Raw genomic sequence first — 144,179 nt, 5'->3', positions numbered from 1 at the left:
TTGACATTCTTTCCTTCCCTTCCAACTGCCACAAGCAGTTGTCTTTTTCCTCTAGTTTTCCCTGAAAAAGACTGTTGCTTTCACCAAAATTGAAGAATGCAACTGCCAGACCAAGCTATTTCTTCAGATCTGGAAATCTCTTTTAATAATCTTTGGAAAATAAGGCAAGGCAGTGAATGATGGAAATCAGGTGTTGGTTATTTCCATTCTGCTGCTAAGACCAGAGTTTGGGCTAGTACCCCATTTCTCCCCATTTAGAAGTGGGTCAGAGCATGGACCAACAGAAATCATCGTGGACATTTGTAGTTCCAACTAAATGACAGGCATAATTTTTCAATGGTGATCTTCTTCCATACTTAACACTTCTCTTCCCTCCACAGAGACTACTGCAAAATTAATTATTCAGCCTCCTTATCCACCAACTTCAGATTACAGCTTCCACCACTTCTTATGGTTTGATGTGTTGTGGGGTTTTTTCCCGAACTTTCAAGTTAAAAATTTCTCTTAAATACTTACTGCCTGCAAAGGCAAAAATCATATGTTATCTTACAAAAAGGTTATTGACTGCACTGTGAATATTATAAGCTTACCTTAAAATAAGTGTGAGAACAGACAGCACTGTAAAAATGGCACTAGAGGACACATTGCATAATTTAGACATAACTCCAAATATAGCACCATGGTCAAGTTTGTAAAATGTTCTATTCAGAAGAGCCATGTGAACTTTAATAGTGTAAGAAGCTGTTCTTAGCACATAATTATTATAAAATACATAATCTTTGAAAATAAAGTTTTGATCAAAATGAATGCCTTGCTGGCTCTCAAGTCAGCTAGCTGACTGAAAAATGGTATCTTTTAAGGGCTACATTAGTTGTATGAAATCTTAGTTAAGAGACCGCAACTAATTTCTATCCTGCTTTAATAAAGGTTTAACAAAAGAAGTGTTTAGTTCCCACACTGTTTCTACAGTGAATATAGTCCAAACATTTCCCTCCCTGGACCCTGTCTTTTTTAGCAAACACACAGTAGTGGCTACAAAGCATAAAACAAAGTGTAATCTCTCTTCTGAGTTCGCCTGTTTGATTTGTTCATTGCTAGACCAACCACTTTATCCTTCTTTCTCTCATTTAGGGTTTTGCCTACCTACCTTGACAAGATATTAACACAGAAGTTCTTTTACCCCCTCTTTTAAAACAGTAGTCCTTGTTGGTCTAATGGAGCTTGCAAACAACTTTCATCTCTGCCTAGGCTCCTAAGAACACTTAGTATTCCTCAAATAATAATCTCTTTGTATTATTAAGCCAGTTTGATTGATTGCCCAGTGTTGATACTCTGTATTTTATGGTATATTGTGTGGCCTGTCACAAAATCTGTTACTTGTCAACAAGTAGGCCACCAGCAGCAGCATGCCAAATGTTGTGGAATGACAAACATAATTACGCATGGTGTTCTGAAATGCATCTCACAGTTCCAATGTGGAGCAGGATTACCCATTTATTCAGTACTCTGAGAAAAGCGCAGCGACAGAAATGCAGGGAAGGAATCTGGGAAGATCTTCAACACAGAATGTCAAAGGGAAAAAGGGAAGCCCACTAGAGTTTATAATAGAATCACACTAAGATAAGCCAAGAATCAGCTGGCACCCATATGGTAAGGCATTTAATATTAAAGCACTGCACAGCTACCCATTACCACACCAACATGCTGAGATTCTGCAGAGGGAACAGCTGAGAGCAAGGGGAAAGGAGAAGGGTGTATGAACAGTGGATGGAAAGCACATTGCTTTCAGCTAGTAGTAAGATGAAGCACATTAAAGAAACAAATTGTGTGGGCAGAAAAAGACATGATGAAGGAGAAGGAATATCAAAAGCACAAAAGGAGGAGCAATAAGAGGTCATAAAACCAAGTGAGTCAGATGCAGAGGTTCAAGCTATTGGGGAAACCCAGAGGAGCGACTGGAATGTGCTTAATATATTCCATGTGAATATATGTCTGCCAGCTCCCTTTCACCATCCTCTGTTTCCCACAGCCCACCACACTTCTCCTGTGGAAGAACCTGTTTTGAAAGGCCTCAGATGGAGGACTTCCCACACACCCTATGTGGCTCTTCCAACATACCCTATGCATAACTCACTTCACATATCTAGGGCCTCTTTACAGAATCTGGGATGAAGCAACAAAAATATTTAAAAAGAGGGAAAGTTGAACATATGTTTCAGTGAAGTCCAATAACTCCTGTAAACAAGTACTGTGTGTACTATTTCAAAACTATTGTCCTATGAAAACCCTTAAATTAGAAATATCTGGAACACGACAGTAATGGGATCTGTTCCCTCTGGCCTGTATAATCCTTCCTAGCTTACACCACCCACTCAATTTCATGTTGCTCTGTCATAAAATTGGCAAAAGTATATGCAGAGGTCAAGATAATATATTGCTAGAAGATTGTTTGAATCACATTTCTTATTCAAGAGTCTAATTTCCTAATAAATATCCTAGTGATCTGTGGTTTTGACTCTTGCATGTGGTTGTATGAATACTAAAAAGAAATTGTCAAGTGCACAGTGAAAACTGGGTGGGCAATAATGAGTGATAATAGATCTAATGGCAATCAGGAACTAGCTGGAACACTCTCTTCGTTCCTGGCTTTTCCTCATATTTGAGGTTTTAGAAGTGTAGATATTTTCAGTATGTACATTTCTCTGGGTTGTTGGTAGGGGTCCATTCAAAGGCTTTTGGGTTTTTTGAGATAACCACCAACCATTGTTGCTCTCAGTGTTTTGCTGGCTGAGAGATGTGGTCCCAAAAGGGGAAGCATACAGTGCCCAAACCTAGTACCTTAATTCCAAACCTAGTACCTTAATTTCAGTCCCCCTAGATATCTTTAACCTCTTTTTTACTCTCTTTGAGTTATTTCATTGGATCTAACCTAGTTTTCACAACTCCTGTTGTGAATGCTTGGTGGCAGTCACTACTACTTTATTTGAATGAAAGGAACCTGTTTGGACAATCACAACGCCACCACAATGAAGAAATAACCTGGCTTTTGGAGATACACCACGGCTTTTCAACTACATGACCTGGGACAGCATCCAGACAGTACAGAGACAGAGTCAACATTTAATACTCGTATAATTAGAGAGGAAAAGGAAGAGAACACCATAGTGTTGCTTGGAAGCCAAAAAACCCAATCAATCTCTTGATAATGGATAATTTAACCTCTTGTTTCCAACTAAACTTATGAAAAATTACTGTGGTCAATCTTATGGGTTTTTTCCTCCCACAGAAACAGTACAATACATGACACATTATTTCTGGTAAACAGTCCCTTATTGACATGTTATTTCACTTCCATTGCTCTTTCAACCACAGCTAGCATGCCTTCCTTCTTAAATGCTGCTTTTGACCAGATCCCCCTTCAAAATTATGTGGAAAAAAAATCAGAGTTCTTGCCCAAAGCAGTCAGTATTGCAGATTGAGTGCTAAAGATTGTATTCAGTGATGGCATGAAATAATTGTTTTAGATTGCTGAGACATAGATCCAGACATCTCCCTTTTTTCCCAGTAGTTTGATACAGAGCTGAAGACTGCAAAATACTTTAATCAAAACTCAATAAACACATAAATTAAATTACACAAGTAGACTTAAAGCAGAAGATTGGAGGAAATCAGCATGTTCTTAAGAAAAAGCACGGAAGAATGTAATGTGAATATTTTTCGTGTCATGTCACAGGTCTTGCCTCACAACCCTACTGAAATTAGTTGCAATGAACTGCATAAACATCTAAAGAAAAGCAGGGCCTGGCCTCTTTAATCACATCCACTTCTGAAAACTGATGGGTTTCACAAATGTGACCATAAACTTAAAATAGATTACTGTGTCTGTCAGGCTCCCTGCAATTGCTGCAACCAAGGACAGCAGTCTGTGCAAGGACAGATGCAGTACTTTGAAGAGAGCATCCTGGCAGGCTTCCAGCTACAGCTGCTTTTCCCTCTCCACTGAAAATCTCACCACTGCATGATATCTCTTGGTTATGTCCCTTTTTGGCAACCTAGACCCACATATTTGTTGTAAAATGCTGTCACCTTACTGATTTTACATTGCTGTGTCAGCTTTGTGAGATTATTTGCAGCTCCACAGCAAATAATCTCCCAAAGTACAAGTGAGATGTGAGATACATTGTTCCAGAACCTGAAGAATTGTAAGCACAAGGCAAGTAAAAATAGACTTCCTCATGACAGCATTTTTCTTTGCAAAATTACATTACACTGCAGTTCTGCAGAGACAACAGTGACAGTGGCTCCATTTCAGTTATATCCCTAAAATTGGGATATGAGGGCAAGCCATGTGTACAAGCTGTGTGCTTTAAACAGTTGTATTGAAACAGGCTGTTTCACAGTACAGATACCTCAAAACCAGACTACATCTAAACTATCCAAATTCCAAATCTAAGTACAACAGCACTGCCTTAGAAGCATGTTCTCCTAAGGCAACATAGGTTTGACTTTAGTGGCACCAGTGGAGTTTCTCACACCCCTAAGTTGGTGCCTCACTAAATGACCTTGGCCAGTGCTGAAGAGAGAACCTCAGGTATTTCTATAGGAAATATTAAATCAGGAGTTAGTAACAGTTTTAATTCTCAACTTGGATCCCTTTGGTTGAAATACACTGCTGAAATCCATGTAGTCCAGTGCCTGATGTATGAAATTCTAGAAATAAAAGTATTATGGTATTTGTGAGTCGTGTTTCTTTCCTGTTTCATTTACCAATACATGCATCTCTCTTTTATATTTTATTAGAAATATCTCAGGTAAAAAACATGTCTAGCAGTTTGAAAAAAAACTAGCATCCTACACATAGCAGAAGCCCATGCTACTGCTCTTTAAAATAATAATTTGCAATTTTATTACTTTTCTAAGTGTTCAGTGATACAAAACTCACAGTTCTTAATGTGAATTTTGCTAAACTCAGGAACTTCTGTAAAGTCTAAATCCTACAAAAAAAGGAAAAACTTCCATTCAATTCAGTAGTGGTGTAAAAGTCAAGTGATTGGGCTTTACTAACACCTTAAAATTGGTATTTTGAAGTATACTTTCCTAGAAAAATACTATAAGGTAGTTCAGCAATCAAAAAACTTCTGATTTCTGAGAGTATTTTTGCTTTATCTCTCAATTGGCTTGGATATAGAATTTATCAATATCATTGATATTGATAAATTCTATATCCAATATTTATCAATGCTACACCTCTGTTCCATAAATGTTTTAGAGCCTTTTTTATAAACAATTGTTTTACATATATGTATTATACAGAATTTATTATAAAATTAAATAAATAAATAATTAAACAATACATTAATATATCAATAATTATATATATAATTTATTTATTATATGTATTATACAGAATATTACCTTAGAGCTGACAATTAGTAAAGGCCATTAGAGTTTCTCACACCATGCCTGTCATAGCCTGCTGTCCTTTTTTTCCCCCAAAACAATTACTTTTCATATGCTCAATGTACATTTAAATGCTTTTTGGAGCATGGCCCAGAAATTAATAAACCTGAACTCCATCCAGGCAAACTCCAGAACCAGAACTCTTCAAGCTGCTCCCTGTTTCTCCTTCATGAGAGGCCAGGTGCTGCTCTTTTTTCTGCTCAGATTTGTTTAAAAAAGAAAAAAATGGGCATGGAAACACCTCTGTCTCACATGCTCCTGTTATTTGGAGAAATCCAGCAAAGAGTAAGAGATGCTGGAACAGCAGATGAGGCCTTTGTAAATTAAGCCCAGAATATTACTTTCTTATTTGAAACCCAGTAGTGGATCATTTGCTTTTTTTCTTTAATTCAATAGATGTATGAGGATTCCAGTGAAAGTATTCCCCAGTATAAAATAAATTTGCATAATCCAGAGACATGACATAATCTACATGATGGCTATAGAATGGCATTCTGCTTTTCTCTTTCATACTTTAAACTCAGTAGTAGAACCACAGGCAAAAGGGACAGGTACTGTATTCAGTAGCCATGATTTTGGCAGGACTGTATAATTTTGTTCTGTATCTCTCTTCTGAGATGGAAAACCAGGAATAAAATGAGAAACAAACTGAAGATTAGGATGATGCCCATTAATTCCTACAGGATGAAAAGGCAGTGCAAAGGCTAGGAAAGGTACCTGGCCACATGGGCAAAGACAGCAGATCGAAGAATATAAAGATAGAAATTTGAAAAAAAAAAAAAAGAGAGAACCCTTATTTTCCTATCAAAAGAGAAACAAATGTTGTTTGGACAAATATTCATTCTCCAATTAAGTCAAGTGGTGAAAAAATAAATTTTAACCCTGATTCTGCCAAATTGTTAACTTTGAATGCCTGTACAAATTATTCATCACCATTTACTAAATATGTGATTAACTGAATATATGACTAGAATTAAACCTCACACATGTTAATGGGGGACACTACAAGTCTCAGCAAAGAGTAACTGATTAAATTGGCAACATACCAATATGCAGAAATAAAAACAAAAATCCCATTACTGATTATGTCACAGATGGAAAATCTCGCCCAGCAATGACACCTTAATTAGTACCACTGTCAGCTGCAAAAGGTCATCTATTTTCATCTGCAATAGCAGCATTGTACAAATTATGGTTGGCAGACTGGTATCTCCTTAATCAAAATAAAACATAAAGTGATCCTTAGTGGACCAACTGCAGCTGTCCAATCATAATAAACAAAATTCCTTAGTTGATTTCTTTTTCTCGATCTATGTTTTCTTCACCTTTTCAAGAAATTAAATGGATATAACAGAGATGAAGGAAAAGACATTTTAGGCTGCTTTGTGTATGTGTTGGATTATCTCAGATACACAGCTAAATCTGGGTGTTAGCCTGAAAACTGTGCAGTGTCAATTTCAAAATAAATAATGGTAATGGTATTTTCAGAATCAGCTATTTTTTTTCTTACATGTTCATTGCCAAAGCAATGTTGTACTTGTAAGGTGGTGAAAAGATCTACACATCTTTTATTTCTAGAGAAGCTATTGCATGTTGCTTGAGAGCACTGAATGCAGAAATTAACGTAATTAACCTCGATGCTGCTAGGATGTGAAAAAGAACATTAGGCAAGGCGCTTAAAATAATGGCATTACTAACTAAATACTGAGTTTGATATGTTTACAGTAATTTGCCCTAGGAAATGCTGTAGAAAGAGCAAATAAAGCATGTGTTTTTTCCAATCCAAATTTGCTTGCACTAAAACCCAAAAGCCTTAGTAACACAGTTGCAGTTTACTGAGATATCAGATTCAGACAGTATTTACTAAATACCACATATACATTTAGTACCAAGCATAAAACAAAACACAAAAAATCCTGCCTCTAAGGTGTGAGGTCTGGTCTACTGTAATCCAATAAGTGATAATAACAAGACTTTGACAGACATTACAAATGTTTTATTGCATTATGAACAGCATTTTTCTCACCAAACTCTAGTAACTGCATCTGGTCTAAATGTACAAGCAAAGCTCCATTTCTATCAGATTCAGAGAGACAGGCACTTACACACTATGATTTATCCTACCCCAGTTTGAGATCCTAGGTAAGACTGTGATTAAACTTAAAACACAGGCAAAATTTTGATTCAACCCAACCCCAACTTAAGCAGAATTAAATCAGTGTAACTGAGAATAGAAAGAATGCCTATGGAATATTTGGTGGGTTTGAGTTTTGCAGTTATTCTGTACCTTCTTTCAAGACACAGTCTCCAGCCACACTTTGTCACTTTAGAGTTGTTCCATAAACTTTTGGTTATTATTCACAGCTAAGAAGTAATGACTAAATTAATGTCATAGCAGATTTCCTTTTAAAACTCTCAGGCAGAGAAAAGTTTTATTGCAGGTCTCAGTTTAATCCTCCCTCTCAGATGCTGCTGGCTTTTAAGTGCTTTGATCTTTTCCTAAGCATCAGCCTCCCAGTAGTCCTGTGTCTAGCTAGCATCCTTAATAGGTGAGTCTCAAATGTTCTTCAAGTCCTTTCCTGCAGCCTCCAATACAGATCAGTGAAATGTCCCTTTGAGTAGCAACTCTGAGCAGCCATTCCTCAAACAAATAGTGAGTCAGACATTCATTCCACAGTGACTCCTAGCAACCAGCAGGGCCTTTACAGAATTTTTGGAAGATAAATACCAACAACAAACTTCATTTTCCACAACATACATAAAAATATGACTAACTCATCATTCTACCTAACAGTTTTCTCACCTTGTTTTCTGATGTACTTTGGTTCAGTTCCAGATACCCTGCAATGTATTGGCCCAGGAGCTGCATGTCAATAACACAGTTTCATAAAGATCAGCCAGAACTCAGGAAAAAAGGATGATACAGTAAAAAGAACCTAAAGTAATGATGCAGCAGACCTAAATTCCAAACCTGATTTGCTAGATGGTCCTTGTTTCTTGGTTCCCTCTTCCACAACTTCTTTAGAGTTCTGTACCATGCCTTAAACAAAGAACATCAGTTTAATTGGCTTTGCAGCTTTTCTACTGTGCCCAAGACTGCATCCCAAGTCACAGAGTGTAAACAGGCCACAGAAATAAGTGGTACAAGCTACAAAGCAAGGCAGCAGTCACTGGAAGAGATTGGTACTGTCATAGCTGATCTACTGCCTGAAGGAAAGGAAATTTCTCAAAGGGAAGCTGCAAGAGGAAGAACCATCAAGGTGAGGTAATTCCATAGGACTGATTAAGCCAGTGGAAAGAGTGCTGCACTCAATGTATTTCTCCATATATTCATCAAATTCCACAAACACAGACTTTGCCGGGTTAGGTAATGTCTGTTCAAGCCAATCATTCTCAGTCATTTCACATGTGCAACATACTTCAAATAAGCTTAAAATGCTAAGGCATCGTTATGGTAATATAATGGTCTTCTATCAGAAAGAATCTTATGTAAAAGCAAATTAGTCTTCTCTAGTTTTCACAGACTGTAGAAAAAGCTAAAAATTCACACATGAAGTTAATGGAAGTTAATGTCTGATGATCTTCTCCATCTAAAAGACTCTTTTCATAGTAGTGACTCAAAAAATGTACCCAAAAAAATCCACAAATTCTTCTGCATGAAGATCTCCCAGAAGCTTATGCTATTTGTTTCACAGCATTTTATCAACTTCTTTTCTTGATTATTTTTTTCCAATTAAAATTTGTATTGACACTAGAAGTGTGAAGATAAACATTTTTCCTGTTTTCATAGAAAACACTCTTTATTATTACTTAATTTTTCTCTTAAATACACTCCTTAAAAAAAGATTTAATTAAACAAAGTCTGAAGATTGAAGATACTTTCTGTTGATGAAAGTATATGAAGAAAGACAAAGAATTTTATATTTCAATTGCTGTTGTCCTTATGAAGGAGAAAGTATTGGTGGTACAATCCCTTAGGTGGATTCAGAAAGGCTGAATGTTAGGAGGCCTTTTACAGTATTGTTTAATTCCATAGTGATAAAATAAGCAATTTTAAAAATATGAGAGAAGTTTTAGGAGGGAAAAGGAGATAAATTCAACAATTACCTCTACATTCTGCTTTTGTAAAAAAAAGTTTACAATTTTGATATATTTTGATCTACAAACATTCTCTTTATACCAACCACAATAAGAGTATTTGTGAAAGAACTTCATTGGCCTCAAAGAAGCTGATGTCAGGGTGAGGTGATGCTAGATGTTTGGGAGGGAAAAACAAGATTCCATTGCACTTGAGCATGACCTAGTGGCTGGTTCATTGAGTGGCATTTATGGTAGAAACAGAAAAGACTACTTGTCTGCTCAGGGCAATTAACGTGTGTGCAGCACTCATTGAGGATTGGATAAAGGGGAAAAAGAGTGGCCAGGAATGAGGTATGTAGATGAAAGACCCACAGGCCCACACAAATTGGCCAGTTGGGACTCATGTGCCTGGTACTTGGACCAACCAAATGCACTCTATTTTGTGACTAAACAAAATGTTCAAGCGGATTTGCACGGTGGATCAAAATCTGTAAACTTTCTCATTCTTTCCAAAGTATTTAGTATAAAGCCTATTTAAACTATATAAAGCCTTAATGGGCTAAAAAAATAGACTTAGTAGCTCACAGTTAGTATCACCATTAAACAAGAGGTTGGTATTTTTATTATTCTGTATTTAAATGGGGATTCCAGTTAGACAGCAAGTGAAAAATCTACTAGTAAAATAAATGGTAGAAGAGTATATAATCTATATTGTTTACATGTTCAAATCATATCTATAGTTTGTCCAGGAAGACTGTACACTTGCTCTTTAAACTTATTAAATAATTTCCTCAAGGTCAGCCAAATTGTTATTTAACTTGAATATCCTGGCTAAACTATGTGGTAAATGAAGCAACTGACATCTGTGCCTATTCAAGAGTTACTGATGCTACTTACATTATAAAAATTTGTTGTGACTGCCTTCAATTTGAAAAACATTACTTTACCTTAACCATGAAATATCCCACTGTAATATACTCTACATATTCAAGGCAATAAAATGCAAAGCTGTTTGACCTGTACTAGTCAAACTAAAATGGTAAATTGAAATATGTATTATGTTTTCAATATTGATTTTTAGCTAAATCCCTTGAAATGTAAAACAAACTCATGTTACTGAAGCTGAAACAACTTTAATACTGCTGTGTCAACAGAATCTGAATGCTTGTTGATGATGACTACTGACAGATAAAGACAAATATATATAAAATGTTGTAACATCTCATCCTCTTTATCCATGTCCTATGTCATCAAACAGGCTTCTGCATCTCTCCATGTTAGTGGTCAAAATACTGAAGGCTTCCAATCATTAAAAAATTACTTACATGTGCATTGCATTGAGCTACTTAATTGCTCTTGCTACTCCTTGATGGTCATTCAACCACAAAACATTCATCTTGCTATCCAGATCTGATCCATACTAAAGATGAAAGTCTTGGCTCTGATCTACACTTTCATTCATTCTGCTGTCTTCTCCCCTAATAAATCAAGAGGATTCAAAAAAAAGGTATAAATTTAACAGTTCAGTCACACTTGTCCATGTTTCAGCAAGATACAGCTTACCCTCATGATGACCCTTAGTTTAAAAACTTAGGAGCAAAGGGAGTAGGTATGTAATTATGCTTGTAAATCATTAAAGCCAGGACCTATTACTTAGACTGTGAGATCAGATTTTAGTCTCAAAATTTTCTCTCAGTCTGCCAAAAACCACTTCATATAAAAGCAGAAAATATACCATTTTAGTGATTGGTATATTCCTTTCTGAGTAAACACGTGTCACTTTAAGAAGAACAGAACACATTGGGAGTGAGTAAATATATTCCAAAAAGAACTAAAATAACATTGTCTTTGGTCCTGATTCCTGAATGGGACATATTGAAAAGTCCAAAGGAAAAAAGTCAGAGACTATGTCATCTCCTGTTTAACTAATGAAAAATTATTCTTAGTTGAGATAATTCTTCATAACGCCACCCTACAGAGTTCATAAGTCAAATTTATATGCAGCCTTCTTGGATGAGCAAACTGCACAAGGCTACTTACTGTACACAGGCTGCAAATAACGTCAACCAAAGGAAAGGCAAGCCTACTGCACAAAGCCACATAGAAAAGAGGAGAAACCTCCACAACAGGAAGTTGTGGAGCTGCCTGTGGGGTGGAAAGCACATGGAACTAAGCTCCCTGCCACCCACACACTCAAATTTTACTGGAACCAGGTACAGTATCTTGTATGATTTCCTTCTGTGTCAGTGCTTCAGTAACTTTCCTGCACAGGCCTGCATGCATAAAGAACCTACTCTGTTAATTTGCTTAGGGGAAGAAGAGAAAGAGAGGAATGTTTTGTGGTAAGGAATAATGCCTTCCTTTCCCCTACCTCCCTCCCTCCTTCCCCTGCTATCATTTTGTTTTAGTTGGATTTGTTATAATGAAATGGCCAATATTCTCCTGCACAAAACATCCACAACTATGTAATTGTCAGGCTTCTTCAGGTTTCATATGAACAGAATTAGGTAGAACCAGTAAATCCAGATCAGAAAAGTAACCCCTGGATAGCTGTAGTGACAGACCAATATTTTTATAATTCAAATGACATCAAGTCATTACATAACAGTTTCTAAGGGGGAGACACCTACACCTGTGTTACCTTCGTATTTTTGCCCAGCACCTCCAGATTTTTAAAGCACACATTCACTTGGTCTTTGATCCCATGTGTAATTTGCAGCTGGTGGCAGGAATTAAAGCCCACACTGTGCTTTTGCTTGTGCTGGACCGCCCACATCTGCAGCAAGGCCCAGCCTTTCAACACCTTTTCCACACTTCTTACCAGAAGACAGACAAGTTCTTCTGCAGTAGAACTAAATAACTGCAAAAGAACCCCAGCATATCCTCACAAAATCAGAGTTGTGTGGACTACACAAATAAGAAGAGTACATTAGGCCTTGATGACTTGTTCTGTAGAACCCTCACCACTGATACTTGAGCGAGTGCTTAACTAGGCAAATGTGGATGGCTTTTTGCTTTAAAAGGACAGTAGGCAAGGAAAGAGGATGAGAAGAAAGCAACCACAAATGAGCAAAGAACTCTGATTCATGAATGAGAAAACACTGATCTTGGCAGTTTTACAAAAGTAATATTTTCACTAGAATGAACTGTTCTCAAACAGTTTCTCCAACATGTTAGATACAAACAAGTTCTACTTCAGTATTAGGCATGCATGTCTTCTCTTTCCACCTCTTTTTTTTCAGTTCCAAACCCAAATTTATTGTGGCCAAAAGTTCTCAAAAATCCCTTTCTCTGTTAGCATTTTACTGTGTTTCTCTCTCATGGTATACCACACCAAGTGATGCAGTATGAGATCTCATTCCAGAACAATATTTCCCTTTCTCAGCCCTTCTCTTTTAGTAGTCCCCTGCCATAGGGAGGGGACTACCAGCATTTATGGACTTTCTATGGCAGTAGCACTCGGTTTTGGAAATGGATGAGATTTTCTTTGTCTCTCAAACACATTAGTAAGTCAAATACTAATGCTTTGACAAACTCATAGTAACCAATAACATCTTATGGATTACTTAAACCACAAGTGAAACATTAACTGCCTGTTGGAGGAAATGTGGCAATTGTTAAACAGTGGCTGGCTTCAAAGACGCTTAAAAATTTAGACAAGCAGCAAAGTAAAGAGCCAAACTTAAGAGAAACTTGAAAGGAGATGCACAAAGGCAAATCAAACCTGGAGCTTGGTCACTATCAACTCCCCTGCTTTTATAGGTATGAGTTAATAAATGCATATGATGAACAGTTTGCAGGTCTGATGGAATCCAAATCAGCAGTTTTCTAGAGAGAAATTCCACACCTTTTCATGGGAAAACGGAATATGGCCTTCTAATTTCAAAAGCACTGCATTAGGGAACTTACTTTGGTATTGATTCAGGTGACCTGAAATTAGAACTTTTGTGTGTGAGGGCAGCCTGGAGAGATAGATTTTGTATTTGAAAATTATGTACTATTTCTTTATTGCCTTGGTAAGACAGTAGCATTAGCAGCAAAGAGCTTCCTGTTGGATATAATGAGTGTGGATTCTCATTATATCTTGATGTAGGGACAGGACTTCTCCATCTGCTTTGAGTATGTTTTGAAACTGAACTGGAGTTCCCTGAGTCTGGAACTGTAAATAGGGATCAAATCCTTACTATGGGAAGCTTTCTACAACATTTAAAAAACAGTTTAAATCCTGAAAATATTCTAAATATCAGCATTATGACATTGAAAACTTGCACTCTTCTGAGATCACAGAATCATCTGAATTAGCTTCCAGATTTAGAGATTTCTGACCTTCTCAGACATTCCATAAAGAATTCTTTCAGAAATGAATTTGATAATGTCCTAAAATGTATGACAATAAATTGACTAACCCCCATAATATTAAACCAAGTGCCAGAAGCTTCTTTTCAAGTGGATGTAATTCCTATTTATTACTTGAAAAATGTAGAAACTAGAGAAAAGTCTTAAAAAAACCACTGAGAGAAGACAATATTTCTAGAAGTATTTTAGCATGGTGTTGTGAACTCTTGGTTTTCGTTATAACTTCAGTTCAGTTCTCTCTCTACCTTTCTCCATATTGATATTAAATTTAACATGACAAAAATCTTGGTATTTGATGGTGATGTTTTAGCAAGAAAAGGACATATTTCAGATGTGGACAGTTCATAGATATAAGCTCCAATCAGGTAAATTATTTGGATCAAGAAAATTTACTTCAAAATACTCTGTGAACTATCACTGTGACTTTGAACAATAACCTGTCACATCATTGGTGTAATTTTTTGATGTTTTAAGAGATTTGAAGAAAAAAAATCAGGAATAAATGGCTATTAGAAAATCAGATTAAAATGGGACTAAGGAGGCTACCACCAATATAAAATTTAAGTGAGTTTGTTTGGGGTTTTTTTTTTATATTTATCTGAATACTGTCAGGAAGTAAAACCTGGCAGAGGGAAGTTTTCCTCGCAGTCACTTCAGGACTGTGAGATTAACTGCAGGGAGTAAAATGCCAGAGAAAGAAAGGAATGCACAGTATGAAAATAGTAATTTAGATAAAAAATACCTGCTTGTCAGACAATTTCCATTGTTCCTATCACCACATGATTCCCAGTTGTGGTAATCTCAGAGGTAAAAACTGGCCAAGTAAATCTTGCCTCTGAAACAGTGCTACACCAATCCCCCCAGAACTAACTACCAGTTGAGATGATGAGCTCTTTACATGGAATAAAGAGGAAATGACTGAGTGCCCTAAGGAAAACCACTATTGTCCGATCCACAAAGTATGGGTTCTGAGAATTTTGGCTGTAGTCTCCCAGTGTTGTACAACAGCAATCTACTACATAGTTTCCTGGCTAGGTAATAGCAAAACAAGTGGTAATACTTCACATGGCAGCAATGTAGCATTTTGCATTGCTGTACAATAAACATGGGATGGAAAGTATGTCCTAAGCTCAGAAAGGAGTTTTGTCTAGCTTCCATAGTAGGTTTAAAACAGTAAACTCAATGGACATTTCTGAAGAGTTGCAGTCAGCATCACTATGTACAAGAACAGCACATGAAGAGTGTGAGTAAATGTAATCAGGAGGAAAAATTCACACAAAAACCTGCAGATTCAAGAAGATACCTTATTTGTCATGCAAAGCTAATTAATCACTTTCTGACGTTTCATATGCCAATTCTCTGATATTGTAAGTCCACTCAAACAGCATCTCAAAATACAATCATATTTGTCTGTGTATGAAGTAAAATACACTGAACAGTGTATTTGTAGCAACAAGAATGAGCAGATAACACTGTAAGAACATAAGGAAATAAATGCCTCATGGGGTGAGGGAAAGGTCCATCCAGCCCACTGTTCTGTTTTCAACAGTGACAGTAACTGATGGGATCTGGGGAGAGTAGTCAAGCCTGGCCCTTGTTTACAGGTACCGATTTTTAAGGCCTTGTTTTATGACACTGGCAATATTGCATGCTGCTGCTACCCATCTAATTTATTAACCATCACAAGGTTTTTAGGAAACCCAACACCATTATAAAAAACAGACTCATTTGCAATACAAAGCAATAGGAATTCTTTAGGTATTTCCATTAAAAATTAGTGTGAGCAAAAATCAGCCTTATAAAAAATACTCCCAAAATTGATCTGATAACACATATTTGAAAAGCACATATGTTAAAATGCCACAAAGAGTTTGATAAATTCTGAGTCACTAAGATATATTTAATTTATGAATGAATAAATAAAAATGTTGCTTTAGATCCATATTTGAACACCATTCATCAGCATCTTAGATGTTGCTTCCATTTTACAAGTGCTGCTAAAATACAATGGAATTTCAGATGCTCTCCGCATTGACTTAACTCATCTGTTATGGAAATCAATTGGGAATTCTTCTGAATGTCCCATTTATGAGAGAACAATTTCACCAGCCCATCCTTGCCTCCAAAAGCCAGAGTTCCAGTGCAGTAGCTTGCTGTTGTGATTTAAATATTTCCATAAAACCAAATGTCATATTTTTCTGACATTAGAATATGTAGTGCAAATTGAAAACATGTTATAAACAGACTGAATTACTGTATAATTAGGATTTCTAAGAAGGCAGATTGCAGGCTAGTCAGCATTTTAAAGATGCAGAAATAATAAATAATGGGATTGTTCATGTAATTGCTTCCTAATAAATACAAGTCTGCTAACGTAGATCCAACTGCCATGGATCCAACATTTAATGACTTTTTAAAATCAGTATTTCTTTGTCTGTAATTTCATCCACTTTATCAAAAAACCCAAAAAACAGTGGAATATGAAAACAGTCTATCGAGGGGAAGTTCTAAAATAGAATGAAATGAACAGGAGCTGTGAAGTTTCCAGTGCTCAGAGTCACAAGTGCAGGTGGCTAAGCATGGAGGTATAGAACATTTTTAACCTAATTCTCTTCTAGTCTCTTCTATTCTACCTCAGTAAAATATAGTTGTATTCTTCCTGGTTTGATCATGCAAGTCCAGACTCTGGGAGCCCAGCTGAATTAGAAGCCTGCAGCTGAAGCAGACTATATGCTACATGGTGCAAGGCACAGAAGTGCTTTTGGCTTTCTCACCATTTCTTGAGTTGCACTCTTCCCCTGAGAAACTTTGTCTGCCTCAATGGCAGTGTTTTACTCATCTGAACTGTGGCAAGATGGTATTTTAATATTTGATTGATCTGACTAATCTCACTGCCTTGCTTTTGGCAATGAAGTAGGCTCATCCTTAAGAAGCTGGTAACAAAAGGATGCATAGAATCATGGACTCATTTAGACTGGAAAACTCTGAGATCCTTGAGTCCAAAGGGTAAATCCATTGAATTAAGTCTCATTTCTAAGTCTACATTTTAATACATGAAAGTTCTAGTGGGACTCTAGGAATGGCAAGTAAACTGATTTCCAGTTTTAAGTTGGCTAAGGAGCAGAGCTCATCCTCATATCTTTGCTGGGTTTATCTGGACAACAGCTACCAGTCAGTGCAGTGCAAATAGACAGGAACTTAACTTACTGCTGCCATAAACTACCAAATAATGTTTCATCACCAGAATAAAAAAGTGACATATGCAGGGGACTCCAGGGATGAACTGACTGCAAATTCGAAAAACTAATGACTTTCCTGAGAATGCCGTTGTAATTTCAGTGAACATAAACACTGTAACAATTTTAAATCACTCCAGTGTAACTATAACTCTTTTTTTCCCCAAACATAAGTTTATACATAAGAACAAATAATTACTAGTTCTCATGCTCTCACACATTACAAACAGATAGGAGTTATAGCTGTTACTTCATTTTAACTGATGGGGTTGATGTTGTACCTATAAGTAATTTGAACATATCACTATGTCTATTACTTTGCTTTTAAAGTACAGAAAGATAGCCAAAACATAGTTAAGAGCTTAATCCTGCCACTTTATTAAGACCATGAAGTATCACAAAAATTATGACCGCAAGCTGTTATAACAGTAGGCTGTAAAATGCCTGTTATCTCAGCATACTCTTTACCACACATCTCAGGAGATGCATTGTTCTCACAATCACCTCTCCCTAGCAGTACAACCTCCTTACATTACACCTCCCTCCAGAGCAACGTCTGATGGAGTGCAACTGTGATTTCTTTCTGTGAGGCAATTTGGAATTAGATAGTCCCATACCTGAATGGGAAGCCACTAGAGTAAACAGGAGGGTTTGCTTCAAATGGTTCCTATACTGAAAGTATTAATCAGAGAATTCAAAGTCATTTTATAATTCAAACTCCTAAACCGGGCCATACCTGTCTCTTAGGAATGTTGTAAAGCTGGCCACCACTGTCTATCTGTCTGACAAGCAGGCAGCCACTTGTCACTTTGTAGGCCTAGAACCTTAACAGTTCTTCACACCCAGGACCATTACCACACTGACCAAGACTGTATCTGTTCCAGCAGCCTGCTCCTAGGACCATTCTTGCCATGTCTGGCACTTCAAGAGGCATTTAATCAAGAAATATTTATAATGGAGTTATTCCAGATGTGTATGTGGAAACACATAAATACAATTGTCTTTGTTTCTTTCAACTGTATTTCTTCTTACTTCTTGAACTACTAAATCCTTTTAATAGTTAATTGAAGTAATCATGCACAGAATCTGTTTTTTCCTTGGTGACCATGTGGGAGACAGATCAAAAATGTAAGCAAAACTTGCACTTGCAAGCAAGCAAATGTGCAGGTGCACATTGCCATTAAAAATAGCGTCATGAAAAAAATGACAAAGCAGAAAAAGACAGCATCCGGCCACAGCCAAAAACCACTGAATACCTACCTTGAGTACTTCTACATGGAACATCCATTTAAATATTTCTCACATGTTCTTGGAAAGGCTTTGGTGGACTATCAGAGGAAAATTATTCTAACTGTGAATTGTCAAACAACAGCTAAGAATGCTGTCGTCAACTGTGATACACTTTTGAAAGATGAGCAAGGGAAGGAAGAAGAAACTACAGTAAGTCCACATTGCAAGCTGAAAGCAGCCTCGGAACAGTATGTTCTCTTGCTACTGACCAACAAAGAACAAGAATTTCTGCATCTTCTGGACATTTCTGAGGATCAAAACAAGATCCAAACACCTGAACTGAGTGCTTTTCCTCATTTTCATGCGCTCTTTCAAGTTTCCTGCTACACTGATGCTTTGTGAGCAGTAAAGACAAGGGAAAACCTTGTTTCATCTCCTTTGCATGACAAAAAACTAATACAAAATGCATACATGATCAGTAAAAGATAATTAGATCTACCAAGTTGTGCTGACACAAGGAAACAAAATGTAGAGTTTCATTTAAAAAACACTTTCCTATTAACATTTAATGCTTTCACAATTTGCTTATTTTTTATGGAACAACAGTATGTAGCAGCAACCAAAAAACCCCTTTTTCACACTGGTAAACTGATACAAAAGTTGGAACAACTTATTACCAACATCTCCATGACGTTTAGTCAGAGTCATGTCATACTTTAAATATTTTTCCAAACTCCAATTATTGGTTATAAATGTATACACATCACACTCTGTATCAAGTGATAATCTAAAGACTGCCTGACAGTGATTGGCTCAGATTTCAAAATTCTTCTGAATAGAGACCAGTAAACATACTGAGATTTTCTTTTCCCTACAAGATAATTTTTTCATAGAGGCTCTCCTTTATCAACACAAGGAAACAGATGAAGAGAGTAATGTTTGTTGGTAAATATTAATGAGTTTAAGTTACTAACAGTATTTGTCTCTCGAGAAGTGTTTTATTATGAAAAAAACTACTAAAGTTTGGTGTGGAGAAACCCTGCACCTTCTAGTACCACGTTCCCTGGCAATTTTTTAGAACTATTTTTAAGTCACTTTCAGTCTCCTCAAAGAATCAGTTGTCAATGATTAATTAATTAATTCAATACTCCAAATTAAATATTTTTTTTAAATATAAAATTTATTTCATCTCTAATTTGCATAATTTGTTATGTCTTTTTAGCTGCCAAATTTACAACAAAGTGACAAATAGAGCCTCCTATGGGATCTATTTCAATTAAGCTTGGCTTCAGGGTGGTCCTTATTTCAGTCAAAACTAGAAAAGTGATGCATGATTTCCAAAGCAAAAGTCACACCAAGTTGCAAAAAAATAATTCATTCTAACATTTTACAGAGTTTCACTGATGTGCATTCATGGTATGTTCCATATTTTATTAATTGTTTATGTATTTTAGTTCTGTATTTCCAACAGCCTATAAAAAAATCTTTAAACGTGTAAGAAATGGTACAGCTGACATATCGTTTAATATATTTTCTGAAATAGATTCTTCCACTGATACCTCTTATAAGCAAATATTGTGTTTTCTAAAACCCCAATTCTTACAGAATACTATAAAACATTGAAACCATTAATGCACTACACACAATGTTAATAAACCACCAGCACCTTTTCCAGTTAAGTATCACCAGACAAAGAATAAGGAATCAAACTAGAAAAGTTAAGAATACAGAAAATATGGTTTAGTGTTTAAATGCAAATGAAAATCACAAGGCTTTTCGTTTTTGTCTTACAATTAAGTCCATTTCATTAAAATGTTTTTGGGCAAACATGATGGATTTCACATGAGTTGTCATGTTTCTAAACACCTTATTTTCTTCAAATTTGTCACAGAGGCAAATATCAAAAGTTACCCTCTCCCCATTTCCTTCCATTACAATATTTACACATTTGTTGAATCTTTCCCTCTCACCAGAAAAGATCAATACGATAAAAATTACATTTTATTGGCCTCTCCTTTCACAACTGCATTACAAATATATTGGTAACAGTCAAGACATACTAATACTTCTCTAGTAATACTTTTTACGTCAAGTAAACATATTCAACAATCTCAGCCACTACATTTAAAAATGAGTGTCACTAGTCACCTGAAAACATTTTGGTGCAGTAAATCCATCTTAAAATATAAATTTGCCCTGTCTTAGGGACTAGACAAGTAACTTTTCCAAAATGAAGAACAGGAACTGGCCACTGGATTTCTTCCATGTTTTGGTACATATAGCATGTGTTGCTGAAGTGTAACCTTCATCTACTCGGGTAGGTCTCCATGTGTATTTTATTTCAATATTTGAAGTGTGTAAACTTCTATTTGAGCTCAGAAGTTGTACATGTTTTTGGGCCAACTTGTCTAATGTGAATTACAATTTTTGAGCACTTCAGAGCACCACTCCTTCCTCCCTCCCACACAGCTCCAAAATACCATTAGTTATAAAGACAATGCCATACAATGTTATAATTCACACAAAAAACCACTCCTGTGGCTATATATCACTGGTTAATAGAATGTCATATTAAAGACTCATCAGAGTTGCAAAATTGTGTTCAAAGATGTACACAGGCATATATTGTGTATGTACATACTTATTTTGGACATAAATTATATCTGCTTTTTGGCAGTAGTGTCTCTGGCTATTAATTTATATTTAAAACTTTGTCTTTAATATTCTGCTTTGTTTGGACAATTGTATTGTATTTGGACAACTGCATTGTAGAAGGCTTGACAACACAATCAAAGGTGATGAAAGTCTTCTCTCTCTTTTTATTTTTTTCCTTTTTTCAGTGCTTTTAGATTAAACCTGTTGAAGTTAGCACCATGTTGCACACTGGAAACACTTGGGTAGAAACGCTCCTCTTTGGACTAAAGACTAAAACTGTATGATCACAGGATAATTGTGTGCTGAAGGTCCTCATTCACAACAAATTTTAATTCCAAACTGTCATCCACAAAAGTATATGAATTTCAAAGAAACCATTTGTTTTGTATTTAAATGCCAATGTTTCAGAAACCCAAGTTTTCAGGGACATGACTAAAACAGAATTACAGCATTTACTGATGTCAAAACCATGGTACTGTCAGTTTATGTCTTGCCACAGTTTGTAGAGCATTAAGCCCATTTGTTCATAATGGAGCCAAATAAACACTTATCTTATTTTTTTCCGTAGAAATGGTGTCTCAAACTATATTAAATAGTTTGGTTTGTCACGTAATACTCTTTCTGAAAGAAGATATTAAAAGTTTTAGCACTCATACTAAAATAGCATTCCTAGTGAAATGAAGGAAACAGAAACTTTAAGGAGCTTTCTCTTACAGCAATTTACTTAAAAAACAGAAAATGAAGAGTAAATTTCAAAAATCCTGGATGTTGCAGTACTATTGCCTTAGCAAGTGTCTTACTGAAAATAATCAAGCCTAGCCATGAAAAGAGAAACAGGCTTCAAGATGTATTAGTTACTTAAACTGTATTATTACTGTTTGACATGACTATACCTGAAGCTCCTGAAAATTGGAGGCACACTGTTCTATCATCTACATCAGTAATTAGTAATTGCATGCCTTTATAAGCAACAATTTCCATCAGTTCAATTTCAGTCAAAAGAAGCAAGAATTACTTTTCCAGACAAAAATTAAAACAGTAGCATTGTATCCTATGATATAAACAGAGAAGCTCCTGGCAAATGCCAAAGAATGGAAGACATTAAATTCATGTCTCAAAACTAATTCTGAAAAAAGTAAGCCCTTTACACTTCTTAGCTTCCATCCTGGAGCATAGCTTAAAGGGACTGAAATAAATTTTCCAAGTTGAACTGGGAGAACTATCATGCTCAAAATACAGCTTAAAATATTCTTCACACCTTACATCTAAATAAATCAAATGGGAAGATCATCAGGCAGTAAAAAACGCAAATGTACTACCAATTGCTGCAATGGAACAGAGCAACATTCTTTTGGTGTTTTCAGTGAGCATGCCACAAACATTGGTCAAGCACACTACCTTCACTCTACAGGTGCTTCTGTTCCAACTTTTAACAGGAATGAGGCAGCCATGAGCAGTTGAAGTGAGCCTTCTTCTTACTTCAGTTCCTACCAATATTGCTGTACAGTGTGCACTGAGATTGCAGCTGGCACTTATAAGGTCACCTCACCCAGCCCTTGTCCATTCAGAAGTGCTTTGTACCTTTCACTTATCCTCTATCATAAATACATTGAAGCAATAGGATTTCTCCTAATTAGTAAGGAAATTTATTCTATAGGCTCCTTGAATGCATTTTATTTTTCCCTTGACACGTTCATCTTTCATGTATTCTACTTGTGAGCAAAGCTGTGAACACTCTCTCTTCTACCTAGCCTTTTATTACATCTGTACAATGTACAGTTCCTGTGTACATCCCTGTACACCATCCTTTGGTTCCTGCTGTTCATTCCCTGTAGTAACTTTGTATGAACTGCGTGGATTAGATAGTGAGCTCTGAGAGGAAACAACCAGATCTCTGGAGTACATGGCATCATTCTCTTAGGAGGTTTCTTGAAATAGACTTCTAATAAACTCCTATGAACATCCTCCACACAAAGCACAGATAAGATGACCAGATTTAAGGTCTATAAAGGAGTCTTCGAATAGCAATGACAGCAAACTGAGGTTAGCCACTTCAGAGCCAAAAAAGCAACTTCTCTGATTATTCCAGGTCACAAATACCATGTAGGACAGCCAAATATTTAGGGCCAGATGGTCCAGTTAATTCCACACTTCATGGCAATCATTAGAAAGGCTAAGGACTTCAAAGGGTGTCACAGGAACTTACGCTACTTGGCCAGATGCCACAGGACACAATACTCTGGAAAGGAATAAATAGCAGAGCCTGATTGGAATGAAGTAACGGCCTTTGAACCAGAACTTTGCAGCTCTGTGTAAAGCCCACTGTGATGACCAGACTTCAGAAATTAGACTTCTCATCCCACAGTACTGAAGCCCACCTACAAAAACTATTGAGGACATAGATCTGAGTGTTTCCCAGGCTTTATATGCCTTCTCTCAGCTAAAACCAGAAATATCTGTAAAACAACATACACGTAGGTAGCCACAAAGTTTGGCCTGTGTGATGTAATCCAAAGACATGCAAGTTAACAAATCATGACAGCTTCCTCAGCCTGACCATTGCCTCTTCCCATTCTTCTGCAGAAAATAGGTGTTTAGCCATTTATCGTTAGTCATGGGATGACAGAATGGTTTGGGTTGGAAGGGACTTAATCACAGAATCAATCACATTGGAAAAGATTTCTGAGAGCATCAAGCCCATCAAGTGCTGTGAACAATAGTGCTTGGTGGATGATATTTTCAGGCTCTGATGAGGATAAGCCACAGAAGTTGTTGTCTAGTAAAATGTGCCTAAGAAATAATCCTGCTATGCATAACATACTTTTGCTACCTGAGAGCAGATTAATAGAGTAGCAGAATAGTCAGAAATGGCTGCTGCATGGAGAGCACTAAAAAATATGTCAGCTATTAGAGAACTGTGCTTGTCTCAAGCATATCTTGAAGCTGGGCTGGAACAGATTCTACAAATACCAGAAACTGGACCCAGGTATGCAAAACAGAGCTTGGTATTACAGATGGTAATTATATTCATACCTGTAGTGGTGTGTTTTTTGCTTTATTAGTATGATTACTGTTTGATTTGTAATTTTGTAATTTTCTTGTGCTGTCCTTTTTGTCCCTGCCCTTTCCCCAGAACTTTCCTCACTCCTCCTTTTATTAAATGTCAATCTTTCCCCGAACCTGTCTTCCCTCAAGAAACTTCCCTGTCAATTTTGTATTTCTCCAAACTCTATTAGTTCACTGAAGCTGTTTTTCTTCCTTGAAATTCTTTATTGGATTATACACTGTATTCCCTGCCTTCTTTTTCACTCCCAATTCTCCTGATTAGTTAAAGATTGCATCCTCCCTTGAGACCTGCCCCCGTATATAAGCTGTTGTTTGCCCCCAGTCTGGGGTCTTGGGATGCTAAGGGGGAAAGTTTTACCATCAAATAAAGGTACCCCAGCTCGACCCCAGGACCCATGGTGCTGCCCTTTTGTTTCCACGCCAAACTTCCACTGGTAGCTGGGATTTTGCAGAACTCAGAAGGGGGTCTGTTGCACTCCTGTCTGTCACCATCTAGCAGGGACAAACAACACATACCATATGTCCACTGTCATCTGATGAAGGCACAGCCACGATTAATGGAGTTTTCTAATATTTATTCAAGTCCTGCTGCTTGTCTATACCATCCTCAAAAAGTTGCCTTTCCTCAAAATTCTTGTGTGGTCAGTTTTCAGTTTTTCAAATCCCCAAGGCACTTGATTTGTTCCTCTTATTATTTGCTAGCCTTTTAAATTCTCCAAGTATCCTACAGGCCATGGATTGGTCAATGGACTATTAGGCTGTGCAGTTAAAGAATCCAGTGGACCAAGGACAACACTCATCAAAGACTTGATGGAGGCGGCCAAAGGCATCACAGAACTGAGGGTGGGCCTGTTCCACAACTAAGCCCTGCATAGCCTCAGTCTGCTCAGTAATTCTTTTCAATTCATGCCTCCCCCATGGGGTAAGAAAGCTGGAGTAGGTGGCCTGCTGGTCCTCTGCCAAGCTTGTTTCCCCAGCTCCCGCAAATGCCCAGACTTAACTAAGGGAAAACATACAGGCCAACTTACCAAGACCTCTCTCCCCTACACAGTTCACCCACTGACCCTTCCTGTCCCACACCTCTAATATCCCTGCTCTTTGCACAGTCTCACAGTCTCACTACCCCACTCGCCCCCTGCATCGTCCCCTGTGTGTCCCTGATAAATCTGGTGCTGTTCCCAGTGTATCCCATCTCTTCTAACACATGCCTTCAGTGCCTCTGCTCCAACTGTCTGCTGACCCAAAGGCCTGGATGAGCATGAGGGAATAATGGCTTTTATGCTATAAAGTGGGCAAGCCTTGTTCCAGTTTCAGAGCCATGGTTCTGATCTTCCTGGGTGGGCTAGTCATGACCCTGTCTTGACAAGAATTAAGGACTTTCCACATGGGTTGGGCAATATTTAGGCACACGGCATGAGGGAAATGAATCAAAACAGGGATGGGTGGAGGACAGAAGGCTAAATTGGCAGGGGAGAGTCGACTGAATGTGAGAAAAGCAACTTAGAAGGCGAGAGGACTTTGTAAATCTAATTCTGCAAGGCTATCTGAATTAGATGAATACTGCATCCTTGGGAAGTGGGATTAAGGTCAAGAGGAAAAAAGGCAAATGACTTGGACAGCAGGACTTAACTACTAACCTTCACCTAACTAGCTAAAGAGAGAATCCTCATATAAATTTCAATAATCTTTTCCAGGGAAACAAATTACTCACTCAGCTATACGGAAAATATGGTGAAATCTATACTGAAAATACAATATTGAAAAAAAATGTATACCTTACCTTTTAAAACACTGTGGTAACCTTGACTCTTTAGTGCCCTCTCCAATGTTCCTGGAAAGTGATAGTTAGAAGCAGGCTGCAATTTTCTGGGATAAATAAATACTATAATCTCCTTACATCCATGAAGCTATATTCAATGAAGAAATTAACTATCTGTGATACCATCTATAATGCATTTGTCTCCACAAGTACTTCTACTATGCCCAGGAAACTAATTTTAAAACAAGGATCAATGAAAAACAAAACCAAGCATTTGCATCAGAAATCAGAATTTAAGAGAATTATAGCATGTATTAGACCAGGATACAGTAGTAATCCTGTATAATTTTTAAGATAGCTAGTAACCAAATAAAAAAAGCAAACTTTAAATTTTTTTTTTCAAACACCAAGCCACACTACATTCCAAATTCATGAAATATTTTGTTAATACATTAAGTTTCAAATAACTATATTTAATCATTTTACTGGTTTATGGATATTCAGTGAAGATTTTTTCTCTTGGTGAATTTGTCACTACTATTTTCTTTCAGCCATTCAATTTGACTCATGTTCAAACATAAAATGACCCATCTTATATTAAAAACACGATAGTTTTTCTATGGACTCATAAGAGAACAGGAGTAGGCCCACAAAGAAATACTCCCTCCTCACTCCATGATACAGTGCACTAACTTTAAAACAGAGTTTTCAGTTTCCTACAACACTTACACTGATTATGCTGTACCCATTTACAACTTGTTAGTTCATTTTTTATTTCTCCATCCTCTGTAGACCATGCTGTTGATCACAATTCAGGCACAGTTTCACAGCTAGTTTCTTTCACAATCCATGGCCATGTTGCCACCAAAAGGGAAAGTTCTCCCTATTTCATTAAGCCCTTGGCCCCTCATTTGTGCCAGCACTGGATCAGATGGATTGACTCTATTCAGCTGAAAACTATAAAAATTAATTAATTAGTTTTCAGGCAGATCAGCTTTTTGATCTAACCAATTACCCAGCTGCCTGAATGTTGGTGCCAGCAGAAGGAAGGCATTCTAACCCATTGCCTGGAGTGGAAAAGTGGTGGGACAGTAGCAGAATAGATTTAAACTGGTTTACACGAACTGTGAAATTGCAGCCTAAAATCACATGGAACTTTGCTGAACATACTGATCACCATCTTCAACAGCACAGCACTTTGAATACTAAATAGTCAAGTAAATAGTTGCTGATGTGACATGGTTAATATGTACGAGCAAAAAATTAACATATCACATTATCAAGCACTGAATCACCTGTTTATTAAAATGCATACAATTTACATTTGCCTTACTGAAAAAGGGATCTTACTGAAAAAGGATAAATTTTAGATAAATTTTTGCCCCTCATCTATTCTTTTCTGCTTCATAAACATTAACATTTATAACTTGCTATTAAACCTAACCTAACAAAAATACCTGTATTGCCATTTTATCACACAATGAAAATGTTAATTAAGTTTTAACCTCATTTTATGTCAGGTCCCTCAAAAATGATTGTTACTGTTACTATACACATACTAGTCATACATTTTTTAATAAATTTGAGATATATTATTTTGATCTGTCCAGCAATAAGTAATATATTCATGTACAAGTTTCATCTACTTCTTCACTGTTCATATGCTTTATTTGTTCCTGTAATTTTTAGCCACATTGAAGGTCATACAGGTAAACCTAAATGGATGTTGCATATGTAAAACAATAAAGACATATCACATAATGTAATCAGGTAATGTCCTAGGCAGTTGCCTAGGACACATAGCAGTAATTTTCTAGAAATATATTATTCCTATCTGTTGAAACTATTTTATTTCTAGAAGAAATAAAGTAAGTACAAACGCTCTTCTTTACTTTCTTCTTCTTAATTTTTTGATGCTCAACATGGATTTGAGACTATTTGAGCCAGTCCATAATTTTATGTCAGCTTTGCAAACTGCTGTTGCAGAGCTCTGCTGAAAAACCAGTGTAAGCTTTTTCAAGGAATCGTAAAGACTATTGTCAGATACTATATATTTCTAAGGAGAAGTTTGTCCTTACACACTGATGAGATTTAGAAATCACCAGCTTCCTTCCCTCAATATCACATTCCTAGCCATGCCAGCAAGAACTTCAGCTTGCTGATTTCTCCTATGGACTCTCTAGATTACACTACCTAAAAATAATTAAAATCACAGAACTACTTTACTATAACTGATATCCTCGTACTCTACCTAACTTATGAACAGACCCCTAGAACCTGCACTGTTATCAACATATTGCAATAAGGAATTTTAAAATATTCCAAGCAAAAAAAAACCCCAAAAAAGTACCATAAAAGAGTCAGAAATGTCAGATTTCTGGCTGTAGTTTTTCCATTTCACCTTTAAATGCCAGAAGTCATTTGTCACTTCTATTGGATTACCTCATAGATGTTCAAAGTCCGCCAAGTGCTTTTTACTATTATTTCCATCAACCTTTCAGTGTGATGACTAATCTGCTGCAGAACTACGTGATGTAACACAATGGTTAAAATTAGTAAGGAATAGCTTTGCTTTCTTTTATTGCCAGTCATTTCCGGAGTTCTTCATGCCCTCATATAACTTTATGTCCTTACAAAATGAAAATTAAAGCAGCTTTCTGTCCTGCAGTAATGCACATCAGTCTGTTGCTCACACTATAATATATATTTTATATATAGATATATGCATATCTGTAATTATACACAACAAAAATTGATATATTGAGACTATGACTTGAAGCATTGACCATTTAGAAAACACTGGAATTAGTTTTGTTGGTACAACCCCACTTAAAAAGCAAAGAGTGACAAAGGCCTTACAAAAATCTCAGGAAAAAAAGATGAATAATTCTGTGTTTGAACAAGTATTTGAAATGTCTGTAATAAGAAGGGCTTGGAGCCATGTATGATAAGGGCAAAGCAATATATTTAATAGCTGCTCATTAAGTGCATCCTGCATGAGGTAGGAATTCTGTGGAAAAATAGTGTAATCTCATAATTAAATGTAAACACATGAGGGACCAAGTTTACTCTATCAAAACCTCCCAGGCTTTTTCTCATTCCTCATCCCTTATTGAAGCTCTGTTATACCCACTGTCCATGCCTCTCTTGTTCTCGTCCTAATTCCTTCACTTTATTTATATATGTTTGTCTTTTCCCAGCCTGCATTCCACCAAGGCAACTCCTCCTCTGTGTTTCCATGGGGGTTCAAAACAGCAAAAAAAACAAAAAAGAGAAAACAAACTTGTTTGTCCCAATGACTGGACCTAGATCCAATCCAGTTTCAAACAGTGCAGGACATCTGTACAAAGCAGAAGTTCAGTTTAAGGTTATTATACCTAAAGAATAACACAGCTAAAACTTGATTTTGTCACAGGTGGAACTCTGGAACTCCAGTAATATTCAATCCCGTGAGCCTGCCCACGTCAGCAAAGTCAAATTTTAGGATGTGTTTGTCTGCTCCAAGCATTGTTGAAGAAAAAGTTGGAGGTCATGTAATTAAACATGGTGCATACATAAAAGCTCAAATCAAGCTGCACAGGTCATGGTAATACATTAAGTCCTATGATTTGACTTTGGGATTTGAGAACTCTAACACTGTTCTTTTAATAGAGGTTGTGTGAGTATATGCCTGTGTTTGTACACAATATATTTCACAATAAAACCAAATTTGATCAATACTCTTGATCTAGAGGAGGTGTGATTCACTTCTCACACTGCTTTACACTATTTTGATTTCATTGTAGATATTTCTGTTGCATATTAATCCATCAGTAAATGATTGGTTCTTTTCGTACACATGAGCACCACCACACATAAATCAAGTTTTATACATGCAGTCATATAGGTACAAGTATCTGCAGACTCAAACATTAAAACAAAGACAGTGTACAAAGCATTTTATGTCTATTACATTTTGCATATGGCCATGTCTGACTGCATTTGTTCTACTGTGCTTTCAGGAAGATTATCTTACTAAGATCCTAGTCAAGTTTGCTGCCAGAAAAATTTAGTTTAGCACTAAACTGAAAGCTAAACTAAGGCAATAAACTAAACTTACCCCTTACTCCCGGAGGGGGTCCAACAAAAAAAGAACATAAAAGCTGCTTGTTCAGCTGTGGCACTCCTCTTTTAAAGCTATTGTATGACTGCCTCTATTTCAATGACACATGCTGCCTGTCAGAAGGTGATAGTCTCTGTCATATTTATGAAAAGGCATTTTGGAACTAAGCAATCTTAAGTAACTAACTAAAGACTGTGACATAAATCATGTATGGCATTATAAGACACGAAAAAATGGTTCTCAAAGTAGTTAGAAATGACTGACCTCACTATAAAATATTTTTAACAACAAAAATTATCAGAAAAATATTGTCTTACAGGGCAGAAGCTTCAAAACTTTTGAATGTCAAAAGCCATCACTCTCAGCAATTGAATTTGATTTTACCTCTCTCTGGTAACTGCAAAGGTATAGAATCCTGGAAGCTAGAAGCTTTCTGATAGCTATGCCTTTTCAGGGGCTCAGGGAATAGTTTCATCCAAGAGTTTCTTCATCTCATTAACTTTGTTTTTTAAAGTGTTCCTGACTGCTGATCAAAATAAACAATAAATTACACTTTGTATTACCAGTACTTATTTACTATACCTTTTCTGAATGTAATCTTCTAATGCATAATTTTTTACACAACAATAGCATAACATTTAAGGGTGGTATGCCACTGCTAATTTACATTACAGAAAGGACTGTACAAAAGACTGAAGTGCAGAGATGTCCAAGCTCACTCTAAGCCACCTACAAGAAGACATCCTGCTGCATGGCCAGAGCCAAACATATCAGCTTATTTAGTCTGGAAAACATGCATGTTTCCCCAGCAAGATTTCTGCCAGTGGTTAAACTTGCTTATTTATACAGGTATTTGGGTACTTTTACATTGTGCTAGATGTGCAGGTCTAATTTACACGTCTCTGGTCCTGCCTGCATTTAACAAAGACTTCTTGACTTGGCAGCACTTGCCATTTTGCTGCTACTATAAACTTGAAAAGTGTATTTATTTTGGAGACAGCTAGTATGAAATCCTGATATCACCCAAGCATGTAATCCTGATCACATACACAATTAAGGTTTATAAACACACTAAGCATTACTTTTTCCTTGCTATACCTAACACCAGTGAATTGTTGGGTTATTTCATTAAAATTGGTGCAGGTATCACAATACTTTGTCTTTGGACACTAAAACACAAGAAAATACAAAATTCAAGGAATAAAATACAAAACAAATATTTTAGGAGGCTAAATATATAAATGTGATTGTGTCTATAAGAAAGGTGAACAATTACTTTGTAAAGAAAGGAAAAGTTGGGTTTGGCTGCATAAGGAAATGGCAGGAGAATAAGAGACCCTGTAGAAGTTACTGCAGGCCTTGACATGAATATGAACCACCAGAATCAAATGGCTGTGAGAGCAGTGCGGCTTATTTCTCTCTGCAAAGAGACAGACATACATGCTCAACACATATTCAGGTACAGAGATACCAGATCTTCAAATTATACAGAAAGAAAATAGATAGGTCTAAGGAAAAAAAGAGATGAAAGCCTAAGTACTGGCTGCACTACCTAACAGTTTTCATGTTAAATTCCATTTCTTACTCTTAAGGACTCCATTACCATTAAACTAAATAGCTCAATTTCTTTAAAGGAATGAGAAGGACCATCCTATCAATAACCTATTTTGTGGGTAAGAACTTGAAGTTTCAAACCTGAACAAGAAATTACTTTGAATCATTGCTGCTGACAATTGTTTCGCTTCACATTATTTCTTGATATTGTATCTGGGTGGTAAACAGAGCCTTTCCTCTTAAATTTTGAAATCTCAAAAATATTTCTTCCCCACATTAGAGTTAACCCCAGAACTTTCAAAGTTTCCCCACATAAAAGCAAGGAAGACAGAGTCCAGAACAGCCAAAAGGCACAGTTGTCAGTGTCCTTATTTTAATGTCAGAGCAGGAACTTAAAACTCAGCTTTCTGCAACCCAATCCCAGTGCTCCCTTTATTTTTCATATTTTTCATTCATTTTTTTTCTTTCTTCTTCATTCATAGTAAAAGTGATCATGAAGTAGCATTTTCACAGGAAAAATATATTAACCCTCCTTAACAGCTTTTGTAGAAACAGAGAAGAAAAATAGCCAGGCATTTTGCTAGTTCTCAGTGCAACAAGCAAAACCAGGTATGTGAAGAAATGTAATACTTTGCTTGATGAAAATATATTTGTTTACATCAAGCTGAGAATATTAATCAGTTCTAAGGTGTCAGGTTGCAAACCATTATGTTGAATAAGATATTAAAATAAATCAACATACTACTATTCCAAATATTCCAGATTAAATTGGAAGTGAAGAGATCAGGCTAACACTATTAGCCAAAGAATTTTCACCACTCATATGAATTTGAATTATTTAAGCCAGTTTCAACATTTGAAGAACTTTCCTGCTCTCAAGGGAGACATTAAATGTATACGTCAGTTACTCACAGATTGCTGCTGCTGCTAGTCACCAGAATCTGGCTTTAATTCCTTACAGAGAGTTAAAATCTCTCTTCAAATTAATAGTATTTAATTCACTAAAAACATATCAAAATCAGACAGAAACTAAATGAACTTACTAATGATAGACAATTTAAAATTATACCTTTCCTTTAGGACCTGAGGAAGGGAGGTAATTCATGCCTGATTATATGAATTACCTGGAGAGTGAGCTGTGATATAATTTACATGGTAGTAATGAGCACATAGCTTTCTAATTACTTCCTGAAACATTTGCACACTGAGCTGACGGAACCTGGAGTCCACAGAGCAAAGAATATGACACTGTAGGGAAAAAGAACAGTCTGAGACAAAGGAGGTTACAGTAAACATTTGGATACAATTTGCATGGGGGTGAGGAGAAAACCTGGGTCATGATGTGGCGAAAAGTTCAGTAGTTTTTGTTTCCCACCCTTCATACATTTTAGGGCTACTGTAGTGCAGCACTGTTCTCAGAAGAAACAGAGGATGAGGTAGTGGTCTTGACAATCCAGCCTGCCTTAGGCAGGGCTCTTGTTTGTTGTCTCTTCATGAATGACAGTGTGGTTTCAGAACGGCCAGCAGAAGATGTTAGGTTGTTAATTTGTCCTTTTATTCTCCCCAGTCATTAATCAGATAGGCAGTGGCTTGCTTTTCTGTTCCCTCTGAAATTCTCCAGTACCATTACTCAACAAACCTGGCTATTAAAGGTAGCTTTCAGAGCAGTCCCTAGCTGTGGAAGGGATTAACAAATCATTTAAGTGCTACCTGACTATTTGAGGAAAGAGGGGCTCAAGATATACTCAAGATCTAACATATTCTTTTCAGATACTGAAGCTGGCCACACTATGACATGCCGAAGAGGTTTCAAGACATGCAAAGTGGTCCCATTGCTATGCAAAAATTCATTCACAGTTGCACTTATTGAACAGCGGGGTAAGTCATTCTTTTTGATTTCTTTCCTAAAATGAGACCAAGTGTCAGCTTGGCTTTAGCTTGTCTGACAAACTTTATTTCACGCAGACTATCAGATATACGTGTTTAGAACTTTCAGTGACAACTCTGGCTCCCCCAAAAAGGCTGGGGTTTTTTCTAGGAAATCCTGTTCTACAGGTGAATCTGGAACTTTCTGTCATGTCAGGCAAATAATGCTGCCTCTAGGAGTCTTCTAAATGTGCGGTTACACACTTCAATTTAATGAATTTAACCCCATTTCTTTAAAAGAACCAATAAAGTAGCTCCATTATATACTTCTGCCTGTGTTAAAAAATTCTTACAGCTGTTTCACTGAGAGGGTCTTCAATCTTCCTTCTTTGAAGAAAGGACTTAAAATTTGGCAGGATCCTTTTCACTGTCACTATGCAGTCTCACCCTGTGCAGACATGCTCTGAACTTCTGAGAAAAATCAGGAGTTTGCACGTGCTCGATGAAAGCTTGCTAGAGGGTATCGAGCAACATTCTTTACAGAGCCTGTTTTCACATTTTGTCTTCCAGACTGAACAGAGCTTTTTCCTTGCAACAGCTCCTCATGGCTGCCAGAAACAATTATGGCACTGGGCACTGGAACAGAAAAAAGGCAAACAGTCTTCCTGTGTTCTCAATGTTCTTCTTGTTATACACACAGCTCAGAAAAAGAATCACTTGGGTTGGAAGACGCAGTGCTCATAAAAAAAAGTGACTGAAAAGTGTATGGGAAGACCTGACAGGAGAAAAGCAGAAGGGGCAAACTGCTGGGAAAAGTATGAAAAATATTAATTAGTACTACTGATTCCAACTTAGTACTACTAAGCACAACTACTTCCCACAAGAACCTGGACAGGACACATAGTTCTCAGTTTTTAAGATTCCTCTGCTGTAGGTATCCTGTTGGGAAAGTCACTGCTGAACTGCATGAGTCTTCTCCACACTGTGGTCAACCCACAAAGGAGATGACAGCTTATGGCTGTTGCCAAATATTTCATTTGAAGATACACAAAAGCCTCTGCCACAGGTCAGTAAAATCTCTATTTAATACCAAGACAGCAGCCTGTGTAGCTCCACCTAAGAACAATTCTATTTTTCAGGAAGGTCTTACTTCCTTTACTACATTCTACCTTGTCAGATAGGATGGTACATTAAAATACAGATAAAATATGGCACATGCTGCGAAGTCTTACTCAAAGTTTGAAACAGGTCAGCATTAACTTCACTCATATTTAATGGCTTCCTATGTGCATAAAAAACTACTTTTTTTTAACATGAATGTATTTGGGATTCCTGCTTCACTCAATAGTCAGGAAGTGTAGTGTTTAGGAAACAATTAAGGCCTAGGCTTTGAATAAGAATATTGTTATTGGACTTCTGCCTCATTTCCTCCAAAAGGCAGATAGTACCCTGAAATGAAGCAAAATCAAAGATTAGTCTTCTCTTCTGAATGTGAATTTAAAAGTCCCTGTTGAGCTGAATAAGAGGAGATCCTGAGGGAAGGAATAGCACTCTAGTCCTTGAGGGAGTAGCCTATGTCAGGAGAAAGGTGAGGGAAGAGAAAGCAAAGTCTCACTCATGCAATGGAAGACTGCTCTGTTGGAACTGTTTTGCCTCTGAAGTCTGCCAGAAGACCTGAATTCTTACAACAGTGACATAAGTCAAGAAGATCTCTGCTTTTCACACTTCAAGCTCTATAAGCACCTCAAAACCGTATGAGCAATCAGGCCTAAAGTCTCCTGCATTCTGAGGCATTCATGACAAAACAGGATTTGCTCTCAGTCTTTCAAGTACACAGCTATTTCTGGGAGGGGGGGGCATAGAAAAGAGCTTATTTCACAAAATATATTAATTCTTGCTTGCAGAAAACTCATCTGATATAGTAGCAATTGCATAGAAAATCCCATATGGAAATTGGTTACTCAAAGCAGGGTTTGGCTAGAGGTCACAAACAAAGCAAAAGAGGAAAACATTGATTATGCAACCACAAAGCTATGCTGTGTTGTCAGCTCAACTGAGGTATATTTAACTGGAGCAACACAGCTCCATATACGGAGACAGGCTTCCCTGAATGACAGACACTGTGCCCTCTGGGACAAAACACACTACTGCCCAACAGGGCTAGTAAGAAAAAGGATTCCTGAATTAATTAAAATAAAGTTAATGCCTAGAATTTGCTTGATATTCCTGTAAACAGGTGCATGCTAGGAACTAGGATGTAGGGCTACAGGAATCCAAAAGGACTGAAATACCCCCAGCTTTCATCTCAGTTCAGAGGTAGCCAGGAGAAGAGTCTCTGCTTTTCTAAAGCATGTTTATCTGGGAAGCAGATGAATCCTTAAGTCTTTGCCCTCCACTAAAATCTGTTGCACCAGAACATAAAACTAAAACATGTTTTACTTACACCTTGAATAACTTTAGAGATACAGAATGGATTTCAACTCTTTCTCTTTTGGACAGCTGCAATTACATGTCATTTCCTCACAGAACATAAGTTGAAAAGCACAACCAGCAACTGATTTAGTAACCCATGGAACTCAGACAGGAGAAAATATTGCAAAGAGTTCTGAATTCCCAGAATATTAAACTCATGAAGGACTGTCTTCATGTCTGAGGATCAGATTCTTAAGGCCCAGTCTGTATAAATGTTGGTTACATGGTTCTTGGCTCAACAGAGGGACCACAACCATTGTATACTATGGAGCCACTCAACATAATCTGAAGAGAACATTTCCTTCAGTGTAGCTGCAAAATACCATAAATAGGCATTCCCTCTGCTTCCTTACAAAGAACAAAATCTCAGACTTGGCTCAGTAAGACATTTGCTTCACTTGGGGGAGAGAATCCCCTTCATTTCTTCCCTACAACTACAACTATGTAATAGAATCAGTACTTCAAACAAAAAGGACGACTCTGCATTGTGCTCATTTTCTCTGACTTCATTATCTGCAAAAAAAGATTACAACACTATGCTGGAGTAAATTTCACTCCCTATATGCCCTCAAGGAAATGTTAATTCATAGCAAGTAAGGGGACAGAATAGCATGGAAATCAAAAGGCTGTTATAAATACTCTCAGTTCTACTTACCCCAGACACTTCACAGCTTAGAAGCTAAGCAATTTTTTTTCTTTTTTATTAAGTGGCTATTGACTTGAACAGATTAAACTGTCATGCAAATTGTTTAGGTATATGCATTGTAGTAAAAAGGGATATACATACACGGTTCCCTCTGACACTGAGACAATTGGTGCCTACTGCAATTGGTAAGACTGGAGATTGAGTGCCCACATCTATTCAAAGTACAGTGTTGCCTGTCCTTTCTCCCTCATTGTCCCTAAATTGATATAAAATTAGTAATTCATATGTCAAAATAACACTCCTGTAGTGAACCTGTAACATGCAATCTAGTCCCAGATGGTCCCAGATGAAATGCTCCTTTGGTTTTGAATAAAGAAAACATTTTCATCTATTTTGTTTTTTCTGTTCCTTCAGACAACAGTTGAAAGCAATTAGTGGATAAAACATTTCTTGCTCTTCGTTCTTTATATGCAAATACCATGGACACAGTGAAGATACTAAACAGTATTGGTGCCAGTAGAGACCCTTGAGGGACACCACTCATTGCTGGTTTCCATTTGGACACTGAGCCATTGACTGACTCTTATCTGCCTAATAGTTCTTCCATCAAATTAATGTCTCACAATTTTGAGGCAAGAATGTTACAGAAGTCCAGAGAGATTACATCAATAGCTCTTCCCTTGTTCACTGATGTTAATCCACCCTTGAAGGCTGAAGGCTCAGTCATACAAAATTGGCCCTTGGTGAAGCCATGCCAGCTGTCCCTAACCTAAGTTCTGTAAAATGCTGCACACCTCGTAGGTGTTTTAATTAAGGATATGCCTCTGTCATTTTAATTTAACAAAACCTGTCAGATGTGTGATACCATTTTTTAACATAAGACTTCCAGGAAATGTGGTTTTCAAGCAAAAAAAAAAGTTCCAGTAACAAAGGTTATGCTATCTGATTGTTCACTGAGAATAATGTGAAATACTACAGAGGACTCATTGGTTTTCAGCAAGCAGCAGACTATTATAATACACACCACCCAATCATAATCTTTGGGACCCTGTAAGGGGTGACCAGAATTTTGAGAATTTATTTTCTGATAAAGCTACTAAAATGATCTTCTATTTTGGAAATTGAGTACTTGCACATATAGCAATTGAGAAGCTTGTGATTCTTTTACAGGACTGTTACTCCAGCAATGCCCGTGACTGACTATATTCTGCCTGTGGTTGTGATTTCATTAAATCAGGGTAACAACTCTGAGAATAAATTTTTGTTAGAAAACATGAATACAAATAGAAAAATCTAGGCCCAACCTTTGTATCACAGTAAGATGCAAAAATTTTGACAAACCACTGTTCAATGGGTAACTATGACCTAAATTCCTCTAGTTGAATACTTTCTGCAAGCCAAACAAGGAAGAATTTACCAGTATGAAATATACCCCTTTTCAAACCCATTGGCTTCTTAGGACTTCATTGTCTTATCCATAAAGCTTTGCACCCTCTTGAAATCGCTTTAATTAATAGTGTGTGTCTGGTACCCAGTAAACTGGTTCTGCTGCCATTTCCACTGCTCCTGTTTTTTCCATTGTGGTAACAGCATTATCACTGCTTGTACTCAGTTCTGTACTACTTTTTCTGGTTTTCAACCAGCTCCAAAGACTCGTTGCAAGTCTTTATTGCCTCTGATTCACCATCTTTTCATACATCATGTGTAGTTTCCTCATCTGATTTATATCTTTATTTCTTTCACCAGCTTCTTTTATCCTCCAGTGCCTTATCCTCCATTCTGCTCCCCATGAACACTTCTAAAGACATGAACCCTGCAACTATTTACCAGATACACTTAATAACTATAACTATTATGTTTATAACTTTAGCTCTTTTTAAGTATGCCATCATGTAGTTCTTCTACAATACGGCTGACTGGAATCATCAAGTAAAATTCAGTTTCACTTACGAATAGTTACCTGTAAGAAATCAGTGGGTTTGTGGCTGTTCCTGTTAGATGCTTCAATTCAGTTATTTACTCCTAACAAAACTTTTCTCTGGAAGTTGACATATGTCTAAATTACTTCAGCTGTTGTCTTCCCTTCCACTTTTCTGTCATCAACAGTCATGTCCCAAATACAAGACAACATTAAGGAAGGCAAAGGAAGACCAAGAGGACGTAGGACAGTGCAGTAAAGTGAAGAGAGCAGAAACAGAAGATAATTATGAGACTGAAGAATATGGGAAGAAAATTGAGGAAGGGGTGAACACCAAAGGAAGACAGGGGCAAATCACTGTGAAAAAGAGAGCTGAGCATGAAAGGAGAAAAGAAGACAAAGGAAAGAAAGACTTGGAGAAAACACCATAGCCATAGATAGCATAAAGATTAGACAATAAGAAAGAACAGGCAAAGAGGAGACAGAAAACAAAGGAGATTAATCAAGACAAAAAGAAAAAAAAACACCCTGGGGAGATGATCTGTATCAGAAATAAGGGGTGTTTTTAACCAAAATTGGAGATGCCTGGTATAATGGGGAACACTACAGCCCAGAGTAGGACAATAAACAGAATAAATATTTTAAAATAAATGAGCACAGAGTGACTAGAGCAGTTGTGCTGCTGTACACTCTAAACTGGAAAGAGGCAAGTTATGAACATTAATCTGGTGTTTCTCTACAACTGAAAAGGAAAGCAGAATGCTAAAAAGAATAAGTATAAAATTAAGCCTATATATTAGGGAGGGTTTTTTTTGTTATATGCTCTTGATACCTCTATGTGCTACAGTATATTGAATAAGAATAATAAAACCACAGAGCTCTGTTATCATCACACAATGTTACATGGTAACTGTAAATGTACATGTTACATTGGGGTATATTGCTTCTGATTGCTTATTTCAGCCTTTTGCCAAGCTATAGTCTGCCCCATTCTTGCTCAATATTATAAATATTTTTAATGGAAATTGAATACACATCAAAAGATGTGATATAATTGTTTTATGAGGCATTGGTTAGATCTCATGCTTATTTGGGCTCATTTTGCTACAAAAAGGCAATTATTCTACAACATAATGGAGTACATGGGATCAGTTCAGCTTTTGAGATAATTTCTTATGAGAAATTGCATGTTGGCAGATGCACTGATTTCAAGTGAGGCACCCATCTGCATCTAAAAGCACAGGATTCTCCAATGAAAAGAAACCTGCAAAGTAACCAAATGAAACCCTTTGAAATTATACTGTCAATTTGACAAAATATACTTGGTTCTTAAGGTGCTTTTAATGCACAGTGCTTGGTTATTACCATCATGCTCATCTTGCCTAAGGAAAAAAGACAGAGTGACTTGACAGAGGACACTTGGCAGCTGCAAAGCCCGAAATAATCCCATGGATTGGTAACATCAGCTTTGTTGAAGTTTATATTAAAATTCTAACTATCTCCTACTGTCCTGGGGCTTAAGCACAGTTTTTCTGTCAGTTTGTCTATTAATTTATCAATCTAACCAGGAAAAATGACAACAGCCTAGTTCTTTTAGGGACAGGTGGCAGCTCCCACTTGTAGCATCCTCTTTGAAGATTGTTGAAAGGACAACTAGCTCCCTAGACAAGTAGCTATGCCAGGGAAAAGGAATGTCTACTGCCAATCTCCTTTTCTGGGTGGACATGGCACAACAGTTGGGCTTCAAGCACAGTTACATATCTGAGCAAGAGATAACATGTGCTTGTGAGGGCAGTGCATGCCCTTACAGGCATTTCCTAGCTCCTCCTTGGCAAATGCAGCAGGCCAGATGGAACTGTTCCTTGGGCTGCCAGTTGGACCACCCTGGTTTGTACCAAACAGGATTTAAAAAAACCCAAGGGGATGGAAAAAGTCTGAAAATTAGCAACTAAAAATAAACAGGAAATGAAGGCAGAACTGTTTCACATGAAGTGCCATAAGTAAATGAAACAGAATTGTCCAGTTGGAATTATCAAAATTATGAATTTAAGTAAAAACACTGTCAATAGTGAAAATAATGCCAGGGCAGAAGGGAAAGGAAGAGCTAAATTTAAACAAAAAAGCTATACAAACACAGCTACAACAATGCTATCACTAGAACCACACCTGGATATCTTCAATGGGAGATAAAGGAATGTGTGCAGAAGTATGGCATTTTGAAGGTCTGAAACATGTTAACTTTAGCAAGTTTCCTGTATATCCTTTGGAATTACTTATTTGTCACAGTGTAGTCTGTTGCTTGAAATTTTTCCTTTAAGCTCTGAAAAATTAAGGCTCTGGCCAAGTACATAATGGAAGCTTGTATTCTATAATTTGTAAGGATGAGCAATTAGGTAGAAGAAATTCACTGCATAATAACAACAAGAATACCTCACAACTTACCCAGCACCAGTTAAGATTTAATGCAGATTTTCTTTCCAGATGAATGTTAAGACAGTTTGTGAGGACACATAATTTTCAAAAGCCACTAATGGAAATATAATGCCAAAGAGAAATAGCACCATCTACAATTTGATAATATACTTTAGAGCTCAACTAATCAGAAGAATCTCTCAAAATTGCAAGGCACAATCTCTGTTGGTGAAATAAAAACTAGGTGATCTACACATGACCTTTTCCTTCTGTAGGTTCTGGCATTGCAAGGAAAAAAATTGCTTTCTGACTACTCTATTTAACAGTCACAACAACAAAGTGTAACACAGAAAGCAAAGTATATGCAGATATTATTTACACAATGTATCATCTATGCCAATATTGAGATACTGTGTAGCATATTTCAATATGCAAATCCTTTTGGTATTTCAACCATCTAAGACCTTGAGACACTAAAGGCTGTGTTTTATAATTTTGGAGTTTTACACAAATGCAGGAACTGGAGCACTTTCATCATCTAAACAGTTCCCCAAGAAATTTAAACACAGTGAAGCACAATCAAGCCTTATCAGATAGCTTATTAAGTAGGACTTGCTGAGATACTTGAACTGTTGGCCAAAACAACACAAGCAGCCTGTGTTTGTGCAGCAGGCCAGGAGCCTTGAAAAGTCTTGCTCTTCAGCAAGGTGAATCCCCCTGAGTAACACTTGGTTCTGTGGGGTAGGTGGGGAGCTGGGGAGGGAAACAACAACAACAGAACAACAAAAAAGAGACACTCCTTTCCTGCAGGACATGGGGAATGAGAAGCATCCAGGACAACAAAATGAAGAAGAATCACTTCAAGTTCTTTGGATTTGGTGCACTCTCCCTGCAGTTAAGGCAGAGACAGAGTCAGAATCTCAGGTGTTTCCACACCATCTCTGTCACCACTTTTCAGGGCAGCTGTTTCTGAAGTGTCACCAAAGAAAGGTGGTGGTCACATGACCACTCTCAGTGGTCATGCCAGTCTACCAAATGTCTTAAGTTAACAGGTGAAACAGCACAAGGTTTCATTTTTATTATTATTATGTTTTTTTAAGTCCCATGGCTACAAGTGTAATCTTTTTCTGGTTCACTCTGCCTTATGAGAACCAACAGTATTTCTATATTTGGAATTTGAAGTAATGTGGAGAAGACTAATTCAATGCATCAGAGGCAGGCTAACAAAAAGGACATCATAAGACTATTTAAGAGGGTGGAAGGAAATTGCATCCATCCTGCTTTAGTTGGCAGGCCACCTTCCTTTCTTTTGCTACCAAAGTGCCACTACACTTTAATATCCTAAAGTGATAATGCACAAGATGGAGCACAAAGCATTTTGTTGCTGTTTTCTGGGTATGGGGTTTTTTTTGCCTCTCAAAGAAAATAACACAGAAAGGTCTTTACAGAAAGACCCTGGGGCAGATTTGTAGTTAGAAATTATTCAAACTGAAATCAACAGAGACGTGACAGTTTCAAACAGATGATAGGCCTCCTCTTCTCCTTTACAACTGGGACTTGAATCTGGCCAAAAAAGGATCATAGGAAGTCCCAGCACAGAATTTCTGTGCCTCAAATGGACAAGGACAAAAATTTGAGTCTGCTACAGGTTTTAATGAAGCTTTTTTTTTAATTCTTATAGCATGCACACTTCAAAAGCAAAGAATTCTGCAAATTTTCAATAATTTAGGAATTTTCAATCTTATAGAGAGCAATGGTTTATGTTTTCCTTTCACAAAGTTATAATTTACATTAAGACCCAAACAACTAATAAGTAAATGGATCCCTATTAATTTAACATTTTTTTTAAAAAAATAAGATTAAATCTTTACTAATTTACTTAGAACTATTCATAAGACAAAACCAGGAAATCACCATTTAGAATATTATCTATAGCTCAGAGTTCACACCAGAGTTCAACAAGTCTCAATTACTTCCCAGAGATGTTTAATTTAATAATAGAAGGAAGCATGCATTTTCTCCATATACAACAGTACCTTAATGAATGTTCCTTCTACAATCTCTGTATTTCCTTTGTTTACTTAAAATTTACTCTAATGTTATTCCATAGACTACTGTAATATTAATTAAATGACAAAATCAAATGCAGATTGTCACTATGTGAGGCAACATACAAATACATTTAAAATACAAACAGAAAATTAACTTCCAATAGGCTTAAAACAAAAAACTAGAGTTATATTGAACTGACTTACATAATGAACAATTTTAATAGTTGTATTCAGCTTTCTCTTTCATGTCTTATTCCAGCACCATGATTGTAGTAAGTAAATTTCCAGAAGCAGATCATTCAGACACTGTTTTATCCTTGACACCACGTGAACATAAAATGGATTTTGATGCACATTGAACCAAAATGTCAATATAGATCCCGCAAATAGTGTTCTGTAGCAATACTCATATTTTTCAGTGTCAGCTAAAGTGTTTAATGAAAACTAATTACCCATTCTCAGTATGAAGCATTGATGGAGTTGGCGATGGAATCACACTTGGGTTGCAGCATTCCTCACCATCTCAGCCAAAATCCACACAGCCAAGGGTGTTGGCTACCTGTAAAGCAGTGATTTCATCATTTCCAATTGTCTCCTTTCTACAGACATGTAAACAAATCAGAGCATCAACAAATACAGCTCTTTGAAAAACTGCATTTCCACAAACAAAACAAATTCAAGAAATTGCATCTCCACAGTATTTTACACTTTATTTTGAAAATGTAAAACTGTAACTATGAAAAAGAATGAATCTTTATTATTCATTTAAACAGGAATATTTGTGTATTCATGTGCTTCTGACATATATCAATACAACAGATCCTCATTTCTTTTCTATCGGGACAGTAATAAATATTCCACAATGTTTATAAATTGTGACTCACAAAGCATCAAACCTGTATGACAAAGCAAAGTCTCAATTTTTGTTGCTTTATGTCAAAACAGCTTCTCAGAGCCCTCGATACCAATGAAAAAATGCATGCTTATTACATGCAGTAATTTAGTAACACAAACTGCAGTTTTCTTTTCTATTTTGTGGGTTGCCATACACAAAGACTGTATCTTACATGCCAAATGAAGCAATTAAACATTATTCTCATTTAAACACTACAGAAAATTACAGCACAGCCTGGCTAAATAATTTTCTGGGAAGAGTTTAGGTTTGGGAGTGGAAGAAAAATTTCCTATTATAAACAGTACTTAGCACTTAAGAAGTGCTTTGCATTTCCACAAGGCTCCTCGAACAAGTACATAAGGATTGTGAGCATTGTACAAGTAAGGTCACTGAAATGAACATCTTTCTCTAAGAAAGATTTAAAAAGAACTGTTTTCTCAGGTAAGAATCAGAAACACTGCAATGGTTTTTGCTTCAGAGCTAAACCCATGGCAAAAAAGTACAGTGGTATGTGAAACAATTTTATTGTCCTATCAATGCATGACTGAAAATATTCCATATTAATGTAACACTAATGAGTATAAAAAGAAATGCAAGTGTGTAAGTAAACAAATACTGTATAGATAGCTAGCTGACATCTTTGCACTCACAAGAAATAAAGTGAAGTTCAGGTCCAGAAGAGAAGGATCTCCACAGTAAGGGGAGGATCAAGACAGAACAAGGGGCAATGACTTTAAACTGACAGAGGACAGGTTTAGGTTGGATTTTAGGAAGAAATTCTTTCCTGTGAGGGTGTTGAGGCACTGGAAATGGTTGCCCAGAGAAGCTGTGCTGCCCATCCCTGCAAATGCTCAAAGCCAGGCTGGATGGGGCTCTGAGCAATCTGGTCTGGTGAAAGGTATCCCTGCCCATGGCAGGGGGTTAGAACTGCATGATCTTCAAGGATTCTCCCAACTCAAACTATTCCATGATTCTATGATATGAAATTCAGGAGAACCTGTTGAATGGGCTCTGGATCAAGCCACAATGGAGAGGATAATCCATATGTGAAGGAACCTTGATTTCATTACTCACTTTTCCTTCTCTATTTTATCACTAATTGTTGTTCTTACCTTTTTTTCTTCAGTATTTCTTCAGTTATGGTCTCATTTTATTATTATTCATAAATCTTAACATTCTTCAAATAAATTATATTTACCTAGTTCTACCCATCAGTGAGGGAATTTATGTCTGCATTGAGAAAGGATGTTAAAACAATTCATAATTAACCCATTTAAATGTTACACCTTTTCAGAATTCTCTCATGCTACTGGGTGGATCACAAGACACAGTGTGGAATCCTATTCCAGAAATCTCTAAAATAAGGATCAGTAAGAAGGAAGCACAGGACTGTATCCCCATTAAGTTGTTTTTCTATAGGTGTCCTGCTTATGTCCTACATAACTCCCTCCCTGTAGGAAAGCAGAAAGCAACTCACAATTCCTATGTTATCTTCTTGAAATTACATTTTTAACATTTTGTTCAAATCAGTATTAGAACTTTAAAACTCTATCCTGTATCCAAAAATACTGGAAAATTTAGAATTATTACCTGCCCACTCGGCTCTGTCAAAACAACTTGATTATGCAGACTTCCAGACTAGTTCACTGATTTCTTGGTACAGCAGCACTCTCAGGGAACATGCAGCTGTCACTTAGAAGTGTTTCCAAAAGTTTTGTCTATACAGATTACCTCCTCCTGAGACATGCAAGTGCCCCTGGTGTTAAAGTTCAAACCCTCTGGAAAGCCACGCTTGGTGGAGCGATACACAAACCTCCCAGAAGAACTGAACATTTGGTGTGAGGTTCTACTAAAAAAACCAGAGGTCCAGAGAGAACAACCCACACAGTCCCTCTGCTCCTTCAAGCTGCCAGAGGCACAGGATTCAGATGTCCTCAGAACCTTCCTTCCTTACATATATTCAGATACGTTTATCACAAACAGTTCCACAGAAGTACATCTCAGACTCTGTATTAGGAAAAAAAAAAATGATTGCTGGAACAAAGAACTCCCCCATGAACATCTAGCTGACCCCTGAGTTTCCAAAAAATGTTGAGTGGCAATAGAAACTCTGACTCGAACTGATACTTGACTGATTTGCTAGCAAGATTCAACAACTCGTCCATGACATAGACATTGTCCTGCAAACAATGTATTTCCAGATTAAAAATAACTAAGTATCATTATTCCACTGGATGGGTCTTAAAAAATTGATCCCTCATGATCCCTCATGAAAGTCAATACTATATCTGAGTGGTGACCTATACCTACTAATCTTCTCCTAAACACAGAAAATAGTCTGCAATTTTGTATAGTCCCTGGAATGCTACGGTTCTGATTTACAATTCAGGCCCTATTCTAAAAAAATTATATGAGGAGTAGGAAAAGTTAAAAGCTGGAATAGTGATGATTTTAAATAATGTTTTTGCCCAAATTAAAACCAAATCTCTGTCATAAGGGTTAAGTGCAGCCTGTTTACCTCATTCAGACAACATCCAGTCTGCAGTGACCATTCCTTGGGAAATTAGGGATTCCCTCACATCTGTAACAAATTACATGGAGCAGTACAGCTCATCCTTAAAGTTCATTTGATAGTGATTGTAATACATGCCTTAAGGTTAGGATGGAGTGCTTAACTCAATCACTTGATTCTATGCAGAATTTCAAATGCTGCAGAAGCCAGGCTGCATATGGAAGTTCTGGGATTGAGGACAACTCACCTGGAAATCAAGGCTATTATTGTTCATATCCTACCACAGGCAGACTACATTCATAGGGAGAAGTCTGCTATTTAATGGAGAAAGAAACATGCAATAGACTAGAAGGAGTTTTCTATTAGAGCTGTCCAGGAACAGATGGTTCCAGCATCTGCTATTGTCTCTCCTTATCCTGGGTAATTTATTTATTTTTTAAAATGTGGTTCGGCCTTAAGTTCAGTCAAAGTTCATCTGGCATCCACATCAGTTTACATCTTTATCCAAAGATCTTCTTTGTTCATGCATCTTACAGTCAAATGAAAGAAATTACTCACACATTGCCACCTGTGTGTGAACCCACCACCTACATAGATTTATTTCTCACCAAAGTTAATGGACTCTTTACCTCAAGGTTTGAAGAATTTACAGTCCAATCTGTCTTTGAAGACCACATTCCTGGCAGAATAGTATCAGGCTGCAGAAGCAGGGAGTCCCAAAACCTGACAGTTTGACAGTACTCCATGCAACTGAAGCAGCTTTATGACCACATCCTAAGCTACTGCCCAAATGAGTGCTGGCATTCCCTTTTAATTACTGTGAACCTGAGCATGGTTTTCTTGATTAAAGGTTCACTATTGTATATAATCTGAGATCCATAGTCTTGCATCCATAGGCTGTGCATCACAGGAGTGTGAGGGGGGCAAAGCAGGGCAAACTGAGTGATAGATTCCCAAAGAATACCCTCCGTAAGAATTAGCTTTTTACAAAATCACCTGCTTCCACCAGCTTTTTCTTTACATGACTGGGACTCAGGCTACAGCTTTAATCCTCTCCAGGCTGATCTCATCTGGTCAGGATTCAGGCTGGTAACACAATGTTCCCAATCCCTCTGCAGAGAAACAAGACAGAAAAAGTAAAGAAAAGAGAGGATAAAATTTGCAACCACAGGTTAGTGGAGGCTGGACAGGCACCTGGAAACGCTGGCCTGATGTATGTGTGACACCACACAGAAGTGCTGCACACCAGCCTGCAGAGCTCATGTGTGATGCCAGAAACACAAGGCAGCGTTTGCCACCGCTTGGAATGGCTTAACATGGCAGAACGACTGATTTGGGGGAGGCTGTTAGCACGGGGCTGAGGATAAGTGTTAGGTACAGTGCTTCCCCCATGGGCCAGGGCCCTGGGTAGCTGTGAGAACAATGCACCAAAAAGCAATTGTAAGAGAGCCGAACTCCTTACTTTCCAAAAGATAAATTATGGTACTGAACTAGAGACATCTTTCTGAAAGCTGCATCACACGTATGAATTGGACACATGCTGTTCCAGAAAAATATGTGGCAATGGTTGCTGACTCCACTGTTATTTTCCATCTGCATGAGAAAAGTTTTTTTTATTGTTTGTAAAGTAGCCTCAAGTTAATGTAGCATATATGCCTGATATGCAGCAATGCTGTACACAGTGCCTTACCATGTATTATACAAAAGCTACAACAAAGAACTTCCCCAAGCTTCCACATCAAATAGGAATTGACTCACACTGATCTGTGGAACAAAGGGAAATGCACATGCACTGCATCAGCACTGGGAAAACCTGTGGAATCCTGTCTGACATCCCAGTCATTGGGCAGCTCACAGCAGAGCCTCCTGACAGTTTACTTTTAATACTGCCAGGGGAAAATTTCCATCCCCGCACTCAGCAGGCTACAAAGAATACTAGGCACAAATATTTAAGTCCATTATTTAGTTCTGGCATGCACAATATCACTTATTCAGAAAGACCTTTATTACTTTGGTAAGTATTACAGTTCCCCTGTTGACATTTTATGCAAATTGTTCCTACAGCAAGTTATGGATACTTCAAACACTGGAGCAATGCACAACATACACGTGGCTTGTAAACTGCAGTACAGAGTGGGATTACCACAGTCCCTGGCAGGAAAGAAAGATTTTTCCCACAGCAGCTTCCTTTGTCTCTTTGTAACACACATAAATAGAGACCCGCTGTTGAGGTGAATTACAGCAGGTAGTGAAAGTATGCTGGCCTCTTGAGTCTTCATTCCCTCACAAAATGCTTTGCTTTATCTGCCTCCTAGTTAGACCAGCCCTCATTGCAAAACTGAACACACGTAATTGAAGGTTTGTGTTGGCAGCTGCCGTGATGTGCTAAAACAATCTGCAGGTCTTAATCCCTGATGAGCCAATCAAGTGGAGTTAACATCAGTCCAATACTGCTTTTGTACACAGATGGGAATCAGGGTTTTTTGAAGTCTTGTGTAGAGAGGAGACCCATTAGTTTACAGACTCAAATGGTCCAGGTGGCTTCAGCTGGGTTAGAAGATTTCTAAGAGCCATGGGGAAATCTGTGGTAAAGGCATACCCTAAAGACCTTTCTGTGACTGTCTGAGCACCTATTTTCCCATAAAAAAATATCCAACAAGGCCTGTTCATTCATGCAATACCAGCTTTCACACCTTGTATTTGTGGTATGCAAAGACAAGCAACATGTTATTCTCAACCCCATGAAATTATGTGCACTATAGCATAGGGTGGGGAGAACCAACCAGAAATGTTTTGAGCAACTGAAAAAATTCTGTTACATCACAAACAGAAATATAAGCAAAAATATAATGGTTTTATAAACTTCTGACTAACCACAAGACACTTTAATGAAACCATTCCAGCAGTTTTCCTTCTTCATTACCAGAGGAGCTGCTACAGTGACTGGACTTGTGGAGTTCACAGCTGTGGGGAACTCCTGCCATTAAGACTGTCCCAGAGTCAGAGTTTCCTGATATTTCAGTTCTCTGCCCTGAAGCCACAGGAACCCCAGCCCCAGTGATTCAGCCCAGAGCCAGAAAAAACTCTCAACTTTACTTCTAATAGGACTCTCAGGACAGTTGGGCTTTCACCCAAAAAAAGCCAGAAGCACAGGAGCCCAGACTGCCAAACCTTGAAACTCCTGCCCAAGTCCTCATTCCAAATTTCCAGATTCCTCTGTCTCTGTCCATCTAGCTGACAGAAAACAGGGAGATGGGAACTTGAAGTTTCAGGAGCCGCAGCTGAGGCAGAAGCCTCAGAGCTTCAGCTCTTAAGCTTGGTGCTGTTTCAAAGTAATTTAAACAAACTATGTGACCTTTAGAAAGATTTTTCTGCTTTTCCTCTCTAAATGAAACATACAAAATTTCAAATTAAAGGTGCTTTAAAAAAAAATAATTGAAATTTCCAGAAATGGAACTCTAGTTTTGAGCATCTACAGCACAGAATCAATCCATGGCTGAGTATTTCTTACTGGTCTATGAGTAATCCCAATAAGACCACAGAATTTTAGAATATTTCAAGTTGGAAGAGATGCATAAGGATCACCAAGCCAAACTCCCTGCTCTTCAGAGAACTACCTGGACTGAAAAGGAATCACTGGCTTCACAAGAAATCCTACAGTATATACAAGGACTCAGTGAAAAGTGTAATGGTAATGAGATATGGAGAGATCTCACCCTCAAGTAAGTGGTTCTGAAAAAAAAAAAGCTTTTTTTTTTTCTCTTTACAAAACAAATGTGTTTCAGAAGTTCAACTCAAATTCCAGTTAAAACAAGAGCAGAGTTACTCTCCCTAGAACTGAAGTCCACCTGCTTTATCTAGCTGTGCTCTTGATACACAGGGGGGATGCTCCCCCACTAGGATCTGGAATGCCATAATTTCTCAGAATATCATCATTTCATAATATCATAATTTCCAAGCCTGCTCCAACACTGCAATATTCATCCTCATGGCATGCCAGGTATTTGTCACCTATGTGGAAGGTTGGAATTTAGCTCTGATGAAGACACATCTCGCACTACATGGGCTTAGCTTTTCACAAGTGAGGTGAAAGTGAGTTTTACATGGAAAGCTTCCATGTGAATCCCAAGAATATGTAAATCTGTGCCATCAAACAACATCTATTGGCAGTTTATTAAAAGTTTGATGCTACTATTTGCTTCTATCAAACCCAGTGCCATGAAATCACTTTGCCCAGGTTCTGCACCTATCTGTAAACTCCTGTGATAACTGTGTTTCCCAAAATTGACTCTAGCTGCTACATGCAATTACACATTTCCTCTTTTGTTCGAACTGCTGGGGAGTCCAAGGACCTAGAATCATAGAATCATTAAGACTGGAAAAGGCCTCCAAGATCACCAAATTCAACCTTTGACTGAGCACCATCACGCCAACTTAACTACAGCACTAAATGCCACGTCCAGTTGTTTCTTGAACACTCCACAGACAGTGATTTCACCCCTCCCTGCACAGTCTGTCCCAGTGCTTTAACCATCCTTCCACTGAAAAAGTTCTTCCTGATGTCCAGCTGGTCTTCAAACCTGAAAGCAGGTTTCTTGGCGCAGCTGAATTCCCTTGCAAAATATGTATAACATAAAATAATTTGAGAGACAGTAATTTCAAGTGCATGCCACAATCAGCCTCACACTCTTGACACATTCAATCCACACGACAACAGGTACTCAAGGACATATCATTAGATATATAATAATACCTATTAATTAAAGTAATGGTGTAACTAAGCACAGTCTGTTTATCTTCCAGGCAAATCCAGAAGAAAATCCAGCTACATTCAAACAGTGTGGCAGAAATAGCTTCCCTTTTAAAAATTTTCTAACCTTTCACATGTAATTGCACTGTAATCCAAAGACTCTTACTTGTATCCTATGAAGATTCTTACTTATGTCCTACAAAGATTCTCATCATATCTGAAGAAATAACAGAATTTATTCAGCTCACTTATGCCATCATCATGTTTAATTATTTCTAGTAATGAGCCTCACATGACAGAATCCAGGTGGCCTTAAAAAACTGACATGTTTATTTTCCATATTTCCTATGTGTATGTTTTTACTACATAAGTATTCCCTTATCTCTGTTTATCAGGGGCTGGAAGTCACCTGAAGTTAACACTCTGAACTGGCATATACTACTAATACTGATCTTAACTCTGCATTATTAAAATTAAAATAAAATTCTGTATCAACCAAGAAAAATACTTCACTAGAAAAGAAGCCAACTTGTACTTTTAAAGAGTGGAAAGGAACATTAGATTAAATCAGGTCTTCTTGCACAAAACCACGAGAATCAGCAATTTCTATTCAGAGCTTTTAAACAACATTCAACCTTCTTCAAGGTTGCTTATACATCTTTACATCACCCCATCACTATAGAGCTTGAAGTTTTGAACACTTCAAATTATACAAGGTCAACAGTACATTCCACAGAATCTCTGGGAAATGTCTCCATCATAGATCCAAGTAAAATTTCTATGTAGAAACAGCTCTTCACAAACTGTCACTTCTTTCTTAGTTTGGCAGCTTGATCTAAAGCCCATTTTGGGTAATCTTTCTCTAATTAATATACCCTAAACTCACCTTCTTGGAGAACTAGAACAGATATTTATGCTTACGTAGGGGAAGAGACACACAGAACTCCTGCTCTGTCCTTAGGCCACTACAGTTCTGCCAGTGTAACCCCCTGTGAGGGATCTGTTTGGGAATAAAAGTGCCTTTATGATGATACTGTTACTCTGCTGTATATACATGAAAGTGTATATCACTTTCATTTCAGATAATCTGTGCAGTACCCCTGAGTAATGCAAAAGGCACAGCTGATGTCACAGAACTGCACTGCCACAGTTCTGCCATGTCAGGTTGCTTATGGGACAAATTTGTGTATTGCAAAGCAGAACTCTTCTCTAAAACAACAAAGCAAGGATACTGTATCTCAGGAGTACACCCTTATTTCACTCACCAACATCAGTGACAAAGCCCAAGCTGCACCACAAGGCCTTCCCTGTTCATGTGGATGTGGCTCAAGCCTGGGCTGGGAAAACCTTCAGCCAAATGAGAGTCAGTGGCAAGACAAGGAGTAGTCATGAGTTGCCTTCAAAAATGCACTTGAAGGAAGAGGAAAGACTCTTTCTGTCCACTCAGTAATTTATCCGATGTGCTACTTATCCATGCCAAACTCCTATTTAGTTCAGTGCGGCTGTTTAAGAGCTCAAGTGTAAATACCAAGAGACTCGCTTTGTTTGGTGAAAAACAGGGCCTAGTCGGTTTAGAGACACCAGTGCTCGTGAGGAACTAATGCAATACTTCTTTCCCTTTCTCCCTCCTAAGGGAACTCTTTGGGTGCATGCCAATGTTTCCTCAATTTCTGGGATGAGCAGCCAGTCCCTGGTAAACATACCTCTGACTTTGGTTCTGCAGCTGCCCTTCGCCTCCAAGTCAGTGGCTGTAGCTGCACCTCAGCAACCTCTGAGGGCTTACCCTGGGCTTCCATCTTTTTTCTCCATTTCACCCCTGCTGGCCTTCCCTTTCTGGATCGCAAAGCAATTGAAATTGACATTGAAATTGACTCCGAGATTGAGTCCTGGCCTCTCACAGGCGCTTTCTTGCCAGCAGGCGCCAGGTACTTGGATTTTCCTGCTCTTCCCACACACATCTCTCCCGCTCTCGGCACACCGGGCCCACGCTCAGCCCTCCACGTGCCACTCCCTCACGGCCTTAGAGATGGCCGCCGTGCCGCCATCCCCAACATCCTCGGTCATCGCGCCCACACAGCGCGGGTCCGCCAGCTCGCGGCACCTTCGAGGCAGCCCCGGCACCGAAGCCCCGCTGCAAAACGCCACCGGGAGCTGAGGGCAGCTCCCGCCGTCGACGCCGGCCCCGCGCCTCTGGAACCTTCCGTGGCGCTGGGGACGAGCTGCGGGGGCTACGGGCGGGCGCGGGCGAGCCGACCCCGAGGGAGCCCTGCCTCGGGCGCCTTGGCCCTCGGGGGCGCAGGACGCACCTACGGCGCTCGCCTTCCGCCGGGCACCGCCGCTACCCCATCGGCTCCCGCCGAGAGAGGGGAGCGGGAAGCCGCCCGCCCCCTCTCCCTCCCTCCTTCTCTCCGCCGGCCCTCCGGGAGGCCCGGCTCCCGCTGCCCCGGGGGGAAGGGGGCAGCCGGACCCCCCGGCGGGGGGATCTCCTCGGGGCGGGGCCCGCCGCCGCTCCCGCTCCCGGCGGGCCCCCACGGGCGGCACGCGCGGCCGGTGGATGCCGCCGGGTGACGTGCAGGGCGCGCGGTGGCAGCACCTCCCCGCGCGCCGCTTAAAAAGAAGAAGAAAAGAGGGAGCGAAACATGAGAGCCCGGACGAGCCGCAGCCGCCGCCGCCGCCGGCAGCAGCAGCAGCAGCAGCAGCGGAGGGGGCATCGCCCGGCCCGGCCGCCGCCGCAGTCCCGCCGCGGGGACACCCTTCCTATGGGACGACAAGTGAAGGGCTGCTGCTGCCGCCGCCCGCTGCCCGGCCCGCCCCGAGCCTCGGCGCTTCGGCGCGGCAGCGGCAGCTGCTAAAACCTGTGCCGCTCGCACAACTTCGCCGGCTTCGAGCATCCTCCCGCCGGGGCTCGGGGGCTCGGTCCCCCCCGTTCCTGCCTCTTCGGTCCACCTTTTTGGAAGAAGCGGGGGTGGCCGAGGTGCTGTTCCTCGTTCGGCTCTTTAACCGCTGCTGTTATTATTCTCCTCCAGACTTTCCCCTTCTGGGGGAGGGAGGTGGTTTCCTGATCTGAAGTGCAAAGAAAAGTCAGTGGGATTCCCCTCCTTCCTTCTCCCCCCACCCACCCCCCCACCCCCGGTTTGGGTGCATTCACACGCTCCCTCAGGCATGATGCTCAAGATGCTGCCGTTTAAGCTGCTGCTGGTGGCCGTGGTTCTGTGCTTCTTCGAGGGGGATGCCAAGTTTGGGGAGAGCGGCGCCCGGAGGAGAAGGTGCCTCAACGGGACCCCGCCGCGGCGGCTGAAGAAGCGGGACCGGCGGGTGCTGTCCCCGGAGGCCCCGGGCGGCGGGGAGGCGATGTGCCGCGGCCTCTACCCCCGCCTGTCCTGCTGCTCCCGCTCCGAGGCGCAGGCTCTGCCGCACGCCGAAGCCAAGGTAGGCACCACCTGGGGCCGCACCGGGCTTTTGGGGAGGTTCGCGGTGCTCTGGGCTGCTTTTATTATTTTGCGCCGAGCCGCGAACCTGCCGCGCTCCCACGCGGGTGGCGGGGCGATGCCGCGGCGGGGGGCGGCCGCTCCCGGCGCCGGTCCCGTCCCCGTGCAGCGGGGCCGGGCCGCCCGCAGGTACCGCCGCTGCCCGGGCGCGGTGCGGGGAAGGGCGGAGGAGCCGGGCGGGCGCCCGGCGGCGGCAGCGGAGGGGCTGGGCTGTGCTTTCGCCCGGCGGTGCCATCCGGGTTGGGGCTTTCCTGGCGTGAGAAATCGTGTCCAGTTCGCTCCACATGCCTACTTCGGGAGGGGGTTTGGATGGCGGCTTGGTGCCGGTGTGCCAACATGCCGTGGTCTCCGGCCGCCTCGGGGCCCGTGTGCTACTCACGGTTCCGTGTGTCAGCTCCGAAAGCCCCCCGAAGGGTCCCGGTGGAGCCCGGACTCCCGGCTCTCGCCCAGGGCCGGTGTCTCACCAGGTGCCGTGGGATATTCTGCCTTTGCACATTACCTGGCAGCCTCTCTGCCCAATTTCAAGCTGCGGTCATGTGAAGGGAAGCACCTCCTCTGCTCACCGATTTTTTAAAATTGTCAAGTTCTCTGCATCCTTTAGCAAGTTAAATTCTGCTTATCAGCCTGTTGCTTAGATTTTCAAACGCGTGGGTACCTAACCAGGCAGGATAAGCTGTGCTGTGCTGGCCAGTGCTGCATCCGGGGGTATGTACGGGGAGGGAAGTTGTGGAATAATGTCATTAAGAATCACTGCACATGAAATAAACAATCAGGTGCCTTTAAAAAAAAGTTATTATTACTTTTCCTTTTATTTCCTTTTTTTTTAAACATTTCATCCTCCTTTAGGTTTAATTAAGAATTCCTCAGTTACAACTCTCTAGTTGTCAAGGTCTGAGAGACTCTTGGAAAACTTGTTTCAGTCTTGCTGGCCCAAGCATAATAAAAAAAAATACCCAGCCTGAATCGAATTTTTATGCTCAGTTCACGGTAGATTTCACTCCATTCTCATGTAAACAGCTTCTACGAATCAACATATGTGTCTGGGTGGTATCTCTCACTTTGTTTTGTAACAAAAAGCCATATTGCATCATTTAATTTGCTCAAGTCATGCAAATAGGAAAAAATCAATAGGACAAAAAGGGGTCGACTTATCCTCCTCCCCACTAAACTGCTGCCCACACACAGAGTCCTGTTGCTTATGGCAAAAGAATAACAACAACACCATTGTGTTTGTTAGTTGGTTCACTAATGGGTGAAACTGGAGAACATCATTCTCCTTCAGTCCCCAGCTCTGTCCAAATGTTCATGCCTTTTGAGGGAGCATTTGTCCTACCCCCTCTATTCCCAGATGATTGAGAACTGTCTTACTGCAGGTTTTCAGCTGCAGATCTCTCTTTATTCATACCATATGCAGCAGCAGTTTGAGATTCAAAGCAGATATATTTCTTCATGTTGTCTAGAGACAGTGTCATTAGGCTCCTGTGTGATGATTGAATTAAACTGTAACCACACACAGATAACCTGAACTATCTAGCTGGGGAAAAAAAAAAAGGAAAAAAAGAAAAAATAATAAGGACTGGAAAATATGTCCTTAATTCACCCTGTTTGCAATGTCTCGGTGGCATATATACTACTGAGATTATTCAGTGCTTGGAGACCCTTGTGGTAATTGGTTGAATGCAATAAACTGGAAGTTCAATTTTGGTTAGTTTTCCATCCCCAGGCAGTTGAAGTGTTTATTCTCTTCTTACTATTACTTTAAAAGATCTTTTAATTCCTTTTCAATGTGTTTTTTTGCTTACTGACGGTACTAAAAACTTGATGTAAGTGTGAGGAAGTGACCACAGTACCTATTCCTGAGCTGCTGAACCAGTTTCATTTTTATTTTAATATAAATTACATTTTTAAAGGAGTGTTATTGTACAAAGTTGTAAAATCAGACTTTTTTCACTGAAGATTAATTTTAATGAAACTCACAAATCTGCTTTATCATATGCGATAAAGATATATGATTAAAAAGTATGTCAACATATATGTAATGTATAGTTGACAGAATGGGGTGGTCATTCTGTAGAAGACTTGGCAAAGTATTATGGTATACATTTGAATGTAACTTTCCTAAAAGCACATTATTTTAAACTGTCTTCTACTACAGTTCCCAAAACAGCTTTTTTAAACTCCATCATCTGCCTACATGATGGAGAGGCCATGCCATTAAAAGAAATCTGAGCATTGCCATTCTTTAAAAAAAAAAATTAATTGGCCATGCTTAGTAGACATTCTAATAAGAGCCTCTTGGTTAAGATGATGGGTCTATGAGAATATTTGACCAAATTATTGATCGGTGCTTATAAATGAAAATACCACCTGCAGTTTTGGGAACAATAATGGAGCTACCGTAAAGAGCAGATACAACACTACACTGGCTCAAGTAAAATATTTGCGTCCTGTTGTTGACATTTAACTCTTTTATTTTTCTGGCAATATCCCCTTGTTTATGAAGGGCTGCTACATCCCAGCCAAACATTGTAATATCAATTTTTCTAAAAGTTTGCTTACAGCCTGACAGGCAAAGAAGTCCTCTCTACCTTGGATGGTTTCACAGCCAAGGCTGTCAAGGAATGGGTGAAAAGTAATTGTTTTCAAGTGTGCCCTTTTACAATCATTTGTTTGCTCTGGCTCTTTCATGAACAAAGGCTATTGTTGAACACATCCAACTAAACAAATAACTCATCTTGGGGTCCCTTTAACAGCTGCCTTAGTACAATGATCTATTTAAATATTACCCTAAAATTGAAACTGAACTCTTTAATGACATAATCCAGCACTATAATACAGAAGAGGCATATGTTCAACTCAACAGCTGAACAATCTCGTCAGCACATGATTTTTAGACATAAATGCTTGTATATCAAATATGGCTTAATGCAATGACTTATTTCACTGGTTTCTTTCTTCTGTTAGCATCAAAATTCTACTGCCTTTCTCTAACTAGATATGACGGATTACAGAAAACAGATGACAATATTACTCGTAAAGAATTTCTGTCTCTTGTGTCATCTTCTGTTCCTTCTTCTTTGCACTCTTCCTTCTGTTGATAAACCAATTTAGTATGCTGTGCTTTCCTGTGCATTCCTGGATTTATCTTACCTTTAGTCTACCCGTTCCACTTTCATGTGGCTAGAGATTAAAGGATGATCTTACAGATGTTGTAAATTAGTCAGCAGCAGGCATAATCATTATTAGGCATGTTGCAATAAATGTTTGGAAGTTTTACATATTTTCCAGAGTGCAGTTAGTTTAAACCACTGCAGTTTGATGGTTTCACATACGACTTTAAAAATTGAAGCAGGAAATTAGTTTACATTTCTTCAAAAGTCCAAAGCCATTGTCAACTTTAAGGTCATTTTCAAAGTAGACATCCAACAGAAAAAGCTTCATTTAAATAAGTATTTCAGAATCTGCTTAGAACTGGTTTAGTGTACTCCAGGATAAATACATTATTGATTTACTGAAATTCAGAATAGAGACTTGTCCTATCTCCAAGCCAGTACAGAGTTACACATCAGACCTCACACAGAGCAAATGTTACCACCCTATTTTGCTTGAGCATTCTAAAAGTTAAGTAACATCGTACTTGATTTTCAGATAATTGATTGACTCTCATTCCTTAATCTTCCGATTAGCTATTATATGACCAAGATTCATTCCAGAAATGACATGAGGGGGTGAATTCCTGTGGTTAATTCCTGGATAGCAGCTGCTCAGGGGGATTAGGATCCTTTTGTCTTAACTTTGAGGACTGAAATGTTGGCAAGCCTGTATCACCAGGCAACGTCAATTACGTTTTCCACAAGAAACAGTAAATTAGCTTTGCCATCCTGTAATTTATTTTCCCCCCCCCCGTTCACAATGTGTTCTGGAGTCTTCCAGTAGAAGTACAGTTTTCTATCTGCATCTCTGTGGAGTTAATTCAATAAACACACTGAATATTTACCTAGTAATACCTTGTGTTTACTTGTACTTCTAAACACACCATCACACTGTTACCACAAGAAAGTCTGAGATGAACTCCCTGATGAAAACTTCTGAGACTTCTGCAAACCAGGTGGTACTACTGCATGTAGGCAAGTACTTTGAAGGGTCTGTACTCACAGCCCTTTGATGGAAGCACCAAAATGGGTCATTTCATCCTTACTTCAAGAAACAAGTGACATGATGATGATCTTAAAAAGTAGTATTTATGGATAGTGGTTTTGCTCAACCCCTGTTGGCCTCAGACTTTGTCCTGTTTGGCAGCCAATGACCTGATTGAATTATACAGGCACTTCCCTATATCAGAATCATAGCATCCCTTAGGAAAGTTCAGCTAGTGCAGAATCAGAATCACATCAGAATCCTCAGCATGGATTGCTGCAAGCATGTCAGTTGTCTTCTCTACTACCTGGGCTGCAATCCTCAGCAGTATTCAAGTGGAAAGTTTTAGTTGTTATATATTTTGGTTATAGTTTATAGCAGTTATCATTATATTTTTACTTCTTGTTGTCAAGATTTACCATATCTAGAACAACATCTGAAACTCAAGAAGCAAGACTAAGGTTAAGAATTCTACTGCTATGGCCCAAATGGGCAAAAAGAATCTAAACTTTTTCAGGAGAGAAGAGCCTGTGGCCATGGAAGAAATTCCCAAAAGAATTCAGGATTAAGGCAAACCTTTTGCTATACATGCAACATGCATGGGTCATTTCTGTCTGATTGATTGCTGTCTTAAAACTTAAAAAAAAAAAAATGAACCCTTTACAAAAATCTGGGATAATTATATTCTCAAGAAAGGTTTGAAGTGAGATAATAAACCATATGAGGCAGATGTTAATCACATTACTCGCCTGCAGGTGCTATGAAGCTGAGGATAGTTTGACAGGAGATAGTCTGAAGAACAGAACATTTAATGCATTTAGTGATCCTGGCAAACCTGGAGGAATTCTTTTAGAAGCAAATGGCAGCACATCCAGAATAAGGGTAAAAGCCAAATGGTGTTCTTCTAATCAGTGGTCCAACTTTCAACACTAAACTTTAGTGCACATTTCAGATGGTCTTTTGACAATATATGTATGGTAAGACTAAATTTTCCTGGATAGAGATTGCCATCTAAATTAAGGTTGTTATAAATAGGATGTTGTTTAAATGTATGGGCCGTATATTGTGCAATATTTTGAATGCATACCTGTTTTAAGCAATTGAAAGTGCATTTCTCTCAAGCATTTGAGGTCTATGTAATTATGCCCTGTAAATAAAAAGCTGAGTTCAGACCTGTGTTATCAAAATACAGTGTCCTAGAAGAGAGCTGACCTATGAGACAGCAAACTGAAGCATATTCAGAGTGTTCCTGCACTAAATAACTGATTTATCAAAAGCAACTTAGATAATTCCCTATGTTACATGGCAAGGGAATGACATTGGAAAGTCCTTCCGTAAACGAGTCCAGAGATACAAACTATAGAAAAACTAGCAATATTTTCAAACGTGTGATTTGCAAATATTTACAAATTTCATACATGTATTTATGACATCAATATTTCTTAACATAAGTGTCTTAGAATCTCTGCTTATAACTGTGTTATATAAATAGTAGAAAGAACCTGAGCTTTGTTTTTGCACTGGTCAGATTCAGACCCTCTCAACAGAGAGAACACATTTCCCAGTGCCCACCATTGGGATGAATGACCAAAAAACAATCCATGTAGTTAACAATAGATTAATAAAGTACAAGCATTCAAAAGCTAATAAAGACAACTACGCTGTTTGCCATTATTTTTCATTATTTGATGACATTGCACTACTTAGGCTTCTGTGTTTACTTAAACACATCATCATTTGTGGTTTCGTGCCTCTTTAAGTGCTATGCATCTGTAATATATGCTTTTTTTCAGGACAAAGTTACAGTTTCCACATTGACACATACAAGACATTGCAAATTCTACTTTTGCACTTAAAATAGAAAAATATGTCTGAAAACATACAGGGTTTCCCATCTCCAAATAGTGTGCCTTAGAGCAAAAAGCAGAGCAGCATTTAAAGCATGAAAAATCCATGGCACCTGCTGAATTCCACAGCAGTCATTTTAGCAGCCAGGCTTTGTGTTGTTCAGATACACCTATTTTACAAATACATGGTTTTCCTGATGTGTTGTGATGCAAGAATTTTAATTTTTAGTCCCTAAGCATTTGAGTAGGCCACCTTAAAAGTTAGGATTTTAGGTGTTTCAGAGAAGTGGGTGGGCCTGCTGGTGTAAGTCCCTCTTATGTAAATGATTCCTCTAGTTCAGAGTTTGTCTATGTGATGGTGGGCACGGGTGCTTAAAATAACTTAAATGGTTATTCTTATCTGAGAAGCAAGCTCAGACAGGAAATCTTTTAAAAGATTTTGTAAGAACCCTCTATAAGAAATCAGAGCAATCAAAATCTCACTGTACCAATGGCATATTGCACATTTCATAGTAAAAGCTTTTGCATGAAACTCGATGCATTCATAGTAACTGTACCGGTTCCATTAGCATTATTTGAGGCATTATGCCATGCAATCTTTCTTTGTGGAGGATGGGGACACAGGTCACAGGTTTACTTGTCTCTGGTTTGTGGCTTGCAGGTCCTTTCTGTTACCAACAACACAGAATGTGCGAAGCTACTGGAGGAAATCAAGTGTGCACACTGCTCACCTCACGCTCAGAACCTATTCCACTCACCTGAGAAAGGGGAAACTCCTGAAAAAGAACTAATGCTTCCCTACCTGTGCAAAGACTATTGTAAAGAATTCTATTACACCTGCAGAGGTCACATACCAGGTAAAACTCATAACAAAATATGGGGCTAAGGGATGTCCTGATATGTTGATATTGCCTGAGCAGTTATAGATCCAGCTTTTAAACAGGAAAAATCCCCACTGACATCCAGGGGAATTTGCTCAAGCAGGGACAGAATGTCTTCACAGCACATCCTGTGTAAGGAGGTAAATACTTTGAGGGCTTTCTTGCCACCCTCCTGTTGAACTCACCATGAAACACACATGGTTTGATTGTTGTCAAAGGCACCAGAAACTCTTACCTTTGCTGAGATATTATTGTGTTCATTCTAATAATGCAAACAAGCAGCTGGCCATCCAGAAGGCTACGCTAAATGATAGCTTGCTTTAAAATGCAAGAAATAAAAGGTCCTGGCTGTTTGCTGTAGCCTCTAAAAGCTGATGAGTAAAGTGTTTTTTCTGGTTTTGTTACCCTAGAAACTGATGTTTTTTCCACAGTGTTTAAAGCCCATTGAAATCAAAGGGCCCTATTTGATAGACTTCTGTGATCTTTGAATCACTTCCAGCGTGCTGTTAACAAGCAAATTCTTAACTTACCTAACACTTCCTCACTGTAGTCAGTGGAGTTAGCTGGACATAGCCAAAAGCAGAGTTTGCCCTGTGTTTTCTGAGGCAGTCACCAAATGTGTGCTATCACTTGTAACTATATCAACAAAATAACCGCAGAGGATGTCTCTTTTAGAAACACTGTCTTAAGACACTATTATGTTAAATAACATCTTTGGTATTCCCAATAGTAAATTATTTATATGTTTAAGACTGTCATTTTTAAACTATGCTTTTTTCCCTGTCCAAACACTACTTATAAACAATGCCACACAGGAGAAAATAATTAAATAGGTTAAGATTTCTTCTTTTTTTTTTTTTTCTTTAAACTAGCAACACAGACTGGAAAAAAGGACTTGATAATGAGATGAAAAATGATTTTGTGAATAGTCACTTTTAACATATGAACACAGCTTTGTAATATAATATAAACATATTTGAGTAAAGGGGATAGTTTAAGTGGATGGGATTTGGAGGACGGTTTTTTAATTGCATGTTTACAGTGTGTACTTGTTTTCTCTGAAACCCCAAGAGTGCAGGGATTTTTTTGCAGTGTTCTTTTATTGGCTTGAGAAAACATTTTGAATTGACTTACTTTTTCCCTTTACTGTGGTTTAACATGTATCTCAACCCATTCAAATATGAAAATATTATTATTGTCTTTATAAACTAAGAGATGTTTCTAAGGCTTTCTTAAACCAGCTGTTTCTTGCTCTTTATCACATTCCCCAAAGCAAAGCAGAATAGATCATAGTTGCCAAGACTGCCTGCTGAACAGCGATAACAGATTAGATATTCTAAATGTTTGGCCCATATAAGAAGTCAGCACAAAGACATTTTTGACATGAGTTTGTGGCTAATTTTTTTGCAGTGTTCTTTTATTGGCTTGAGAAAACATTTTGAATTGACTTACTTTTTCCCTTTACTGTGGTTTAACATGTATCTCAACCCATTCAAATATGAAAATATTATTATTGTCTTTATAAACTAAGAGATGTTTCTAAGGCTTTCTTAAACCAGCTGTTTCTTGCTCTTTATCACATTCCCCAAAGCAAAGCAGAATAGATCATAGTTGCCAAGACTGCCTGCTGAACAGCGATAACAGATTAGATATTCTAAATGTTTGGCCCATATAAGAAGTCAGCACAAAGACATTTTTGACATGAGTTTGTAGCTAGCACAAATGATTTTCATATTCTGCAAAACTAGACCCTCAGAGTTGTTTTGTGACATTCTGTGTTTATGAGGAAACAATTTATTTAATTGAAAAAAGTGAGAGGGAAAAGAAGGAAAGAAGGAGGAGGTGGAGGGAGGGAGAATGAGAAAGGGCTGAGCAGCACAGGAGCTACAGCCACAGGAACCTCGCTCCTCAGATCAACATATGTGGTGACGAATGACAAATTTATTTTTCTACAAAGTTTGTGTATATGTAAAACTGCTGAAGTGCATCAAGATGTCAAGTGCTTTTTGTGACCACCCAGGTTGCCTTGAAAGATAACCAGATGAAAGCATAACTTTAGCACTGGGCAGAGCACTGTGCTTTGCAGGAAAAGAACTTACATACTTTAGCATCAGTTAAAATAGGATTTTTCCTACATCAATCAGATGCTAATAATTGTTCTAAATACTTTTCCTGAAAGTAGGTTGTACTAACAAAAACTTGTTGCTTGCTTACATCCACCAACAGGATTAATTTGGTGAGTTGGCTGGTACTCATGGTCATGGATATCTATTCTAGCATTTCCCAAATGTATTCATTAAGATTCCCTCTTTTTAAGGAGATGGCCTATAGGATTTTAATACAGTTCCATAATCTTGTACATTCTCAAACATAAGTAATTAAAATAACTTATTTGGGGGTTCTGTTTTCCTTGTGAGACTTGTACATCCGTAATAATATTTATTGCGAAAGAAAGAAAAAAATAGAAAATGTGGAAGCTATGTTTTCAGCTTAGCCTGGAGGATTTTACAAAAGAGTTGAAAATTAACAGGCCCCCAAACCCAAGGTCTCTGGCAATGATTCACTGTGCATTTGTTAAAGTGTCGAATAATTACTCTTCCTCCATTAGGGAGTGCTAATTGTTTCTGAACACCAATACAACAGAGTTTAAGGAAATTGCTGACTACAAAAATAATTTTATCCCTGTGCAAATGAGAAATATTATTAACATTTTAAGACAGCAAGCATCTTTTCTGGGATTGAAATGTTAGCAGCACATATTAACCAAGAAGGCTGAGAAATTATGCATCAGTTTTTTTCATTACTTAGTTTCAAAAATTCATTTATGTTTTGTCTCCTGCAAAGATGAAAACTCTAGTAGATCCTTGGTTAACTCTTTTGAAGACAGCAGTTTGCCCACCAGTTATGACTTTATCAGAACTTCCACTGACTTCTTAAGGAATATTGAGAGAAAAGGTGGACCTTATTCTTTATTCAAGCAGAATTATATCAGAAGCTGTTAGGATTGTGTGGATGAGCAGGAGGGTGTAATGTTTCACAAAGACTTTGAGATTAGAGCTTCTCTGCTTCATTCCAGATAACTGTTCTGATTATTTCTCATCTAATCTTTACTACAAGCCTTGGTTTAAGGGATTATTGATGGAGACACTGGAGTTAAGTGATTTAATGAAGTGTCTTCAGTCAATATGAATTTTAAGTTTTCTCTTTCCATAAGGGAAGACTGGCTAACATTTATTACTAATATAGCTAGTAAAGAAAATCACAGCTGATTCTGCCTTTAGACATAATCAGAAACTTGATCCATGTCATTGGAAGTGGCATATTCTAAGGAACAAACCTGTGCCACAGCCATGGTGCCATCCAAGGACATGGGAGAGATTTTGAGCTATCTGGCCTCCACTGTTTTCATTTGAAGAAATGGGTTCTAGATGATTGTGGGTGAATTCAGATCCAGGCCCAGATCTGAATCCAGACATTACCAGAACAGATGTCTGATAGTATTTTTCAAGCACCAAACAGGGTGTTCCAAAATATTGGAATTCTAAGACATTCTACAACTCACTGAGCACTTCCAGAAGTTCTAACAGGACTGATTAATAGTCAACCTGCAGAAAAGTAGTAGTGGGTGGTAAATTTGCTGCTGGTAACAAGGGCATGAAGGGGATCAACCCTGGCCCTGCCTGTGTGCAGGAACCTGCAGTGTCTGAGCAGGAGAAGAGGGTCATCAGTCACTTGAAAACCAGCTGGAAATGATGTGAGCTACCAGTGGACTTAGTACATTTTGAAACAATCTGTCTGAAATCATGTCTTTGGTTTGGTTTTTACTGGCAGTTGAGAAGAGAGGAGAATGTGGGGTTTTTGTTAACAAATTCACATCTAGCAGTCAAAGGTGCAAATCAGAAAAAAATCCCCAAAAGGTAAAGGCTGCTTTGACACAATGCTGCACTCTGTGCTCAAGGTCACAGCAGAAATAAAGCAGGTGAGCCTGATTTCCAGATGCCCTCAAAGGCACTGCAGGTTTGCTCAGAGGAGTGGATGGTACTCAGTCCTGTGTGCAATGCCAAGTCTTTGACTTGCTGCAAAGACTGAGACGTGTGCTACCGTGGCACTGGAGTTGTGTGTCAAAGAGAAGAGGAAAGACAATGGGAAATCAGGGAATCCAGCAAAGTGGAATTTGGTGAAGATAGGACAGGAAGGGAGATACAGTGTGAGGAACAACTGGCTGCAAATACAAGTGGAGAGAGGAGGTGGGGATCAGCTGGGAGCAGTTTTCCTTTGAAAAGGCTTTTAATCTTGCAATTTATTCCCACAGTGTTTTATAAAGGCGAACACAGAAAGCCTTCACTGTAGCTGCCTTAACTGAAAAGCCTGTCGTTGGATTCTTGTTTGCAAGACAGAAAGTTTAGCATAGAAATGCAAGCCTGTGCAAAATCTGACACTTAAACATGATGTTTAATCATCCTTTGTGATTTCAATTTTCTTTGTTAACACAGGCACCGCTCTGTCAACGCATACACAGCTGGTAGGAAATTTGTAATAATAAGTATGAGTCTTTTAAAATAAATTAGTTAGCACAGAAATTCACACAGGACCAAGGGTTGCAGTCCCTATTACTTTTTTTTTCTTTTTCTCCAAACAATTCTAGTGCTTAGGGGCACTTGTCAGGGACCATTCTTCTGGACACTGTACAAACTCTGAACAAAATGGCAAACTGTACACTAAAGACCTTACAATCTAAGCATGAGAAAGAAGATAATAAATGGCTACAAGCAGATAGGAGTGTAGAAGAAAATGTTTCTCTAAATGTCCTCAGAGAAGCTGTTAGTATGTTAAATGGAGCATATATAAGACATGGAGGGTTTTTTTTCCTAAATTACTATGTTTTTTATAGAACAAAATAGCAAAATTCCACCCTTAACACACAGGTGAAACTGTATTTACAGAGGTCACATTCCTTCCAGTAATGCAACATTTTTCATAGTTGAATTCTAGCTCCACTTTTTTACAAGCATTTCTAATGAAAATGGTCCATAAGCCTTATCCTTTCTAGAATCTGCTGAAGGGTTTGCTAAACAGCAAAAGGCAGCTGCAGTGCAGCATGCACTTTAGTGCATGATAAAATATTTCATGAGGCAAAGGGATTAGTCTTACATACAAGAAAAGGCGTTGTGCTGCTCAAGTGAGTTTGCATCTGATTGTTATTTGAAATGGACATGTTCTGAGTGAACAACATGATCACAACCTGCTCTGGGTTTCCCTGACTAAAGATAACACTCAAGCCAAGAGAAGTTTATCTTTAGTGATTAGTAAATTGTATACTTGGAAAATTCTAGAAATTCTTGGTAATCATATACCTCTAATCTGCTATTGCATTTTTTCAAATGACCCACTGTGCCTAGAGAAATAAATTATTAAAGACAAACCCCTGTATTCTTAAGTCAAATAATTCAACAGTAAGATTTTAGATTACCTTTGATTTTGGCATTATATTTACAAGCCTTGGAATACTACTCTATGATTATATCAGAATTCCTCTTCAGTTGTTCCATTTGAAATTACATCTCCCATTTTCTCCAAGTAACTACTATAAATTAAAAGCAGCTCTTCAGAGATGAAATTTACTGAAGCTCCAAATCATGGTAATTAAACTTTTACACCACAACACACTACCATGTGTTTCCAGATATTATTTTATAGAAATCAAAGACAGGCTTTGTCCTGTCATTTTTTCCAATATTTTTAAAGGAAGATATATATGAAAAGAAGTATAGTTGGGTGGGAAAGGCTTTTCACTCCACAAGAATTCTGGGATCCAAAAAATTTTCCTATTCCACATAAGGAAGAAATTGAACTCTTTCGAAATTTTCCATGAAGAAAGCCACAGAGAGACCACCCCAGGATAGCTAATAAAGTCGTTGTTAGGACATTTACTTGGGAAATGGGAGACTTAGGGTCAAACTCTTGCCTGACAGATGAGGGGCATTGACCTGAATATTCCTCTTCCTAATGAAACACCCTAATTACAAGACATTGGAGTATAGTGATACAAGGTTTGCTGTCTGGTTCTGTCTTTTTCATTTAGACCAGAAGTTTGAGCTTGGACCAGAAACATCATGTTAAGTAACATTTTGTCAAAACTGATAATGTTTCTGAAAAAGCTTTGCTTGTAAGAAATTGGCATTTTCCAACGAAACACAGCTGTCCCTGATCAGCTCTTATTGTACATTGCAAGCCAGAGGTTTTATGGCCAAGATCTATGGATTACTGCATTATTCACAAGTGGTAAAGCCATGCATAAATTAGGCCTCTAATTCCAATTAAGTGCTAATTCTGTGTATCCTATGAGTTATGTCCTGGACTATAGTACATCCTAAGACAGTTGCCAGTAATGCAAACAGGAACGAAGGTAACTTAAGACATATCATCTCGACAGTGTTCTGGTAAAATAGTACGTGTATAACTAGCCAGACTCTGTCCTCTTAGATTTAATACTCCTGATTAAAACCTGGATTGAAATTACTAGAAATAGGTTTGTAAACAGAAATAGTTTTTAATGTCCTTAAACATAATTCAAGAAAGTAATAACCATAGTGGCAGGGTTTTTCTTCAAAGGCTCCCATTTTATCAACTTTGTGTTTCTCTGGGTCTTCAAAGTCCTTCCCATTTTCACCTAAAACCTAAGGACCACCTTTCATCCATTGCAGAATGAGACATATCCCCTTTCCAGGGGATGGGGCTGAGGAAGTACACTTCACCAAGGGACACTGCTCAGCTACTTTAATGCTAGGAGTCAACCAGAGGCCAGCTGGATGTCAACGTGGTGCAGTTTTCAGCACTACTTCCCACTTCTCACCTCTCCAACCAATGTCCTTTGCTGGCACCATTCCACAAAACTTTTACTGCATGTCTTTTATCAGAGTCTTCACTGAGATTTTGACTAGAACTAATCAGTTATTTTTAAAAAGTTAAACAGAAGCTGCTCAAGCTATTTTACAGCAGATACTACACTTGATTGATAGGGTTAAAATTAGGGAGAAGTGCGTCACAGCCTCAACTCTGAACTTTGTCTCTTAATTTTTTAGTGAGTGAACGATTGTGTCATTTTGAATGAAACTTAAGCACACTGAAAATGAGGTTTAATACAAATACAGATGAATAAACTGTAAAAGGCAATGCTCAGTTTGTGTTTATACATTTGTGTTTACTCAGAGCAGACTCTCTTTTTGCAGATAGCCCTTTGTTTAAAATGTCTTTTCCACTATAATCTATTTAAAGATGAGTTTGATGACACAAAACTGCAGACATGACAACACACTAAATATTTGTATGCTCTTTTGCATTTTTAAGGTTTTCTACAAACTACAGCTGATGAGTTTTGCTATTACTATGCAAGAAAAGATGGTGGTGTGTGCTTTCCAGATTTTCCAAGAAAACAAGTGCGAGGGCCAGCTTCTAACTCCCTGGACCACATGGAAGAATACGACAAAGAGGAAGAGATCAGCAGGTTCATAAAGATAAATGCTGTTTAATCTGAAAAAAAAACCCTAGCAAAGCCTGTGGTTTCACAGTGAAACAACTCCGTGTGTGCTCATGCTGAGCAGCTGTGTTTTCCAGATGTGACTTTCTTTTGCTGCTGCTAGTGTACGTCAAAAGAGAAAGTTACACCAGCTTCAGCAGTTCAGTACCATTTGATATTTGCCTTGCTGAAAAGGTGTTAGAATCCTGCTCTGATCCACCCTGTGGATCTTGGTTATTGTCCAGCCCATGGATCATTCATAGTTCTGGGAAATAATCTGTACCTAAATTTAACATTATTAAAAACCTACGAGAAGTTTATTAGTAAAATGTTTATGTTGTGATCTTCAATTTATTTCATTTGTGGGGGTTTTTTTGGTGAAAATAATTAAATTACATTATTCCACCTTAAGTCGTTATTTTAAAATGGATATTAGAATCCAAATTTTATCCAAGCGATGAAATTTACTGTGTTTATTTTATAGTCCAAATTCTGTATTTCTAAATTATTCTCTTCTTTCGCCAACTTTTTCCCCTCCCATTGCTCTACATTTTGGATCTAAGTTTATTTAATGTTCTCTTTTTTGTATGCAGACCACACTTTCCTCAAGGGAAGTTAAAGCTGATTTTCTGTATTATGTGCTTGCATACATTCAAGGAATAATTAATACATTAATGCAAGGGAATAATTAAACATTAATATATTTTAAAATGTTTTATTATAAACCTGTTTTTAATATCATTGCACAACAATAATTTTATCTTTTAGGGACACTGTTGTGTCATGGTTACGAGAAAGAATAAATGTCTCACTATTTCTTTAAATTTCTTTAGAAAACACAAGCACAACTGCTTCTGTATTCAGGAAGTTGTGAGTGGACTAAGGCAGCCTGTTGGAGCAGTACATTGTGGGGATGGATCCCATCGCCTCTTTATCCTTGAGAAAGAAGGATACGTGAAGATTTTCACTCCCGAAGGAGACATACTCAAGGAACCTTTTTTGGATATACACAAGCTTGTTCAAAGTGGAATAAAGGTTGGATTTTATACTTACCTCTACCTTTTTATATTTTAGCATGTATATGGGAGAAATGGGAAGAATATTTTTTAGGTATTAATTAAATTTAAGTAACAAAAAAGAGTAGTGACGAAAGACACCACAGTTCTTTCTGGCAAAGAAGTGAAAACTCATAGTGGGAAGGGAAAACAGCATCTTGTAACTCTTATCAAACTATTTTCTTTCCCTTCACTTCTTCCTCACTTTAAATTCAAAATTAAACCATTCAGCACCAGCATTCCACAGTAATATCTTTGTATTTTCAACCTTTGGGCTCATTTCCATCCCACTGAATTCAGATGAGTTTTGCTATGGCGCCAGGGGGAGCAAGTTTGGCTTAAGGCCTCCCCTGCCCTCCAGATGCTTCTTGATGCCCAGGGAGCTGGACACAGGAGAGGGCCTGGGAATGCTCAGGGATGCCCTGGAGAGGAGCAGGAATGCTCATTCCCTCTTGGCTCAATCCCAATGTAGCACAAGCTTCCCTGGGTGGGAGGCTGCTTTAAAACTGCGTGGGTTGGAGGGGCACGTAAAAGTGACTGACCCTCTAAATTCAGACATGAGGGTTGGTGGGATGAACAGCTTCCTTCCTGTCCACTGGGAACACTTTTGTGGCTGGGGTAGTGAGTGGGGAATGGGCACTGGTGGGAATATGTTGGAAGGTGGAGGTGAGAAATTACATCTAGTTATGGGGTAAGTACCAATGGAAAACTCTTAAGTCTGATGGAAGATATTTTACTTCTGGAATTCTGTCAAGTGTTGTTCCATGTTGATTTCTTGTCACAATTCAGAGTGGTAATGCAAGTAAAATTCAGATATATAAAGACATTTTAAGTTGTAATCAGGTTATGCCTCAAACAGTCAGGACTATGTATCAAAAAGCCTTCAAGGATGAACGTTATATTGACACACTCCTGACAGAGGGATCTTAAATGATAATTGTGACAAACTAGATCTATTTGAAATGCATAGCACATGCTAACTGATAATTTTGTTTCAGCTGTAAGGCAAGAGGCCAATTAGGATAGACTTTTCTGAGCGAAAATCTCAGAGGTTTTTAGTGTGTATTGAAAAATAGAGAGATGAAACATATTGCACATTTTTCAGGAAAAAAACTACTTTATATAATTATGTATTTTACTGAACGCTTCCCTTTCTGCCCCTGAAGATAACCATTATGTTCAAGATATCCAAACAGAATGGACTTATCAGGGGTGTTTTTGAACAGCCATCTAAGGCTGTTTCATATTTCTTAACCAAAAGTTCTGATCACTTGTACTTGTGGAAAACTGAAAGTGACATTTCCACAGAACTGTTATTGATTCCAAAGAAACCTTTATTGAGGAAACTTTTACAGCTGCAACTTAGAGACAAGGCTAAATGGAAAACTGATTTTCCATGCTTCTGAACAAGCACTAACCTGATTGATAAGACTCCCAACAGGTACCCTCAGGATCAGATACAACTTTCAGTTCTGTTTTAAATCTGATCTTTTTTAAAAATCATCATGTAATGCTCTACACTGGATCTGTTTCAACTATAACATTTTGTGTAAATTATTTGATGTTTCTAAGCTAGAAAGTCTAATTCAATTCCCTGAGATAACAGTCCAGTGACTGAGGATAATTGTGTTGCAGTGTTTAATGGAGGCTGGCAAGAATGGAGGCTTTATGTACTTTGCAGAGAAGGAGAAAGGGAATGTGCCTAGGAGCAGGACTCCAGCTCTTAAACAGAAAGAGTAAAGAATTTGTGGAATGAGTACATTACATAAAATAATAAATAAATCAAAAACCCCAAACCCCATATAACCTAAATGATAGTTTTAAAACAAGGGTTCTCAAACATTTTTACATTTATCCTCTGCAGTCTAGTTCCTGTAATCATTGTCCATGGTCCCTTACCCACAAGGATGGGAGATCACTGTGGCAATGGCAGCACTGTCACTACTTGGTAGAGTACTTGGTTTTACTTACCTGTTACACACTTCAGTAGTAGAAATCAGTAGTACTCTGTGGACAGATGATTTTCCAGCAGGCAGAACAGTCAGCAGTTACAAAAAACCTCAACAAACCTCTGTGTAAAACACTGCATCCACTGGCACAGTGCAAACATCATGGAATGTGTCCTCTGTGCTCACTTAGGAACCATGTATAGTGCCAGAATTTGGATGTACACACTTTGAAGAAAACAAGAACCACTCATCTGTTTTCCAGCCTCAGAGCAATAATAGCAAGAAAAGGCAAACAATTTTTTTCCCCTAAAAAGAAGTGTAAAAATTTTCTCTCTTACACTCAAGTGTCTGAAAACAGCCTCTTCTGCTATTTTCTTTTTGTACCTGAAATACAGACAAATACTTAACTCCAGTGACAGTCAAAACAGCAAACATACTTCTTCAGATTTTAGAGACATATTGTACTCAGTAAATAATTAGAATAATGATAATGACAATGCCAATAAGGCAGCTGTGGTTGAATCAAAGGTAATATAAATGAATGCCTCTGAAAAGAATTTTGGACAGCTATCCCATTAAGATATTTATAATACCAATAGATGGAATAATACAGTGGTGGTTGATTTTGTCTTCTTTTTTTAATGACAAGAGGAAATTTAGGAGTGATAAAATCATTACATTGTCATAAAGTAGCAAATCTGTTCCAAAGAATCAACTTAAAACTATCACGAGGCTGATACAACCAGGAAACTGAGGTGATATATTTCCTTCATAAACATAATCCTGGGGATTAGTTTTGCTCTCACTAACATATTTCACTCATTACAGCACTGGCAGTCAGCTAAGGAGAAAGACAATATACAAAAACAGAGGAAGAGAGGTGATTGCATTGTATAATAACAAGTCATGTTTCCCTCCTAAAAAGATGCCTTTTTGTTTCTCTAATGGTCCCTGGTCCCTGTGTTGATGCAATTCATTTGAAGCCCCTAAAATTGCTGTGAGCAACTTTGTAGGGCTTCTTCATGGGCTCTGCTGCCCTGAGCACATCCATAGGATTGTCTGGGCTTGCTTCTTGTCTGTCACTCCTGGGAAGGTCTGTGGATATAAACAGAAAGTAAGTGAGAAGAGTGGTACAACTCTTTGCCTAGGTTTTATTGGTCCATTGGCTTTTAATGTTCATTGAAGTCACTGAGGTTCTCTGCTTGAAAATTGTTGCTGCAGTACAATTACTGACAATTACATGATTTAATTTGAAGGAGTTCAAATTAAAAAGGAGCAGCAATAATTTTATCTGCTGCCAGTATCTCAGAAGGAATTAGCACAAGTGTGGAGAAGCATTTCATAACAGAGATAGATTCCATGAATGGATGATAGTGACTTATGCTTCTTAGTGGCTCTATTCAAGAGAACGTTAGATGCAGGATTCCTGAAGATTTAAAAAAAAAATTTTAAAAAAGCTTAAGAACCAATTTTTCTTTGCACGTCTCCTAATTTCTAAAACTCTTTGACAGCACAGTTAGCAGGAATGCTTTTTTGATCTTCTATTTTTTAACTTAGTTGTTGGAAGTCATGAATGGATACTAATCACTAATTTGCTAATTCAACATCTGTGGCCTTCTCCAAGGCATTTTATGTCACCCTGGCTACATAAGTATTGTAGTGTGTGGACACTTGGCCAACCCCCTCCTGTCACCTCCTCCCCTTGTCAGGAATGTGGTGACAAGAAAAATCCGTGTACCTTGGTCTTGCCTCAAAGCTGAGCGAGGACATGAGTGAGACATGGACCTGTAACTCAAATCTAGACCATGCACCTGGCTCAACTATTTAGGAATATCTAGCCCAGTGTAGTGGAGAAAATACTGATTCCATCTCGTAATATATTAACATACCCATTAATATTGTGAACTACCCTGAGTGTATACAGAAGAAAATGAACCTTTTACCAAAAAAACCTTATATTACACCCAAACTAAAAGTCTGCTTTCTCTGTTTTGGTGATTTACTGCTCCATTGTGTTGTGGTGAAGAGAGCTGTTAGTTGCAGAGCAACATTTTACAGTTCTTCCTTCAAGGTTATGTAGCAAAGACAAATTTTTAATGAAAATATTAGAACCCATTTTTTCTTTGTCTGATTTTCACTGCTGTTATTTTCTTTCTGTTTTAAACTATTGCCAAGTAGAAAAGAGGCAGAAAGTTGAAATGAGAAGCTATTGAACTAATAATGCCATTTTAAGTGGCATTTAAGGAGACCTTAATCAATTTTCTGGAAAGTTTAGACCTGATGTGTCTGAATCTCTTGTCAAAATTTAGGCAAAAAAATTAAAGGCTCCAAAAGTATCATGCAAATATAATTTTATCTAATAATGCTCTCAGCAGGGAAAAAAAAAGTGTTAAAACATTCCAAACACTTGGATTTAATGATTTCCTGAGATGTAACAACGCTGAATATGCTGTTATTACAAGATCAGTCCAGTCACCTGGTACTCAAGATTGTATCTAATTACAGAAAAATAGTCAATGCTGTAACAGTTCTCCAACTTTTCATACTCCTGTGATTGTATTTTATCTTATAAACTGTATTATTTCCTAAGATTTGGGAACCTTTAGGTTAGCATCAATCACCATAAAATGTAGCACAACCTATTACATCAATTTTCACTTACTTTCTTCTCTCCTGAGCCCAAAAACCTGTATTGGTCTAAAATATATTAGTCTAAAATATATTGTTCAGAAGGGAAGGCATCAAGGTACGGTTTGGCAACTACAAAAAAATTAGGAACTTACCACTTCTCTTGGGAATTAAATGCTATAATCACCTTTCAGGATACTTTTGAAAAGTTAAGTAGTTCTAGGGCTGCAACTGTTCGTCCTTAAATCATTTTTGTGGTCCTTCCCTATAATCATTCAACTTCCCCAAATCGTTTTAAAACTAAGGACCTCAGAACTGTACAAAGTAGCCAAGTTTACATCTTACTGCTGCCAATGGTAAAATCAAGTCCCTGTAGTTAGAAGGTCATTTTCTACTTATAAATCCAGCGACCAAACGAGCTTTTTAGGTACAGAATTGCAGCAGGGCTTCATGTTCAGTTGCTTGTCATCTCTAATCCTTAGGTTATTTTCAGTTTATTGCTTCTTCTTTTTTGTTGTTTTCTTTTATTTTCTTTTTGATTGTGACTAAGCTCTGGTGCAGCTCTGGTGTGTATCTGCTGGCTACAGGGTCATAAATTGTGCAGCCAGCAAGAACGGCTGCACTCTGCTGCACTTTGCCTCACACAGTGCTGAGAGCAGAAATCCCTGCAAAATGGGTGTCCTTAAATTTGCCACTGTGCAATTACCACTTGCACTTGTGTAGAGATTCAGTTATTTATAATTTTTTTTAGCTAGTAATAAAATATTTCTCATGTATCTCATGGGAATACCATGATAAAAGGCAAAGTCTCTGAGGAAGGAAAGGGCATGGCAGGGGAGGGAAGGGAAAAGGCACAGAAAATCTCAGTTAAGTGGTATCAGAGATCACCATTGAGTTAAACTTGACCTCTGCCACCTTCTTATCTGATCTAAGGCTACAGTTTTCCTTGTCAGAAACACTTAAGCAGAAACTTCCCCTAAATATTAAGCCATAGTCACTTTCTTAGTTCATCTTACTTTCAAACTAATAATAAGTAAGACTACTTTATGTGAGGTTTTAATTCCCAAAGTTTTTAAAATGCTATATTCCTACTTAATTCCTTACAAATATTTTAACAGTCAGTTCTCTTTGCAGGGGAAAAAAACTCCGTAGAAATGTCTGTCCATAGAAATTATTTTAAGTGTATACTCAGCAAATTTCCCAGTAACAGCCTTTAGATGAGTTAAAAGTTAAATATATCTCTTACTGTGTTTTGGTAGTTTTTAATCAAAGCACAAGTGCTTTCAGTCCTGCAGAATCTTGTTAATGAGTGATCCAGTGATTCAGGCAGGAATTTTCTGTGATGCCATGAAGACTGCTGTGGAACACAGCAACTCATATGTCCAGTATAAGAGTATGAGGGTGGACTGTCAGGCATTAAACATGTTAACTGTGCTGCTCTGAGCCAGCTGTTCCAGAGTTTCTCAGTATCAAATGAGCATCTGGTCACCACAGGCATCTTTTTTGCTGGAATGCATGATTAGTAGTGGATCATCTACTGTGCCTTCATGTTTGTGTCAAGATATTGGAGCAGACTGCCCAGGGAAGTGGTGGAATCATCACCCCTGGAGGTGTTCAGCTGGCAGGTGGATGTGGCCCTGGGGACGTGGCTTAGTGGTGAACATGGTGGTGCTGGGTTCATGGCTGCACTTAATGACCATAGAGGTCTTTGCCAAAGTTAATCATTCCATGATTCTGTAACATTTAATCACGTTAATATGTTTTATTCAACATATAATCAAATAATTTTTTTTTAATTGCCACTACCTCCAGCACTGGAAAAGCCTGCTCCAAGAAGATTATAAGAGGTTGTGCTGTCTTTGCAGTGAGGAGTGGCTACAGAAAACTAGAGTAAGCCTGGGATAAAATCTATTTAAAACTTAGTGTGGAAATTAGATTGTGTTATTTGCTGAATTGCTCAGTTCTGTCACGGATAAAACTTCTCACATATTCCTCTTGACTCAACGTGTACAATTGTTCTTGCACCTTGCTGATGCACCGACAGATCTAAGTTAACACATAGACTGCACATTGACATCCATAGGATTTATGTTACTGACAGAATACCCACAATTCACATAAGTCATGCTAATCCTTCCATCCAAGTCCAGCAATTTCAATTTATTTTCCTCTGAACACTTACATGGAAGAGGCTGAAATCAATGAACCTTTCTTGAACTTGAACAAGAAGTTGTGCTCTCCTTCACTAAGCACTATTTTGTTCTCTCCACAAAGGTTATTTCCTCTCTGCTCCCTTGAAAGCCAAACTTACAGTGGCTACTAAATTCCTGACCAGTTAGTCCCGAAAGGGATTATTTTGATGTATGGAGAGAAAGGGGAGCAGTGGAAGGTTGTATTTCTCTCCAGGTTGTGCTGGAAGGACAGTTGAGAGGTCCTATCTGAATTTCTTTCTTCTTCAACCCAATGGGCCTGCAATTCTTCAGAGTTATTCAGAAACAGACTGTGAAAACTCTGGAAAGTAAATCCTCATTGTCCTACCAGACCAAGCTCTCATCTCTATATGAAGAATGGGGATTGTCCGCTACAATAACAATGCTGAGGCACAAAACATAAGTGTGATATATATTCTAAGATGAACAAACCAAGTTTTAATTTTCTTTCCATTCTGCAATTAATTGCACCAGTGCTGATGAAATCTCTATTTGCTGTCCTGTTCCTGTACTTCTAAGGGTAATGAAATTGTAAATCCATGTAAGACATGTGCATAGGCCCATGCACATGCCCCCTTGCCATGAAATTATTGACATACAATAGTGATACATTTGGGGTATTTTTGGGTGTCCTAGAACTCCTCTTTCAGTGAAGGAAAAGGGGGACTCCAGCATGTCTTTGGTGAGAAACTGAAACACTACATTGCCTGTGTTGTTGCAAAAATGACACCTCGGATTTCTCCTGGAGACTGCAGAGGGAAGTGATGAAGACTATTTTTCAGCACAGGACTTGCAGGTGAAGTGATGTCAAGTCACAGGACATGGAGGTTTCTCACTCATCTGAGAGGTCAGAAGAGCAGCAGACATAATTTTTGAGGCCACACCTCACCTGTGACCTGCCCACTAGGCACCACAATTAATTGGTTTTAAATGTCTTGACATAATTGGAGCAGAAAACTCAGAAAGAAATAATTTTTAAAGTGTTCAAATAGCCAAATGTGAAGAAATCAGGACATTGTAAAGATAAACCATGTAGAATATCATTGGTTAGAGTGATCTTAAACAGTAACAAAACAGACACAACAGTCTACATGAGAATTCAGCCTTCTTCATAAAAAGGAAGATTTTTTTTCTTAATCAGTGATAAATTCTTTGTAATTTTTGAGAGGGCAACGTTGCTATTGTGAGGACTTCATATATTTTAACTGTGTTCAGAAACTGTAAAATACTGCATTTTAACCAAAGATTGTATAATGACAGTGAAATGTGCCTGGATTTCTCATTAACCATTTACAGTTTTTGGTTCTAATCCTAATAGGGACACAACAGGCCTTTGAAAGAGGTTGTATATTAGCACCATATAGCTTTGTTGAAAATAAAGTTTCTTACCATCTAAAAAGCATTCTAAAAATCACGTGCCAAAAGCTCTTAGAGACCTCTATTTTTGTGTGAGAGACTGCACTAGATATCCATACTCGAGCTAGCAATTGTGGAACAGTGCAGTGGCTCTCAGGTTGTAAGCTGACCAGATGAAGAATTGCCAGTTTATTCTGAGGAAATTTGAATCAACAAAACATAATCGTTTCTGTTGATTTTGGGTAGCTTGTCTCAGATTTGAGGAGCTGAGAGGGGAAAGAAGATAATACTTTATCATTTTACATGCACATGTGTAGATTTTAATGTTCTGTGTTTCCTTGAGAGGAATCCCATGGTGCCAATTAACCTAACTTATTCCAAAACAATTCTCTGTTTGGAAAGAATAATTTTCATTGTGGGTGTTCCATGAAATTGTATGCCTCATACCCTGTTATTACTGAGATGTGTGCAGTGCAATTGAGAATGCCAGTTTCTTTTCCATGCTCTGTATAGATTATAGCTGTATCCCACACACAGTGCTAGATAATCCCTACTTTAATTTTGTTATGTGTACAAATCCTTTTTGAACATTTAGCGGTTTAAAAAATGTAAAAATCCATCATCTTCTGAAACTACATTTGTTAAAACCAAAGGCTGAATTTAGAAGTAATCAAAACCAATGAATAACACGACAATTATCTAATTAAAAGGAAATTATTGCTTTTGCTGAAATATAACAGGCAGATCATGATAGCCAACACAAAATGGCAAAGAAGGAATAAAGTTACGCAGAAAATTCCATGGTTTTTAGCCAACACAGTTTCAACCACATGTTTTTCTTTAATGGGAGGAGGTTTAACAGTCCACTTAGGCTCCAGGATTCATCATCCCTTTAAGCTCTTGGACACCCCAAAAACTGTAATGAGGTCCTAAGAATCCTTCAGGGAATCCATGACATACTGGAGCTCTCAAAACCAGTCTGGTGTCCCTGGGGCTTCTTTGTGCTTTCCTGTTCATCAGAGCTAGTATTTCCTTTTGTTACATTGCTTATACTGTGCCACACGGAAAAAGAGTCCTGTGTTTGTCTTGAAAGAGGTGAAAAATTGAGTAACACATTTACTTTCATAGTTAATACAGCTCAACTCTTATTCCTATATATATTTCCCCCAGATGCCACAGAACAATTTTCTTTTATATCCTCTTACACACATTTTCTCACAAGCTCTTAAGTCTTATTCCTTAGACAGGATCAGCAAGTTGGGTTGAGGGAGGAACACTTCCTCCAAGGAGCACTGGTATATTATCATGTTTTCCACCCATTTTATCCCCTCTGCAGTAAAAGTTGGACAAATGATCTGCCCCTAATTAATGGTTTATATATAATTTTAGCTTTAAAAAGCAGTCAGACTAATTTTTCCCATTACCAAAAACATAAAAAGCTCCAAAAGATGAAACCACTTAGTAGCTGACACTTATTTTTCTTCATTGTCAGTGTCTGCCTACATTCTCATATTGCTGGAATTTTTAAAGAAATTATTCCATAAATCTCAATAAAGCAATATTCTCTCTTAGATTTAATTTGGAAAATGGAATATACAATCTGTGGGAGAGAGGTCTGCAAAATACTTTCAACCATTTGTTTTTAATTTACAGCAGATACTTTTTAAAACCTTGATCTATCTTCACTGGCTTTGGACTGCAATCCCTACAGCTGAATTGCAACAACTTTAATTTATGTAATAATCATTATTTTTATGCTAACTGAACGCCTTGAAAAGAAATAAAAGAGGGAGTAAATCACCCAAAAACTTTTATATTTTTGACATTCTTAAAAATTTGGTGAATCTCCCTCAGCTGGATTCTCAATCACTGTAACAGCCCAGAGACAACACACAAGTGGTAGAAGATACTTGGATCTGAGTGAGCTGTAGTGTAAATGAGAAAATGTTTATTTAATATCAAACCACACAAGAAAAGTGCTTACTTGAGCTCTTCCTTAAAGAAAATACATACCATAACAAGCTGGATGCTTAATTGTTAGCAAAGAATGTAAAATGGTATTGTTGAAGACGTGCCCAAGCGCTATTGACTCTCTTTATCAAGTAGCAGACCATGTTTAGGGCTGTAAAAACCCTGAGCACTTCAAAGATCTCATCAAATCAAAAGAATCTCAGATCAGAAGAGAGGTGATGTGAAACTTCCATTGCTGCTGTTTTCCTTTCCTTTCCCATAATGGCCTTACAAGATATGACAGGACAATATTATCAGGACAGGATTGCTCCAGTGACTTTTTGCGGGAAGGAGCAAGAAGTCACAGTGCTCTGATGTAACAAGCAGGTGTGTGCCTGTGTAAATAAGCCAGAAGATCAAATAAACCTTAACAAGATCACTCCAGTTTGCCCCTGCAGTGGCTTACAGATCACAGCCCTGCCAAACCCAGGGTAGTTCCAAACATCATGTCCAGAGTCCAAAGCAGCAGACAAATCCAAAAGTAGGGAATATTAGGGAACTGCCTCACAGAAATCATCCCCTGTAGGGTTTTACCCCTCTCCTCGTTCTCCCTCAGTGGGAACAACCAAAACTATTTCACAGACAGGATCCATGTTTTTCCAAAGGGCTGAGGGGCTCGGAGGACCACAGGTACAATTGGACCAAACCCTTTATTTACAAATATTTGGTAAAGAAATGTGTAATGGATTACTTAATTTGAAAGTAATGTCATCCTTGAAGCAGAAGCATTGAAAACTGTGGTTTTTCTGTAGTTTAGTGAGTCAGCATTTTGTAACTTGCAACATTTAACACTTCTTGTAGAGATACATTCTCCTTACAAACTATATTGCCCATTAAAAATTTTTGCTTTTAAAATAGTTTATTAAACTTTTACAGTACAAATAAAAAACCAAAAGGAACATACATCTATACAATCTATATAATTCTCTGTGTTGTATAAAATGCATGTATAATATACATTTCATCAATGTGTATATATTTTATTTTACTGTCTGCATAAATATTTCAACTTCCAGGAGTAAGTATTCTAAGGAAAAAAAAGGTAGCAAATGACTAAGGGAAGTGAACCAAATTTGCTCCTTACTAACCTAGTAACTTCTGAAATCACTTTATATGAATGGTCAAAAAAAAAACCCAAACAAAATGCGGGAAAGAAAATTACTTTCAATCTGAGCAGAACTAAAATTATTTCTAATAAAGCCTGATAATTCTTTTATTCTATAAAACAAAAATGTACCTTCAACAACCCGTGAATAATTTAGGTGAATTGAAGCATCATGAACTACAATCCTTGGTACTGAGTTTTATTTATTTTATTTCCTTAAGTGTAGTCGTTCATCAAGGTAGAAATTACAGATGATTTCATAAAAGTGAAGAGAATGTCTTATGCATGTGTTAGATGTTCTAAATATGCAGCAAAGGGGAGGTTTTTGGAAAAAAAAAAAAAGGTGGGGGGCTTCAGAACTGAAGCACTTGGGTTTTAAAACAGTGTCTGCAATGTGCTGACTTGGTTAGCAAATGTGTATGGCCACTGAGCAGTAAGCAGTGATAAAGCAGAAAGTGCAAAGGCTATTGCTGTGTTATAGTATCACTCTGTCTGGGGCATTCAGAGGAGCTCCCAGGGCTGGACTGCACAAAACTTGCACTTCTTCCATTCTGTTTCCTTGTTTTCTGTGTGAATTCTGCCCATTTACAAGAAGGTAGAATAGTGTTTTCTTAATGCTGTCCTCAAGCACACAATTCTTCATTTGATCAAAAACTAGTGGAACTAGGATTTGTGTTCAGCTGATTAAAGGTCTGGGTCCATGATACTTTGTTTCAGTTCTAGCTGTTTGAAACTTTATCGTCTTAATTTTGAGACTGAACATACACTGTGTTGTTCTAATTGCACTGGCTTTTTGCAAAGAACTTTGTACTGTATTCAGCCAAGTTACAGGGTTTCCAAGATCATGGTCTTGGCTCAGGATAAATGGAGCCAATGAGCTAAACAAATTCCTGCTTTCTTGGTTCTTATAGTACGAGAAAAATGGAAAGAGCAGGATACTTTTACCGCTTTGTACAAGTGAAACAATCCTGGAAACTGAAAAAATGTAAGTTAGCTGTGTTTATGTCAGAAAGACACACTGTTTTAGAAATTATTTTTAGCTTTCTTTAGAAATGTGAACCATAAATTATAACATTAATGAAGCAAACCTTTCTTGGAAAATTTCAGAAAAGTTCGATTTAAGAGAATCAGTTTGGGATTTAAAATAATAAAGAAATTGAGTCTAGTACAGACCAAATATTGTGTTCTTATAACATGTAATAGTAATAGCTCTGTGTTGAATGAGGATACACATGCCTATATTTGTTTCAACTTCTGTTATTAAGAATGCTTTTCTAATGAGATAGATTTTAAAACTGGGGTTGAAATAAATGAGTAATGGAAAAAAAAAGAGAAGGGACTTCTAATCAGGAAAACAGTGTACATTCTTTCAAAGTCATGTTTATAAGTTCAGAGAAGCAGTGGATCTAGTTCAAAGACAAACCATATTTCAATCTGCTTTTCAGAACTACTATATAGTTCACTACTAAAGATTGTTTTCAGCTGAATCCCAGCACAACAACAACTGATTGCTTGAGATACATTACTGGGCATCATCCTGGGCTTTCAATTGTAAGGTATCAAAATTTCTATGGAATACTGAGAGGGCAAATCTAGTCTTGATGCAGATCTTGAGCAAAATATATGAGTTGATTCAGGAAGTTAACGTGGTTTAGCCACTAAATAAAAGCGACCATAATATAATTAAGCTCAACATCCTCCCGTGGGAACCTACCATAAGGTAATAATATTAAAGTACTTTTCAAAAAAGGAAGATTTTTATATTGAGGAAGTTAGAAATAGCCTGAAGGGGAAAGTTAGGAAATTAAAATCCATAGAAGCAGCATGGAGGTTCTTTAAAAGTACCTTATTAGACTCAGGGAAAATATGTATATACTGGAACAATCAGGAATCAAGAAGGTGAGAAATATCACGAGGTACAAGGGAATGTTCAGGCCCCCAAAAAATAATAATCCTATAATAAAATGGAAATCCAACTCAAGTGGCACTAATAGAGCAGAATATAAATTCAGAACACCAGAGTAAGGGTTATATCCTGCCATTGTTTCACTGACAGAGTAAGTAGGAGTTTCCCATAAATATTCATGGTAGAACAACATTCTGAGGTTTGAGAGGAAATTTAAAGGACAAATAGGGAAAAATCCAGAGAATTTTTAAAGACATCATAATAGAAGAACTTCCTCAAGCTAGGTGATGATCTTTGGCAGAGGCTGGTTAGGGGGACCAATGGAGTATAAAAGGAAAAGATACAACTTGATTTCTTTCCATAAGAGAAACTGAGAAAAGCACATCCTATAGGTGGTGTTTAACATCTGCTGCTTCTCCACCTGTAGGATGAGAAGGGAAAAAAAAATAAAAGAGGGATAAGAGAAATCATGGAAAGCACCAGGATAAATTACCCTGAAAATAAGTGCTCAAAAGCAACTGAAAATTAGAGTAGTTAAGGTAATGAAGCTGAGCTATTTGTTCTTACAAAATTTCATCTTTAAGTCTGGCTTTAAAAGGGCTCTGAAGGTCATCCTGCAAATAACAGAGAAGGAAGAACAAAAAAATCCTAGATGAAAAATTAGGAGAATTGTGAAATTAGGCCCAAAAAATATCTTGTTTAAATGTTGATTTCTTGCCACAAACAGAATGCTGTCAAAGAATCTGTAAGATAATGAAGAAAACGTAATTTATATTTCTAGAAGTTTTTATTTGGTGTTTCTGAAGAAAGTGGTATGAGGGATTGCTGCTCTTGCAATAAAAACATGAGCTGTTGTGGTCCTGGCTGCACTCAGGCAAGAACTGCACTGTACCAATGCCTCTGGACATATCTCCAGTACACTTCTAAATTAGGAGTGAAAAACAAATAGCAGAAATAAATAATACATATCTTTAAAATAATTTTAAAATGTGTAATCTTGTATTCCTTCCAGAAAATCAGCTGTTACTTTGAAAAGTTCATAACTAAGTGTCTGAATTTGCTGGTGTTACAAGATTGAGTGTGTTGGAAGGAAGTCTAGAGAAATTTTTTTAAATATAAGTAATGAAATGGCACAGTAATTCAATATAACATGAAGAATCTTTCAACACACAGAAAGCTCTCTGACCTTATTCTGTTCTATCGTGGAACAAAATATAAGTGTCAGTGACAACTCCAAAAATCTAACCAACTATAAAAAGCAGGTATTGAGCAGTATCTAAAAGAGATATTTGGGTAATGAACACTGTCACTATTTAACTCAGCAGTACAGCAAGATGCAGCTGAACAAAATAGTATTGAAAAGGGTTTTGATGGCATCTAAAATTATATTTAATAAGGAAAAAACAACACCTAGCAGAAATAGGTGAAGTAATACATTTCAGAGAAGACAATATTCATTCTGTTTTTTCTTTGATTAAAAAGTTTAGCAAATTGAATTGTCACACTTGAAAGGAATGACGTTTGAGCAACATAATCACTTGTCTATTACATGCTGCTGTTCTGATGGTTTCGATTCAGCACCAATTAATGAAGTCTTTGCCTGTAGCTTTTCTTCTACCATAATTTATTATCCAATTGTTTACAAAAAAACACAGCAGCCATGTAGCTTTCCTGATGGGGAACTGGGCCATCTGTCCCTAAAACTGGGTGCAGGTAGGTCCTGTGTCTGCTGGTGTGGTAGCCTATAGAACAATCACCTTTAATCTTTGCTTCAGATTCTTGTCCAGAAATAACGTTGTGTTAGCTGTTGTTTCCTGTGTGGGACAGAACCAAGCATCTCAAAATTAGCTTCTGTGTGAAACTTGAGGAATGCTGCAAAGCTTGGTGACTTGATAACTCATTTAGGCTACCAGGCTCACATGTACAGGCTGGTTTGTATCAGGCCTGGATGCAATAAAAAGCATTTCCAACAGTAATTAGGAATTGTCAAGATATGCTTCTGGGGAAGTTTACAAAATTACAAAATATTTGACACAATATACAATAATACAATTAAACTCAGAGAGGCAGCTTCAAAGGCACATAAAAAGTATATGGTCCTAACTCATTTAGGCTACCAGGCTCACATGTACAGGCTGGTTTGTATGAGGCCTGGATGCAATAAAAAGCATTTACAACAGTAACTAGGAATTGTCAAGATACGCTTCTGGGGAAGTTTACAAAATTATAAAATATTGGACACAATATACAATATAAATTCAGAGAGGCAGCTTCAAAAGTATATGGTCTTTGCTCACAGAGACCTGCTGTGCTACTGCATGAAATTAAATATTGTTTGGTAAAAGGGACTCATTGCTCTATATAGATCAAGGACATTATCCAGGATATGGAAATAAAAGATTGTAGTCCCTGTCATGAATCAAGTGCAGAATTCCTCTCCTGATCCTTATGAAGGTTGTTTGGAAACCTTCTCGGGTCAATAGTAGAAATTCTAGTAAAAACAGAAAAAGGAGAAAAAATCCCTAACAACATAACAAGTAGCTTGATAGGTTAAATCTTTAGATCAGATGCCTAAACTGGTTTTTTTTTTATTGATTAGGGTTTTCCAGCAATACCTGCCACAGAAATGTTTTGCCAAAAAGCATAAGAGAGTCACAGACTCTTGGAGAGGACGATTACATTGGGGCTGTCATTTTCTAATTTCATTGTCACACTTAACTATAAATTCTAGTAAAAACAGAAAAAGGAGAAAAAATCCCTAACAACATAACTAGTAGCTTGTGAGGTTAAATCTTTAGATTAGATGCCTAAACTGTTTTTTTGTTTGTTGTTTTTTTTTTTTATTGATTAGGGTTTTTCAACAATACCTGCCACAGAAATGTTTTGCTAAAAAGCATAAGAGAGTCACAGACTCTTGTAGAGGACGATTACATTGGGGCTGTCATTCTCTAATTTCATTGCCACACTTAACTACCCCACTTGCACAGGGTCCCCAAGCCTTCTATTCCCTGGGCTGAACAAGTTTAGAGGAGACTAAAGTCTAGGAGGCCACTCTGGTGTCCTCTCCACAGAGGGCAAATGCTCCAGCTCCCCTCACGCGGTGGTGGTGACACCACTCTGGTGCTGAGGGGCTGTGGAACTCAGAACTGCAGGTGCAGTGTTCTCTCTGCAGCCTCCTGAGTGCAGGGAGAAGGGAGGATGAGGGGTTTCTCTGCTGCCTGTGTTCTTGTTAAGTGGCCCAGCCCAGTTTTCTCTGCTGCCAGGGCTCTGCTGGCTCATGTTCAATTCTCTGTCTGCCGAGACCCCACACTCCCTTTCAGCAGGGCTGTCCCCAGCCAGTCAGTTCCCTGCCTGCATTGTTGCAAATGTAATGGGATTTGGAAAAGAAAAAGTCTGCAAGAATCTCTAGCTGTAGTTCTGATTCATTCCTTCTGGCTGGGCTATCCAGTCAGAGGTAGTTCTTCCCCAGCACAATGAAGATCTAGGTTTCTGTTTAAAAACTAGAATCCAGAGATAGCCTCCCCAAGATATCTTGCTTTTCCTCCAGTCCCTCTTCCACCATAAAACCCATCAAGCTGCTTTAAACACTGTAAAGTTTAGAACTTCATATCAGGCTGGCTCCTCTCTGTCTTAAGAACTACTTTAATTCCTCAAACAGCAGTGTTCAAATGAAATTTGCCAAGTGCATGGATGTGCATCAGAGTTCAGAAATAACAGATGCAATGATGTTGCTGACTTAATGGCTGTGAACTGCAGATGTGCACAGAAGGGTGTGAAAGAAGCCTCACCACTCACACTACTTCCACTGAAGACTGTCCTTTAAGGGGTTGATTTTCAGAACTCTTAATCACTGCTGTAACCAGATACTTAGACTTGAATATTTATTATATACGTAAGGCATTAAATACTTATTGTGATTTATAGCTTGGGTTAGGATGTTATTTTTAAATAAGCCATGTAAAGTACCTTCAGTCCTGTCCATTCACACACGCATGAGGCAGACTCCAAAATCATGAAATTGGCTTAAAAGCCACGTGTTTAAAAAGTTCATTTGAAAACAGGGGGAGTGGAAATTCACCGCCCCCTTTACTTTTTAGTTTGATTTGTGTTCTCAGACTTCTTCCTGCAATCAAGAAGTCTGAAGGTTTCAAATTAAAAAGCTGAAAACCTACTTGCAGTGCTTTATTCTACTAATTTCAGCTTTCAATACACCTCTTATACTTCCCAAGGCTTGTAATTTAATTGCAAGCGCTGGCTACACGACATACTAAGATGTGTGCACACAGCTATGTCGCTGAAAATTCCACAACATAATGAAATATTAGTTGTAATTAACAAGAGACTGGATTGCTGGGGCTCTGTGGCATGCCTGCAAATGTTTGAGCCCACATTCCTTCCATACAGTCAGCTCTGACAAGGCTCATAAGTCCCTCATGCAGGGAGACTGTGGGAAGAGCCCATATGGGCAGGGAGCAGGGGAACCTGCTGGTGTTCTGGAGAGTATCTGCTTTGTTTCAATCTTCAGAGCAGAAAGGCCAATTTTCATATTACACTTATTACATTTGGTGTGTCCCTGGGAGATTTTCCTCTATCAGTTCCAAGAACAATTGCAAGGAAATATTTCTGAGTTTATGAATTTGTAGAGGAAGTGAATTTACCACTTTTAAATATGTTTAAGCAGTTACATTTTTATTCCTCAGATATAGCAAACTGTGTATAGCCTGTCATTTTTTTCAGAAGTTACTGTTCTTTTTCTCCTAAGGGAATATGGTTTCTATAGCTTTAGTGAGGCTCTACTAATTATTACATACTTCATATTTCTAAAGAAGAAATTATGTTTATGTTAGCTATTTTTCTTTCAGGAATTCTTCCATTCAGTACTTAAGTATAGATTGCAAATGTGTGAATTTCCTATTCCTTTTGCAGGGGGAAGGGAGGGCAATATAAAATGTTGACATTAATGAAGGAATAATATATCAGCCTATTACAATATTCTGACAACTCTAGTAATGTTTTCTACTTTGAATTTGAATAACTGTCACATTTAGCCAATGTCCATTCAAAGGCAAAAGTGTAAATAATGACATAATTTAAAACAGATGCCCAAGTCTTACAACAACAACAACAAAATCAGGAATAATGAATAATATTTACTTAAATTTCAAGTTTATATTAAGTAATGCAATGGACTATTTGAAAAAGCTGTCAGGGGTCTTTGGATTAAATGGGTCCACATCATTTGTGTACTGTATATCTTTGAAAGATGAGTTGAAAGATATAATCCCAGTTGATAATTCCATTACAAATTAACTCAACTGGCAGATATTTGTCTAAGGACAAAGATGCTGATGAGCCAGTCATGATGAAGCAACAAAAAATGAGTCCATAACTCCTCTAAAATTTTTTTAAGTTTGATTCCAAGAAGCCTTTGCAGACCAACTGTGATAAATGCGCATTTGTCACATGGAAGGGAAATTTGTTTCCTACATAGAACAATTATGATGATGGTTCTTTCTTTTAGGAGAGAGCAACACAAAGTGCATGGTTCCTTTCTTCATGTGAGCCCTAAGACTTGGGACTGAAACTTTGGTTCTTACAGACAATCACATTTTTGACAAATTGCTACTGCTGTACTCCTATCATTCCTGGACTGTTTGGGGTTTGGTTTTGTTTTGTTTCAAACAAGTTACAAAGATGGCTTAACTTCAGAGAGATTTTCTTAATGAAATCCATTCCACCCAGAAGGTGTTCTCTCTAACAAATGGGAAACATCACTAAATTTAACCTAAAGTCTGAGCATATGGAAAGCTACATAGATGATGTCAGACATTACAAATATTATTTGTACTTGCTAGTTTACTTCAAGGGAAATTATGAGAATGACATCATAATGATGACTGACTAATTTTTATTAGTGTTTTCTCTCTGAAACTCTACACTTAGAGTTATAAAGAAAAACAGCTTTTAAAATGCCATATCTGTTATTCTTTTCTAGCACTTTGTGATTTTCTTATTTATAAAAGATATTCATATTTTAAAATACCATAGATACTATCAGCTCTTATTCTACTCCTTTGACATGTCAAATATTTTTTGTCAAAAAGAAAAAAAAATATATTATTTAATGCTCATAAAAGATAGGAAATGATCACATCTTCTTTTAAATTAATTGCCGCTTGGGTTGGCCTACGAACCTATAAACTCTGCTGGAAGACTTGTAGCTAATTTCTTTACAACAGCTTCTTACTCTGGGCATGAATTATGCTGATGAAGGGGTGATGACCAGCTTAGGAATAGCGATATGTTCCTGCAGTCAGCAAAGACAAATCACAGGGTGCCACAACTTTGGAAACTTCCAAAATCCACAGAACCTGTACAGCTCTATTTTACAGCAAGAAACCTGGTAATGCAGGGTTGCATTAGTACTTTTTGCAAAGGTCATTTTGCTGAGGACCTCTTACAGGATGGGCTCCAGCTCTGCAGGGCTGCTCAGGCACCTGTTATCTTCAGAGCTGGAGACAGCAGCAGCCAAGGACACCAATAAAACAGTGTCTCCCACATTCCTCAAGCCGAGACAAAGGGCATCCCTACATGAATACTGTGAGAGTCACCAAGGGATGAGAAATGATGAATCAAGTCAGTCGGGACTCCACAGCTAAAACCTGGTGGGTGGCACAGCAAGCAGGAGAATTGTGGAGAATTCCCCTCCCTATTTTTAGAAACTTAGTACCACCAGACTGCATGCCTGGGCTCTTTACTGAGGCCACAACACCACAAATCTCCATGACCATATTAGTATCTTTCTCCAAATGCTCTTGTCCCATTCAGCACTGTGTTTATGGTTGACCTCAAAGGCAGTGGTCTTACAAATGTGTTTATGGTTCAGCATGTTCATAGATGTTATACATATCAGGACCTTTATTTATCTGTGAAGGCTTGTTTTCATGAGAAATTAATATTTATGGTATCACAGTGCTTACACACTTCAGGGAACTTTAAATGCTGTGCCCCAATGGAGCCATCATATTCATGAATTAATTTAATATGTAAAATTCAAGGATGAATTTAGCATCAATAATCCCTGCCAGATCTGCATATTTGGCTCTGACTTCTGGCATAAAGCGATGCATTGTCAGTCTCAACTCCCACACGGATATATTTACATTAGGTGTGCGAAGGCAAGGTTCACAATGTGACTCCCATGGCTGAGTTAAGTCCCACTGGTAAAGCTTTTGAGAAATTGCCCCCTCTCAGTCTTTGTCACCCTCTTGCCTTAGCAATGCTGAGTGTCTAACTGCTCTTATTTCACTCCAGTGCAAAGCAAATAAAGTTCAGCAAATAACTAAAGCTTAGTACCGTCATACAGCATTACAAATTTTTACTTCCAGAAAATCCAGCAACATAATAAATGTTGTTCCATAAATGATGTGTATGTGAGTTCAGAGATATCCCTAAACAAGAGGTGTAGGTTGTATCAATGGCATCATTCAACTCAGCACAAAAGGAAAGTTCTTTCTGAGACTGATTTGCAGAGCAATTCTAAAGAGAGCTACACCACCATGTAATGGGCCTATGCTCCAAGGAATGCTCCCCTAACCAGCCCCATTTGCAAATGATTTTCAAGATAAAAATGAGCAAATGATCTGTAATAGATAATAAACAGCTAATCATTACATCACACATACCACATCAGTTAATACAGATACATTTATTAAACCCCTTTTATATATGACTTAACGTTAAAGCATTCTATTTTATCAAGGATTCAAAGGGATTAGAGTTTAATTTGTTATTTTAGTATACTATACCTTTAAATTGTTGACATATAAGTTGTATAAATAGAAACACCATAAATCTCTTAAAAAATGTACCATAAATTTTTTATGTATGACCTTTAAGTAACAGCAGTCTGTTGCATAACTCTGCAGGGGAAGTCACATGGTGGAAACCTCATATTTCCTTAAATTTATGGTTGTTTCTTGGTGGTCTAAAAGACTTCTTTCTTTTTTTTTTTTTCTAAAGTTGTAATCTTAGTAAATTGTTTAATGTTTGGTCTAATGCAGGTCAGTGTAAGTTCTTATTTAGATTTATAATAGGAAATATATAATGTCAGATACCAATGAAGCCTGGCTAATAAAGTCAAGGATACCAGTGTTATGTTTCATTATAATGATGTGAAGATAATGCCTTTAGCTGCATAACCACCACGTTAGCTGCAGACCATAAAATAATCTTTATGAAATCTCAGGGTAAGATTAATTAAGAGAAAATTCTTCACTTTTTTTCCTCCTCAATCAGAAGCATTTTTGATTGATAAATTGCCTCATCAACATTGTATCAGATGTCATTTACTGACACCAAAAATCAAGTAAACGCTGAAGTGGAGAGAATTGGCTGCCTCATGTTATCCTACTTTGCACTAGAAAAAAAAAATCAGTGGAGTTTGGGCATGTGCCGAAATGCTTGCTGAATTAGGGGCTTATGAAACAAAATTTTATATGAAGGTAATGATCATTGCCATTATTTAGAGGAAATTTTACTCTTTCCTATTCCAGAAGAGTTTGGTTTACACTCAAAGCAGTGTTATCAGCATCAATAGAAAAGATCTGCCTCAAGTTAAAACATGCAAGTGAATATAAGTTGCGTGAACAAGAAGAAATTATTAGTGGTTTTCCACCTCCACTGAAATCCTCAGAATCCAAAACAGGAATTTACACCACTTGGCAGAATAAAAATTAAACCCCACTCAGAAATGTCAATATTTAAAATACGTAGTACAACCATAATTTAATGAGTTCTTTAAAAATACACAGGGCACATACGTGAAGTGCAGTTTTCAAAATCTTTTTTTCCCCAACAGTGGAATTGAATGTTGCAGGCATAACAACATTAGTTTATTCTTTACTATAAAATAAATCCTTCTAGATAGTTCGAAGGCCATTTATTTAAGCCTTAAGATATGCAAATCAAGCATGTGGGCACTGTTTATATCCACTCATGTTCCACTTTTTGGGCTACAAAACCAATGATGTTTGATGAGAATTTAACCAACAAGGCCAAGGAAAGCTATGTTTGTCTGAATGCTGGATGCAAGTGTATGTAGTGAATATGTGCATAACACATCAGCATAAACAGCTTGGAAAATCCAAGCCGTGCATGGTCATAAATCCTCCCCAGAGAAGCAGATGTGCAAGGCAGATGTGCATGTTCCACAGGAGATGCAAGTGAAAGCAGTGCTTTGTGTGTCCAGCCTGGCAAAGGATGAGGGCAGGTTTAGATTGGATATGGGGAAGGAATTCTTGACTGTGAGGGTGAAGAGACACTGGCACAGGCTGCCCATCAATCAAAGGTACCCAGTGGTGTGCCTGCAGTGTCTTAGTAACGTTTGGTTCAATTGACTCTGGTCATTATGTCTAAAGGTCTCAGGTGCTATGCAAGTTCAATGCCTACTAAAAAAGAATTGAAAATAAAATAATAAAAATTCTTTTTTCCCTTTGTTGCATTCAGACTTCTGGATAAGCACTAAAACAATTAATACATGTTAAATAGATATCTCCAGGAGTGTTTAACAGTGAGAAACTAGATATGTTAAAAATCTGCTGAAAATCAAATTAGGACCAAGATACAATAACAGCCATTTTACTGCCATTGTATGACCACTGCTCTGTAAAGGAACAGGTAATTTGTAAAATTAGTGTCTTTGAGCCTGGAACAGGGTTAATCCAGGCTCTTGACAGACATGAAAGCCTAACAAACCTTTTATTTTCTCAATAATTTTCTTCAAAAAGAGCATTTAGAACCTGAACTTAGAAGGAAGGATGATAGTACTCAAGGCTAGTCTGGAGCAGAAGGCAAATGTGCACCAAAAAGAGAGTCTGGAACTTTTTCCTATCCATGCAAGGCATTCATTATCCTCACAAATAACAGAAAAATCAGCACTGCTGGGGCTTTCACAAGTAGATGAGGGTGTCAAGGGAGAGGCAAAAATCCATCCCGCAGGCAGCGAGTCTTAGGAACCTCAGAATGCTGGCAATGGCTTCGTTAGAAACCAGAGAGCCTTCCTATGCCAAGAACAGACACTAAAATCTCAGACAGTTAGTGCCAGAACAGGATAGAGAGGAGTGAGAATATTCTGAGATTTTGAAAACATACTCTCACCAAGTGTGGACTGAAAGGTTCTCAGAAAGGGCCAAATGAAATATTTCATTTCAGTGTTGACATTCTTTTAACTAAAACTAATTTCTAAACTGAAAACAACTCACTGAAATAATCAAAATCCCCACTTTTACACGTATTAGAACTGGATGTTCCAAGAATTTCAGAACTATTTCACATTTTGCCCCCCAAATACAACATGTGTGACGAGCAAACCTCTCTTTCCACGAGGGAAAGCGGGGGCTTGGACAAATCAGCATTTTCCAACGCTGTCTTTACTGAGAGAGCTTCCAGCCTTTTGTACTGAAGACATTTTTCTTAGTAATTTACTGGTTGTCTTAGGACAAATGAGTTCTGAAGTTCTATGTCTACATCAGCTATTGACACACACAAACATATTCCTCCAATTATTCCATATGCATGCAGTGCCTCACCCTATTTCATTTTTACAACTGAGCATGCTTAACACATTCCTTCTTTGCAATGTCCAAAACTATCTTTGCATTCTCAACAAGAAACATATTTCTCATTCACACATCTTGGGCCAAACCCAGATGGTATTAGTTTCCTACAAGGGTATTTCCTGTATGTCTGAATTGTCAACACGGCTGTGGATTGCCATCATTCTCCTCTTATATACAGATTCTAGTCATGGAGAGCAAACCGTATATCCTCCACCGCCCTGGTTTTTCCACTTGGCACATTTCATAAAAATATTCACGTCTCTCTTCAAAATATTAATATTTTTTCTCACTATTTTAGTTGAGAGGTAAAGACAAGACCTATATGAGGGATCCACAAAAAAAAAAATGCTTGATTATTTTAGCTTCCTCTGGTGTTCGCAAAACGTCTGTGGAAAAAAATCTGGGTATCTCTGGATTTATTTACTCCTTGTTTTCAGGTAGCTGGAAAATATATATATTTCTTAAGACTTACTGAAATAACTAAAATAATTTGATTGCTTAAGGCAGTATTTAAAGCCAAGCTTAACTGCAGCTTTAATAGTGTAGGTAAGTTGCTCACTGACCTTTCTGCCCTTGGGCTGCTCAGCTCCTGGGGCTCTAGGAGGTTGATGGGATTGACAGAGAACTGGGAAGAAAAATCCTTGGGCAGTATCAGAGAATGCAAACACATTTTTCCTCCCAGCTGCCACTCAGCACCTTTTCAGAAATGTGAGGGTTCAATGCTTAAATGTGTTTCTGACCCAGGTACAAACATGATGCACATGCATGATTTTTGTTGAAAAAATGCAATCATAGCCTTTTTTGGATTATTTTTGGATGCATTTGTACCAAGACTCCAAAAAGTGCAGTCCTTATACTTCAAGGAGTTTGATTTTAGATAACAAATACAGTTCCAATGCTCACATTCACATGTGGAAGCTTAAAAAACTCAGTAGCAGATACTGAACATCTAAATGGGTTTTCTGTTTGCATTGTGCCAATAAGACAAGACTGTTTACTTTTTGGAACAGCTGAATGGCCAAAGAATGTAGGCATAAACAATTTCAATACTGAAGTAAGAAGGCATAGCAGAGTGGCCTAGCCTTCATCCAGCAGTGCTGTTGTATGTCTGCTGGTAAAATCTTGAAGAGCATTTACAGAGCTTCTAAATACAAAGTCTCACTTTGCCTATTACGTTTAGCTTAATAATTGCTGAGAAAACCAGCAACACATGCAACCAGCATTTGCTTTGAAGACATGACACATTATTATCAAAACTATGCTGAATGCTGATGCCAAATAGAGGCTGAAATATGCCTCTCCATGCATCCAGATTTCAGAGTCCAAAAGTTCTTTGGATATTAGAGAGCAAAATAGCATTTGCTTTATCGCTAGGATTTGCACACGTATTTTTTGGCAACTGAAAAATAGTGACATGTTCCCATCTTTCAGGCCCGCAGGCAAAGCCTCACATTCTACGTGGGGTCTGTGCCCTCAGGAGAGAACCTCAGACAAGATCATAGGTGCTGTATAAGCACCAATTGCAGTAAACCTTTTTTTATCCCTCCTGTCTCTCTCCTGTGTTCTTTATGCTACTTGGATCCCTCAGATTTTCTCCCACACCCCTACTAAAATCCATTCAGACAGTGCTATTTTCCAGTTTCTTACAATAAGAAGAAAAGGAGATTTGAAATATCTTGCAGAAATTACTTTAAAGCCTTTCCTAAGTACCTTCAGAGCCTTAGTGACTAAAGCCAGAAATGTGCTTAAGAAATAACCTTCAATGGAGGAGATCATCTTTATATTTACAGCAAAGATGAGCATCATTCTGATAAGCCGTGGAACTGACTCTTCTCTCAAAACAATGACAGAGCTCATAAAGGCCACAGTTTAATCCAGGTTGTGTTGATTATCATGGTAATACTTAGCAAAGAAATACAAATGGTGTGGACTGAATGAAGTGTCTCTAGCCCTTTATTAATCTCTGGCAAAAGGTATCCTTTTGAAGGGGTGGTTTTTAAAATTCTTTTAACCATTTATTTTGCAAGATGCAGACTGCTAGCAACTTTTGGTACTTGTTGAGCAAGTTTTAATATCCAATAGCATGCAGACAACAGTAAGGACATGGAGACAAATCTAAGTGGAAATCTAAAGCTTTTTTCCTTCAAGCTGGCTGTGGTTTTCTGTGTTCTCTCCCAGCCCCAAAATATTTAAATACATAGCTCATGTGAATGTACCGTTCCTTTTGCAACCAGAAAAAGCAAATACCTGCTCTAATAGGTGACAGTTCAGCACTGGGAGCTAAAGGAGAAAGGCAAAATTGTTTGTAAGAGCAATGTCACCATGGCATATTCCCATTTGCATCCCTCTTTTTTGAAACTAATTATTTTTAATGCCTACAATTAGACAGATCAACATTTCTGGTTTTAATTTAATGCAGAGAGTATGATAATTACTGTTATTCTGTTCTGAATTATGTCCCTAAATTTCCATATAAAGTGGTCACGGTAAAACAGCATGAATTTGTTTTCGATTACCAGCGTATAGAATTTGTTGTAGGTTCGTTCACTTTACATAAGCACTGTCAAATTTGCTCTGTGTCACTATACATCCTGTTTTTTTTCCCTCTCTCAGCAGAAAAGTCTTATAGCTTATTTAAAGTGCTGTAGACTTTTGTGTACTTTTATTAAAATTAGCAGCTGAAGAAGATCTTTGCATGGTAGTAGGATTTTTTTTTTCCATAGCATATTTTTATCCATAGGAAAGACAAAAATGACAGCAGTGCTTTGATGAAATGTCATGCCATAAAAAAAGCAACTTATGTATTGAATTGTAATTCTTAAAGTCTTTTGACAACTCTCTGCCATTAATCTGTATTTTAAACAAAATGCAAAATTGTAATGAACATGCTACTGAAAAGTAAAGATAAGTTTTTTATACATAGTGAGAGAAGGAGAGCATGAGAAAACCAGAACAGCTGGCTGAAAGGATCATAGTCAAATTAGAGCATCGGTAGAAGAGCAAGTCACTAAGAAGATTAATTTGTGTTGTTTTTGTGTTTACAGAAAAATTAAGTTAGATAGCATCAAAACAGGGTGTAAGTTTTAAGAAGTCATGCTTGATTGTAAGAGGTAAAGCTTTGGTGACTGGGAAAAAGGATTATTGGTGTCTCATCATCATGTCACGTATTTGTGAATGCTAATGGAACATAGTCTGTTCTCTGTGGGGCATCATCTGAGCCAATTTTGTTGGACTGCCTACTGAAAGAGAGTCTTAAATTTGCCTTTATCACAGAAGTGGCATGGAAAGGTGGGTAAACCTTCAGAGCAACAGAAGGGAGGAGGAAAAAATACAAAGGTCATCAAGTCTATTCTCCCCTATTAATGAAGGATTTTCATGGTCAGTAAATTTCTGAACACTTACTGCATTCTCATTCACTGGAAGGAAGCTTTCTCTGCTTTCCTGGAAGGCCAGTTCTGCAGCACAATAGACCTCAAACCAATGCAGCAAAGACCTGTCAGGGAAAGACAGTCTGCTGTGGAAGAATGCTGAAGAGGAAAAGTGTAGGAGAGCAGATATGCCAAATAAATAAATAAAAGACCAGAAAGTGGATCCATGCCAGGGAACTGAGAAGGAGCATACTTATTTTTTACCTTCCCATAGTGGCCTCCGCTGGTGAACCACTCACTGAGTTGCTGGTGGAATGTAAAGCTTCCTTGAAAATAAATCCAGCTGGGGACAGAGGTGGAATCACCACCTGTGTTCCCAGAGGATAAATGCTGCTTACAGCTCAAGAGGCCTCTGTGGTGCAGGAAAGTGTGTAATTCACACCTTCCTGAGCCAGCTTTACTGAATGCAATAATCATCTGGTCTTTATTTGAATCTCCCTCTTCCGGGACTGATTTCCACTGTCTTCTGTTATTCCAATTCTCCTAAAGCAGTGCAGTACATAAAGTTTCTCAGTCCAGATGCAGACCTCACATGGGCTCATGGCCACCTCCTTGCAAGCACACTCACAGCCCTGTGTCACTCTGCCCAAAACCTCTCAATTATTGGCTGGCTCTGGGCAGTCTCAAAGCTTTCAGCTGCTCCCAACCAATAACTGGGAGAGTTGGGAAAGCAGGATTCCTGTTGTACCAGAAGAGTGTGAAGGAGGCAAGCTGTGGGTTTGTGTTGGGTTGGCATCTGCATTTATAAGTTTCATGTACTTTCTTTAGGAGGACGGGAAGAAAGAATTGTATTATCAGGGGACGAGGATTGTCATTTGGATTAAACTAAAGACTTGCCCAGCAGAACAGCAAAATCTGGAGTTGAGGAATTAAAAAAATAAGTACAGAGGACTAGGACTAGAAGTGAAAGGTCCTGCATTTAGTGACTGGTATCTTCCAAGGACTGTGAAGGTAAGGAAAAGAAAAAATGATCCCCCATGCCAAAATTTTGTCTTTGCTGCAACAGAAATAATAATTAAAAAAAAAGGATTAGGCTTTAAGTTCTAGTGCTATCAAACGTCAGAACAGAAGACTTTGTGATGGATGCACTTTGGCCATTTTCAGTTAAACCCTGCCCTGCACCTAACTGAATAAAAAGCATCTCTAACTTCAGTAGGTTTTGTGCTTAAATTCCAAGCCAGAGTACAGTCCTTTAAGTATTTGTCATGTATAAATTTAATTGTAAGGTGTTCCTTTACCTAAAGTTATTTTAAAGTCAAGTATTAAAATAGAGTGTTTGTTGAAATCAGTAAAAAATAATGAAAATGTTTTTTAAAAAATCCACAGATAGTTTCAAAGCCCTTTATAAACAAGGAAAAAAGTGAAGCTCTGCAACACAAGAGGAAAAAGGAAATGCTTTGGAGATAGGGTCTAGTATGTAGCCCATACTGAGCCATGACATCAGTGTAATTATTTTCCCCTAAGGTGAATGTCTTATGTTACAAATCCTTCCCTTGCCAGAGGCCTCAGGCCCCACAGATAGCGAAGCACTGGAGTCCTCAACACCCAAGAGGTCTCATCGGAGCTCTGCTCCTGCAGCCCAGACAACTTCTGCTCCTTTCATTCCCTGTTTGCTGTGTTTCCACCAGTCAGGGGCAATTCTCTCTTGTGGAGCTCAGAATAGGTGGTGCAGCTTGAAGGGCAGGGTGTACCCCTGCAGCAGACCTGGGCAGGCTTCTGCTTCTGCTGGAGTCACGTTTCTGTCCTGTGCTGGGGCCAAATTTCCAAAACATGGCAGTTAAGCAAACACTTCCCACTGAGAAGAATACCTGACACTGATCTTCAGCCCTCCTGAATCTCGTTCTGCAGAGTTCAGATGGTGCTGCCTGATAAGAGATTTTACCCTTCACCCATGTTTTTTACAAATAAAACTCCTTAAGGTCAAACACTTGGTAAGGCATATTGGTTATGTTATTTATTACATAGGAAATAAGCTAAATTAAAGGTGATTATATTACTTCAACAACTTACCCAGCATTTGTGCTATAAGAATAGATGAAAAAAAAAGATATAAAGATATTAGAGTTAAAATATTGGGTGTTGAATTTGCATATTTTAAGCACAACCCCTTTTTAAAAAGGTTGTTACTCCATTCCAACATGAGAGTGAGTTTGTCCAGGCAAAAAAGTGAAGTATAAATACCATTATACCATATATATATATACACACTCATCATCTTAATACTGTTAAGTATAAATACCATTATTTTATAAGTATTATATAAAGAGTGCGTTTCAAAATCAATTTTAAAGGAAAACTTGGAATATGCTACCTACATTGTTTACTATTAAACCACATAGAGTAATGGAAATAAATGGTCACGTCTGGTTTTGCTTACTAGCATTAATTACTACTAAGGATATGCAATTAAGGGTCATACTTACAATATGATCTATTTTAAATTAAATAATCTAAAATACCAGTTAAAGCATTCCTGTGTGTTTCTCTGTGTTTACTATATGTAATAACACATATATTGACATAATTAAATGGCAGCATGTCTTAAAAATAAGTGCAGCATATGTTTCTGAATTACAGAAAAAGTATAATGTCTTAATAATATAATAAAACTTCTGTGTATAATACCAGAGGTATACCAGAGTACATTTGAAAGCACGCAAATTGGAAGCAGAGCCCAACTAAGGAGTGGTTACATGAAAATAGCACCATTCTATAAAAATCCAGTATTCACATGCCTCACATCCCGTATTCACAGGCAAGTTACTTCTCTTTGTGTTAGGTCAAAATACCAAGTGGATAATTTTGTGCACTTGTTTAACATTTTTACAAGTGTAAATATATTATAGCAGAAATTACAATGCAAAAAGAAGTATCAAAAATATCCTCCAGTTGCGAACACATACTGCTGCAATATACTTTCAGAACTGACATAACGTAGCTAAACAGCCCTTTAAAAATACAGAAACACTTTGTTTTAATGTTTACTTGGCTTTGTACTGAGTTTATGGAATTATGATTAAATTATTTTCATGGCTGTGGTCTGAAACTAGACCAAACTGGGATTTAAAGGTCCTAGGTTCCTGGCCTGGCCCAAGGAAATCAGTTTTGGAAAAATGTGTATTATTGGTACAGAGGGTGTCACAGCCACAAACAGGAGAGGGGAGCGTTCAAGCTACAGAGCAGCACAGGCAGTCATCAAAAGTGGGAGCTGCCAGATTTAGTTACGACACAAATTTCACATTGGCCCCAGTCCACAGTATGTTTAAGTAATTAATACTCATTTCAGCCAACCATCATTCTTTGTCTTCAACAGACATCCCAATGGAATACAAAGATTTGTCTCATTCTTCTTGCCCTTCCTTATACAACTGACAAACATTAATGGTTATTCCATCAAATAGTGCAGTGCAGAATCTCATACAAGCTGATTTGTCATCTACAGTTTGTTGGTGCTGGTTTCATCTAAAGGGAAACTTTGAAAGAAAAGGATGTCAATAACCTTTTAACCTTTAAAGCTGCCAAGAAAAAGATATACCTGTTTGACACATGTTATCCACAGAAGAGAGTGTAAAGCTTCTGGGATGCTGGTTTCCCATCCAAAGTCCTTTGATAAAAAAATTAAAAAGAGGAATATTCTATAGAGAAGGTCTGAGATTTTGTACATAATTATTCTGTTTGATAGTACTAAAATTACTACTCCTAAGGGATTTTGCTGGGTTATCTCTCCATTTACCATGCAGCATATGAGACAACACTACAGAAAACTGTATACTCTCTGGCACATAGAGGGCATTTTAAAAGCTATGGAAGTTGTGGCAGGGATTTGGTTGGGAAGAACAGGTCTGCCAGTTAGTGATAAAGTTGAAAATACACATGAAGAATCGGTTTCCAAAACCAGGAAAACTTAAATATGGAAAAACTCATCTGGATTTCTACTTGAACATGAGCCAAGTAATGGCTTGATGCTGCACTGATTTCAGTATCTTGGAGGGATATTTACAAAGTTTTTATTAACTGCATGAATAAATAGACCTTTTAGAACAAAATGTGTCTAGCTGACTCTGAAAAACAGCAGTGTGACTTTTCAAGAAGTAATAGAAACAATCTATAAAGTGATACACTGCTCTCTAACAATCATGGGGGACAGCAATGAGTAAAAGTCATGATCCTGATCCTACGAATGCAGCTTGCCATAGTTACTACTTTGCAGGTCCTGTGTTTCATTCATTTTTCAAATTCTTGCTTCATGTGTCCTTCATTAAAAGCTCTTAATTTAATTTTCACCTGTTTACGCTTTCAACAACTTCGCTTTCACATTGAGATGGCTGCCATGGCATCAAGCACTAAATAAAATCTTCAGCTCAGTAACAAAAAGATCTTTTCTTACTAATACTTTCAATAACTCACCTTGCATGGCAGACCTAGTGTGACTCACTGACATTCCTGGGCCCTTAAATGAGCTGAACTCATCTCTCAGGAGAAGAAATAGGACTGTCTTTGTCTGGGCACAACAGATAGAATCATTCCTCAGGAATCTTTGAAATATGCCTTCCTGTTCCCAAAGCAACTGATTTGCCTCCCTTTGCTTCAGACTTTATCAGAGCAACTTGGTCAAAGCTCTTAGAAACTCAAACAATAATATCTACAATCAGTTCAGACTCAGCTGCAGAATTATTTTTGGCTCATGAAGGAGAAAGAGCTGGATTGGCAGTCCCTTCATCCATGATGACTGCAACTGATTTGGCAGCTCTCACCAGACTTTCAAAACTAACCTCTCTGATAACCCCCCGAAACTAAATTTTTCTAGCAAACAAACTAGCAAATTTTGTCTGCCTCTAAATTAGCAGGATCCAGATTTCATTGTACAAATCTGTTTGTATGGAAATCTCTTGACCTATTTACATCTCCATTTCTGACTCAGGTTTCTCTTTGGTGGTTGTGATTAAAAAGGAAGTACGGCAATCATGTTGAATTAAAATAAAGCTGTGCACTTTCCCAATTAGGCCCTTTGTGGGATGACTTTCAACAGGAAGACAGGCCCATCCATCACTCTGAAGTGCAAATACATTTTAAAGCTTCATTTCTCTTATAATTTCAAATTTCATAATTACTTATCTTGGGTGTGGTTAGAGTTGCAAAACGTTGTCTCCAAGAGCTGGAGCACTTGAATCTACAACAGTCACTGGTTCTAGTTTTGAAGGGCTGGCAAGTCCTGAGTCAAACCCCAAAACATCTATCACCTTGTGGATAATCACACATATCAATTGAATTAGAATTGTTAATTGTGTGCTGTGTTTATTTCCGTGCCTCAGCTTCACTCCCTGTATTGCCTTAAGAGCAACAAATGAATCTGAGTTTTATTCTTCATTTATACAAATACAGTTTCAGGCATAGTAATAGTACATACATTTTTAGAAGCTTTTTAGTAGCCAAAAAGAAAACAGCCTTCTATTTAAATTGACAGGGTATTTGCATTGTCACAGTACATTACATGGATTGGATGTTTAACATAGAACTGTACTAATCTTCATGGCAAACATAATAACAAAAGCAAGTTGTTCTGAGATTTTTCTATTTCTATTAAAAAAAAAAAGACCAAAAAAACCAAAAACCCTTTCCAGTGAGGGACCACATGTAAAACTATGGTTTCTCTGCACACAGACCAAGGCTGCTTATTACCTACAGTACACCAGCTATGATGAACAGACCACCATAGTTGTGACAACTGATGTTGCTGCCTCCAGGGTAAAACAAAGGTTTACATATTACACAAGCAATTTAACTGTTTTCTAAACATATTGCCAAGACAGTGGGAGTTGGCAGCCAGCACTGTGTTTTAGGTTTTGGATACTTGGATTAGAAGTGACTGCTGATTATAGACCTTTTTATTCGTCTTCTACGAATTACAAGCAACCTAGTAACCCAGCAAAGAATCCTTCACAGCACTTAAACTTGTCTTCATGGCTTCCCAAAGATTACATACACAAATCACTCCACAAAAGTGGCGTAACAGACTTGTGCATAGATAACTACATAAGGCAATTGTCTTGTTCTAACTCTTAAAGACTTCCCCCAAAGTGAAATGTTTTATAATCCTTTTTGTGCAGTAGTCAGGAAAGAAATAAAAGAGTTTGGGCAAAGATTATCCACAAGAAAGAAACTTTTTTTTTTTTGGGTTCCAGCTGAAACACAATAAAGAACATAATTAACTTCACAATTCTTTGTGTTTTTCATTTGACTGCAGGGAGGAGATGAAAGAGGACTGTTAAGCCTTGCATTCCACCCCAATTACAAGAAAAATGGAAAGCTGTATGTGTCTTATACCACCAACCAAGAACGGTGGGCTATTGGACCTCATGACCACATCCTTAGGGTCGTAGAGTACACAGTATCCAGGTATCAGTAAGAAGTCTAAAATTAACAAACTCTGTATTTCTCAGCAACCTCTGCACTTTAGTATTTCTGATTTCTAAAAGGGATATGAGGTTTACAATGTATAAACTTGGGCACCTGCAGAAAAACTATTGTGGATTTTATTAGTAGTTTTGGAATGACAGTAAGTGCATAGGTTTTTTTCTTTTTAAGATGTTTTTTCAGTTATTCTGTCATTTTAAATTATAATTACTTCCTACTTATTATGTATAGGCAGCAAAGTAATTGTTTGTGAATGCTAGAAAATTGAAATTTCTCAGAAATAACTGTTAGGCATTTTTCCACCCAGTTACAACATCCACATCTCAAAGTATAATTTGAATGAGTCAAGTGTATTTTCAGAAAGAAGAACAATGATAGTGAACTGTAAAAACTATGTTCATATCTTTAACTTGCAGGAAAAATCCACACCAAGTTGACATGAGGACAGCAAGAGTGTTTTTAGAAGTAGCAGAACTACATCGAAAACACCTTGGAGGACAGCTGCTGTTTGGCCCAGATGGTTTCCTATACATTTTTCTTGGAGATGGCATGATCACTCTAGATGACATGGAGGAGATGGATGGTTTAAGGTACAAAAACTACCAGTGGATAAACTTCTATTATTGTACTCCAAGGCCTGTTTGGCTCAGGAGAATAGCAGGTGCTCCTGTGGTTTTTAAAATATTTTTAAAGTACAAGGGTGTACTCAAAACCCAGACCAGAGGGCAATTGTAGTACCTGGTTTTAAATTAATGGAATGGAATTAATTTCAACATCACCTCATTTCATGTTTATGGTAAGAGTCTGCTCTTCTACTTCTCCTTTCCTCCATCCCAATCACAAATGTAAGTTAAAACATTTTGGTTTCTCCTGTTTCATGTAACGAGAAAGTTCTGAATACTTGCAAAAAAGTAAGCTCCATTCAAACAATACCATTTTTTTTCTCACTTGCTTTCTGTATACTTAGTCTTTTGATTGTATTGTGACTAGAAATCATTGAATTCAAGAGTGGGATTCAAAGTATGAGCAAAAAGCACTTTATAATTACAAAGTGACTATATCCATAGTTACTCTAGATGACATGCAGTATAAAAGAGTTAGTACCTTATATTTGAGGCCCTAAACAATTTTGATGTTTGGAAAGTTGTTCTTATGATCAAGTTGCTTCCCAGCAACATGATCGGAAGCATTTTAGTCTGCAAATAATAAGGCAAGATATTTGCCAAAGTGAATCTCTGAAAGGCTCTGCTACCCTTCTTTGGACTTACATCCACCATGAAATCCATCTCTACATGATTAATCAGTAAAGTGGATCATTTATTTTGCTGGTTCACTAGTATTATATGGATTAAATCTACCAGTAAAACACCTTTAAAAACCCAATTATTTTACCCTCCAACTCTCTCAGTGATTTTACAGGTTCTGTATTGCGCCTCGATGTCAATACTGACCTGTGCAATGTCCCTTATTCCATCCCACGGAGCAACCCACACTTCAACAGCACCAACCAACCTCCTGAGATTTTTGCACATGGACTCCACAATCCAGGCCGGTAAGTAAGTTTCAACTAAACTGAAATTACTCTGGAGCAGACACTGTTTTTGACCAGGCTTTTTTTTTAATACAGACAGGCAACAATATTTCAATAATAAAAGCACCCATGAACTTTTTGAATCTTCCACTCCTCCACCTCCACACATATGTCACAGTTAGAAACAAATGTACACTGGCAAAGGGGAAAGAGAAGAGCATGCACAGCTACTACAAGTCAAGACCAAAATGATAGAAACAAAGTACAGAATTTTTAGCTTTAATTAGTAATAAAATTACTACCTTTGTGAAAGAAAAAGCTTAAAGCAGAAAGTTGGTAAAGTACAGCTGAAATGGAAATCATGACTGGGGAAAAAAGGCACGTGGAAAACAAATGAGAACATCTGGTGATATCTAAACAATAGCAAGGAGGAGAACAATGCTTTAACTAAACAACACATAATTCAGCAAATTAGGTGGGTGGTAGTACTGAAGTGACATTTAAAGTCTTGGTTTGAAAAAAAAATAGAAAGTCAAGTTGTTCAGATAAGGACTTGATTATTGGACTTTTTAACAGTCCAAAATTCCTACAGCATATAAGTTCATTTAGCTTAAGGCATTATTCTTTTCAGGTGCTATATTGCAGACTACATTATATCACTAGGAAAAATAGTTTTATTTCACATGACATAGAAATATGTGGGAATGGGAAACTTGTATTATCTCCTGTATAAAAGTCCAATGCATTTCTCAGGTGTTTTGGCTCAGCATGAAATAGGTCCCTCAAATGAAACAACAGGTACCACAAAGAGATAATAATGCTTTAAAATGTAATGCTTCATATTGATAGTTATATATTATGAACTCACCTTTCTCATGGATTTTCTCTTTTTTTGTTGTTTTAAAGGTGTGCTGTGGACCGGCACCCAACAGATGTAAACATCAATTTAACTATACTTTGTTCAGATTCAAATGGAAAGAACAGATCTTCAGCAAGGATCTTACAAATAATAAAGGGCAAAGACTATGGTAAGTTCTATCCAGGTTAAAGCTGGCAACAGTCAGGTTCTATTTCCATGGAATAATAAACAGAAAACAGAAGAGAATATGTAAAGGCCTGTATAGCCATGATAGGAAAATTACAGCATAGATAGGATAGACAACTTATCTGAAATAGAAGAGAAATTTCTGTCTTCAAAAGAAATCTTCGATGCAGAAGCGGATAAAAGATGCAGGCCAAAACCAAACTGAAATGACTCAACTTTGTTCTTGTTGATGTAGAGTATCATGTAAATAAGATTTAACAAATTTGACAGTTGCTAGTCTGTCAAAGATCTCACTGTTGCTGAATATTTTGGCTCATAAAGAGAATATTTTGGAATATCAGGAAATGATGAAAACATATTCTTAGTCTTTCACAAATAACCTTTTGAGACAGAGAATGGAAACCTCATGTAATGTGCCTCTTATAATGGAAAAAGTGAGATAGACAACAGCAGACCACAACCAAACAGGGAAATTACTGAGCTCTGTTTAAATGTTACTAAAAATAAAAAATTTAGAAAAAGGCACTATGCTGCTACTTCAGAATAAATTACTAGTTTAGATTAGATTACAAAAAGATAAATACTCTCAATTAGGGACTTTAAAATATTAAAGTGCTTCATGCTCTCTCTGAATCACTATGATTGCCAGTCACAGTTTCAATTTGATATTTAACTCAGGTGCTCACCAAGCTCCCTTGCTAGTTCAGGCAAGCCAGGTGACACTTCCTCTGAGCTATCACCTGCCTTGACTGCCCATTTAGCAGCTAGTAAATTCCTGATGGTAACATGTGATAAATGCCAACGGTGTGAAAAGGCATTGAGAACTGGCCTGTCTTCTGGAATGTAGAATTTCCCTTTCTAATCACATCCCTAGGTTCTCCCACCTGTACTTCCCTTAAAAGCAAAGCAGCTGTGCTGGCTGGCACAACAGTACACAACAGCATAATGCAATTGTACTACTTCAGTCATTGCATGGATTTTCTGTGTCCATTTTATAAAAGCCAAACCAAAGAATAATATTTGGTTAACCACTGCTCCAATGGAATTTTGACTGCATCCTTATTGCAGAGTAAACTAAGCAATATTGTGTCTATCCAGAGAAGCTTGCCAATATTAATACTAGGCTGCGGGTCAATGTCTTCAATAAAAAGAGTTCATCATCTTTTTCTCCCCCATAAATTTTCAGTTCTAACTCATGTAGAACAATCTGGGAATTGTATTTATCAAAGGCTTGCAGATAGCCCTCTGACCAAAAAAAGAATTCCTATTAAAAATGGTTGACTGGCTGTGGCTTTTTTTAAAATGATGCAGCTAGCATGTGAAATGGAGCCTACTTGTACCCTAAGTGGTATTTGATTGCATGAGTAGGAACATGTACACTGGAACTTCCTTGAAGAATTGTTTGATGGGACTAAACTCTGTGGTTTTGTGAAATAAAAAAGGGGGGGAAAGTATAGGAATTGCAACTACTATAGCAACATAAAATAAATTACCATGAGAAGATACAGCCAGCAATAGTAGTGTTTTATGGGATATAACACACATACCATGTTTAAAACTGTGACTTGGAAAGTTTCTCAAACCATTGAAAGGATTTCAAAACTAATTATACTAAAAATCACTGGAATTTCTGCACTGGACTCTACAGTGAATGGGGGTTATTTTGTTCCTGAAGGTCAGGAGATCCAGTCTGCAGACTGGATTGACACGTAGAAATTAATAGCAGTAATCACACTGGTTTCAATGGAAGTCCAGCCTAATCTTTATATAGTTTTATTCTCCCAGCTTGTGCACATTGAAGAAAGTAATTATGGCCTCACCTTTTGAAATCTCTAATGGATTGTTTCACAAACAGACTTTGTTGTAATTTTCTGATTTTTTTTTTTTTAACATCTCATTTCTGGCAACACATCTTGAATTCTGAAGAATCTTTAAATTAAATTAATCTCTTTTCTTGAAGCAGTAACATTTTCCTAAATATGCCTCAATATGAAAACGCATATGATCTAATGCTATGGTAGTTCCTTTTCAGAGAGTGAGCCCTCCCTTCTAGAATTCAAACCATTCAGCAGTGGCTCCCTGGTTGGTGGATTTGTGTATCGGGGCTGCCAGTCGGAGAGGCTCTATGGAAGTTACGTCTTTGGAGACCGCAATGGGTAGGTGCTGCACAGCTCACTCCTAAACAGAAATGCCTCTGAGGTGGATTTAGTCACTCAGCTGCCTGTATAAAGCCACAACTGGTCACTTGGCCAGTTTAGCAGTATGGTAATGCAGGTTAGATACCAGATCTGGGAATAAAATAGCACAGCATTCTAATGAACATACAGAACATACCTAATCCTTGGGAAAAGGTGCAGGAAGTCATAAGACAAGGAACTGTACAGATGTATCTATGAAGCTACTTGCAGCAAGTGTTTACTTATTTATCTGGACAATGAAAACCCTCTGTTCAAAATGTAATATAATTTTTTTTTATGTGTTTGTGAATGTAGAAATTTTTTAACACTGCAACAGAGTCCTGCAACCAAACAGTGGCAAGAGAAACCCCTCTGTCTTGGCAACACTGGCTCATGTAGAGGTTTCTTTTCAGGCCCTGTCTTGGGATTTGGAGAAGATGAATTAGGTAAGTACTAAAAGATTTTTCCCCAATTTATAAGACTTATCAGTAATTTCTGCAGCAGTATTCATAATTATAGTAAATGTTTAAAAAGAAGGCTGTTTGTCCTTTGCCAGTGCTGTCTGCACTGCTCTCAGCTACACCCTCAGCAGCCTGGTAGGAAGAACTGAGAAGAGAATGTGTTGCTGGAAGGGCCAGAAATCCTTATTGTGTCTCACGTGCTTGAACTGTGGCAATCACTATGACACAATGTATAAAATACTTGCTTTTATTTCCAGCATTACAGAATTAAAGGGCAAAGATATTGCATGAGCACACTGACCCCTCTTCTTCCTTCTTCACCATTTTAATTTTTTTAATCAATTCTATACTATATGAAAAAAAACCTCTTATGATAGAATGTTTTTCACATTTTAGCATCAATTTTGAGAAAGTGCTTATATAAATTTTCAAATAGCAAATGATTCTGTTGTATATTTTAGTGATTCTTCTGAAGTTTTTAAAATCTTATTTGGCAAATACAACCAGATCACAAAAGTCATGTATTTAACATCTTAGGAAAGGAGAAGTAATTTACTGCACTGTTTTCCCTAACAGGTGAGATTTACATATTGTCAAGCAGTAAAAGTATGACACAGCCTCACAGTGGAAAACTCTACAAGATCATTGACCCAAAAAGGTGAGTATTGCACTCTTCTTTGGGATCAGCCTTTCCCTCAGTAGCTTAAAAATCAGAAGGCAACTGCAGTTCTGTTAGTATGGCTGAATTATGCAAGACTGTTGTTCAATAAAAAGGAAAATTCCCGATGCAGGGGCTCCCTAAAAGCAAATAATCCAGCAGCAGCAAACAGAAAAGATTCACTGTCTCATGGGAAGTAAATGTCAGAACAGCAGAGGGGTAACCTGCATTAACTTTTGGGAATTTTTACACTTTGACATTGTGCTGAAAGCTGCCCACTTTCCCACCTAGATGTATATTCTTAGCATGTTTTCATAGAGAAATAGACCTACTTCATTTGGAGCCAGTAGAAGATGTTCCTGGTAGTTCTTTAGCCAAATGATTTGTAAGTACCACAGAAAGTTATGCAGCATCAGTGAAAGGCAGTTGCTCGAATTCTCCCCAGTGCTGCTGCTTCCTCACCTGCCACTGTGGTGGGACAGGGCACAACAGGAGCTGTCTCCAAAGATCAGCACTGTGTGACAAAACCTGTTCTCTGTACTAAAAAGCAAGTACAGAAATAACCTGTCATTCCTATCCAGGGTCAGTGTGGCCAGAGTAAGCTCTAAGGGTCTCATTCAGTCTTTCCCAAATATCTCTTCTGTTGTACAGGAGATACCACCAATGGACAATAACAGAGAGAACTCAGTTCTGAGTAGGTGTGAGTTGTTACTGCTTACTAATATTGAACATACCCCTTCTATTACGTATCTCTCCCTTGGCAGGCTTGGAGCACCAAGGAGGGAAATCCTCTGTCCTGGGACTCTGTGCCAGAAATACACGAAATTCTTTAACCATTCTTAAAGAACTGCTTCCAAAGGGCTTATAAATCCCACTCAAGTGATTTCTAAGACATGGAATTAATAGGATTGTTCTAATTATTTAGACTAATTTACCAGTTGTAAATGAGGATAAATTAAAATTATCAAGCCAAAGTTCCTCAAGGCATGATCTTTGCAGAGCAGCTGGATGTATGAAAATATTAAGGAATCTGGAAAGACTGCAAAAAGCCAGTTCCCAACATGACCCAGGGTCCCCAGCAGCAATAAGAACTGATGACTAGCAGATAGATACTCACTTTAGCTGGGGGAATACCATGTTCTTCATGATGGATCTTGCTGCTCTATTGGACCAGGTTCTGACATGTAAAAATAGCACATCCATCCTGCAAAAGTATCAGAAATCAACACAAAATGAGACAGTCAACAAAAGTGAAGTTTGTTGTATAATTACTTTGACCCATCACACCCTACAAAAGCAGCTGCCTATTTGTTCAGCATCTCCTTCAGCATGTTCCTCCATGGGTATCAGATACAGTCAAACTTCTATTTTTGGCTTTGCTGTTAAGGGAGGAATTTATTTCCATGTCAGACTTAAATTCTAAACATTGTTAGTGGGATAACAAGGGAATACAACAATAAAATCATGACACTGGTTGCACACTGTTCTGTAGGTTAGAGTTTCAGGGGTAGTGGACTTCCAGTGTTTTATAATTGTACTACCCCAAAACTACAACAAATATTTGGAAGCAGATGTTACTGCAGGTTGGTGCAGTCTGTCAGTCAAGGTTATTACGTATGTTTTATTTATGCTTTCTGGTATTGAAAACATTTTTTTAGAACAAAACTTGCCATTCTTCCTGGGATTGTTTAGTCTGTTGGTGTATGGTTTTAAGTGAATTTTACACCCTAAATCCACTATTAGTATCTAATTACATGGGGCTGCCTTTTTTGACCTCAGCTTTTTGTTCTTGTTACCTCTTCCAGTAGGGTGGTCTTCAGCTGACATACCTGAAAGGCCAGACCTCCCATTGCTGCACTCATGGTTGGCTGTTTTCGTGCATGGAAAAGGGTCAAGACTGTGTTTGGTTACTGGTGAAAGTAACCAGAAAACTATAAAATACTTTTGTAAATTGGCACACAGTTGAAATTAAACAGACTGTGGCAAAGGGATGTAGTTTTTGGTAACACTTCTCAGAAGCATGGGATAATTTTCATTCAGGCAACGTTCTGAGTTTTGCTGTCTTTCAGTCTCACACCACTGCAGCTTTTAAGAGCAGGATAATGAGTGACTTCCACAATGGAGCATTGCAGATGTATTTACCATTCCATGCTAAGTTCATACCACCATGCAAACAACTTAAAAATTCCATGGCTTTGGAAAATGTTCATGTAAAGTTTTAGTAACAGAGCATTGTTATTTACAAGATAATATTCTTTTCCATGCTAATATTTTGTTGCTTCTCGTGGTTTGCACCACACCAATACAACAAATATTCACATAAACCCTACCACACTAAGCTTTGTAGAACACACAGTAAAGATGCTACAGGTAATAATAAAATCATGAAACTATTGATTTGCCATGTTTTATGAATTCATTACTTCTAAAAAAACCCTGTGAGAGGTGGTCTCTTGCAGACCTGTTAATTTGCAAAGAGAATCTTCCATGCCTGGGGCAGTGTAGAATAACAAAATAATCATTGCCTTGGAGTAGCCCCTTGCTAGAAATTAACAATTCCATGCAAACCCAACCTTCTTCTCCTAGAGGTCATTTGTAAGCTGCTGCAAGCTTACAAATTTATTTTTGTATTTTAAAAAATAAATGTTACATGAAGGTGCAGGGGTTTATTTCTTTTGATCTTTTTTGAATCATAGAAATATTAAGGTTGGAAAAGACCTCCAAGATCAGCAAGTCCAACCTTTGACAGATGACCACCCTATCACTAAACAGCACTGAGTGCCTTGTGCAGGTGTTTCTGGGACACCTCCAGGGATGGTGATTCCACCACTTCCCTAGGCAGTCCATTCCAATGCTTAAAACCCTTCCAGTGAAAAAATACTTCCTGATGTCCAGTCTGAACTTCCCCTGGCACAGCCTGAGACCATGTCCTTTTGTCTTGTAGAAAACTACTGCAGAACACATAACCAAGACTCCTATTTTTCTTGTCTTAAATGTAGCTTAAGACAGAAATCTATTACTTGGACATGGAAAAAAATCAAATTAGGTGGGCAAGACAGAAGATGAGGGTAATCCAGAGAACTCTTTGCATTAGTCTTCAACACTCAGCACTGGGAAAGTCCCATCCTACAGCAATCCTTTAAGTGTAACAGAAATGAGGTGTTAAACTGAGGTGATATATGACAAATTGATCAACATGATCAGTACAGAGGTTCTGAATCCCACAATTATCAAAGCAGTTTGAAATAGAGAATTCCAGGTACCACAGTAAAACTTTTTTTCAGTTCTTCCAAATACTTCATATCAATAACTAAATAGACCCCTACTGAAAGCATTGAGTGAAATAATCCTTCTCTTTGTAAAAAGGTTGTTATAATGATACATTAGTGCCTAAGAGCTCACAGACGATGAAGTGATTTTAAAAAAGCCCTAAGCATGTGAAGTGCTGCAAAATATAAGTATACTACATATTACCAAAAATCCCATAGAGAAATGTGTATAGCCAGTAGCATATTTAGCTTTGAGGATGGAGGAGATGTGAGAAACATTAAAAATTACAGGCACTTAAAACTAACATTGGGCACATCAGTTAAACTGGCAGTTAAAAGACATTTTTAAGTTAAAACTGTCTCTGAAAAATATTTCCACTGTTTGATGATTATCAAAAAAAACCCTTACTACTACTTTCCAGGGATTGGAACTAGTGAGGAAATACAAGGACAAAGACTTATGTTCTTCTGAACTAAAAGGTAGGGTTAGTCAGATATCCTGAAGGTCAATGCAAATACTAGCATTTTAGAAATTGTTTTTGTGACCAGAAACCAAAACCTCTTTATTTTCTAGTTTTCTACTTTCTGTTTTATAACTTTTCTGTCATGTTTTCTGTTTCTAAAAATACATACTAATATCAATCACAAAAGTAGTGATGAACTGAAAAGAAAAATCAACTAAGTAAACAGTGATGTAGAAAATGTATGGAGGTCAAAAGATTCCAGAGAAAATAGGAGACAAACCCATTAGAAAAGAAAAAGCAATCATTTTTCTAGCATGATGAGAGGAAAAAATCAACTGTGAAAATGAATATTTAAATAAGTACGATCTGTTGATAGGTCCATACACTCTGTAATTTAAACATTATTACTAGACCGAAAAGTAAGAAAATAAACTTTGTATGGTGGAAGAACAGCCATAAAGCGGCTTTGTAAGTTTTCTTTTAGAGTACTTATACTATGATCACTTTAATTTCTGAGGGAATTACAGATAAAAGGAAAGATATCCAGAGAAGAGTCTAGAAATTACAGACAATGCAGAAGTTTTCCTTTTAAAAGAAGTGAAGTTTTAATTGTGAAGCTTTAAGAGTTTGTATGGAATCCATACAGTGATTCCAAAGGGGATGAGTAACTTTTGACCAGGATGGCTCACTGAAACCAGCAGGTGATTTTTATGAAGGAGGGCAGAGCCTGAGCAAGTGTTCCTGCACACAGAAGAAGATTTCCTCTTCCTCTCCTCGTAACACCTTATAGATCTGGATTTCAATGTGTTTCATATCAACAGCCGGAATAGCTGCTTCCCGTTGGATTGAAACTTGAACTTGATTCAAACCATCTCACTCCTCTTTCATGCCCCTCCAGAGTATATAATTCCACTTATCATCCTTTCCATCATCACCTTCCGGGATTTCCGCTGTCGGAGAGCATTTCCAAACAGACTGATTTCAGACACAAAGGGACAATATGTAGGTCATACCTCATTTTGACACTGTTCAGGCTCTTTAGAAAACCATTAGTGATTTGATTTTTTAACGTGAGTCAGGAGTGTTTGGTGGCATGACAGAAGAAATGTATTTATGAAAGTGAAGCTCTGTTTGAGCCTTCAATTCCTGTGGAAATGGAAATACACAGTTTTAGAGTAATCTGCATCAAGATACTCAGTTCTGATGGGTTATAGATAAACCCCAAAGCTCCTACTGGAAACTCTCTGTAGAAGGAGCCAATTTTGCTGGTGAATGCCCTCACCAACCCAGGTGGGCCATATGATTTCTCTCTGTTCAGAAAGTTACTATCCCTTAAGTCATTTGAGGGAATGGAAAGCCAGAATTAATGTCTAATTATGTTTAGTTTAGCCAGAGCATGCAAAAGTCTTATCTCATTTACCTACCCACATGCAGTTACTATTCCCACAAGAGACACTAAAGAGAAATTAGAGCTTTTTGCAAATACCAGTCTAGAGAGTTTCACTTTACAGAAGTACTTCACAAAAACTCCTTTGTAGCCACGATGGAAAAACCTAAGGATTTTTTTCAATCACATCACAGCTCACTGACTGTAAAAGTTTTTGTTTTGGTTTTATATTTTTTTCCCTTTTCTTAAAATCTTTCTAGCATTGGCTATTAAGGAGTTCTCACTTTTTATCGCTTTATAAGGAAAAAAAACAGCTCAGTTTATCTTTTGCTTATTTTCTGGAGCCTGCAGGAAGCCTCTGCCATCCTAAAGAAAGTCACACATAATAGAGCAGCTTTAGCCCAGTAAGCCAGTCGTTCCCAATTCATCAGTCAAAGTGTTATGCAAGTGGCCCCCTAAATTGATAAATTCCCACAGTGCCTGTTGACCCAGCTGCCAAGTGCTCATGCAGCAGGTGTTGTTTTCATGACCACCCTGACAGTAATACAAACTGTTTAGCAGTTGCATTGACCTCTTAGCTATTAACATTGATACAGGCTTCACTAGGGACTAGTTTTCAAACATGACAGAATTTCTTAAGACTAGAGGTCATGAACAAGTATACCATATAAGAATAAATTTGATATGCTGCTGAGTTTAAATCTTAAAAGCCGTGAGTTTTTTCCACATTATTCCCATGTAGTAAATCTGGAGACAAGTAATGAGCTTTTGGCATCTCTCCCAGGACTAAAGGTATACTTTTTAATTTTAGAAGCTGTACCTGAAGAGATGCTATGCTTATTCTATGACAAGCTGTAAATTTAGGTTATGACAAGGAGTGAAACAAAATTATTTTTTCTTGACATTTTCCCTTATAAAGGAAAAAACTTCAATAACTGATGCACAAATGTTGGTGATATACTTAAGTATCATTCTAATACCTAAATCTTATGTGCAGGTAATTGAAGCATACCATTCCATATATTTTGTATCAAGATTTCTACAGCAGTGTCTCCTCTTTGAAATCTGAACATCCAGGAATTTTTTTCTGCCTTATTTTTTCCTATGCTTTAGTAGGGAAGTAGAGATTTTTTTATATTGTGTCAAAAGCCTGGTGGAGGAATTGTTTTCTGTTCAGTACCATTATTTTACTGCAGAGCTTGCCCCTGCATTTGCATTGATTTATGCACATCTGAGTAACAGATACCACATACAGCAACGACCTCACTCTGTATTTAGTGGAGCTGTGAAGAGATGTGCTGAAGAAAGCATGAAGTCCTGAGCTATGCCAGAATGAGTTTTAATCTATTAAAGCATGTTGGACTTTTATATGCCTCTAAAAAGTAGAGGCAGCTTTCTTCTACTACTACTAGCTATGGTAAGGCAGCAAAAGTTATTTTACACATTGCACAGTCAAGAATTCCCGGCTCACTGCACACGTCAGTGAAGGGATCCAGCGAGGCCCCAGCCCCCAGTACAACTTTTCCTCCATGTTCCATACATTTAGAGTTGTTATACAGTTTCATGAAAGCCTGTTTTAACAAGCAAGATATACTGTACTGTACTGTATATATGAACAGCTCTTTAAGATAACTAGAATTGTACAGACCATATAAATAGTCATTATCAGCTACATTTTTGGCTGACTTTCTGCGGACCAAATAGTGCTTACTGTAAGAGTAATCAAGCTGTACCCTTTAGAGTTTTATAGATTGAGGGATACAAGGAAAAAAATTCTCTCCAGCCTAGAGTGTGGCTCCATCTATTCCCCTCCATTTTCCACATCAGGAGACACAGCGAAGCACTGGTTATATAAACAAAATCATGGTCCTGTCTAAGTGAGGGAGAGATCAAGTCCCAACAGTCAGTTTCAGGACTTGCGCTACCTTTGTGAGACTGACTTCAGTTGTGCTGAGCCTGAACGTTTCCACCCCTTCCAAGCCCTAAGAATGCAAAGTGTGAGTGCTGTGGGGCAGAGGCTTTCTCTCGACACGTGTTGGTCCCAGAGCAGCACTCGAATCCTGAGAAAGAAGTGTGGCTTTTCCCAGAGCACAGCTCAGGAAAACCAGCGATTCTCACACGCGAGGATTCCACTGCAGCTGCATTTGTATTCCTCTTCTCCTAAGGCACCTTGCCAACCAGAATTTTTTCCATCTTTGTTTCTACTCCACCCCACCATTAATAAATATTATCCGAGGCTGATGAGTGCAAGTTCTTGATTGATGGTAGAATAAAAGGCAAGGTTATATTCACAAGTACCGAGAGCGGTAGAAAACTTTAAATCATAAAAGTGACCAGCCATGCTCAGCTGGATACAAAAAAGTGTGACTTCTGCCTTCCTAACTGCATAAAAAAGAACCATGCATTATAGCACTATCATAGACAAATACTTCATATCTATTAATGAAATAAATCATTACCTTCCCAAATAAAGTACCTTTGTGAATAAGAGGTCATTCTTTGCTAAAGATATGCCAATGGAGCTCTTTTCCAAGAGATGCTCCAAGGAGCCTGAGGTTATATTTCCTGCTGATCACTGTACTGCACTTGTGATTGAGAAAGAGAAGCTTCCCATTTAAAGTAACTTGAAATAAATGAGCTTTAAATAGTGACAGATAAAGAATGTTGCATCCTGTGCAGTTGGCTATACAGAAATTATTTCAAATGTAGATTTGTGTTCCAGATGTAGGAATTAGAAGACAGATCTTTTTACCTTAAATTTGAACAAGTCTCCACTGAAAATCATATTATTTTCTAGAATAATTTCCAAAACAGCATTGCTTGTGAATATTGCTTATAATTTTTTAAGCGTAGGAACTTTCTTAACCAGAACATATGTAATGCACTCATTGCTCATTACAGAACTGGAATTCCTTACAGGTCAAAAAAATAATGCATTCTATTTAAAAGACAGCTGTGGAAATATGTAAACAGTAAAACTGAAAAGGTTTCAAATATGCTGCACCAAAGGTGTCAAAACATGTTTCAAAGCCCTTAAATAATACAGGACCTTCAGTGTGATTCTCAGAAATGCTTTGGAAATCAGGACTTGGTGCTATGCTAAAGAAGCACCTACACATTCTTTCTGTCCTAAACATCTTTGGGAAACCAGTTCTTGTGTGTGGATGTTTAAATAATCATGGTAGTAATTAAGACTGAGCAGAGAAAGTGCTATGCTGAAACAAACCAGTGGGTCTGTACTGTTTTAGTCTGTTTCAAGGAAAAATGCAAGAAACCCTGTAGTGAACCATTAACAAGATGCATGTCAAAAGGGGTGGGGAAAATGTAAGCCCAGTCAGCTAGTGAGGGACTTAGGTATGAATGCTTATTTTTTTAAAAATTATTTTTACCCTATCTAATATTACTCTGAATGGTGCCATTGCACACAGAAATATCTGTTTAAAATCCTAGTAGAACATGGGCATCATCTAAGATATCTATCTTTTGATATCTTAGTAGTCACAAGTTCAGCTAGTTAATTTTATTTTCTTTACCTTATTTTTTTTTGCCTTGATATTTCTTCTGATGTTGAAATGAGAGATAAACAAGAATGCCAATTTTTTTCCTCTTTTGTCACTGTTTTGTACACCTCCATCATACCCACTCTTTCTCAGACCCCAAAAACTGTCCTTTCCTCTGCACAGGAGTATCAGTCTAGGAATTTAGTATGTGACAGAGTAATCAGTGCACAAACTGCTATTCCAGCTATTTGCATAAAATTGGGGTGTTAATACTGATGTCAGTATAATGAACACTGTCTTATTGTATTGTATTCTGTTGTATTCTATTCTGTTCTCTCATAGAATTTTGTTTTGGTTTGTTTGGATTCTAGCTGGACACTTAGCCAAGGTTTCTCTAAGCTCTCCACTAACTATTAGAATATTTTTCCTGCTCATTTCAAGCTTAATATGTATGGCAGTAGTTAAGATGATTTCCTATAGAATGAGCAATTTTGTATTTGTCACTAATTAACTTAATTTTCCATGATTCTCCTATTCAGTTACTTGATAAGATCAGTTGGGAGATCCTGAAATTCTTTTCCAAACTTGTGCCTGTGCAGCCAAACCTACAGCAGAGACAAAACATGGTACCTCTACTGGGAACCTGTAGCCTTTAGATGGTCCTATCATCCTATCCAAAACATCCAGTGTCAGAAATATTTTAAGTCATCTGAACTAGAATTTTCTTTGTGCATACATTCCACAGAATCGCCTGATGGTGAATGGCTGAGTTTGGAAGGCACCTCTGGAGGGCACCTGGTCCAACCCCCCTGCTCAAACAGGGACTCTCACAGCCAATTTCCCACACAATTTCCAAGTATCTCCAGTGATGGAGACTCCACAACTCTCTGAGCAACCTGTGCTAGTGCTTGGTCACTCTCCAAGTGAAAAAGTCTTTTCTGATGTTCAGATGCTTAAATAAGCATCCAGAATGCACAACCCAAATATCATTCTATGGAAATATGGAAATAAATAGCCAGCAGTTTAAAACTGAATTTGTAGACAGAGGAAATACTTCTGCAAAATTATTACACGTCACAATGCCATAAAACTTGTTCAGGTTACTCTTCCCCCTTTCTTAGGGGAAATCTAGATCAGCTAGAAAGGAAAAAAACCCCACCTTTTCTGCCTGCAATAAACTGGCAGCTTGATGAAGATAAACCTTCAGCAAGCTGCTTTTGGCAGGTTCATGCTTCAGGAATTCTCAAGGACTATTGCTTAATCTTGTGGAAGATCTTTGAAGGCTGTTACATAAAATAATAGCAAATTGTACTGTATTTTCCTGTAACATATCATCTCTGGGCTTACTTCTTTTTCTGAGAAAAAAAGAAATCTCATTATTTTTCCCACTGATAATACAGCAGAGAATCAGGCCTTTAATTTAAAAATCAAAATTTTTCTTTTTGCCCCTGACTTTTAACTCTTTGTTTGGTTTGCATGGTTTTTTTCAGGCCTTTAGTCCCTGAAGAATGCAAAAGAACAGCTCAGCCTGCACAGATACTGACATCTGAATGTTCAAGGCACTGTCGGAACGGGCACTGCACTCCCACAGGAAAATGCTGCTGTAATCAAGGCTGGGAAGGAGAGTTCTGCAGAACTGGTTTGTATACAGATTCACAGCAACAAGTGAAAAAAGCAGTGACATGTCATAATTGGCTTTTAATTAGTTGCTCAGAGAAATTTTCAGTATATGTTGACCAATATATTGGCCTTCAGTTGTGAGGCCACATTAGAAAATACTGATTTCATGAGCTGCAGGAGAACAATAAATCTTTAGATTAATGCAACTGCTAAACATCTAATGCATTGTGAGCCAGTGCAGAATGCAATTGATAACATAAATATGACAAAAATATTATTGTTTTTTCCACCAAGATTTTCAAATGAAAGGAAATGCAGTCACTACATGTCCTGTGTTTGGACATTCACCTTCCACTTTCAGTATTATCACTGTCAGTGTCAAAGAGAGGTGACTTGGCAGGAAAGATGGTAAAGAAGAACTTCAGGTCTCCATTGCATCTTTTGCACTTCTCTAATTTAATGCATAGGTTTTAGTTTTGGTACGTTCTTGCTTTTGATCCTACCAAATGAAATGGCTCCAGTTTGTTGAAGAGAATTCTCTGTACGACATATCACAAAACAGCAAATAATCAATGTTATTGTGATCCATTATTACAGTGATTTCATCAAGTCTCATCTTGTTGCTTTCGCTTTTAAAAGTCACTTGGAAAAGTGACATTGACTGAGCTAAGATGATGGGTGTGCCAGCCAAGGGATGAGGTGAATAAGCCTAGAGTGTCACAGCTGTGCCATCCCTGTCTCCGAGGCTGTGGCTCTGTCTGAGCTGTGTCATTTTGGCCAGTGCAGATGTTCCAGAGCCAGCCTGGGTACCAGGAGATGTTATTACAAAGATTTTATTCCTCAGCATCAGCAGAGTCCCCTGACTTGGTGTATTTGGCCAGCGAGTTTGACCAGATGCCCCCACAAAGAGATGTTGATATTGTGGCAGTAGAACTCAAAGAAATAGGAAGGATTAAGGGAAAACAAGGATCCCACAATGGATCATGGATAATTCAGGTTGGAAGGGCACTTAGGAGGGCCCTGGTGAAGCAGGGTCAGCTGTGAAGTCCTTATAGGCTGGAGTGTAAATTTCAGCAACCTCCAGGTTTTTGGTGATGAGCAGAAGTGACTTGGGAAAGAAATGAAATTAATAAAGCAGTAATAAAGTATCTTACTGACAAGGATTCATGAGATGACCATCTACAACCCAGCAATGAAGGCAGTTAGAGAAATGGATGAGCTAATCTGGCCAAATATCCCAACTTCAATTGTCCTCACTTTCCAGAGCCATCCTGCATTTAGAGAATGAGGTTCATTCCACAGCCTTTGTCCAAGTGGAACTTAAAAGTAAAAAATGCTTCCAACATGAACATAAACAGGTCTTGAATTACCTGTTTTGTTTTAAAAATCACAGCTTTATGATAGATGATTTGATGGACACAATGAGCAAGAAAGCCACAGAAAATATGCAGGCTAAGGATCTTCCTTCCCTGTATCCCACATGACAGTTAACAGGGATGGTCTAAGTTGAACCACAAGCTACTATTATAGTTTAACAAAGAAAAATTACCTTACAAGGTATGAGTTTCCTTTTCATGTAGTTAAGAAACTCCTGGATAGAATCAAGAAAACCTGCATTTCTGTAGAGTAGTATAAATATCCATAAATCCATATTAAAGTTCATTGCAATAGATGACATTAAGCAGCATAACACCTGCAGAAAAAGATACATTATATACATTATACATATCACAGTCCTGTGACTACCCCAGAAGAAAATACTTCCACACCTAAAGTTATTGATTATTCATCTTGCTAACACTGGCTACAATTTAAAATAGGAGCTATATTTGAAAGACTGAAGCAATCTGATTAACCTAGAATTCTATAGATAAATCATCAGGCATCCACTAAAGAGAGGGGAAAACTTTGAAACTCATATAACTAATAAAAATGGTTGAAGAAAACACCCTGGCTCTTTCTTCTCCAAAAGGAATTTTGGTCCCAGCATTAAGTGATTCAAGAGCCAAAGGAGTGCATTGGGTGCACTGCTCAGGTGTAGTATGCTTTGCCAAGGCACGTGTGTAGTGCAGAACTCTGAGTATACAAAGGATTTTGCCTGAGATTCCAAAATGAAACCTGAATAAGGGAATTGGACATTTCAAAAAAAAATCTGTTATTTGAGTTTATCAGTCTTTCCCAGAAAATGTCCTCACAGATATACAAAATTACTTCCTCCCCATAATATTCTAAAACTTTAGAAAATATGCTTTCAACACTCCTCACATTTCACCCTTTCTATGTTGTTTTTAATTTATATGCTTTATCACTACAAGGTTAGAAAAGCTCTAAATGAATGTGTACTGTATCTTTTCTTGGTTTGTGATGGCCTAAACAAATTAGAAAATCGCTGTTTTTTTCTCCCACAGCAAAATGTGACCCAGCCTGTCGACATGGAGGTGTCTGTGTAAGGCCCAACAAATGCTTATGTAAAAAAGGCTATCTCGGCCCCCAGTGTGAACAAGTGGACAGAAACATCCGAAGAGTGACAAGGGCAGGTATTCTGGATCAGATCCTAGACATGACATCCTATTTGCTGGATCTAACCAGCTACATTGTATAGTTTCTGGGACTATTTGGAAATTCCACTTTCAACGGGCATTTGTTTTGAATCCTGTCATTTTTGAAAGACTGTTATCCTGCAACAAACACCGGTGATTTGATTTACTTTATTAATTTAAGTGTAATATCCACCAATGTGCAGAATAATCCCCTGTATGTGTGTAAATATTCCTGCAATATGTGCACACATACACACGCAGCCGCTATCACAAATACGGTTTTGCAGAGAGTGGAATCTTTTTTAATATTTATTTCTTCATGAGAAATAGTTTACGAAGCAATTCCACTGTAAAACACATTTCTGTCAAAGGACTTTCCTGGTGTCTTAATGGATTCTTTGACATCCCAGAAATCTCATTCCTGTACCTATCTGATTATAGCAGTGAGAAAGCAGTTTCCAAACATCGCTGTATAAACTGCTGGACTTAATAAAATCCAGTTGTAACAGTTTCTGAGGTAAACTGAACTCCATCATGAGACAATATTTCAGAACTGCTTAATGCATTCCTATCTAGGCAATTCATTGTAAGACTGTAACCTTCACTTTCATCAATGTAACTCTATTACAGAATGTTATTTCTTTATCTAGCATAGATGCAAAAATCTGGTTATCGCAGCTTAATATCAAGATTGTTTCAAGTGTTTAATAATTAAATTATATTCGCATATTTCAAAACCAGTCATCCTAGAAGGTCTGCTTTTTATCATATATTTTATTTAACGATGGGCACTGGGTTCATGTTACATATTTATATTATTTTATTTTATTTTTATAATATAGACATCACCCAGATGAGACAGCTTTACCATGTCCTGTAAAATACTAAAGTTACATTTTTCACCAAGGTAATTGGAAAGACTGGTAAAGAGAGAGCAAACACACACACACACTTCAGTGTGTTGTGGATCTAATCTAGAAATGTACCCTTGTGTCAACTTTGTGTTCATATACACCGGATGAGGACAAAAAAAGCAAATGCCCACTATCCACAATAAAATTGCAGCGTGTGTTCCAAGTGTCCCTGAAGTGATTTTCACTGTAGCAGGACAGTGCAGGAGGTGATACACAGGCAGACTCTGCCCATGCCACACTGAAAGGGGCGTCCGGGGCGAGGGCTCGCATGAGCACAGGCTGCCTGTGCATCGTGGCACGTGTACAAAACCTACAGCAGCTCCTGCCCCATGCAGTTCTAAGGGTTCCTTGGAGAGCCAACAGAAAACCAGGTCTTTGTAAATGTATCAGTAAATGTGGTGTATGTGCTGTAGCCAGGTTTTCTGAGGTATTAATTAATTAGATGTATCTGCAGAACTGGTGCCCTCTTATCTCTGGCTCTCCTGGCAGTTTCTTTGTTCACTGCTTACCAACTATCAGGTTTCTTTTGCACTACCTGCAAACTACCTACTGCAGCTTTTACAAAATCTTGCCTAAGAAAAGAAAGCAGAGCAGCCCCAGTGTGCACATCCTGTGGTCCTTAGAAGCAGCTGCTCATGCATCAAAGATTGACAACACTTTAGCCAAACAGATCTAAAAGACTTTCACCATGTTACATTCCAGTAGTAAAATCATCTCTCCAGGGCAGCAGCATACAACAAATTTTCCTTTATAGAAATTTGTCAGTGTTCATTTAGTGAGTATTAAATCTGAAATTACAGCATAACTGATACTTGCATTTCTGTGTCTCACACATTCCAGCTCCGAGGAACAGACAATTAATTACATTTGCCTTCCATATATGTTTGCCTGGGTTTCGAGTGACCTCATGCCCAATGGAAATTGGTTGAGAAATCTTGGTTAAGTGCTCAGAGAACAATGGTCTGCATTAAAAAGTGCATGCATAATTTTGCACAATGTAGATTCAACTGACAGTCCATTGAAAGACATCTTGGGATTAAATGAGCATGAAGACCAAATTGCCCTCTCACCCCAGAAAAGGGTGGTCCCTTATAGTCACACGAACACTTCATTGGCTAAGCAGTGTGACCAATCTTAAAATGAACCCTGTGGTAGCATCTGTAGGTTAATAGCAGCTCTTTGTCTCCGCTGCTTTCTGCCTTTAGTCTTTTCCCTGAATTCCATCACAAAAAGTTCTACAATTAAAAAATGTCCTGACAACCATTTTTGTAAATTGACCTTAGCATCTAATCTTTCCTTATTCAACGTGGGTGACAAAAATGTGAACTTCTCATGAATGAGCCAGCTGTCTAAATCTGTCACATAGCACGGTTTTATTACACTCTTCATAATCAGCAAGGCAAGAAAGTCGCTGAAGTATTTTAGCAACGTTTAAATATCTGACAGAGATAACATCTTTAACACTTTCTTCAATGAAATATATTTAAAAATAAACCCAACTTTAATTCTACTGTGACACGTTGTTTTCAACAACCAGCTGGGGAGATGTGATAGCTCTTTTCTCACTGCTTAGTGCCTTAAAAAATACCACAGATGGCACCTAAAATGGAGGTTCACAATAATATATACATGCCACAGTCATGCAGAGAACAGAAAACAATGATCTTGGAGTTTTGATCGTAATAATAACGAAAATTTAGTTTACTAGTTAAATCTGAAAATAAAAATCCAGTAAGAGCTAAGAATTAAATCCAGGCCTCATTCAAATCAACAGCAAAAACTCACATCGACTGTGCTGCACCCAGAAAATCTATTCCAAATTTAAGCAAAATTTAAGCAAAATTCTTTAGTTTGTTTTATTTTAAAAAAAAATCTGCTCTGAGTCATTCCTTAAAAAATTCAAAATGAAGAAATAATCTAAATGAAGGTTTGAGGAAGAGGGAGATAGTTTGTGAAACTGTTTTGATTCATTTTTAAATCATCTTTTATATTGTGTGAAAGCAGGCATCTGCATTAAGCCCACATGTTCATAGGAAGTCCCAGTGGAAAAGAAGTATTCTCATAAAAAAAAAAAAGAAAGAAAAAAAATCCTAGCTGCTTATTTATCAAAAGAAATTATACTATTAAAAAGAGTGAGCAAACCCCAGGCCTAGCCACCCAAGATGCTGATATAAAAAAGGGCAACTGCAGTAATTGCCCTGAGAATTGGCATACAAAAAAAAAAAAGAAAAAAAAAAAGAAAAAGGAAAAAAAAGGGGTCTGTAGAAAGCCTGTTGCCAGTTAGGTCATTCTGCAGCCATTCTCACACAACCTCCGAGAGTGTCCCAGAATAAAACTGAGCTTATAAATGAAACTAGATAAATGAGGCAATTAGATAAGGGCCTCCAGAAGGGATCTTATGTATGTGTTCAAGTTGTCTCTGTCTCTGTGTCTCTCTCTCCTAATCTTTTATTCCATTCATTTATTCGGAGATACTGCCTCTCTGTTCCCAACACATTGTACATTCTTTCAGCCTTTCTGCTGCTGAAGGAGAACAAACCTACCTGTTGCAAGAAACATGACTCTCCTTGATGCCTGCTAGTGTTAAACCCCTGCTTTCTTATTTTGGGACAGAAAACTCATCTTTCTCTTTTTACATGCCTCTGGTCAGAAAGAAGGCATATTACAGGAATATAAGGAGAAACATCTTTACTCCACAGATAAGTAGGGAGACAAAAAGATGTTATGCAAAATCAGCTCCAAATCATTTCACTCCATTTCAGAAAAACAGTAAACTCATTTTTCTACTGCGCCCCATAAGAAATACTAACTCAAAGCCTCCCCTTCTGAGAATAAATTTCTTCTGTTAACAGACAGGGACTCAGATCCAAACCCTTTTTACCTTTAAATCCTCACACATTATTCTATTTCATGCCAAGTGTAAGTTAGGTATAAATAAGAATATAAATTCTGTGTCACTGACAAGACCCCTCTGTTTATCTCCTTCTTTCACTCACTTGTCCACATTTGGTTTTGCAGCTTCTTCCTTTCTAGACCCACAGAAAACATCAGCAATCTCTGGTTGCTGCAGGTGCTTATTAATTTTGGAAGTGCCTGACAGATGTGTGCATCAACATCTTTCCAGCAGGCTGAGATTTTTATCTTTTGGTCATTGCACAGAATGTTGCTATTTTATAGTGATTTCTAGCTAGCACTGTCCTAGCTGGGAATTTACAGTCCAGGAGTAGCAGCCTCACACAGCTCAGGCACAAACAAACTAAAGCTGCAGGAAGGCAGAAATCACTTCAGTCACTGTGCTTATCACAAATTTACCCATTGCAATCCAGTAATCATGTGCCTTAACTGAAAACCAGAATGATAGCCCTGGCATGATGAAATTTAGCTTTTCAGTGCACATTTTCTCTAACTTGGCTTGAGAAACAAGGCCCTTTTCCTGTAAAATTACGCAAAATGGAGACACTGAAAATATGAACAAGTAATATCACAGGTGTAAAGTTGCACTCTGGTGAAAATGAGTTTTCATACATCTAATTCTAATTGCATCCATGAAATAGGCATTTATAAGATTAGTTCTACGTGGAAAAAACAAGTCCAAAGACAGCCTGTTGTGCTAATTTCTCCTTAATCATGTTCATTCTTAAAAGACATTCATGCATTTTAATTTACTATCCTTTAGATTATCTGTGTATCACTTTAATTAGTAATTTTGCCATTTTGATCTTCTATCCAACTTAAAAGGTGTCCTTTGTCTTGGAAAAAAAACAGAAGGAAGCCAAGGGGTAAATAAAAACTAATTATTTTCAATTTGCAATATTTAAAAAAATAAAATGTAACATACGCATAAAAAATGCTGCCAATCCTTTAAATTTATTTCAATTCAAATTTGCAGAAAATTTGTACCAAATAATCTGCGTTCTGGCTACAAAAACCTGATAAATAAATATTTCCCTAAGTAGTTTCAGGACAAAATGTTTCAGAAACAGTAAAAAAAAAATAAGACTGTTTTGCTGAAAAGTTTGTTGTTTTCAACAACAGAGTTATTCAGTGAAATAAGGCACATACTTTTTGGGATATAGGTGTGAAACAGCAGAAGCCACCTGAAAGCTTAGTACAGGATTACTTTAATCTTTGAGGGCGTGACTCCAAGCCCATTGATGTCAATTGATAATCTCCTGTTGACTTCATTAGTTACAGGATTAAGTCCTTAAAAGATATCCACTTAGCTGGCAGAAGATCTTAACTTCAGACATCAGTGCACACATGACCTCTCCGTGTCTGCATCTGCAGCAGTACACCCATGTTTTGTGGAATAAGAGTGCAGCCCCAGCCCTGCAGGGAGCCCTACAGAGCTTTCCAATCCCTCTGGCTTTCCTTATAGGTGTTGCCAGCATTTACACAAAATCTGCCTGACTTCTCAATGCCTTTTAAATGTCCAGCCATCAGCTGATGTGAAAGCAGAGTGAGTCTCCTGCTTCCCTGAGCTCTCAGTACTCAGAAAGTATCATCTAGTGATCATTCTATGCCACAGACATTCACAAACACTTAATATTCTGGTTTATATGCAAATTATTTGTGTCTTTGCCTATTCTCTACTGCACACAGACAGGCTTCCATAAATGAAATTGTCAGACTTTCTTGCACAGACAGCAAGCATTACTTTACAGACATCACATTACTGGAGAAAAGATTTACTTCTACTGATAAAAAACAACTTTCCATCTGTTTCACACTACCAAGAGGGTCCAGGGTATCATATAGTAAAGGTCCTTCTATGGTCTACGAGATTTTCTTATTTATTTTCATTTTGTGATGAAGTGAAAAATATTTAAAGTGAATAACTGCTTAAATTTCCAGGAAATTTCAGAAAGGCAGCATCAGCTAAAGCATGTGAATATACACAGTGGCAGTGCTCACAGTATTCTTGGAAAGAAGGCAGAGAGAGTTGGCTGGTTTGGAGACAGGTTTTTTATGTAGGATACATTTTACAGTAGGACAAAAGGCTGTTTTGCATCACAAGGCAGTAACAAACAACCCCATTTTCTGAATTTTCCTAGGAGGAGCTGCTAAAAAGAAAATGTTCTAGGCACTCAGAACTGGTGTGCAGAATGACCTTAATTCATATCAAGGCATACTGAGACCAGAAACCACCTGGTATTAAGTCACCAGATGTAGCTTGTAGTGGTCTCCATTAGTACCAGGAGCAGTAACCCTACCCTGTGAATTATCCAAAAATGCTATTAGCTGTCCCCTACAAAATATACTGCAGAATTAAAACTTCAATTCCCCTTTGAGAACAATTAGATTGTAATGGGAGCCAAGCAAAAAAGGAAATAAAAAACTTCTGTCACTTGAGAACATTACTGTAGTGGCATTCCCCTGTTCAACTAGTTTTATTTCATAGTAGCTATCAGGTACTGTATGTACATTTGAAATGTGGGAAAATAGCTTAGAAAATATCACTCAAACTAGGTTTAAGTATCTTCTGTAAACTGAATTCTACTACTAAGCATATACAAGCACCAATCTAGCTGGGAGCACACAAGTAATTTTAAGCATATGAGCCTCACTGAAGTCATGTGCTTAACATTATTAATGTAATTAATGTTTTCTTGGTTACAAGTCTTTGCAAATCTACCTACACAGACTCTCTATGCATGATGTGCATTTCCTTTTAGGGAGACAGCAGGACTGAAGTTCCTAATAAGAGAATTCAGTTGCTGTCTGTCACAAATTCTGTATAACCTGAAATAATTGCATCTTTGTGCCTCCACTTCCCATACAAAAATTAGTGAAATCAATCCTTGTAAAAGCGCTTTGAGCTCTTCAAATGAAAAGTGCTATAAAAACTACAAATTATTATTATATTATTGAACACCATGTATGTATACACACTATTATGTAATATATAATATATGTATAATGCATATAAATTCTAACAAATGTATTTGTGTAATATCTGAGAAATGGAACAGTTGTATCTGGAAGTGATAAATACATAGAGTTGGATTTATTGTTAATCTGTGGATTTAATGATTTTTTTTTTAGACAAAAGGATGTTTAAGTGTATAATTGCTTTTCTTAATTTAATATATTTATGTAAATGCATGCCTGAAGTTCTGATTAGATAGTTATTCTGTGTCCCTTAAGCTAATAAAATATATTAAACTTTATCTTACTATATAAGGTACACCTGCTGCTTTAATTTGTTTTTAATATTTTTATGACCAAATGCATAATTTAAAGTTCATTAAATTTTAATATTAATCATCTCTTTGATCTTTGCAGTAAAAGAAAAACGCCAGCCTTTTATATATGCTTTGAAATGTACACTAGTTTTATTTATATAAATTCTAAGATGCTTTCATAAAATGTGACTGAACACTGCTATTATTTTTGGAATGGGAAGTTTGGAATGGCGTTCCCTGGACAGAAAATGAAGACATCCATGTTGAAAAGATACCTGTTGCATGGCAAGTGGACATGCAGCTGGAGCAAGGGGACAGGCTTTGGAAGTACAGATATCTTGGAGAATTCATTCAACAACAGAGGGAGAAATATTGAGGTCTTTTTTTTGTTATTTCATATCTTCAGAGGAGCATGTCATCAAATCAACGTGTGTTAAATCCAGAGGTACCATTTCCAGTGGTTTAAATGAGGGCCATAAAACATGGATGCAGTGTGGAATTCTTTCCTTTTCTGCCCATCCTAAGTAACAGGTTCTGTTCCATTGAACTCAGCACCTGAGCACACGCATGGGAGCAGGGCCAGCTCCAGAGATCAGCCCCGTGGTTTATGATACAAGAGAACAGTTAATCAACACTACACTTCAATGCAAGCTACACTTGCATCTGGGACAGCAAAAACCAGTTGGGACAGGGAGCTCTAAAGAGCCAAGGGCTTCTTCATACACTAAGTTTGCTTTGGTAATGTGAAATGCTGTTGAATTAGTCGTGCACATTTAACTTACCTAAAGTCTTTAGCCTGTCCTGTGTTTATTTCTTAAACTAAAGAATGAAGCATTACCAACTCTACGATATTGATGTTATCTCTACGTGTCAGACTGAAGCCAAAATAACCTTGAAATTTTCATGAAATTGTTTTTCCATTTTTCAGCTAGCTATACCATTAGTGATACGGGCTGGTGGCCAGCCAGAGAACTAGGATCCAAGGAAAATTTGAACTTCACCCAAATTTGAGGATATTTGGAAACTGTATTTTATTTCAGCTTTTCTATGAATAAATACAGCAGTTGCAGCAATGTTCTTTTAAACACATTTTCTTGAAAATTTTCTTCATTTGAAGAACTGCTCAGAACAAGAAAACAGCTGAGAGATGGCAAATAAATAATGAAGAAATCCATGAGGATTGTTTTGATTTTTTAGTGGGACCTATATATTCATGTAGATAGTAAAAAGAATTCTGTGGGTTTTGTACATAATTACAATAAATACAGTGCAGCGTGTAGTTCTGGTGACATCATGAGTCACTGAGTTTATTCTTGTAATTTATTAAGACACTATGAAAACCCACTGACATATTTATAAGCCTTGGAATTAACAGCTACCTTTCATTCCTTTTACAACACATAAGACATGAATTTTACATAGAGAACTGTATAAACTCAGCTCTGTACAGCAGGTCTGTAATTCCACCTAGAGCTTCTGATGGTATCCCAAACCTGAAGGACCAAATTCTCAATCTGCTTTTGGATTTACCAAAGGAGTATCCTTGGCCTCTTGAACGAGGATTGTGTGGTTTGCCAAAAGCCATCAGAACTTTCAGAAGGAATTAGAAGACTAAATGCACAATTCAGGAGCATTTCATGTTAGTAATAAGGTTACTAGTAATATATTTGAGTAAGTATTTAATTACTATTCCCAAAATATATACTTTGTCCTCTTTTTATTGCCTCCTTTTTATTTCCACATACAGCTCTGTTCCTTAAGCCCTTGGTTCTTTGTTTTCTTATAGATATGTTGCTTCTCCCTTCTATTGCACTAGATTCAGTACATATTTACAAGAGTTTCAAGGGACTGATTATGGCACAAGTGCTTTTTTTCTGTTTTACTTTAATGAAAGCACTAAGTAATGGATCAGCCCCTGGTTTAACTGTAAATTAAAAATGCACCACAAGTAAGTAGGGTAGAATCTTTAGGATGCCAAAGAATCATTTCGGCCTATGTGGTTGGATTTATTTATTTTGGGGGAAGGGTTGGTTTGAGTCACATTTGATGACATGTCTACGGATGACATATGTCTCTGGCAGAGCTGGGCAAAGTGGGACATAGCTTTGGTTTGGGAAACCTCACTCAACAGTGGCTTCCTTGTTTGCTTGTTTTGGGGTGGTTTCTGGGGGTTTTTTAAGTTCTTTTTTTGTTTATTTTTTTTGTCTTTCAGAGCTAGGACTACACCTGGATTTTGCATGAATTCCACAATTTTGGGCTAAAACAGTTGAATGAATGGCTCTAACACTGGTTGAGCATTCAATATTCAAAATTCAGATATTGTCAATGTTTCAGTCATCTTCAACTGCTGCTTATATTTGTGCTTCCATTAGCACAAATTCACTGATATCAGTGCTGTCAGAAGGCAAATCAGGCTAAGCAGTGGTTTTTCCTTTTCAATAATTTTTCACTTTAAATGCATTTCACTTAGAAGTCTCTGTCACATTGTCCCACAATGAAACAGGTGTCATTATCCTAGCACAGTTTGCTCCAGTTGCACACACTGGAGCCACTCCTACATGTCTCACCTTTCACCATGCACATCTGATTACTCAGATGTAGGCTGGGGGAGGGAATGTGGGAGCAGTATGCCTGTCCCTCATTAGAACAAGGGGTGTGTTCTCCTTTCAGTATGAGAAAATTGGGATTCTGTGAGATATATATTTATATATATATATATGCAAGCTATTTCCACTTCAGGGAAGGGCAACATACTCGTGAAACAAATGGCTGCCTTTGGTTCAGGAGATTTATAAAGAAGAGATCCAAACTGCACAAACCCTCCTGCAGTGGAATTCGTGCTTTCCTGGTTGGATGAATAGAACAGGTGCAGACACAGCTTTCAGGCCTTTAAACTACACCAGCCCAAATAAATTACAGCCACAGAGCATGTTTAGCAATTTCAGGCAAACATTAGAAATGCAATGCCCATGGTGCAGATAAAGTGCTTATGAAAAAGGTGGACGTAACATCTGTACTGGCACAGAACGCCTGTTCTAAAGTAATAGCTGCAAAATGCCTCCTATAAAGCATAAGACTGTTAGTACAGCTGCAGCTTTTAATAGCTATTGAATTTCTTGATCAGGGAAGCAGGTCCAGAGCAAGGGAAATGGACAAGTGAAACTATAAACTGCTATTTTACACCTATGAATGTAATATCAAATAAATGTGGCCGAACTCACTTTTATTTTTTTAAGAAATTCATCCCCAGAGAGCCTCGTGCTAGATCTTAGCTAGCAAGCCATCAGAAGGCACTTATGTCAGCCTAACCCTGAGCTTTCCAAGATGTAGAGCTGTGCAGCCTACACACACACACACATATATATATACCTCTTGCTTATTATATCTGTAACACAAACCTGCAGCCACACACACACGTTAATACCTCATGCATCATTTCTGCACTTACTCACAGCTATTTGGTTCTAGATAGATGCAAACAAGCAGTGAAAAGGTAAAACAATAGGCAGTTTTTAAGATGGTTCTGCAAGAAAAAATTGCAGGGAAGTGACTGAGTTGCACAGACTTCAATATGGGCAAAAGGATGCAACCAGTAAACTCATTACCATGTTAGCTTATTAAAATTATTCCAAAAAATACAGCTGTCTGGCATTTTCTCAGGTTTCTTATTTAAATACCTTAGTAGTAAGATGAATTCATGTCTAGGAGGTCCGTGTAAATTACTAGAATAATTTTTACTTTGCATTTATAATTACAGCTTTTTGTTTCTGCTGGGACTTCTAGGGAATTATCAGATTTTCAGTATACAGATAAACTGCATTTTAATATTTTTTAAGCTTATAGTCTTACAAATTCTTCACACTTTCTATTAGCCTGGAAATGAAATCCCTCACATAATATTCAGGCAGCAGTGGTTGCTGAAACTGCAGATTCACTCGAAATTATCCCAGATGGAACATTCTGGATATGCACAGAATATTCTGACTTGGACCCACAAGAATCATCAAGTCTAATTCTTCAGGAAAAGGCCCATATGGGACTGAACCTACAGCCTTGGTGTTGATGTCTCCCAAACACAGATTAGACAGGATTGGCTTGGTTGTTTAGTTGTGGTTTGGACCACTTTTTCCCCAAAAAGACAGTAGTTTTAAGCTACGTGCTATTAATGTCTACCCAAAGTGTGTCCCAGGCCTAAACCCTTCTGGGTAAACCCTTCTGAGTCCCAAAGAGCTCCATCTACCCCATTTCCAGTACTTCTTAAATATCCTGGCACCTGAACTCACTAAGTTTCTTTTAATACAGCTTAATTTTTTTTCTGGCTGGCATATATGCTCAGAAGTACCCGAACAATATGGAGATAGATAATTATCTCCTTCTAAAAGCAATACAGCCGCCAAAGCTTGCTTGAGACTTTGGAGAATCCTGAAAAGTTAGTCATAGCCAGCACCTCAATTAACTTCATGGGTGGTGGTGCCAGTTTAATGATAAGAACACCACTAGGATTCACAAAGAGGTGGATCTAACTTCTGGTTCCTTCCCAAGAAATTGTTTTGACTGTAGTCTTTCTGGTTGAATCCAAGGTAGAGTGAAGCCAGAAGTGATAAAAAGCAGTGGATCAAAAGAAGAGAAGGAAGAGCCAGAATCTTCTGGCCTAGAAAGCTTCTTTGAAAGTGTGAATTAGCCCACTAAATTAGTCCTGCTAAGCAATTTAGATATACACACTCTAGGAAGCAAGACTGAGTGCTCCAGTGAGTGCTTCCAGGTGAGTCAAACTCCCTTTTCTTCCTCTGTGCTCTGTTTTTCCAAGTGGTCAGCACTTACAAGGCTGCCTCTTCCACACTTCTTCACTCAGCCCTCACTGAGGCAGAGCATCTCTGAAATCTCCAAGAAGTTTTGTAAAAGAATAATGGGACAAAACTCAAAGTGTTTGTTCATATTCAGGGATTTTTTAAATTATTACTATTTCACAAATCATAAAAGCCCCATTTCATAGGACAGGCAGAGCATCTCCTCCACTCTGGTAAGAGCCCACCTGCGGTGCTGCATCCAGCTCTGGGGACCCCAGCACAGGAAAGACACAGAGCAGGTCCAGAGGAGGGACACAGACATGATTGGAGGGATGATTTTCCCATGGGGAAAGGATGAGAGAGCTGGGGTTGCTCAGACTGGAAAAGGAAAGGCTCTGGTAAGACCCTTCTGGAGTCTTTGAGTTCTTGAAGGAGACATGTAACAAAGATGGGAACAAACTGTTGAGCACAGCCTGTTGTGACAGGACAGGAGGCACTGGTTTCAAATTGAAGGAGGATTTAGATGACATATGAGGAAGAAGTTTTTTTTACAAAGAGGGTGTTAAAACACTGGCAGAGGTTGCCTGGAGAAGTTGTGAATGCCCTATCCCTGGAAATATTCAAAGCTGGGCAGGGCTCTGAGCAGCCTGATGCAGTTGAAGACATCCCTGCTCACTGCAGAGTGGTTGGGCTGGATGGCCTTTGAAGGTCTCTCCTAACCCAGCCTATTCTGTGACTGTGATTTACAGAGTGGAGAAGACTAACAGAAAAAGCACAAAGCCATCCCACAAACCGTTAAGAAAACTGTGCCAACATAAAAATTACCACCTGAGAGCTACAAATTTTTGGTTTTCAAAATCCACCTGCCAGAGGAAAGTCACAGAGTAGATCCAGATCTGTTGACGTCCACAGGAGTTCTGCCTGTCCTTTCAGAGGTGCCAGCACACCAACCCAAGAGATTAAAATCTGATGGAGCTGAACAGAGACTTCAGGAAGACAAGTTCAGACAGCAATGGGCTTCAGTGGAGCACATGATTATCTCTGTGAGTTTTGAGCTTCAGTACCCTGACAAATAAATACCCCAATGAAAAGCTCAAAACAAAAGGTTTGCCAAATTATGGCAATGAGACGTTAAAACCCCACAGGATTACATGAAGCCTTTCATGCATCCTCTGAACAAGTAACAGAAAACACTGAAGTGTTTTCTATACTAGAAAAGGAAATGAAAGTGAAGACAAGTGTTTGCTGAAGTTTTGAGTGACTATTGAGTTGGACAGAAGTCTGGGACACAGTTTGAGTCAGCTGCAGTATCAGCAGGAGCCCAGGAGTGGCATCAGGAAGTCTGGGGCAGCAAGAGACACCCCAGGTAAGGCTGTGAAACTTTACAGGGCTGTTTTAACCTAAAGTGCTCACAGACACCTCATTCAGAAATGTATTCTGCAATCCCTGTTAACTGCAGCACAGGCACAGCAGAGGGCTCATCCTCAGAATCGTTACTCTGTTAAGCAGAACCTTCCAGAGATCAGAAAATGATCACTCAAATTAACAGGGATGAATTAATAATTCATATTAACCTTTTTATAAAGAGTAAAGAGAAGCAAATGAGATTCTGTCCTCTGACTGTTTTGAAAGCTGCCTACTCAGAAAGAGCTTTCTTTCAATTATCTCTATTTGGATTATTAGCACATTTTCCTCAGTAATAGATATCTTAATAGAAATAGATAATGCTGATAAATTTTCCACAACATATAAGAGACAAACAATTTTAAACAAACTAATATGCTCTGCATTGCAAATATTAAGATTAACATAATCAGGGTAGTGATCAGCACTCCTGTAAAATGACAGCACACTACAGGATTATGTTTGAAGTAAATAAACTGGATTTTGCCCATGCAAAATATTTTCACTGATTTCAATTAAATGTAAAATCCTCGTGCATTTTCTGCCTCTGTTCCCTACTATTATAAAACAACTGCTACATTGCATTTCAACCACACAGATAGGTTAGCTATTAGTACTTAGCTCCTGCTTTTTATGTGGTCACAAAAACATAAGGTTTGGCCTTCTTTCTGTTGCTTCTTGGTGACCAAATATCTCAAGTATTATTCTGGCTACAGCACAGTTTTGCACACACAGCATGTAAGCTGCTTAGCACAAAAGAGAAAAGGGATCTGCAGGCCCAAATCCTGCCACCAAGTGAAAAGAAATTAAGTTTAATCCCAAAAAACAACCATGTATGTATTTAACTCATAAAATTTTGCATGCACAAAAATGATACTTATTTGTAAACTAGAGTATCTTTAATCATCAGCTATATAAGTGCAAAATACACATATATTAAAATATATTAAAGCGATGCCTCAGAAATGTAGATGGTTCAACACATTAGGTCTAAGAATACATCTGGAGGGGATAGTTCCATCTATCAAAAACTAAATATGTGTGAAAACATCTGGGAGTTGCTATTCAAACTGAAAAATTACAAGACACATTGCAGAAGATGCTACCTGCAATGTCCCGTTCTCAACATCAACCTGCCATTACATCACAGATAAAAAATGAAAGAACATGGACCAGAGGGTTTCACATCCTAAAAAAAGGATTAAGGCTCAAACTAATTTTTCAGCTTGCTTTTGTCATGGAATGACTGTAAGAATTTCCAAGCAATATACAGAGGAATATTTGGATAACAGGAATAGGATAAAACTCCGAGAAAAGGAATTAGAACCTGATTTTTTAAATCCTTTGCATAGAAAAATGACGTCTGAACAACCTAGAATGTCTGGCTTTTATTTCCTGATCCTGCAAACTGCCCTACTTACCAGCTTTACAAGTATAAGCCATTGGAATGAACACAGAGCATCTGCTTGTGGATTTTTAAATTTCACATATATAATATTTTCAGAATCATATCTTGACAATAAAAAGATTCTTTTCATTCCTGCCTTCCTATGATATGACATGACAACCTCTCCAAAGTTCAGGATACAAGACTACCCTGAGTTATTCAGCAGAAATGTGTTTACATTTTTTTAGGCATATCAGTCACTTGCAGTAGTTTTTTCTTTCTCTCTCTTGATTAGTACATATCCTAATGCCTCAGCAGCCCAAACATAAATGTGAATAGATAAGCTAAAACCTGGGAATTTCAAGAGCAGTGAAGTGCATGCTTTCACCTCTCCCCCTTTTAAAAGTGTCAAATGCTTCCTGACACGCTTGGGTCCATGGAAATGGAACATATTTTCTCATTACGTTAATTAATGGGTCTGCTTGGGTGGTATAATTCAGTATAAATTTCCTTTAGTATTCTGTCATACCTAAAAAGGATCTTATTTTTGTGATGTCTTTAAATTTTTATGACTTCTACTCTGTTTAGTCTGTGTGTAATCCTTCTTTTGAAACCTAATGTCCTAGAAAATCTGCAGGTTTCTCTCAAAACTGGCACACTCTGTAGTTTACAGTCATTTCTTTTTCTTGCCTTCTTAGAACTCCCTGCGAGTCCTTAAGGGGTAGTTCACAGCTCAGGGAATTTATGATTCCATGTTCCACGTGAACCCAAGCGCCGCGATGTATTAAAGCTGACAAGATGCCGTTCATTAATCTCTGAAACACAGCCAGGTGTGATGTCATGAGGAGAGGCTTCCAGCTCAGAGAAGCCCAGCACAGCTCCCAGCTCAGCTTGATGGTGGCTTCCTTTACCTCATCTGGGAGAAGAACTGCCTGGGTGGGGACTCTTCTGGAAGCGTAATTCCAGAAAAATGTGGTTTGGGGAAAACGAGACAGGGTAATCTCTTGCCGTGCCAGTGCTTCTCAAGCAGCTCAGCTTCTGCTTTCCTTTCATTTCCAGGTTAGAACACTAACTTGGTCATGCTGTCATGAACCACAACTTCCCAAGGAAATGGTTTGATGGGCTGAAGGTACATTTTTATGTACGAAAAAAAAGGAGTATTTTAAACACTGGAGTCTCAGCTGGTGGAGAAAGCAACAGCAGAGCACAGAGCAGCAAGTGCTGCAATTTACACACACATTCTCTCTTAATCAAAAGCTTTAATTTGGTTGTGACAATTTACTCTTTTTCTTTTTTAATGAACAATTTCATCATTTCGACAAAAAAGGTAAAATTAAACCAGAGCAAATATAAGGAAAAGCTCAACATTTCCACATCATTAATTCCAATCTCAAAATAAATTGATAAATGTTATTATCCAATTTTACTTCATTAACAGCACATGGGGAATATATATTGAGTAAAAGTAAGACTTTGAAACTCATCCCTGTCATGGCAACAGAAGAGATTTTGTGAATTAAACTCATACTCCTGAGTTGAAAAACAAACAGATGTGTTTTTTAAATATGGAAAGAAAGTGTGAAAATGAGTTTTTATACAGTCCATGATTTAGCATTTTGCATCCATTAAACTTTGAAATCCACATCCTAATACAAGTTAGGCCACTAAGTAGATTTACTCTTTGCAAATGATAACCAAGTTGGTTATTGCAGCAGTGCAAATCTGGTTGATTTTCTGAGTTTATTTGATTTGATTAATTTTATGCAGCTACAAAGATATATTTTGAGAACAAAGATAACTCCTACTATTATGTACCCAGGAAACAAAAGACAGATCTTCTCAGGAACATAAGAATTTGGGCAACCTTTGTACTATCTTTTGAAACTTCTAGGAAAGAATGCAGAGCAAGACTAGCCCTGCATTTTCTTCTGACCATGGAAAAGTTATGAGGAGAAAGTTCCTTTTTCAACTTGTCTTTCCAATTTTATTTTTTTTGTTGCTGTTATTATTACTGTATTAAATTCTCCCCTATTTATTTCAGAAGATACTCTTCCTAGCTTTTCCTGACCTCCTCATCCATGGACAAAGTGAAGAACAAAGAACAGAATAGTAAAAATTATTGTGGAACTGGAAACAGATAGATCGGATAGCCAGGATTTCTATTCTAACATGCACAGCCCCAGTCACTGAACACTGTCTTTAGAAGATAAATTACATCAGTAAATAGATAGGAATACACTGGGATTAGTCTGCATAAAAATATTATACCTAAAATTTTAAATGTCTAAAGGATTTACTGTATCCTTTTATGCTCATGACATTCAACTATTTTTGGCAAATATTCTGGCAATTTACTTTCAGAGCTGATCAGACAGATACTGATGAACACTTATGAACACTTCCAGAAAGTCAATCATGTATTTAACAAGAAACCAGATTTTTAGAATTATATTCACCCATTAGATTGGAAAATTCTCTTTTGCTTTTGTTACCTATCAAGATAAATTTGAATATAATATCAAATAAGTACTGCTGATTAGTTGGGTGATTATCACAGAATCCCAGAAAGGCTTGTGTTGGAAGAGACCTTAAAGATCATCCAGTTCCTACCCCCAGCCATGGGCAGGGACACCTTCCACTAGACCAAGGTGCTCAGAAACCCATCCAGCCTGGCCTTGAACACTTCCAGGGATGGGGCATCCACAGCTTCTCTGGGCACCCTGTGCCAGTGCCTCACCACCCTCACAGCAAATAGTTTCCTCCTATTATCTAATCTAAACTGGCTCTATTTCAGTTTGAAGCCATTCCCCCTCTCCCTGTCATTCCAGCCCTTTTGAAAAGTCCCTCTTCAGCTCTCTTTCAGCCTCCTTTAGGCATTGGAAGCTGCTCTCAGGTCCCTCCAGAGCCTTCTCTTCTCCAGGCTGAATATCCCCAGCTCTTACCATTAATTTAACTATATATCTCTTATTTAACTACATTAATTGAATTAAACATATAAAAATATTTAATGACTCACTCCAACCACTTGAGAATATCTTAAATCTTCAGAATTACTTTGAACTTGCTCACAAAGAGAAGAAAAGGTGATGCACATCAAATTAAATATCCCACAAGAAGAATTAATTTAGCAACGGTCAAGGTATGTTGCAACTTCCTCAGTTAAGATTGCATTCCTGCCCTGAGTTAACATTACACCAATTCTGGATCAATTCCTGCCTTGCCAGATAATTTGACACAAGAGTTCTTGTTTTTGCTAGAGGTGTGCCACCAATGCTTTATCCTGATCAGCCTTTCCAGACTGTTCTCTATTGCAGGAAAGGCATTTGGCAAAGCAAGAAATGTTTCTTGTTAAATAAATATTTAAGAAAGCAATAATTGTGAAACAAAAGTACTCCAAATCTTACATAATATTCACCACATATGGATGCTTTTTTTTCCCAGCTATAGCCAGATTTATCACATTTCAAGATTCTCTTGATGCCTGGCTTACAATCTTCACTAAACTGCTGAACCCTGGAGGATACTTTCTGTACTAAAGCTACATTTTTTTAAAAATTCACCCAAGCATTATGGTACATCTGTGGTCAACCATTTCAGGTAAAGGTGGACTCAAATCCACTAGTGAATTAGTTACTTAATCCCAGGCTGTGTAAAAACTTGGATCCATCATGAAAACAACTGGTAGAACTAATCAAGAATACATACTCATACTTCAGGAAAATATTAAACTGAAAATTTTGTCCACAAGAATGACAATTACAGAAACTGGCTGCAGCCTTAGCCTTGCAAATCAGAAACTATTTATGGTGTCAAGCTGAAAGAGAGCGGGTTTAGATTAGATATTAGGAAAACATTCTTGACTGTGAGGGTGGTAATGCACTGACACAGGTTGCCCAGAGAAGATGTGGCTGCCCCATCCCTGGAAGTGTTCCAGGCCAATTTGGATGGGGCTTTGAGCAACCTCGTCTAGTGGAAAGTGTCCCTGCCCATGGCTGGGGGTTGGAACTGGGTGATCTTTAAGGTCTCTTCCAATCCAAGCCATTCTATGACTGATTCTGTGATTCCATTCCATTCCAAATGATACTGAAGGAATGTGAAGGCTTAGATTACTTTTAATGTTTTATAACATTAAGATTTATATGCTTTTTGAGACATTTATCAAATTACTCACATAAGAAATAATGCAAGAGCTACTCTGAGCCAGGGTTTCCTCTCAAAAGTTCACCAATACATAGAGAATGAAACCTACAACTAGAATTTTGTCTTTCCACAATCTTTATGCTTCCCCTGCAGCAAAGTAATGTTCTGGCACCTTTGTATTTAACATCAACTATCTTAAAGTAAATAATTAGGCAATAACTGAGAATACAACAAATTATTGTAACAATTTCGGCCACCAGTCAGGAAAGAGATTCACACTTGATGGTCTTGGGGACTGTCAGAAATACCCTTCACTTAAAAATGCATCTGTCATTCTAGATTCCAGAAGCAAAAAGACAAAACCTCTGTGAATTCCTGGTCTCTTGCAAAAGCAAGTGACAAGTGTTCTCAAAATCCTTCCAGTGCTCCAGTGTTTCCAGTGTCATTGGCCAACAAACCTAAATCTCAGCTACAGAAGGCAAATAAGCTTTAACTAATTACCTTTCAATAGCTACTAGAGCTGTTTATTCAGATAAATTAATAGCAAGTCAATGCTGCCTTCTGCACATAGAATCTGCTGTTAATACCAGAAATAAAAAATATTCCATAAGAGTATTGACATCAAAATTATTCTGTCTCTCTTCTTTTTCTTCTTGGTACTTGGCTTAAAGTTCTGGGCCAAATTTTAAGTTCTAAAATTAAATTTATACCTTTATGTCACCTCCTACCCAAAGTTTCAGATAACTTCAAAAAGGTCAATAATTCTCTAAATACATAATGAATATCAGTTACATCTTACAGAAAAGGAAGCAAAAATAAAGCTGGCACAATGAATCTGATTTTTAATGCTGATTAGTCTAAGGTCTGGAAATAAACCATTTCTGTTACTGGAAGACTATGAATAAAGATTCTGAATAATACCCACTAGGTTCAAAAAAATATACACTAAAATAGTGCTCAACAGCTGTGGAAAAAACACAATTGGTATTATCCAACAGCTACTTCTTTCTCTGCATTGTCTCAATCATTACTGTCCTCAGTTCTGTAGGAACATCCACCTCTCACAGACATATTTTGTGGAACAACCTCTTTTTACCTGAAACAAACCCCGCTCTTTGCAGAAGCCTGTCCCGTTCCACTCTGCAGATTCCCCAGAGCACAAATGCATGACTTCCAGAAAAAAGTCTGAGGTATTTCTTCATTTGTGCTGGCACACCTGACCACACTTCTCAGCAAGTTTAATACAAAAGCCCAGGTGAAGCAGAAGGCTTTTCCAAACATCTGTGGGAGTCTGTCATACCCATGCCCACAAACTATTTACCCATTGAGATATCCAAAAACTGTCACGGTCTTTAAAAAGTCAGCCTCTCCTGAAACAGAATCCTTCTCTAAACAGAGTGGGAGGTTAACTGATTTCATTCTATCTGCTTCTATTCTTTGATTTTATCTTTTAATATTAATATCCTTGAGACCACCCATCAGCTAACCTGCTTAACAAAACTTACTGCCCAGTTATCTGATCAACAATTGCAGTGAGGCAGAACTCCCTAAAAAGATGCATAAGGTAATTATTTAATTACATTCTTATATCATGGATAATTCAATTTAATTTTTTTAATCTAAATATTCAAAACAATATAGTGGATATAGGTTGATATTTAAGATGATGGGACACTTTAGCACTGAGAATTGATTCAACAAGATACTTAAAGCCAAGTAGGTCTACTCAGATTAGTTTTCAAATAGTAAGCCTCAAAGTTCTTACCTTTAGAACTCAGTAAAAAAAAAACATTCTCTTTAAATTTTGAAAATTATGTGATACAAAAATAATTCCTATGCATTATGCAAGATTTACTGAATGATATAAAGTTAAAGGAGAATGAGAGGACTATTTGTAGTGGACTTGGTAGTGTTAATGTTAAAGCTTGATGGTCTTAAGTGTCCTTTCCAATCTAAATGGTTTCATTATTCTATTGTTAAAAACTCTAAGGGGAAAACAAACCAAGAACCATTGTTGTATCTCTTTATCCTAGATTGCATATGCCATTTGTTTCAAACAGATTCTAAATGAAGAAAAGCTAAAATGGAGCATTGCTAAAGTTCTATGAAGCCTCAGAATATTGTAAAGCAAAAGAGGTTTGCATTACAGATATTGAAATAGCTGACTTTTCCATTTGGACAGCATATTACAGTCCAAAGCACAGGAACACATTCTGAATGCATGGCTGCTCTGGAAATGCACCTCGGTTGCAGGGAAGGAAATATGGGATTAATCACATTTGCTCTGAGAGCAGGATTTACGACTTGTAAAAGCACAGAACACATGCTATATATTGATTAAAGGAAAAAAGGTCCATCCAGTTTCACTGATGTGTTGTCAACACCATGTCACCAAGTCCCGAAAACGTGCCACCTAGTGGAGCCTGTGCCCACCTCCTGCAATCCAGGAGCAGCCACATCTGCTCTGGTGCCTGGGAGAACTGCTCCATATTTTCCATTCCTCTCACTGCAAACCACCCATCCTCCTCTGCCCTCCCTGCAAAACTTGCTCTGCTTACAATTTAACCTGAAGATTTCTAGGATATCTACTATTCGTGACTAAAAACACCTAAATAAACCCTGAACCAATACCAAAATTAGGGGAGAACAGAAAACGTGCAAACAGGAAAAATCAATCACAGCACTTTCTCTGCTGTCTGTCTAAGAGTGGAACCTCAATGAGACATTATTCCACTATAAGAAAGTTTTTCCAATATAAGATATTCCTGGTTCTTTTCCCCTAACCAGAAGTAAAGGATTGAGATGATGAGGAGAGAGCTTTTCACTGCTAAACAGGAAGACAGACACATGCATAACCCTCATCCCTGAGGAAAAAGCTGGGAAAATTAATCTGGAGACTGAAGAAGGCTGATAAGACCAAATAACATCCAACTTCAACTACCTAGGAGAGAGTAACTTCTGAGTCTAAATTCTACATTAATATGCAATTTTCCACAGGATAACCTTATTTTCCTAAGATCCTGAGCACTTCTGATGGCAATACTATAATTGCTCCTATAAATTTATATCCTCCACCTTTCACCAAAAACAAATTTATTTTTTTGCTTGAATTTGAATACCAAAATATGTAGATTCTTTCAA

General features: G+C 37.9%; 1 protein-coding gene across 1 annotated transcript; it reads left to right on the top strand.

Annotated features, from left to right (window-relative positions):
- Nucleotides 1–53,622: 53,622 nt before the first annotated feature.
- LOC120502815 (hedgehog interacting protein) lies at nt 53,623–129,411 on the top strand. Its single transcript, XM_039710680.1, has 13 exons — nt 53,623–54,449; nt 61,154–61,349; nt 68,721–68,877; nt 69,723–69,924; nt 103,400–103,551; nt 103,986–104,159; nt 104,978–105,121; nt 106,007–106,128; nt 108,178–108,301; nt 108,638–108,768; nt 109,360–109,441; nt 119,552–119,700; nt 122,090–129,411. The coding sequence occupies exons 1-13, from the start codon at nt 54,183–54,185 to the stop codon at nt 122,281–122,283; spliced, it is 2,094 nt and encodes a 697-aa protein (XP_039566614.1). The 5' UTR covers nt 53,623–54,182; the 3' UTR covers nt 122,284–129,411.
- The last annotated feature ends 14,768 nt before the right edge of the window (nt 129,412–144,179 follow it).

Source organism: Passer montanus, unplaced genomic scaffold (genome assembly GCF_014805655.1).
Source record: "Passer montanus isolate IOZ18808 unplaced genomic scaffold, ASM1480565v1 scaffold23, whole genome shotgun sequence".
NCBI lineage: Eukaryota > Metazoa > Chordata > Aves > Passeriformes > Passeridae > Passer > Passer montanus.
This window is presented reverse-complemented; position numbering and strand designations above follow the sequence as displayed.

Excerpts from the sequence above, each read along its gene's own strand:
- LOC120502815 (XM_039710680.1), top strand. The coding sequence starts at position 54,183 with ATGATGCTCAAGATGCTGCCGTTTAAGCTGCTGCTGGTGGCCGTGGTT. Across the intron at positions 104,160-104,977 it reads GAGGAGATGGATGGTTTAAG|TGATTTTACAGGTTCTGTAT; the intron begins GTACAAAAACTA and ends CAACTCTCTCAG. Across the intron at positions 105,122-106,006 it reads GGACTCCACAATCCAGGCCG|GTGTGCTGTGGACCGGCACC; the intron begins GTAAGTAAGTTT and ends GTTGTTTTAAAG.